General features: G+C 46.3%; 1 protein-coding gene across 2 annotated transcripts; it reads right to left on the bottom strand.

Annotated features, from left to right (window-relative positions):
* Nucleotides 1–61,138: 61,138 nt before the first annotated feature.
* LRRC14B (leucine rich repeat containing 14B) lies at nt 61,139–123,682 on the bottom strand. Of its 2 annotated transcripts, none has more exons than XM_069217769.1 (2): nt 122,727–123,682; nt 61,139–61,917 (listed from the first exon to the last, which is right to left on the bottom strand). In XM_069217769.1, exons 1-2 carry the CDS (start codon nt 123,629–123,631, stop codon nt 61,275–61,277), a joined length of 1,548 nt encoding a protein of 515 aa, XP_069073870.1. In that variant the 5' UTR covers nt 123,632–123,682; the 3' UTR covers nt 61,139–61,274. The 2 variants fall into 2 exon arrangements, 1 of the variants encoding a protein (XP_069073870.1); XR_011199969.1 differs by lacking the exon at nt 122,727–123,682 and adding an exon at nt 105,873–106,179 and having other exon boundaries at nt 61,785–61,917.
* Nucleotides 123,683–144,179: the final 20,497 nt, after the last annotated feature.

Here is a 144,179-nt window from a genome sequence, read left to right as displayed (position 1 = left end):
GCTGTTGGTATGTCTGTATGTGTATGATGTTTGCGTGAGTGCCTGTGGGATGTGCGGTGCTTATGTTTGCCTGAGCTTCCCTTGTGTGTTGGCGTGTGTGCATGCTGGTCTGATGGTGTGCTTGGGATAGGCTGAGGTACAGGGGTTTGGGTCTGGGTGGAGGAAGTTGGAGGGGGAGGCTAGAGACAGGGACAATGGCTGCATCAGTGCTGAGGCCAGAGTCTGAAAAGCTCGCTGATGGGCTGCCTGAACAGAATGAATGCCCTCCAGGTATGCAATGGTCTGTTGCAACTGCCTCTCTACACCCTGGATGGCATTCAAAATGGTAGACTGCCCAACAGTGAGGAACCTGAGGAGGTCAATGGCCTCCTCACTCAGGGCAGCAGGGCTGACTGGGGCAGGGCCTGAGGTCCCTGGGGCGAAGGAGATGCCCACCCTCCTGGGTGAGCGGCCACGGGGCAAACGCTGAGGGGCTGCTGGCAGGGCGGTGCTGGTAGGGGGGGTGGCGGCTGTACCTGTAGATGTAGGGGGCACAGAGGGGCCCGCCACCGCAAGGGAGCTCCCATCAGAGGAGTAGTCTGTGTCGCTGGTTTCAGCTCCTGTCCCTGCCGTGGAGCTCCCCTCGCCCTCAGTCCCACTGGTGAATTCTGACTGTAGTGTCGCCCTCCAGGGCCATGTGGGATGCAGCTCCCTCCTGCTCCGGTGCCACTGCTCCCCCGCCTGATGATGCTAATGCTCTCAAGCACAGGGAGACCACAAAAAGGGGGGGAAGACAGAAGAAAGACATGTTGAGTGCATCCAATACCGCTACCGTTGGCGGACACTACAGACACAGAAGCCCCCTGCACTACGCCGTGCACTTGGAGTTCCCTAATCAATCACAGGGACATGGGTTACAAGGCTATGCCCAATTGCTGCACACATGGAAGTCACAGGAGCCTGACTAGGTGTAGTTGGCTCTGTACACAGGTGGGGTGGGGTGCCACAGGGCCTGCCTTATGAATGGACTTTGCCTACTAAACTCGCCCTGGCCTAGGGGAACCCACAGCCCACCTCCCCCACCCAGACACCTACAATGCGCGCTGAATCAGCTGAATGAGAGTGTACTCACCCCCTTGTGGCTGCTGTGATGCCCTCAAGCACCCATCCAACTCTGAGTACGCCACCGCCAGGATCCGGAACATCAGGGGGTTGTTGGTGCGACAGGCACCCCTCCCATGTCGGGGGGCCATCCCCAGCTGGGCCTCCCCCATCTTCTTGCTCCAGCGGTGAATGTCCTCCCATCTTTTCCGGCAGTGGGTGCTCCGTCTGTGGTAGGCCCCCAGGGTCAGGACTTCCTGGGCGATGGCACGCCAAATATCCTTCTTCTGGTGGCGCTGACCTACAGGAATAGTACAGGGGAAAAGGATAAGATATAGCCGTCTGCACCGTCACAGTCATTGGCCCGCATCCCTACCCTTGCCATGACGCACATGCATTCACCGTTGTTTCATGCACGCCTCATTCTCCCCCCCCTATCTTTCATCAACACCACTCCAAACAGGCATTGCCCATACAGCATGCTCACAGTGTACTCACCTGTTTGTCTGGAGGACCGTAGAGTAGCGTGTACTGGGGGAGGACCCCATCCACTAGTTTATCCAACTCCTCCGTGCTGAAGGCAGGGGCCCTTTCCCCAGACACACGAGCCATTGTCTCTTCCAGACTGAGGTCACAGCAGCACTTGCAGTGTAGGTCCTCTCCTGTCGAAGATCAGGTATCAAGTGATTGAACAGACAGAAAGTGGCGGTGACGTCCACGGCAGTGCGTACTGTCACCGGCGGCGTACATTGTCATTGGCTCCTGGGACCCATAGGGTCCAATGTTAACCAATGCAGGATTGCGCCGCGGTCTTCGACCACCTACCGCGACTGTGTACAACGCCAGCGCAGTTACCTCATATCCCCTTGTCCCACATTACAGGTCAGGCAGCCGCCATTTCAGGGGGCCACATGGCATTATTTTTGACTGCGTCACACATATCTAGGCCTTGCTTAAACACTAATACAGCCATATGTCGATTGTAAAACATTTTCCGATTAAGTTGTGTTTACATACCTCAGTGTTGGTTGACTCTCTGCTCGCTGTTCTCCTCCATAAAGCACGTCCGCTGGAGGATTTGCCTACAGTGAAAGGTGACTTCTAGGCCCTGGGACATATCCCCAACATCATAGGTGCCATTGATGGGACACATGTGGCCTTGGAACCCCCCGCAGGAGTGAACAGGTGTACCGAAACCGGAAGAGTTGCCATTCTATGAATGTGCAGATGGTGTGTTTGGCAGACCAGTACATCTCCCATGTGAAAGCCAAATTTCCTGGCTCTGTGCATGACGCTTACATTCTGCGGAATAGGAGCATCCCTTATGTGATGGGGCAACTCCAGAGGCACTGTGGCCCGTATTTATACTTTTTTTAGCGCCGCATTTGCGCCGCTTTTTGACGCAAAACGGCGCAAACCTACAAAATACAATGGCATTTTGCAAGTTTGCGCCGTTTTTGCGTCAAAAAACGACGCAAATGCAGCGCAAAAAAAGTATAAATACGGGCCTGTGTGTGGCTATTAGGTGAGGACATGGACCCAATACAGTGTGACTAGATGTCTGGGTCTGGGGATGTCCCTAAGAGTTAGTGTGTGTCTAACAGTTGTCCCTCGACATTTGCAGGGGACTCTGGTTACCCCAACCTGTCATGGCTACTGACCCCAGTGAGGAATCCCAGGACAAGGGCAGAGGAACGCTACAATGAGGCCCATGGGCGGACTAGGAGGATTATATAGAGGACCTTCGGCCTCCTGAAGGCCAGGTTCCAGTGCCTCCATATGACAGGTGGTTCCCTATTCTACTCACCAAAGAAGGTGTTCCAGATCATCGTGGCCTGCTGTATGCTTCACAACTTAGCTTTGCGATGACAGGTGCCTTTTCTGCAGGAGGATGGTCCAGATGGGGGTGTTGGCGCAGCTGTGGAGCCTGTGGACAGTGAAGACAAGGAAGCAGAAGAAGAGGACATAGACAACAGGAACACGGTGATCCAGCAATACTTCCAGTAAGACACAGGTAAGAAGACAACACTGCCTGCTACATCTGATTTGATTCTTCTACCTCTCATCTGTCTGTCATTTTCACCCAGTGTATGGACACTGAGTTGTCACTTTCCCTTTCAATTTCACAGATGTGGGTCCCACTGTGTGACCTCTGCTTTGTTTCCGCATGGACTAGATCTGTGTGACATAGATATGTTGACATTACATTGGATATAGCATTTTGCCACTGTTATTGCTAATACACATTTTCGAAAGCACAGACTGACTCCAGATTGTTTTGAGATTTAAGGGTGTTTATTTAAGTGCAAAATAGTGGAGGGGGTTGTAAAATGGTCAGGGGTGATGGTGGAGGAATGTCCATGGCAGAGTCCTGTCTATTAGTCTCACAGGTGCATTGTCGAAAGGGGCATAGGAAGTGGAGCTGGGGCAGTTGATGGATGGACAGGGTGACAAAGTGGGACAGAAGGATGACAATCAGGGTGGTCTCATTTCTTGGCGGGGGTCTTGGCATTGTTCTCTGTCTTTGTCCTGGATCTCAGGGACCACTTGCGGGGTGGTTCTCAATCTGCAGTGGGTGGGGTGCTGGTGTCGTGGTCCTGTGGCGGTGCCTCCTGTCCACTAGCGCCAGCGGAGGTGGTGGGCAGTTCATAGTCCAGGCTAGTGTCAGGGGCCCCGTGTTGTGCCACAGTGTCCCTCCTGGTGTTGACGAGTTCTTTCAGCACCCCTACAATGGTGCCCAGGGTGGAATTGATGGATTTGAGTTCCTCCCTGAACCCCAAATACTGTTCCTCCTGCAGCCGCTGGGTCTCCTGAAACTTTGCCAGTACCGTTGCCATTGTCTCCTGGGAATGGTGGTAGGCTCCCATGATGTTGGAGAGGGCCTCATGGAGAGTGGGTTCCCTGGGCCTGTCCTTCCCCTGTCGCACAGCAGCCCTCCCAGTTCCCCTGTTTCCCTGGGCCTCTGTCCCCTGAACCGTGTGCCCACTACCACTGCCCCCAGGTCCCTGGTGTTGTTGGGATGGTGGATTAGCCCGGGTTCCCTGTAGTGGTGGACACACTGCTGCTTGACGTGTCCTGGGGACAGAGGTATGGGCCTGCTGGGTGGGTGCTGTGCTTGTGTTTCCAGAGGGGGGAGGCTCTGTTGTGGCTTATGCCAGTGTGAGGGGAACCGACTGTCCTGAGGTCCCATATGGGCCGGGCTGGTCATCTAGATCCAGTTGGACAGAGCTGCTGTCATCACTGTGGGCCTCTTCTGTGGATGGAGTGGAAATTTCTGGACCCTCCTGTCCGGTGATGTTGTGTAGGGGTCCTGCAGGGGTGTAAAAGCATGATTATTGCATCTGTGTGTGCCATGGTGTGCAATGGGTGGGTGACCCTGTAGCCCAGTGCTTGCATTCTTGTGTGGGACCTTGTGTAATAATGGTTTAGGGGGTGTATGGGTATGTGCAGTGGACATGCTTTGGTGATGGGTGTCCATGCTTTGGTGTTACATGCAGGGCTTGGGTTTGGGATGTGTGGTTTGTGATATTGGGACATATGTGAGGAGTTAGAGTGATGGGGGTGAGGGCGAGGGTGGGGGTATGTGATAGCATGCAGGTGGGTGGAGGGTGAAGTAGTTAAAGGTTTGACTTACCAGAGTCCATTCCTCCAGCTACTCCTGCGAGGCCCTCAGGATGCAGTATAGCCAAGACCTGCTCCTCCCATGTAGTGAGTTCTGGAGGAGGAGGTGGGGGTCCGATACCAGTCCTCTGGAATGCAATCTGGTGTCTTGAGACCACGGAACGCACCTTCCCCCGTAGGTCGTTCCACCTCTTCCTGATGTCATCCCTAGTTCTTGGGTGCTGTCCCACTGCGTTGACCCTGTCCACGATTCTTCGCCATAGCTCCATCTTCCTGGCAGTGGATGTTTGCTGTACCTGTGCTCCAAACAATTGTGGCTCTACCCTGATGATTTTATCGACCATGACCCTCAACTCATCATCTGTGAAGCATAGGTGCTTTTGAAGGGACATGGTGGTTGTGTCATGGGTGGGCGTTGTGTGTGTAAGGGTGCAGTGTAGGGTGCTTGTTGGGGGTGAGGATGTTTGGTTGTATGTGCTGGTTGGTTGTGGTGTTTGTGTCCAGTAGTGATGTGTGTATAGTGTTGATCGTGCAGTTATGTGGTGTGTGCTGAGTGTGAAGTGTGTACGTGCCTATGGCGTATATTTGCTGAGTAATATGTTTGTGGGTCCTTGCTGTCTCTATGTGGTTTTTGTCACAAAGGATTGTCGGTTGTGTGGGGGTTTGTTTTATACGGCAGTGTTCTGCTTTCCTTCTCTTATCTCATGACTGAGCTTACAAAACCTCTCTGGAATGCACTTCTTAGTTTAAAGAACACATTTATTGTTATTATTACTTCACCACGAGGTTCCTGAAAGACGAAATTAGTGGATTGGAAGCACACGTTCAAAACTTTGTATTGATCCCAGGTGGAACTTGAACTGAAGGCGCCATTTGCGCAAAATGGATCCATGGGGTTTGTACTTTAATCAGTCAGGTTCAGGTTGGGGGTTTGGTCCCTCCCCTGACCCCACACGCCCACACCCGAAGGGAGACCACACAGCACACTCATGGTCAGTGGCGAGTCGTGGTAGGATCTGCAAAAGAAAAAAGTATGACTTTTCTTGCAAATAACATTTGTCATCTGAAAAGTGCCCTTCCTCTTCCTTTCCTTGTTTTATAATCAGCAGGACGTTTTTAGGGTTCTTTGTTATCATTTCTGCAGATTCTGGAGGGTCATTTGGGGATTCAACCCACACCTTAGAACTGAAGTTTTTATCTGCTGCACCACAGCTTCCCTTTCCTTGCACTGTCAGCAGGGCTGGGGCAGGCTCCTTCTTTATCAAACCTCCATTCACTGCACTTTTGACAAGTTGGGTCATTCTGTCTCCAATCTGTATAAATGAATTAGATTATTTTCTAGTTATCAGCATAATTTTGATTTCTCCTTGGTAATCTGCAGCAATCACTCCCCCTAAAACCTGATCAATTGGCAAAATCACAGTTTTGATCAAATCTAGGGGAATGTGCATCTCTCTAATATCTGCCCACCTGTAAGTGGCTTTTTCTCCCAGCTGTCCACATTTCTGGTGCACCCACTTAGCCATCCCCACTAAGTCAGAATTCTGGGTGGACACTTCTCTCTCTGAATTTTTCTCTTTAACATCTGCAAGGGAATTGAACCAGTTATGTACAAGCCATGTGGAAAACCAAACGGCTAAACCATTGGCAGTGAACCAAGAATCAGTGTAAAAACGACACATCTCATGCAGCTCTTGCTTTAAAGTCTGACACACATTGTACAACTCTGAATCAATAGTCCAACAAACATGCTTTTTATCCTCAGGGGACACAAATTCAAATGGTGCACTCAATTTCATTGGTGACTCTTTTACCTGTGGTACTCCCTGCACCCCCTCCTCATCCTGAAAAGGGGCTTGTGACACCTGTTCATGTAGGGCTGCAGTGACTCTAGCCCTGTCTTGCATGTACCAGATCCAGTGTATGATACTACCCTCCTGTGCCTGTCCTAAACTGTGAGATTTAGGTGAACTCATCACCAACTGCATGCTTGATATTTCAGGTTTCAGAATTATATTATCATTTAATGTCCAAAGTTCCAGGGGCACTCTTGTCCTCCCCTGTTCCTGATTTACATGTAGATCAGTGTTTCCCTCTTGCACTGCGCAGAAACCTAAAGTCTGAATTATTTCATTTGCCAAATCAAAAGCGCACAGCTGCTCATGTTTTTTCCTAGTTACTTTGTACCAAAGTGTTAAGATTTCACTCAGATGAGGGCTATACTGTTTCCAAAAATCAAACAAGCTTGTGAAACTCTGTGTCTCTTGCTTAGTGCAAATAGTAAGAAACTCTAAAATCTTTTGTTTTACTTGTGACAACATCCGTATATTTTCTGGGTTCCACTGAATTCCCAGTAACTGCACATTTTGCAAAAGTACTTCTGCCTTGTCTGAATTAATTTTCATACTTTGCAAAAGCGGTCTGTAAATCACATTCCGAGCTCTGTTCTCAGTATTATCTGTTAAGGAATGCACTTCAACTGCCAAAAACTGTGGGCTGCTCTGCTCTACGCTCTGAGGCTCAGACTGGCACACAGCTGCTTTAACCCCCTCATTACTGGAATGGGAAAAGCCAGATTCTTTTAAAACAGCAGTTTCATAGATTTCAGCATTATCTTGCATTAATGTGTTCTGGCTAATTTGCTCACGTAAATTCTTATTTTCATGTTCTAACTGCCTACGTCTCTCCTGCATTTTTCTGTAAGCAGACAAAAGTATCCAAACCCTTCTGTCAAGAACAAAAGGAACATCATTTCTTTCAAAAGGCACATTTTCTAAATATGCTTTATCACAGCACTCATCCCAAGACCCACACAGTCCTGATAAACAAGAAAACATGTTCCTCACAGCACCATAAGGCAGTTTAACTTCACATGCATTTTCAAACATGGTCTGCCGTGCTTCTTTAATTCTCTAAACAACAAAAAAACAATTACACTTTTAAATCGTGCACTTCCAAACTCCAATTCCGACTCTCAAGTCTGACGACTCGCCAAAATGTTCTGCTTTCCTTCTCTTATCTCATGACCGAGCTTACAAAAGCTCTCTGGAATGCACTTCTTAGTTTAGAGAAGACATTTATTGTTATTATTACTTCACCACAAGGTTCCTGAAAGACTAAATTGGTAGATTGGAAGCACACGTTCAAAAGTAGTCGCAGCAATGAAAGCAAAATATACCAAAGTACTTCTCAGTTGCAATGTACACAGCAAATACATGTGATTATATTATAGCATAACTTCAAAGCAAAGCATAAAAGTCAAAACTGCATCATCGTAGGGCCTATTACTGCTTCATCTTTCTAGGGCTTCAAGTTGATGACTCCGGTTCAACTGCGAGAAAGAGATTTTCTACCCAAACGGGGACAGGCAACTGACATCTCCGTTCCTGTCTGAAGTCAAGATAGTTTCCAGCTAACTAACTCTGCTGTTGTCCAGAGCCGTCCGTCCAGAAAAGTGCCCCCTCCTCTCAGACTCGGGAAAGGAAGGCAAACATTTGGAGACTGGCCAGATCTCCTAGACCCCTCCTCTTCCCAAGGCTGAGCAGAAAGGAAAACACCAAATGTACTCTCTCTTATCAGCTAGGGTCTGGTGTGAAAAACACAGCTTGGTCTATCATGTGGAAAAACAGCTTGGAAAAATACTTCTCATCTACAATGTCTCAACTGCAACGTCTAACCCCACGTTAAAGCCAATAGGCAGGTAACCTAAATATCAAATGTGATGTCTAATGCCATGTCAAAGCCAATAGGCAGCTAAACTGAATACAGAATGTAATGTCTAACTCCATGTTAAAGCCAATAGGCAGCTAACCCAAATACCAAATGTAATGTCTAATGTCCTGTTAAAGCCAATAGGCAGCTAACCTGAATACATCATGTAATGTGCTACTGGTGAACATTGAGCAACTAATATGTGCAGTGGTGAAACACAAAGTCATTGGTCAAACACGATTAATAGCATCACACTCCACCCTATGACCAATGAATTTTTGTTTACATACCTCTTATTTTAAACAAAAACAAAAAACAAGAACATCAACAAAAAAAAAACATTATAAGCAAATCAGATTTGAATGATAAAGGCAATCACTGTAAAGCAATGGAAGTGGATTAACATATTGATCTCATAACTTTTCACATCAGATACATCTACACAGAAAAGACTGAAACGTATATACTCTGATTGGGATAATAACTGATTGAACAGTGTCTCTAAAACAGCGAGTGGATGTAGCATGAGCGAAAGTCAGAGTTCCACACGAAAAAACACAGACAGTTAACTGATAAGGTTGCTTAGTTCCAGTGGAAGAATGTAATCAAACAAGTTGACAAACTTTGTATTGATCCCAGGTGGAACTTGAACTGAAGGCGCCATTTGCGCAAAATGGATCCATGAGGTTTGTACTTCAATCAGGTTCAGGTTGGGGGTTTGGTCCCTCCCCCGACCCCATACGCCCACACCCGAAGGGAGACCACACAGCACACTCATGGTCAGTGGCGAGTCGTGGTAGGATCTGCAAAAGAAAAAAGTATGACTTTTCTTGCAAATAACATTTGTCATCTGAAATGTGCCCTTCCTCTTCCTTTCCTTGTTTTATAATCAGCAGGACGTTTTTAGGGCTCTTTGTTATCATTTCTGCAGATTCTGGAGGGTCATTTGGGGATTCAACCCACACCTTAGCACTGAGGTTTTTATCTGCTGCACCACAGCTACCCTTTCCTTGCACGGTCAGCAGGGCTGGGGAAGGCTCCTTCTTTATCAAACCTCCATTCACTGCACTTTTGACAAGTTGGGTCATTCTGTCTACAAATCTAGGGGAATGTGCATCTCTCTAATCTCTGCCCACCTGTAAGTGGCTTTTTCTCCCAGCTGTCCACATTTCTGGTGCACCCACTTAGCCATCCCCACTAAGTCAGAATTCTGGGTGGACACTTCTCTCTCTGAATTATTCTCTTTAACATCTGCAAGGGAATTGAACCAGTTATGTACAAGCCATGTGGAAAACCAAACGGCTAAACCATTGGCAGTGAACCAAGAATCAGTATAAAAACGACACATCTCAAGCAGCTCTTGCTTTAAAGTCTGACACACATTGTACAACTCTGAATCAATAGTCCAACAAACATACTTTTTATCCTCAGGGGACACAAATTCAAATGGTGCACCCAATTTCATTGATGACTCTTTTACCTGTGGTACTCCCTGCACCCTCTCCTCATCCTGAAAAGAGGCTTGTGACACATGTTCATGTAGGGCTGCAGTGGCTCTAGCCCTGTCTTGCATGTACCAGATCCAGTGGATGATACTAGCCTCCTGTGCTTGTCCTAAACTGTGAGATTTAGGTGAACTCATCAGCCACTGCATGCTTGATATTTCAGGTTTCAGAATTACATTATCATTTAGTGTCCAAAGTTCCAGGGGCACTCTTGTCCTCCCCTGTTCCTGATTTACATGTAGATCAGTGTTTCCCTCTTGCACTGCGCTGAAACCTAAAGTCTGAATTATTTCATTTGCCAAACCAAAAGCGCGCAGCTGCTCATGTTTTTTCCTAGTTACTTTGTACCAAAATGTTAAGATTTCACTCAGATGAGGACTATACTGTTTCCAAAAATCAAACAAACTTGTGAAACTCGGTTTCTCTTGCTTAGTACAAATAGTAAGAAACTCTAACATCTTTTGCTTTACTTGTGACAACATCTGTCTATTTTCTGGGTTCCACTGAATTCCCAGTAACTGCACATTTTGCAACAGTACTTCTGCCTTGTCTGAATTAATTTTTGTACTTTGCAAAAGCGGTCTGTAAATCACATTCCGACCTCTGTTCTCAGTGTTATCTGTTAAGGAATGCACTTCAACTGCCAAACACTGTGGGCTGTTCTGCTCTACGCTCTGAGGCTCAGACTGGCACACAGCTGTTTTAACCCCCTCATTACTGGAATGGGAAAAGCCAGATTCTTTTAAAACAGCAGTTTCATAGATTTCAGCATTATCTTGCATTAATGTGTTCTGGCTAATTTGCTCACGTAAATTCTTATTTTCATGTTCTAACTGCCTACGTCTCTCCTGCATTTTTCTGTAAGCAGACAAAAGTATCCAAACCCTTCTGTCAAGAACAAAAGGAACATCATTTCTTTCAAAAGGCACATTTTCTAAATATGCTTTATTACAGCACTCATCCCAAGACTCACACAGTCCTGATAAACAAGAAAACATGTTCCTCACAGCACCATAAGGCAGTTTAACTTCACATGCATTTTCAAACATGGTCTGCCGTGCTTCTTTAATTCTCTAAACAACAAAAAAACAATTACACTTTTAAATCGTGCACTTCCAATCTCCAATTCCGACTCTCAAGACTGACGACTCGCCAAAATGTTCTGCTTTCCTTCTCTTATCTCATGACCAAGCTTACAAAACCTATCTGGAATGCACTTCTTAGTTTAAAGAAGACATTTATTGTTATTATTACTTCACCACGAGGTTCCTGAAAGATGAAATTAGTAGATTGGAAGCACATGTTCAAAAGTAGTTGCAGCAATGAAAGCAAAATATATTAAAGTACTTCTCAGTTGCAATGTACACAGCATATACATGTGATTATATTATAGCATAACTTCAAAGCAAAGCATAAAAGTTAAAATTGCATCACCGTAGGGCCTATTACTGCTTCATCTTTCTAGGGCTTCAAGTTGATGACTCTGGTTCAACTGCGAGAAAGAGATTTTCTACCCAAACGGGGACAGGCAACTGACGTCTCCGTTCCTGTCTGAAGTCAAGATAGTTTTCATCTAACTAACTCTGCTGTTGTCCAGAGCCATCCTTCCAAAAATGTGCCCCCTCCTCTCAGACTCGGGAAAGGAAGGCAAGCCTTTGGAGACTGGCCAGATCTCCTAGACCCCTCCTCTTCCCAAGGCTGAGCAGAAAGGAAAACACCAAATGTACTCTCTCTTATCAGCTAGGGTCTGGTGTGAAAAACACAGCTTGGTCTATCATGTGGAAAAACACAGCTTGGAAAAACACAGCTCATCTGCAATGTCTCAACTGCAATGTCTATCCCCACGTTAAAGCCAATAGGCAGCTAACCTAAATATCAAATGTAATGTCTAATGCCATGTCAAAACCAATAGGCAGCTAAACTGAATACAGAATGTAATGTCTAACTCCATGTTAAAGCCAATAGGCAGCTAACCCAAATACCAAATGTAATGTCTAATGACCTGTTAAAGCAAATAGGCAGCTAACCTGACTACAACATGTAATGTGCCACTGGTGAACATTGAGCAACTAATATGCGCAGTGGTGAAACACAAAGTCATTGGTCAAACACAATTAATAGCATCACAGGCAGTGAGTGGGTTTTTCTGGTGTGTGTATGTGTTTCAGGTGTAGGGTATTTGAACTGTCCAATGTGGTGTTATTTTCTGTCTGAGGTGAGTTTTTGAGCGTGGCGGTTCGGACTACCAATGGTTTTCCACCATGGAAGAACCGCTGTGGTGATCTGTGGTTCGGAATCTGGTGGGTGGAAGGTTGTCTAGCTGGTGGTGCTGGTGGTGGAATCCAGTGTCCTGTCGGTCTCGGATTTGTGGCTGTTTTTTGGTGGCCTTCAGTGTGTGACTCTTATTATGGCGTTCGGATTGCCGTCAACATAGCAAAAAGACCATCAGAGTCTTGTCCTCTTGGTTGAAGGAAATGGCAGCCACACAGAAATTGTGACACTTGAATTTCTGAACATTCCACTTGTTATTGCAGCACGGGCTGCTGTTCAAATGGCTCTGTGCTGAATCAAGCATATTAGATGAAAAAACAATTGAGGAGGGGGAGGTGATAGGGAGCACAAGCAGTGGGAATAATAAAGCAGTATGAGGGCACCAGAGGGCAGGAACAGTATGACTTATTTAGTTACACAGAGCAGAAAGATGGAATCACATGGCGTGTCATGCACGGAGGAACCCCAGCAACTCGTAACTACAGGCTCGCGTCCAAGGGTAATCACAAGAACAGAAGTGGGTCTCTGCTTTGGCCCCGGGGGACTGGTGACTGCATGTTGCAATCACGCTTGAGAGACATGCAAAGCACTTGAGTGGGTCCCTGCTTTGGCCCCGGGGGTGGGAGTGTGGGGGGGTGACTGGTGAGTACGTGTTGCAGAAAGTGTGCAGAGGTGATGACAGCTTAAAAGAAGTTCCTGCAAAGAGGATGAAAGCAGTACTTGGGCCTCGGACACTGATTAGAAAAAACTCGAGAGGAACAACAGGAAAAACTATACAACAGCCAATAGAAATGGGGGTAAAGTAAGTGGCAAGCACATGAACCAATAAAAAGCAAGGGGGACGGATGTATGCCCTTTTAAAGATTTATATTGAATACAACTGATTTCACAAGAACAGCGCAAGCGCTGTGCAGGCAAAACACCTGGCTTTGTCAACAAGTTACCAATGACTATGATCAAATTACTATTTTAAACATTCACACATTGCAATGTTAAAAAATAGTGACTGTCAGAAAATATTTTCAGTTTTGCATTTTAAATAATGCAACATGTCTTTGAGGTTTTCTTTTACTTTTTTTCAGGCAACAGCCATAGAACTAACCACAAGGGTTCCATCACTACAGTCGAAAAGCATACATCTCCAGCTCAAGGTGCTTTGAAAATAGTGGTAAAATGCAAAAACAACCAGGTGATGTATGGAATGCTTGCCACCGTTCAGGCTGCATCCCAATCCATCATTTTTCACCCACCATGCCCCTTAGTTTGGACCCAGCCATATGCAAATCAGACTTGACCCTGCTCCTCATGGAAACTGTCCGGCCCAATCTGCCAGTCATCCCTGACCCAGAATCAAAGCTACCCAGGATCGGTTTCGCCCTTGTTAGGGCTCTTTAGCCAGGTGTGGCTTGGTTCCAGTGGCATAGTTAGCAAGGGAATGACATTAATTCAATCATTCCATCCATATCTTGTTTTTTTTGCAATTGAAAATAAAGGATTGGTTTCACCCTTGTTAGGACTCTTTAGCCAGATATAGCTTGGTTCCAGTGGCACAGTTAGCCTGGGAGTGAGATCAATTCAAGCTTTCTATCCATCACCTTGTCATTTTTGCAATTGTAAATAAAGGTAAGTTCTCCTGGAGCCATGGATTCAATGATCCAGGAGGCTTTCTGCATTTTGTTTAAAAAAATGTTGTTAGGGGAGTTGCTGTTCTCCCTGTAGCTCCCACAATGTTTATAAAAATATGTTGGTGCCCCTGCCCCTTCTAGGGGCACCAAGAGCATCAAAAATATTTTAAAAATGACTTGTAGGGCATTATGGGGTGCTCCCCTTTTGGAGCAGTGAATGTGGAATGAGCGGCTATTGGGCTAATTTGACATTCACTACTTTATTGTTTTCTTATTTGAGGAGGAGTGGGGCCCCTTCCCCAAGGCTCAGATGGGCCCAAGAGATCCCAGACCTCATGGGCTGAATTACTTTTTTGTGAAAGGGGGGGAGAGGCTCCTCTTCCCAAGCCAACCAATAGCCCCCAGGGACCCCATCGCCCCGGAGGACCTCATCCATTGGGATGCTGCGGTTCCCTCCCCACAAGAACCTGGGTAGGGAGAACTTCAACTCCCTGCCCGCACTCTTGTGGACAGGGAACACAGGTCTGCTCCCACCCAGTAGGAGCAAAGAGATAAGCTGATCCCGCCAGGAGCAAATCAGTATAGCAGCTTACATCACACCTGGGATGTGTGCAAGCAAGGGAGCCAGCAGGGATCACAGGGGCTTTGGGGCACACCGTGGCTTGAAAGCCTGCATTTGCTATGGGTGTCCTGGGTAGTACTGGGGCACCTGCGGAAACTTTCTAGTTGTTGCAGCCTTAGGGAATGGGATCTCCAGGGTCTTGTAATGGCTTGGGGAGGCGAACGCCCCCTCTCTTTTAATAAGATGCAGTCACGGGAGATGGGGTCCTCAGGGCCTCTTAATGGCTCAGGGAGTGGTACCGCACACCAACTCGCCTAAAATAATAAAAGAAGAAACCCCCTGGTCGTAACTCACCCAGGAGGTATTTCAAATGAAAAGGGCAGCCCTTTTTTCTTTTTTTGGCAAGGCCACTGATCCGGTACCTCATAAAAAAAAATAAAAAAAAATAAAAAAACACAAATACAAATTTTCCTCACATTTTTGTTAGGAACACTTTTAGAATACTGGGGGAACCACATACTTCCTCCTCGCCCAGCATTTCCCTAAGTCTCTCGATAAGAATGGTACCTCACCTATGTGGACAGGTCTAGTGCCAGTGACAAGAAATGGCCCAAAATGCAACATGAACACATCACTTATTTCTATTGAAATCAGGCTGTTTTTTATAATATTGGTAGCTATTGACTTTGGGCACTAGCTCAGTCGTCATCTAGGAAAACCCAGCAAATGTACATTCTTGAAAACAGGACATCTAGGGTATCCAGGACGGGGTTACTTGCATGGCTCTCACTAGCTTTTTTTCACCCAGAAGGCTTTACAAACCTCAAACTTTGACTAATATCACACATTTTCCACAACTTTCTGTGAGGAAAACTTTTGGAATCTGGGGAGCCATGAATTTCCTACCACTCTACATTCCCCAACATCTCCAGATAAAAATGTGTGGTTAGGCCTATTGCCCATGACAGAAAACTGCCCAAGACACTACATGGACACATTACATTTTTCCACGCAAAACAAGCCCTTTCTTAGGTCACAGCTAAAGACATCTTGTGGACTTTCAGAAAGTTGACCTAGAAATGCATTCTGTCTGATGCTTGCCATTGGCTTTGTAACATAAGTTTTCTTGCTTTCCATTTGCTGGCTTTATTTGTTTTAGGCTGGCCAGCTTGAGTTTGGTCCTTCTTTTGCCAAAACCTTATTCACAGAATCCTTCAGAGTTTTCGAGAGCGCTTGCTTACCTTTCTTTCTCTTTTGTTTGATATGTGCTCCATTGAAGTACATGTTTACACTTTAATGCAACTAAAATCATTGGCCCCTCAGGTTATTACAGACCACCTAGCTAGGAACTTCAGAGTGAGAGGATTTATGTGACAATCTTGCTGAATCTTGGGGGTGGAAAATATTTTTTTTTAGCACACAACAACATATACATGAACTGTGTATTTAAGAAAATATCAGAATTTTGAATGCACAAATGAAGCACATTTTATTGTTAATCTAAAGTACCACTCTTCTCCATTCCACTCCACCACACTCCACGCCACTCTTTGCCATTCCACTCTACCACACTTCATGCCAATCTTCTCTATACCACTAACTTTTAGCCATGCTGAACATAAGCCACGCTGATATACAACATGGCTAAAACACATTGGCAAAGCCAATAGCTCTTGCATTAGCACCACCTATTGGCTTTGCCAATGCTTGTTTTTGCAATGTGAATAGCTCTGGATTTTGGGTTCTCGCAGCCGACACTTAAGGAAACCTACCACACCTGCACACCTGCACATTTTTTTAAACTAGACACTTGGGGAATCCAGAGAGGGGTGACTAGTGTGGCTTTCCTGAGGTTTTCTTACCCAAAAACCCTTGCAAATCTCAAACGCTGACTAAAAACACTTTTCTGTGAGGAAGACTTCTTGAATCTGTGGAGAGCCACAAAGTTCTTAACACCAAGCACTCCCCCATGCCTCTCAATACAAAATAGTATCTCACGTGTGTAGGTAGGCCTAGTGCACGTGGCCCAAAACACAACAAGGACACACTACATTTTTCTGCTCAAAACTGACAGGTTTTTTTCTAGTGTGGGAAAATGTGCATTTTGGGACCTAGCACAGCTGGCACGCAAGGACACCTATCTCATATTTAAAACTAGACACCAAGGGGAATCCGGAGGAGGGTGGGGGGTGACTCGTGTGGCTCTCCTAAGGTTTTCATACCTAAAAGCCCTTGCAAACCTTAGACTTTGACTAAAAACATATTTTCCTCACATTTCAGTGAGGGGAGCCACAAAGTTCCTACCACCTAGCATTCCCTCACTTCTCCCAATAAAAATGGTACCTCATTTGTGTGGGTAAGCCTAGTGCCTGCGACAGGAAATGGCCCTTAACACAATATGGGCACATCACATTTTTACACTCAAAACTGACCCTCTTTTGCATTGTGAGTAGCTGTGGATTTTGGACCTAGCTCAGCTGGCATCTACAAAAACCTAGCACACTTGCATAGTATTTACAAATAGACACCTAGGGGAATCCAGGGTGGTGTAACATGTGTGGCTCTCCCTATGTTTTATTACCCAGATACCCTTGCATACCTCAAACTTTGACTGAAAACTTGTATTTTCCTCACATGTCTGTGATGAAAACTTATGGCATCTGTGGGGAGCCACTAATTTCCTACCATCCAATATTCCCCCACATCTCCCAATAAGAATGGTACCTCACTTGTATGGGTAAGCATAGTGCCCATGACAGGAAACAGCCCAAAACACAACATGGACACATCACATTTTTCCAAACAAAACTGACCTTTTTTGCCAAATGAGCAGCTGTGGATTTTGGGACCTAGCTCAGCTGGCACCTTGGAAGCCTAGCACACCTGCATATTTGTGAAAACCAGACACCAAAGAGAATCCAAGGTGGGGTGTCTTGTGTGGCTCTACCGAGATTTTCTTAGCCTGAATCCTTTGCAAACCTCAAACTTTGACTAAAAACACACTGTTTCCTCAAGTTTCTGTGAGGAAAACTTTCCTAACACCGAACAATCCCCCCAAGTCTCCTGATAAAAATGGTACCTGACTTGTGTTGGTAGGCATAGTGCCCACAACAGGAAATGGCACAAAACACAACCTGGGCATAGCACAATTTTTCACTCCAGACTTGCACAGTTTTTTTGCAATTTGGGTGCCTGTGGATTTTGGGCCCTTGTTCAGCCGGCACTTAGGGAAACCTAGCACAACTGCATATTGTTAAAAACTAGATACATAGGAAAATCCAGATGAGTGACTTGTGTGGCTGTCCCAAGGTTTTCTGACCCAGAAGTCCTAGCAAAGCTCAAACTTTGAATGAAAACACAGTGGCCCAGATTTACAAGAATCTGGTGCATCACTACTGATGTGCCAGATTTCTTGTGCCCCCTCCCACACCAAATAACGATACCATGGGTGCACCGTATTTACAATCTGGCGCACCGTGGCGCACGTTAGGCCAATAGCGTCAACATTTTTTACGCTACTGCAGCACTTTGCTACACTATTGTCAAAAACGTTGACGCTAGTGCAGCAAAGTGGAAGGAGGCCCATGGATTTCAATGGGTGCATCCTTTTAGCACCTGCTTTGAGCAGGCGTTAAAAATGACGCCAAACATGGCACAATGAAATCTTGCAGATTTCATTGTGCCATTTTTGCAGGCCTCCTAATGCCGGAATGCCCCCCTTGCATGCATTAAACCTGGCGCAGGCATAATGTGGCGCAAGAGGTCGCAAAGTGGCGCAATGCATGCATTGTGTCACTTTGTAAATATGTCATGGCGATTTTTGCCTCATTGAGCCACATTAGTGTAAAAAAATGACACTAATGTGGCTCAAGGAGGCGCTAAGGCCTTGTGAATCTGGCACAGAGTTTCCACATATTTCTGTTCTGAAAACTTTAGAATCTGTGGGGAGCCACACATTTCCTAACTCCAAGCATTCCCGATAAAAATTGTACCTCACTTGAGTGGGTAGGCCTTTGTAGTGAATCCTATTATGTTTTAATGGGATACAGGAGTTAGCTTAGTCTTTGGCTTGCAGACTCGTGCCCCCGTCACTCAGTGACCTTCACCCTCCTTAGATTGCTCTGTTTTAACAAATTTATTTAATTAAATCTTTTAAGATGGCTGCCTTGTTTTAAGTTAGGTCCATGTTTTAGTTTGCGTTATCGGTGCCACTGCGATAAGCCGTCAATATCAAGCGACAAAGATAAACAAACTGTAGGTGTTTAGTTTAGGTACTTTCCCTCTTCATCCTTTTGAGGGAATTGTTTATATCAATTACCGTCCCAAGCATGCCTTGTTATCTATTGTTTGGGAACAAACTTAAGTCAGGGGTCCAAGTAGATCTGTATAAATATTCCTCACTTAAACAGATAGTCAGAGGGATTCCGACCATATGGCATTGCTGCTATCGATGCTGCACTTTGCCTTGACGCTGACCCAGTCTTTGTGCCCCTACGGAATCTGAGCTAGAGACCTCATTCCAAGGTAACAAGGGTTTGGGGCATGGACATGGCATTGGCATATTAGGTTTAACATACCTAGCTCTCCTTTAGGTTAGAGGTTAGGCCTATCATGCTGGGGTATTAGGACATATTACACACTTTATGTCATTTCATAATATTGCAAGATGGTGGGGGTCTTTGTATTAATGACTTTTGTCTTTACCATTCTGTTTCTTGCACTGTTCATTACCCTAATCATTGCAGCCCATGCAACTTATCGCAGAATGCAGTTTTGCTCAATAAAACCTATTGAAACTTTACTGCATCTTCTTCATTGCCTGTGTTTGATTGAGATGTGGTGATTATGTGAGAAAAGGTTAACCTCCGTTTAACCACGACACTCCCTGAGATGTCACACTCTTGAGCCAATGCATAAAGGCTGCCACAGATCACCTTTTACTGTGTGGGTTTTTGGTGAGGTGCTGCTTGTGAGCCGGAAGGGTTGGGACGACAGTTGTGATTTGTTGTAGGACTGGCATAGTCGCCTACAGACATAAGTACTGTCATCCTTAAACCAGCAGTCTTGCCTAGAGCAAGAGTCCAACTACGACATGGCGCCACCAACGATGGTATTTAGGCACTAATTTACTGATACCCTGATTATCACTGTCTCACAGACAACAGGTACCCTAAGTACCATTATAAGGAGACGTCCGTGGTCTTGGGGAAGATCCTCCTCAGCTGAACAGGGACCACCTAATTAGGCTTTAAGTTGTTCGAGCTTGAACTCATAAAAGGACTTTACTCCCCACTTGGTGTTCCATCTCTTTACTCATTTCACAATATAGCTAACGCCATCAACATTCCTGAGAATGCTAGAATGCTAGACAAGCATTCATTTTAGTAGGGCATGGCTTAGCAGAAGAGGGCGGGGATGTTACATTTATAGTGGAAGCTAGTGAAGCTTACCAAACAGAAACATTTTATTCCTGGGTACATTTCCCCAAGGAAGACAACACTACATTCACATTCCACACATATAGAATTGCAAACGTACCAATACGGTACCAAGCGTATTAGTTTCATGAAATACCGCTCACTTATCAGGAGCATCAGAACTGGTTTGAAGGCTCCCTACCACATGTAATACAACCCGTGAGATTAGGTCTCTTAGGTAATGATGGACCAACGTGGCCTATGTTTGCCACATACACACATCACCCTGGCATACAAAATATGCAGGCGGCAGCAGACCTGCAAAACTTATATCTTGAATTAGTAACACTTTACAGACAACTAGTTCAGTTCGTAATGTGAACTTTGAACACTACACCAGCGCGTCCAGCACCACCAGCACCTGCTGGATACCAACTGGCTACTGGGATTAATCCACAAACAGTGCATTCTATCATGGGTAAGGTACGTACAGAACGAGAAAAAATCCTGTTCTGGATAGCCCAGAAAACAAATCAGCTGGAAGCTATGTTTCCCCATATGGGACCATAGGAGAAACATAGAATTCTTTCAATGTGCTTGCCTTTTGGGATGGTCCCCTCAGTGGAGGACTGTGCCACATGGGGTACAGTCTTCGCTGCAATATACACTACCACACATGGTGCCCCAACACTTGCCAATATACCGTAGGTGTTAAAACAAATACAGAATAAGCACGGGGCTGCACCAGCCCTAGATTTGGGGATGAAATTAATTTAATGCGCAACTTTGACGCAGTCTCCTCGATCATACTCAGTAACATTAAAGGGGAAGCAGTAGCACTGGTTATACGCCTGCGTCTCCAAGAGATTCCACATTTGGACTGGGAGAAAGAGCTACCAGAAATTATTTCTGACACCTATAATAGTATAGCACGGGATAGTTTGGGAACCAAGCCGAAGAAACTCGAATTACAGAGTACCACCCCTAAGGAAGGTACTAAACAGGCACAGGAGGGTTCTAAAAAGCGCTGGGATGAGCAGAAACAATTTAAAGATAGACAAAATCAGAGAGCTGGGGCCGGATGTAGGAAGGCATTTTGCATGGTGCAACTGCGAAAATCGCAGTTTGCACCATGCAAAATGCACATCGCAATGCTCATTCACAATTTGCGAGTCGGTACCGACTAGCAAATTGTGAATTCGACTCACAAATAGGAAGGGGTGTCCCCTTGCTATTTGTGACTCGCATCGCAATGCTAAATTGCTTTCGCGGTCACAAAGCAATTCGCAGTTACCACCAGTGTCACACTGGTGGTAACCCATTCGCAAAAGGGAAGGGGTCCCCATGGGACCCCTTCCACTTTGTGAATGTTGCCCAAAATATTTTTTCAGAGCAGGCAGTGGGGAAGATGTCATTTTGCCTTCTTTCTATGGTCTTGTTCCAGAAGCGGTAAAACAAGCCTGTGCTGTCAATTGGGCTTTAGCGCAGGCACCTGTGTTGTACAACAATCATGTAGGTTGGGACAAGGACTCTCCTTGTCATGTAATACCCATCAGGTCTACACCCCAGCCTCAGCCACAATATCCTGTTAAACACAAAAACAAAAGCTCCAGTGAGGGAGATCCTCCCTCAGCTTGAGTACCAGGGAGTAACTGAGCCCTGTGTCTCTGCAGTGAATGATACATTATTCCCCGTTGCAAAACAAGACCATTTCTACAGAATAGTCCTAGATTACAGACACTTAAACAGTCATACATGCACATAAGCTATACAAAATTCACATAGCACAGCACTGATTAACAATATAGTGCATAAAAAATACAAGACAACGTTGGATATTTCCAACGGGTTCTTCGGCCAAACTTAGCACACGAAAGTCGGGACCTGAGTGCATTCTCATTTGGCTCACAGAGACGCTTCTGCCGTTTGCCCCAAGGCTATAAGAACAGTCCAGGGCTGTTCTTAGCCTGTGTAGCATCAATATTACATGATATTGATCCTGAGGCATTGTCCTACGTGGATGACATCTATCGTACAGATGACGACCTCTACATTCATCTTGCCAGGGTCGATCGGATTGTTTTAGGATTCGCAGCCTTTGGCTACAAATTCATTTTTAGGAAAACTAAAATAGCCTTTCTCAGCATATTGTTCCTGGGATATGAGCTATCAAACGAGGGGAAGAGCCTGGCCCTGCACTTTCTATAGAAATGTGCACAACTTCACCCACCTAACACTCTTAAGAAACTACAGTCTTTACTTGGTTACTTTAATTTTGGCAGAACATACATTCCTGACTATGCACAATGAATCAAGCCACTCTATGACTTAATACATCCTGATTTTTCTAGCACACACTGGACAGTTGAACACACACGCATCCTCAGGGAATTGCAACAGGACATTCTAGAAGCCAAACACTTGCACACACGTGACAATAAAACAAATTTGGTCATCAGAATAATTGCTAGTGCCACTGGTTTTACTTACGTCACCTATAATGAGGGCGACACAGTGTCCATAACATATAAATCACATTTATACTCCAATTTAGAACAACGTTTTGAACCCACAGAAAAAATTCTAACTGCAGTTCAAATGGCTGTCATTCGGAGAGGCCACTTGCCAAAGGGAAACACATCATTGTCGTTACCCAGGTGTCAGCCTTAGAGGCTGTCACTAAAGCAAGCGTTCCTAGCGCTAAAGCATTACATCCACGTTGGATTCAGTGGGCAACCTCCCTGACTGCCACTGATGTTGACTTCATCTTTGATCCAAAACGTCAGACACAAGAATTTCTCCAATACGAACAGGAGCACCCCGCTCCTCTAGATATTTTGCCCCTTGACAGATACCATACTGTAATTTATACTGATGGTTCAGCACAACGAGCTGTAGGTACCAAACATCAATATTCAGCTGCTTGCGCAGCCGTGAGTAGAGTGATGAGGGATGGAGTTTTACAATACCTACACGCAGATCCAATGGGACTGCACAGCTCAGCTGGCTGAACTTAAAGCCCTTCTTCTAGCGCTAGAACACACCAGAATTGCTGACTAATTGTCTGTGACTCATACTACTGCATCCAGTCCTATAATGATTATCTCAATCATTGGAAGCTGAACGGATTGAGAGAGTCCAAGGGAACACCATAAAAGACAAAACATTGTTGGGGAGGGTGGCTGATCTCAAGGATAAGCTACCATGTCTCCATGTAGTATGTACATTGGGCCACCAAAGTGTAGGAGTACACGTTATCGGCAGCACTTTGGCTGACAAAACAGCCAAATCCACAGTAGCTACAGCTTCTGTGGCTGCAGTGACTCATTCTCAGACGAGATTGGATGATGAAATTCTAACTGTCTCTCCCAAAAACATACCCTACAAAATATTTTTACCACATCAGTGCACAGAATGCTGGCTATGCAACAATTCCTGGGATTGGAGATCGAGTGATCCCCAATGAAGACCAGAGATTAGATCTAATAAAAGCAGCGCATTCTGCACATGCTGGTATCTCAGCCACAGTAACACTCTTACAGAAACGCTTCTGGTAGCCAGGTCTATACAAACAGACAAAACAATACGTCCTTTGTTGTGACATTTGCCAGGAAATAAATGACTCTAATATCAAACGCCGACCGCAGACATCCATCTTAATGTCCAGCAGGCCACTACAATGTGTGTACCTGGACCACTGCGGTCCACTCCAACCTGATGGTGCATGCAAATACATCTTAGTCACTGTAGATTCTTGTTCTAGATTCCTGTGGGTATGGCCTCAGCGGTCCACTGACGCTCAAACTTTTATAAAATACTTGCTGATCTTTACCGGTACATATGCGGTTGCAGCATTCCATTCAGACCAGGGCCCTGCATTTCCTCCAAGGCATTCAGGGACGGCATGGGGACGATGGGTGTTGAACTCCATTACTCCTCACCATACCATCCCGAGGGAGATTCAGTCATGGAGATGCAGAACCGTGATCTAAAGCAGTACTTAACAGCTAGAGTATTAGGTTCTGGCCGCAGTTAGCTTCATCACCTAAATGGGGTCGAGAGAGCACTGAACAATCTGCCAAGACGGCCCTCGGGGGGACGCACTCCTTATGATGTTCTCTTTGGGATACCTACATATGTTCCAGATCTTGATGGCCCTTGTTTGGTGGCAGCAGACACAACTTTTGACATAAATGAACGTCTCACTGTTTTACAGGAGCTTCAGCAATTTTGTGATGATAAATTATCCGCCAGTGCTGCCACCTTAGGAATAAGGGATTTACCAACAACTTCCATTGGCTGGATTCCTAAAGTCGGGGATCTGGTCCGTGAGAAGATAGCTGTGAAGAAGGAATTCAGTCCATCCTACAGAGCACCAGTCCCAGTACTGGGAGTACAAGGTACCAGAACTGTCATCTTACCACCACTGCCTGGTTCCAGAACAAACAGATTAATTTCCATTGATGATGTCAAAGTTCACCATGTGGCCGATCCTGCACAGTAGACCCAGAGGTCCCTTGGGTAGTTCCTGATTCCCTCTCACTACACAATAGGACATACCTCCTCAAAGTAGAATTAACAACACTACTTCGGACTACATGACAATGTCCAACAATGCTACAAATACCTCCTTGACTGTGGGGAGGGTGGAAAATGAGCTCTTGCTGATTCCAGTTGCCACTTCGACAGCACCTGTCCGAGATTTGGCTGTTTTCTACACCACCACTACACAGACTGATGACACAGTCTACTATGAGCCTCCACGTGAAGTGGATCCATCCACCAGTAATGCACCTGCTACCGCGTTTGCAGACTGCCTCTGGTTATTTCATCAACATTGATGAGTTCCCTTCAGATTCATCCACTCCAGTAATTGACAATGTTTCAAAGACACGTAAGCTGTATCTATGGTTTAAAAATAACTGTTTAATACACCCATGAACTATTTATGGTTCTGCTTGACATTTTTGCATTGTTTCTATGGATTGGTTTTGTGACTGTTTTCTTATTGCTTATAAATGGTCATTACCGTCCTGAACGCTCCTCAGATGAGCTTGTGGATGAAGTCCTAACTCCATATAATTCCTCACATAAGGTCCGAAGAGACTTGTCCCTTGTGAACATTTCAGCTATGTGAAGTCCTGATGGGATTGTGTTGGACAACGTTCCATTTGATATATACGGGCCTACTGAGGTCATTCAAATTCCATATGTATTTAAAATGTATATGACAGATGTAATTACACCTGGTGTTGTATCTGATGATTGGGATGTCCAGACAGTTAATTCCATGTTAACTGAAATGAAGGACTATTCAGTGTTTGAAAGTGATGATGTATATAGACATACAATGAATTATGGGGAAATGTTCTGTTACAATAACTGGGGGCATTACTGCCTGCACCATACCACCAGACACAGACCAGAACTTAACTACACACAGTGGGAACACTGTTCAATACCACCAGTGGGAAGCCCAAAACGCTATGTTGATAAGTTCACTTATTTTACTGGCCATGACACAAACAATTCAGCGTCATACTATTTTAAATGACCTCCTTCAAAAATTAGGAAAATGTTGCTAACTGATACACAGCTGATTTATTCAGATTCCTTAGTTTCCCATCTTGCAGTTGAAGGTTACAAATACTGGAAGAACACTCTTGATTTAAAAAGTGTATGGGGAAAACAAGATTGGCAAATACAGGGTAGGGAAGCTTTATTTAGAGCATGCCTGATTCCTGTGCAATTGATTTTTTTAAATGACACCATTCAACAGACGTCCTGTCTGGGGTTAGCAAAAATAAAAGAAATGTGCCCAGTATCCCCACACCGGCGAAGTTTAATGATTGGAAATTCTTCCTGAATGTCACTGAGGAAGAGCTAGATGCAAAGGTTCAGGCTGGTACCTATAATTCTTCACTTTCCAGTCCCGGCGGGTGGTTAATTTGGCCAATAGACACCAATGGATGTCAGGCGCGTTTTTTTAATTCCTCAGGGCATTTCAAGATTAGCTGGCCAGACCCTCTCTTGGTCCCGGGTCAACACACAGGTATAGTTACAACATACACTGTGGTTAAACTGTTGCAACAATGGGTGCAATCTTACACGTTAGCCGCAGTTAAGGAACATCCTAACACTCTTTCTCAGGATGTAGACTTGCAGGATTTTTTGTTAGGCCCTAGGAAGCCGTGCTCCAAAAGATTAATCCATGCTATGTATAATGAGATCTGGAAGCTTACTCAAATAGATAAGGAAAACTTAGAAAAGGCTTTAGCTGTTGTCGATAATGGCATGAATACTCTATCCAACATGATTTACTCCCTGACAAACAGCATGTCCCTTTTATAACATGGGCAAAGTCAGCTGCGTCCTATCATGCAGCTAGGTTGGACGTTAAAGACTTTGAAAAATGGTCGAATTCCATGGAAGTACATTAACAGTAGTGAATTGTTCACTGCTTATAATTTATCTAGGGAACAGCAGACAATGGCTAAAAGGGAAGCAAGTTTCACCATGCTTCTCATAGAGAAGTTAGAAAAGTTGCCTTTCACAGTTGCAGAGTCCTTCAACAGTATGGCTCCTACATGGCATTATTGATCTGCCCATTTCCACTTTTTGTTTTTCGAAATGCCTGAAACATCTTGCTGTGGGCAGGTCTGAGCGACTAGGCGATAGCTATATTAAAGAAGAGAGTTGCCCTTTGATTATAAATGTCTGACCGGGGAAACAGAGGTCTTTCTTAGCAGAAGTGAATGTGAGTCTACTGTTAGTCATTCAATGATCTGCAAGCTGGTGTCCCTTCCCGGCCTTTGCAATGCGGGGGTCGTGAACTTGGCCTGTTTTCTAAAGGGTTCACCCGTCCCTTGGATTCAACCAACTTTTCATGTACTTTCGAATGGAAGTTATGTGGTTCTGAGCGACCAAAGCTGTTGCGGTATGTGACCAGGAACTGCCTATGCAATTTCAGTTTCTAAGGTCGTTACGTGTTGTGGACAAGTTTTATTTTCCCCCACACGGGAGATGAAAGTATCAGAAATGTGGCCTCACATTGATACTGTTAATGTAAATTATGAAAAGTTGAGCAGACTAAAGGCGCTACTGTTTCAAAAACAAGTCGCATTGACATCAGCTAGAGAGATGTATGCTCTCCAGATAGTGAGATCATCATACGAGATACAATCCCTATTAAATACCAACTTCCCCAAGCACTTTTGAGAGCTGGTACCCAGAATTTTCAACACCTCGAGCACTGCTTGGATTGTCCATTTCTTTACGGCTGTTGGGTCTGGATTCATGTCCATCTTCCAGACTGTCTTCGGAGTCATCCCATCAGCCATCCAATCACTCTTTTCAAGTGTGTTTGGCGGCTTTCTTATTATTTTGACATTGATTGGCGAAATACTGCTGCTATTTCTTCGGATTCGCAGTGGTTGAGTCTTTCCATCTACACAAAGCAATGGAGCCGCTGCCACCAGCTCAACTGTGCCCTGAACGCATGGTTCAGATCTTCGATGCTTCCTTGCTGGAGGAATTGGAGCGTGATTGGTCATTGTCATTCCGACCACTCCTGCGGTGCGTACAACCAGTCTTTCGCTGCGTATGTTTCCTCTTCGAACACTTGCCTACAGTGTGTCTTGCTGTTACGCCAATGGGGGCGCGAGGGGGGTGGGGCTGCAGGGAACGCAGCGGCTGGGTCAGAACAACCGGCAAGAGCCGGAAAAGAAAAACGGGCACAATTAGAGCGAATAATAGGAAGCGGAGCAGAAAATGGGCACAGTTAAAGTTAAAAACAGTGTGTAAAACAAAAAAACAATTACAAGAAACGAAAAACGATTTACAGAAAATGAAATACACGGTACAAAGCACACTAGATACGCCTACCACTAGGCACCAGGGATGAGGCGCAGGTGGGTGCCTGCGGGTGGTGGAGGGCCTCGAACTTCTTTTTGCAGCAACAACGGGGTCAGGGGCACGGAGGCAGGCTGGTGGAGCCGAGTGTACTCCTGGCCCAAATCCAAAGTATACATTTATTGCCCTTACTTTGGCCTGCTGTGCTTGTCATGGTCGACATTATGTCTCTTCGTATGTTTTCAGCTACTGATTTTAACACGTTTTTAAATATGAGTTTTAGCAAGTTTTTCTGCTTTTTAGCTTTTAGTCCAGAGCATTTTTAGCATTTGGATTCATTCACCTTCGGTGGCGTCAAGTCATGGCGACATACTTGTTACGGCAATGGGGAGGGTGTAGTGAATCCTACTTTGTTTCAATGGGATACAGGAGTTAGCTTAGCCTTTGGCTTGCAGAATCGTGTCCCCATCACCCAGTGACCTTTACCCTACTTAGCTTACTCCGTTTTAGCGCATTTATTTAATTAAATTGTTTAAGATGGCTGCCTTGTTTTTAGTTAGGTCCATGTTTTAGTTTGCATTATCAGTGCCACCGTGCTAAGACGTCAATATCAAGCGAAAAAGATAAACAAACTGTAGGTGTTCACTTTAGGTACTTTCCCTCTTCATGCTTTCGAGGGAATTGTTTATATTTATTACTGCCCCACGCATGCCTTGTTATCTATTGTTTGGGAACAAACCTACGTCAGGGGTCCAAGTAGATCTGTATAAATATTCCTCACTTAAACAGATAGAGGGATTTCGACCAGATGCCATTGCTGCTATCGATGCTGCACGTCGCCTTGACGCTGACCCAGTCTTCGTGTCCCTATGGAGTCTGAGCTAGAGACCTCATTCCAAGGTAATGAGGGCTGGGGACTCTTCTCATGGACATGGCATTGGCAGATTAGGTTTAACATACCTAGCTCTCCTTTAGGTTAGAGGTTAGGCTTATCATGATAGGGTATTAGGACATATTACACGCTTTATGTCATTTCATGAAATTGCAAGATGGTGGGGTCTTTGTATTAATGACCCTTGTCTTTACCATTCTGTTTCTTGCACTGTTCATTATCCTAATCATTGCAGCCCATGCAACGTATCACAGAATGCAGTTTTGCTAAATAAAACCTAATGAAACTTGACTGCATCTTTTTCATTGCCTGTGTTTAATTGAGATATTGTGTTTATGTGAGAAAGGGGTAATCTCAGTTTAACCATAACACTCCCTGAGATATCACACTCTTGAGTCCATGCGTAAAGGCTGCCACAAATCACCTTTTACTGTTTGGGTTTTTGGTGAGGTGCTGCTTGTGAGCCAGAAGGGTTGGGACGATAGATGCGATTTGCTGTAGGACTGGCATAGTCGCCTACAGACATACGTACTGTCATCCTTAAACCAGTAGTCTTGCCTAGAGCAAGAGTCCAAGTACGACACCTTATGCCCACAACAGGAAATGGCCCAAAATACCACATGAACACATCAAATGTTTCCACTCAAAACAGACCATTTTTTGCACTGTGGATAGTAGTGGATTTTGGGCCCTAGCTCAGCTGGTACCTAAGGGAACCTAGAAAACATGTGCATTTTCGAAAACTGGACACATAGGTATCTTGGTGGGATGACTTGCATGGCTCTCACCATGTTTTCTTAACCAATTGTCTTTGGAAACCTCAAACTTTGGCTATAAACACAAAGGCCCTTCATTATGACTTTGGCGGTAAGTGCTGCTTACCGCCATGCTGACTGCCGCCAACATAGCGCGACCGCAGCGGTATACCGCTATGGGTATTATGACACACATAGAAATCCGCCATTATACAGACACACACATATGTCCGCCAGCCCAAAGGTCAGAGATAAACTGGCGGTACCAAAACCCACACCATTACGCCAACAGAAATACGCCCACAGCATTATGACCCACAAATCACCACTGCAGTCATTCAACTGCAGTAAACCATTGGCGGTACAGACTGCTGCGCTCAAAATACACACACACATACAAAACTACACCACGTTGGACAATTCAAACTACACACACCTGACACACATACACACACCACACCCACACCAATATAAAACACACACTCACACTACCCACAACCCTTTACGACCCAAAGAATTTGACAAATGAGAGAGAGACAAGCCAGGAGCACCCACTGAATCAGAGCCACAAAACACCATCACCCATACACCATCCACGCACCTCACAGCACACACCCCAACACATCCCCCCTCACACCCTCACACACACCACTCACACTACACCCATGGCACCACCACGACACCCCAGATTCTCTGAGGAGGAGGTAAGGTTCATGGTGGAGGAAATCATCCGGGTAGAGCCGCAGCTATTCGGATAACAGGTGCAGCAGACGTCCATTGCTAAGAAGATGGAGCTACAGCGGAGAGTCATGGACAGGGCCAACACCATGGAACAGCACCACAGAACAAGGGATGACATCAGGAAGAGGTGGAATGACCTATGGGGGAAGGTGTGTTCCATGGTTGCAAGACACCAGATAGCTGTACAGAGGACTGGCAGTGGACCCCCACCTCCTCCCCCACAACTTACAACATGGGAGGAGCAAGTCTTGGCGATCATGCATCCTGAGGGCCTGGCAGGAGTAGCAGGAGGACTGGGCTCTGGTAAGTCAAATCTTTACAACTTAATACCCCCCTACCTGCATGCCATCACAAACACCTACCCCTACCCTCACCCCTATCACTCCACCACCTCACATATACCCCACCATCACAACCCACCCATCCCATTACCAAGCCCTGCATGCAACATCAATGCATGGACCCCCATCACAGACCTGCATGGACACCCATCGCCACAGCATGCACATTAGGGACAATCACTTAGCCAACCAAATCACAACTCACACAAGCCAAAGCTGCCTTGGTAATAACAACCATAGAGGGAAACATACCCATGCACAAGATGTCACACGCAGAAACAATAACACTGCATTTACATCCCCACAGGACCCCCACACAATGTCACCGGAGAGGAGGTGCCAGCCACATCCAGCGCCCCCCTAGAACAGGCCCATAGCGATGACAGCAGCTCTGCACACCTGGATCTGGATGACCAACCTGGCCCATCAGGGACCTCTGGACAGTAGGTGACCCAGCCACATTCCCAAACCACTACAGAGCCTCCCCCTCAGGAAACACCAGCACAGCATCCACCAAGCGGGCCCATCCATCTGTCCCCAGGACACATCAATCAGCAGTGTGTCCACCACTACAGGGACCCCAGGCAACCCCACAAACACAGGATGATCAGGGACCTGGGCTCAGTGGCAGTGGGCACACGGTTCAGGGGACAGAGGCACAGGACAATAGGGAAGCTGGGAGGACTGCTGTGGGACAGGGGGAGGACAGGCCCAGGGAACCGACTCTCCACGAGGCACTCACTAACATCCCGGGAGCATACCACCATTCCCAGGAAACCGTGGACCAGATACTGGCCAAGCTGCAGGAGACCCAGTGGCTGCAGGAAGGACAGTACCTGGGGATCAGGGAGGACCTGAGGGACATCCACACCACCCTGGTCACAATTGCAGGGGTGCTGACAGACATGGCCAACACCATGAGGGAGGCAGTGGCACACCAACGGGCCCCTACCACTAGCCACACCGAAGAGCAGCCCTCCACCTCCGCCGACGCTGGTGGACAGGAGGCCCCGCCACTGGAACAACAGGCCAGCAGCACCCCACCCCTGCAGAAGGAGAACCACCACACAAAAGGTCCCTGCGATCCAGGCACAAGCCAGAGAACATTGCCAAGACCCCCGCCAGGAAATAGGACTCCCCTGATTGTCACCCTTGTGTCCCGCTCTGCCACTGTGTCCACCTTGAGCTGCCATTGCTCCACTTCCTGTGCCCCCTTGGACAATGCACCTGTGATACCAGTAGACTGGACTCTATCCTGGACATTTCTTCAGCATCAACCGAGCCCATTGCAATACCCCCTAAACATATTATCACATAAATAAACACCCTTGGAACAAATACAAGTATGGAGTCTGTCAATTGATTGAAATGTGTATTACTTAAACAAGCTGTGAACATTGCAATTCAAATGTACAGTTAAATTTACATAGGTATGACCTGTAGTGGGCAGCAGTAAACACACCAGGAGCCAGAGTGGGGCACAGATATCTGAAAATAGAGATGCCAAGTGGCCATAGAAATAGGGAAATCAGGCTGCCATGTACAATGTCCAACACAAAACGGAAGGTGAAGTTACAGTGTCTTACCTGTGTGTCACTGGAAGTACTGTTGGATTATTGTAGTTCTGTTGTCCACATCCTCTTCCTCTGCCTCCTCTTCGTCACTGTCAACAGGCTCCACCGCTGCCACACAACCATCCCCAGGCTCATCCTCCTGCAGAAAAGGCACCTGGCGTCTCAAGGCCAGGTTGTGCAACATGCAACATGTAACGATGATCTGGCACACCTTCTTGGGTGAGTAGTACAGGGATCCACCTGTCAGATGGAGGCACCGGAATCAGGCCTTCAGGAGGCCATAGGTGCGCTCAATGATCCTCCTTGTTTGCCCATGTGCCTCATTGTAATGTTCCTCTGCCCTTGTCCTGACATTCCTCACTATGGTTAGTAGCCATGAGAGTTTGGGGTAACCAGAGTCACCTGCAAATATTGAGGGATACCTGTTAGCCACACACTCTCCCTTAGGGACAACCCCACACCCATATACCTACATCAACTGGATGGGGACCATGGGTTCATCTATTAGCCACACCCGGTGCCTCTGGAAATGATCTATCACATATGGGATGCTGCTATTACTCAAGATAAAGGCATCATGCACAGAGCCAGGATACTTTGCATTGACATGGGAGATGTACTGGTCCGCCAAACACACCATCTGCACATTCAGAGAGTGAAAGCTCTTTCGATTTCTGAACACCTGTTCATTTCTCCCAGGGGGGGGGAACAAAGGCAATACGTGTACCATGAATGGCACCAATGATGTTGGAGATATGTCCCCGTGCATAGAAGTCAGCCTTCACTGTGGTCAAATCCTCCACCTTGGGGAATACGATGTAGCTGCGCATGTGTTTCAGCAGGGCAGACAACACTCTGGTCAGCACATTTGAGAATATAGGCTGTGACATCCCTGATGCCATGGTCACTGTCACTTGGAAGGGACCACTTGCCAAGAAATGGAGCACTGACAGGACCTGCACTAGAGGGGGGATACCTGTGGAGTGGCAGATAGCTGAAATCAGGTCTGGCTCCAATGGGCACACAGCTCTTGGATTGTGGCCCTATCAAGTCTGTAGGTTAGGATAATGTGCCTGTCCTCCATTGTTGCCAGGTCCACCAGGGGTCTGTACATGGGGGATGTCTCCATGTCCTATTCATTCTCAGTGGTTGAACTCTAGGTTGAAAAACGGTGAGCAGAAGGTCATATTCAAACATATACTCAGATTAATATGCAATTTTTGTTTTACAGAAACAGTATGTGAACTTGTAAGTCAGTTGATGTGCCTATGTCTAATGTGACACAGTTAGGTGCCATGGCCTGTGCCCCCCTAAAATGGCGGCTGCCTGACCTGTAAGGAGGGGCAAGTGGAAATGAGGTAATTCCCCTGGCGCTGTGCTCCGTTGCGGTCGGTGGTCGATGACCGCCGTGCAACACCACATTGGTTATCATTGGGGCCTAGGGGTTCCAGGAGCCGCGGACGTGACCACCATTTTCTATCTGTTGACTCACTTGCTACCTGACCTTCAACAGGAGAGGACCTACACTGCAAGTGCTGCTGTGACCCGTGTCTGGAAGCGACCATGGCTCGAGTGTCTAGGGAAAGGGCCCCTGCCTTCACTTCGGAGGAGTTGGAGAGGCTGGTGGATGAGGTCCTACCTCAGTACCCTTTACTTTATGGTCCTCCAGAGCAACAGGTGAGTACACTGTGAGCATGATGCGTGGGGCATGAATGTATAGAGTGTTGTGTGTGTAAGCCTCGTGTAGTGGGGGGCTGAGGGCTCCTGGGCAGAGTGTTGCATGTATGGTGGTCAATGTCTGTGCGTCAGGGGATGGGAGGGACATGGTGGGCCATGAATATGACAGTTCGGACTGTATGACTAATACCTTTTCTGCTGTACTTTTCCTGCAGGTCATTGCCCATCAGAAAAAGGGTATTTGGCATCCCATCGCCAAGGAGGTGCGGACCCTGGGGGTCTTTGACAGGCAGAATACCCACTGCCGCAAACGGTGGGAGGACCTGCGCCGCTGGGCAAGGAAGATGGCGGAGGCCCAGCTGGGGCTGGCCTCCCAGCGAGGAAGGGGTGCCCTTTATACCCTAACGCCCCTGATGTTCTGCATCCAGGCAGTGGCCTATCCGGAGTTGGATGGGCGCTTGAAGGCATCACAGCAGCCACAAGGGGGTGAGTACAGATTCAAATTCTTGACTTTGCGCGCGTTAAGGTGTTACCTGGGTGGGGGCTGTGGGTGCCCCTACGCCAGGGCGAACATGGCAGGGTAGGGTCCATGATGGGCAAGCTCAGATGCAGTCCAACCATAAAAATGTTGGTGGGCATCTACTACTAGGCAGGGTCTTGTGGGTTTCAGGTGTGCAGCTGATGGCGTTAGGCATTGTACCCCATGGTCTGGTGACTAGCATTGTAACTAGTAGTGCATGGCCTAGTGCATAGGGCTGTTCCCTGTGAGTTGTGTACGCCAACGGTAGTGTTGTTGCTGGCATTGACCAAGTGTATCCTCTGTCTCCCCCCCCTTTTTGTTTTGTCACCCTGTTCTTGTGTGTATTAGCATAATCTGGCGAGGAGCAGAGGCACCGGCGATGGAGGGAGCTGCATCCCACATAGGCCTGGAGGTCGAATCCACCGACGGTGAGGGCACCAGTGGGACGGAGAGCGAGGGGAGCACCACGACGGAGATAGGAGGGGACAGAACTGGCAGCGACTCCTCCTCCGATGGAAGCTCCCTGGAGGTGGCGGACACCTCTGTGCCCACCCTAACTACAGGTACAGCCGCCACCCCGTACCAGCACTGCCCTCCCAGCAGCCCCTCAGCGTGTTTCCTGTGCCCGCTCACCCAGGAGGGTGGGCATCTCCTTCGCCCCAGGCGCCTCAGGCCCTGCCCCAGTCAGCCCTGCTGCCCTCAGTGAGGAGGCTATTCACCTCCTGAGATCCCTCTTGTTGGGCAGTTAACCATACTGAATGCCATCCGGGGTCTAGCAGGGCATTTACAACAAACAAATGCATACCTGGAGGGCATTCACTCTGGCGTGGCGGTCCAACAGAGAGCATTCCAAGCTCTGGCCAACTCACTGATGGCAGCCATTGTCCCTGTCTCCAGCCTCCCCCCTCCAACTTCCTCTACCCAGTCCCAATCCCCTCAACCCCAGCCTATGCCAAGCACACCTTCAGACCAGCATGCACCCAAACACAATCAGGCAAACACAAGCACCACACTTCATCCCACAGGCACTCACACAAGCACCATCCAGAGGCAGACACACCAACATCTAGTGCCTTCTCTGTGTCCCCCTCCTCCTTGTCGTCCACCTCCCTCCCAGTAGCGTCTCCACTCACATCTGCATGCACTACATCCTCATCCACTACCTCCATCACCATCACACTTATCACTACACGCCGCTCACTGGCAGTCACCACCCCCACATTAATGCACACATCCCCTGTGTCCTCTCCCACTGTGTCAGTGACCCCCTTCTCCCAAAGTACACAAACGCAAGCACAGACACCCAACAGCCTTCCACCTCACAACAGTACGCAGCCCATGCACCTGCACCCAAACACACCAGACTGACACCTCCTACAACCACTCCTTCTTCCTCCACTCCCAAACCTTCACCCTCTTCCCGCCCCAGTGTCCCTAAGAAGCTTTTCCTCGCCACCAATGACCTATTCCCTACCCCCCGTCCTTCACTTCGGGCCTGGGTGGCCAGAACCCAGCCCAGCACCTCAGACACACAGTCCACGGCCACTGTGGTTTCTGCAGCTACTGCAGGTGTGAGAGGCTCCAAGGAGGCACCCGTCAGCACAGCCAGTGTGCCAGCACAACCTGCCAAGGCCAAGACGGGGCTGCCACCTAGCAAGGGGAAGAAGGGGACACCAGCCAGCAAGGGGAAGGAGGCACAACCAGCCAGCAAGGGGAAGGAGGCACCACCAGCCAGCAAGGGAAAGGAGGCACCACCAGCCAGCAAGGGCTAGAAAAAAAAACAGCTGGCAGAAGCAAGGAGACACCACCATCTGCAGGAAGGGGCACACAACACCAGCCATGCCACTTCAGCTGTCCGAGGCTGCAGGGGAAGGGCTGGAGCCTCCCCCCACCACTGACAGCACCGCCACCTGCACCGTGGACAGCACTACCACCTGTCCTGCAGCCAGCACTGCCACCTGCACCGCTGCCAGCAGCACCACTGCCAGCAGCAGCAGCCCCAGTGGGCAGCCATCCGAGGCTGCAGGGAAAGGGCTGGAGCCTCCCCCCACCGCTGACAGCACCACCACCTGCACCGCGGACACCACTGCTACCTACGCCATGGCCAGCACCGCCGCCTGCTACGCGGCCAGCAGCACCACTGCCAGCAGCAGCAGCCCCAGTGGGCGGCCGTCCGAGGCTGCAGGTGGAGGGCTGGAACCTCCCGCCACCATTGACAGCATTGCCACCTGCAGCGCAAATGGCATCCACTGAGCAGCTGTCACCGCCGGCGAGCAGTGTGTTGTAGTGACTACATGGGCTGCAGTGCGTCCTGGCCCCTGAAACACCTGTCGGTGTGGCACCCAGCTGAGAGACTGTGACCTTGCCCCATCCAGGATGAAGCACACTCGGCACAAAGCCCCCTCCAGAACCAGTGGAAGAAGGCATCCACTCACCCCCTCCTTGGCAGGATGAAGCACACTGGGCACAAAACCCCCTCCAGAACCAGTGGAAGAAGACATCCACTCACCCCCTCCTTGGCAGGCTGAAGCACAGTGGGCACAAAGCCCCCTCCAGAACCAGTGGAAGAAGGCATCCACTCACCCCCTCCTTGGCAGGATGAAGCACAGTGGGCACAAAGCCCCCTCCAGAACCAGTGGAAGAAGTCATCCACTCACCCCCTCCTTGGCAGGATGAAGCACACTGGGCACAAAGCCCCCTCCAGAACCTGTGGAGAAGCCATCCACTTGAGAGACTATGGCTTTGCACTCCCCAGGACCAGGCAGTGGGCAAACCACCCACTAGAGAGACTGTGGCCTTGCACTCCCCAGGACCAAGCAGTGGGCAAACCACCCACTTGAGAGACTGTGGCTTTGCACTCCTCAGGACCAGGCAGTGGGCAAACCACCCACTAGAGAGACTGTGGCCTTCTACTCCCCAGGACCAAGCAGTGGGCAAACCACCCACTTGAGAGACTGTGGCTTTGCACTCCCCAGGACCAGGCAGTGGGCAAACCACCCACTTGAGAAACTGTGGCTTTGCACTCCCCAGGACCAGGCAGTGGGCAAACCACCCACTAGAGAGACTGTGGCCTTGCACTCCCCAGGACCAAGCAGTGGGCAAACCACCCACTTGAGAGACTGTGGCTTTGCACTCCCCAGGACCAGGCAGTGGGCAAACCACCCGCTAGAGAGACTGTGGCCTTGCACTCCCCAGGACTAAGCAATGGGCATGGAGCCCCCTCCAGGCCAGTGGCGTTGTACCATCTTCCGGCTGAGGTGCCCCCCCATTCCCCGTCCCCCTGGGGTGCCTGTGTTTTTTACGACCTGATGCCCCTGCAGTGTTCTCTCCGTATTGAGGCAGGAGTCAAGTGTGGCCTTGGCCTATGTGTTATGGCCCTGTGGGCCACGAACATTTTGGAGTCGGTATTGTCCCTCCTTTTGTATATATTGTACATACTGTTTATTGATTTAAGGACGTATTTGTCTAAAACTGTACTATTACACTCATTTTAATCCATTCCTTTTGTCCTTGCGTTATTCCTGAGGGTTACAGGGTGTATATGTAATGTTGTTGCATCTGTTTGTGTGTATGGTTTTGGGGGTGAGGGTGGGGGTGCTGCGTGTTGTGTGTTACTCTCTTTTTCTCCCCCCTCCCTTGTGTGCTAGGTGCAGTACTCACCGTGGTCGTCTTCGCTGGCGTTCGTGTTCCTGGTGTATGAGGAGGTACACCAGCATTGGAAAAATGTGCAGCTTGGGCTCCATGGCATTGTGGTTCTTCCTTGAGTGTCGAGAGGTGAGTCTTTTCCCTTCAGTGTTCTGTTTCTGCTGTGCTTTTGATTGCATTGGTACCGCCCCGGAAAAGGTGTCGGATAGGCCTGTTGTAATGCTGTCGGTGGTACATTGTCTTCCGCCTGGCTGTTGGCGGTTACCGCCGCAGTGTTTGTTGCTACCGCCGTTGTGGTCGGTGTGTTAAAGTGGCTGTCTGTGTTGGCGGTTTCCGCCATGGTCATGATTCCAGTTTTTTTACCACCGGGCTGTTGGCGGTATGACCGCCGCTTTATCACTGACCGCCAGGGTTGTAATGAGGGCCAGAGTTTCCTCACATTTCTGTGAGGAAAACTTGTGGAATCTGTAGGGAGCCACAAATTTCTTAACAGCCAGCATTCCCCCAAGTCTCCTGATGAAAATGGTACTATACTTCTGTGGGTAGGCCATGTGGCAGCAACAGGAAAGGGCCCAGAGCCCAACATGAACACATCACTTTTTTCCACTTAAAACTGGCCCTTTTTTTAATGTGTGTTAATTGTGGGTTTAGGATCCTAGCTCACCGGCACCTAGAAAAACATATCAAATATGTACATTTTTTAAACTAGACATCTAGGGAAATCCCAAGTGTGGTGATTTGTGTGGCCCTGTGACGCCGGAGACCAGCGGCATCCCCCTCGCGGGCCATAGTCGGATCGGCGGTCTGCGTTTCGGGCGGCTGGTTCTGCTGCGGGCAGCCACCTGTTTTTTGGGCCGTGGCGTGGTATGGGAGTCCTCTCTTGGGCTCATGGTCACGCTGCGCTCATTCGTGGCACCCATAGTTTGCTCACCTGCTTTCTGGATTTATTTTTCTTCTTTCTTTTTGTTTTCCTTTTTTCTCCTTCATTGGCCATATTTTCTTCTTCTTCCCAGGAGTCTGTGTTTCGTCCCCTACATGCATTGCTTACCACCTTTTCTACTATGGGTATTTTTCCGTTCACCTGTATGTGGCTTTACCAATCCAAGATGGTGTCTTTAGCTCTTCCTGCATGTCATTTCTTGTTTGTCAGTTTAAAAGCACAGAAGGTCTTCTGTTCTTTTCCCGGTGGTGCTTCTGGTGTTTTGGACCTACACTGTTTTTGCTTGCAGTTTTGTTGTTCCTGATTTGTTATTTTTTCTCAGTTTTTTTCCTTTTGCCTCTTTTCAGGTGTGCCTGTGAACTGAGGTTTTTTCCCAATATTGTTTTTTTTCCTCTGGGACTCCTTCTGGAGGTTACGGCCTGCTAGGTGTTATACTGTCAGCAGCACTGTGGCTACTGGAAAGGGTCACCCTTACCTTGGCCAATCCAGAACAAACAAGAAACCAGGTGGTACCCCGGGACTAGCAGATTACATCGGTAAGAAGCGTGCAAATTGTGGCAGGCCCTCTCAAGGTTTTCTTACCAAAGGCCCTTTGTAAACCTCAAACCTTGACTAAAAACTTGTATTTCCACATTTCTGTAAGGAAACTTCTGGAATCGGTGGAGAGCCACAAATCTGATGCCACCCAGCATTCCCCCGATTTTCCTAATGAAATGGTACCTCACTTGTGTGGGTAGGCCTAGGGCCCATGAAAGGGCCCAAAGTGCAATATGGACATATCACATTTTTCCACTGAAAACTGATCTCTTTTTGCAATGTGAGTAGCTGTGGTTTTTGTGCCCTGCTCACCTGACATCTATGGAAATCTGGTACTCTGCAAATTTTTTAAAACAAGACACCTAGGATAATACATGGTGGGGTAACTTGCATGGCTCTCCTGACCCGTTTTCTAACCAGAAGCCCTTGTAAATCGCAGAATTTGACTCAAACATGCATGTTTCTCAAATTTGAAGTTACGGAATATGTGGGAATCCACACATTTTGTAGCACCCAAAGTTCCCACACATCTTCAGATAACAACAGTACCCTGATTTGTTATTTTTTCTCAGTTTTTTTCCTTTTGCCTCTTTTCAGGTGTGCCTGTGAACTGAGGTTTTTTCCCAATATTGTTTTTTTTCCTCTGGGACTCCTTCTGGAGGTTACGGCCTGCTAGGTGTTATACTGTCAGCAGCACCGTGGCTACTGGAAAGGGTCACCCTTACCTTGGCCAATCCAGAACAAACAAGAAACCAGGTGGTACCCCGGGACTAGCAGATTACATCGGTAAGAAGCGTGCAAATTGTGGCAGGCCCTCTCAAGGTTTTCTTACCAAAGGCCCTTTGTAAACCTCAAACCTTGACTAAAAACTTGTATTTCCACATTTCTGTAAGGAAACTTCTGGAATCGGTGGAGAGCCACAAATCTGATGCCACCCAGCATTCCCCCGATTTTCCTAATGAAATGGTACCTCACTTGTGTGGGTAGGCCTAGGGCCCATGAAAGGGCCCAAAGTGCAATATGGACATATCACATTTTTCCACTGAAAACTGATCTCTTTTTGCAATGTGAGTAGCTGTGGTTTTTGTGCCCTGCTCACCTGACATCTATGGAAATCTGGTACTCTGCAAATTTTTTAAAACATGACACCTAGGATAATACATGGTGGGGTAACTTGCATGGCTCTCCTGACCCGTTTTCTAACCAGAAGCCCTTGTAAATCGCAGAATTTGACTCAAACATGCATGTTTCTCAAATTTGAAGTTACGGAATATGTGGGAATCCACACATTTTGTAGCACCCAAAGTTCCCACACATCTTCAGATAACAACAGTACCCCACTTGTGTTGGTGGGTCAGGAGACCACTACATAAAAGGCCCTAAAGCTCTATGTGGAGAAGATCAGCGCTGGGGTAGCTGCTGTATTTGGGCTCGTACTGGGCTGCCACCCATGAAAATGTACCAACAACAGACATTTATGAAAATTAGGCATCCAGGGGATTCCATGGTAGTGTGCCTTATATGAATCTCACAAGGTTTTCTTACCCACAATGCCCTGCAAATCTCAAACATTGGCTAAAAACACACATTTTCCATAGATTTCTGTGACAGAAACTTACAGAATCATGGGGAATCCACAGCATTCCTACCACCCAGCGTTCCCCCACTTCTCCTGATAAAAACGCTGGCCCATTTGTGTGGCTGGGCCTAGTTCCAGTGACAGGAACAGATCAGTCCAGCAGTCCAAAGTAAATGGGAGTTCCACCCTTAGGACTACAATTGACCCTTGATTGATCTCATGCTGTTGCGATCACTGGGCACAGTAACACAGTAGGATTTTTAATCGGGACAAGTGAGGGAATGCTGGGTGATAGGACTTATGTGGATTATAGAATATTACGTCACATAAATGCAAGTAAAATTCACAATATTAGGCAAGGTTTGAGGCTTGCATGGCATTGTGGGTAAGAAAATGTGATGGGATCCACACAAGGCATACCACTATGGGCTTCCCTTGATGTCTAGTCCTCTGAAATGCTTTGGTCTGGTAGTTTTCACCCAGTGGTGAGCTATCTAAGCCCAAGAAATGTAGCCATTCACCATGGTAAGTTGGACAGTAATGGAATTTACCCCCACTCTCCTGGCCCATAAAAAAACCCACACCCAAATGAATCAAATGTCTTCTTCCTTGTGGAAACGCTCCCATCTGCCAGTGGAGGGCAGAAAACAATTCTGTCCTTACTGGGGAGGGCGTATAGCTCAATGCCAGGGTAGGCTGTCCTCTCCTTTTGTTTATTTTGCCACCATTTTGAAATCCCTGATATCTTTATGCCAAGATTGGCAGATTGGGTGGAAATACTGCATAAACGCAGTCCCTGGTGTCTAGTGTTCTTTCTGCCCCACCCAGGAGGCAGATTGGGGTAACCATCCCTATCCACGTCGGGGGCACAGAGAGATTGTATGCATCTTTAATTGCTGGGGAGGCAAGGCCAGGGCCATGGCCATGATGGGCACCCCCCCATACCAATATTTTATTACATTTTCACTGGTGTATAGTGTGCTTTCATCAACGGGGGCACATAGAGGTTAATAACCCCATCCCACCGCCAGGGGGTACAGGAAGACAGTCTGCCTTGTTTTTGGTGTGTATAGCCCCCACCTCTATACATATATATATATATATAAATTGTGTGAAATTCATCAAACAGTGCCAAACTTATTAGCAAAACAAAAAACGCTTTTTCTATAGAAAGTAGGTCCTAACGATAACTACCTAGTCGTGACTGCTACAAGGTGATAACTATATATATATATATATATATATATTTGTTTTTATTTCCCTGGTGTCTAAAATTTCCAGGGTTTTAGTGGCGTTTCTGTCTACCCCCTGGGTGGGGGGGGATCAGGTCGGGGGTAATCATCACATCTGTCCCCCCAGGAGGGTGAAAAGACTGTCAGCACATTTCTGTGTGGTGGGGGCATGGCCATTCCCATGGTAGACAGCCCCCCACACTTATCTTTTTTTTTTTTTTTTTTTAGTCCTGGTTTCTAATGGGCTTTCTGCCTCCAGAGGGTCAGATCGAGGGTAATCACTCCATCTGCCACCTAGGGAGGCAGAAAGATTGTAAGTGCATTTATTTGTGATAGGAGCATGGCCGTATACAATGTTGGCAGCCCCAAACCCAATATATGTATCTATTTATTTAATTCCCTGGTATCTAGGGGGTAGTGAGCCCCAGAGGGTGGAGATTGGGGGTAATCACCTCCATACACTCCCTAAGGAGGCAGAAAGGCTGTTGCCACATTTATTTGGGGTGTGGGGATAGCCATGCAGCCACCACCCCTAAATTAAAAAAAATAAAACTTTCCCTGGTGTCTAGCCGGCTTTCTATCCCTGCCCCAAGGGGGAAGATCAAGGGTAATTACTCCCTTCTGCCGTTCGGGGGGCAGAAAGACTTAGGGGCATATTTATAAGCCGATAGCACCACCTTACGCTACATTAGCATCTTTTTTTTTATGCTAATGTGGCCGAGGCTAAAATCCTGGCCTCATATTTACAAAGTAGCGCAACGCATGCATTGCACCACTTTGTAACCTATTCAGCTTCATTATGCCTGCACCAGGCATAATGTATGCAAAGGGGGCATTCCCCCATTAGGGGGGGCCAAACAAATGGCACAAGGACATCTAACAATACCTCTCCCAATGAAATAAGTGCTCAGGGGGCAGAGATATACCCCGGAGCATTGATGAAGTGAAAATTAAACAAGCCCATTCACTCATTTTACATTCACTTTACTGTAATGATATCAGTCTGCTTGGGTAGGTAGAACTAAAATAAAGGCATTCCTCTTGTGCAAAGCACTCAGGAGGTAGTGTGGTCTTCGGCCATTGGCCAACAGCTACACTTAAGAGTGTACAAAGATCTATGAAGCTGGAGCCTTTATTCCTCAAGATATCTTAAAATGCATCCTGTTTGTAATAAATTAAGTAAACCAGAATAGATTTATTGTTGCATTTGTCCTTATTGACAATGTCTTTGAAGCAGAGTTTTAAAGACTAAGAGCATATTTATGTAGGCCCTAGCACCACCTTGCGACACCACCTTGCGCCACATTTGCAGAATTTATTTTACGCTAATGTGGCGTTAGGTTGGCAAAAACGCTGCACCAAATTTACAAATTGGTGCAATGCATGAATTACACCACTTTGTAAACCCTTGCCCCACACTATGTCTGCGCCATGCATAATGTATGAAATGGGGCTGTTCCGGCATTACGAGGCCCAGAAAAATGGCCCAGTGGTCTGGGCGCAGTGGAATCTATGAGATTCCACTGTGCCATTTTTAGCATCATAATGCAGGCGTTAAAATAAAGCTTCCATTCTTTCAATGGGCCTCAATTCACTTTGCAGGATTAGTGTCAACATTTTTGGTGCTAATCCTGCAAATCGCCAAACTAGCGTCAAAATGTATGATGCTAGTTTCTTAAAGTGTGCCATGGTGTGTGGTATCATAAATACAGCGCACGCATGATGTCGTTAGGTGCTGGTAGGGGGACGCTGAAAAAGTGGTGCATTAGCTCTGACGTGCCACTTTTTCATAAGTATGCCCCTGAAGGGCTTATTTACAAGCCTCTTGCCCGCCAGTGTGTCATTTTTTCCCCATATAAAAAGTGCCGAAGGGGGCTTGTAAATAAGCTCCTAAGGCCCATTTTTATACTTTTTGATGCAAACCGGTGCTGGTTTGCGTAAAAAAAATTACCGCTGGCTAACGCCATTCCTACGCACCGGGCGGGCACCTTATTTATGGATTGACGTTAGCCGGCGCTGCGGGCTGGTCAGAGTAAAAAAAAAAATTACTCTAACCAGGCAGCGCCGGCAGAGGGAAAAATCGGGGTTGTGTGTCAAAAAATGGTGCAAGTCAGGTCAGAGTTAAAAAATCATGGCTCTAACCGGACTTGCACCATTTTTTGACGCACAACCCCCATTAAAATGACTCCTGTCTTAGATAAGACAGGAGTCATGCCCCCTTGCTCAATGACCAAGGCCAGGGGACTTCTGTCCCCTGGGCTTGGCCATTGGGCACAGCAGCATGTAGGGGGGCCCAAGTTAGGCCCACCATGCCACAAAAAAAAAGAAAAAAAAAAGACTTACCTCAACTTACCTGTACTTACCTGGGATGGGTCCCCCCATCCATGGGTGTCCTCCAGGGGTGGGTGGGGGTGGCAGGGGGTGTGCCTGGGGCAGGGAAGGGCACCTGTGGACAGCTTTCATGGTCAGAGACCATGGAAATGAGCCCACAGGTCCCTTAACGCCCACCCTCAACCCAGGTGTTAAAAAACGGCGCACATCAGGCTGGGCGCCGGTTTTTAAGGCCCGCCCCCTCCTGTGCGTCAAAATGACGCCGGAGTATAAATAAGGCACACAGGCCTTAAAGTCATTTTTGGGGCGGGAACGCCAACCTTACATGCCATTAACGCAAGGCGGTTTCCCGCATCCAGAAAATGACACACACGGAGGAATTTTGACGTTCGCGGGGTCGGGCGTCATAGTATAAATATGGTGTAAGGTTTGCGCCAAATTTGCGTCAAAATTTTTGACGCAAATTCGGCGCAGAGTATAAATATGCCCCTAAATGTATAACTTGACTGTCACATTCTGGTTTCCATGACTACGCCGCTCACAACTGGTCTGGGACCAGGGTTCAATTCCTACCTCGGTGGGTCTTGGGCTCAATTCCCTTGGACCAGATAATTCTCGCCTCGGTGCCTAATCTAATTAATGGGTCCCACTCTGTAACTCTGGGCAATAGCTTGCTTAATCTCCACAACGGCCCTCACAGTGCTTGGATGCTTGGCTTCACCCTGGGGCTGTCCAGGAATGGGTGCCTCACAGGGAAAAGCCAGGAGGTGTTCCACAGCAGTATGCGTACAGCGCCTTGAGACCTTAACGGGTGAGTAGTGCGCTATACAAGTGCAATGTTTACAGGGTTTTTTTTTACAACTCATCTCCCTTTCAGCTGCCACACTTGCTCTCCAACTTGCAGAATCTAAGAGTTATTGTTTTCTAATTTTCAGCACTCATCCGGGCTGCTGTTTTGCTGTACCTATCGCACCCATAAATAGTACATATCGTCAGCTAATATTTTCTTATAGCACTTCACCTGGCTTAAGGTTAGGAATGCACAGAGTCCACCAAAGAGCCTCTGGCACCTCAGGAACCAGTCTCAGCAGAGCTTGTATATAATATCAGCTTTACAAACATGTTTGAAACAGTGCAGTATGAACAGGAGGAGGCCAGTGGCCACAAATACAAACTATATGTACATGCATACCAAGTCAAGTATCTTTTTTTAGAGTGTTCATACCACAGAACGAAGGCATCTTTTCTTCTGAATGTCCAAAATGCGCTTTATTTTGCGGAGATGCAACAGTTGCTAGGCAGGTTCTTCCAGACTGTTCCTGAGGATGCTTTCTTTGCATCATCCTACAGTAACTTCTGCACACTGTCGGGTACATTGTATTTTACCTCGCTTCCATCACACTGGCACATATGGCATAACGAATACATATAAGGAGCTACTGCTGTCAGACTGCAATCATATATCTGTGGGAGACTCCAATCGTGCTATTACTGTACATGTATATATCAATGGATCACCAGCATAACATGTAAGATAAGACACAACTTTATTATATTTTCTTTTATAAGGCAGTGTTCTTGAGAACGGTCGTTTTGAGTGACTGTCCCCATAGGTACACAAGAAATTAGCTGTAGCGTTCAATAATTGGTTTTACATAGGAATGTATATTGAATTTCTTGAATTTTTAAGGTATACATGAAGCGATGTAGTCGCGAAACACGTGTTGGCTGAAGATGTAATTGATATTGTGTGAACAATAAAATACTCTTTTGCAGCAACTATTGGGAGAAGTGGAAATTCTCTCTCTCTCTCTTTCTCAAGCTCGACTCCTCAAATCGAAAAGAAAGCACGGCACTCCACCAGGAATTTATGCAGTAAATTCACTGTCCAAGGACTGTTAAATAAGACACAAGGTGCTGTGCTGTGTGCAGCACCGCTAATGATTTGGTAGTCTGAAGGCAAACAAGTCAGAGAGCGTGGAGTACAAAGGCCATCGGCCCCCCTGTGTCTTGGATTGGAGTGGTGAGATGCGGGACTGGGAGCACCAGAGGGTGCTTTCCCCTCGTCGCTTTTGCAATCATCAATGTTGGAAAATGGGTTATTGGTAGGACAGGTAGGTACCTACACCTAGCAACAAGCCACTAACCTCCACATAGGTACAGTTAGGTCTCAGTAAATTAATCCCAGCTCAACCCTTGGTAGCTTGGCAACGAGCGTCAAGGCTTAACTTAGGAGACAAAGTGTAAAGCATTCAAATATCACAAAACAGTAATTAAATAAAACACAGGAAACAGTTTAAAAATCCAAAACCAATTTATAAAAATAGTTTATATTTTTATCTTTAAAATGACACAAAAACGATTAAAATCGGTTCAGGGGAACCGGAGATATGAATTTTTAAAGAATTATTACTTTTCTAGCGCTTAGAAACAAAAAGCGCCAATCGGGTCATCTGGTTGCACCTCGACCGGGGCAAAGTCAAACTTTCAGGCCGACCGCGATGGAGCCCTGCTCGGCTACAGGTCGCGGGAGGCCTCGGTTAAAAAGTTACCTTCTGACTTAGGCCCTGATTTTAACCTTGGCGGACGGCGGAGGCCGTCCGCCAAGGTTCCGCCGCCAAATGACCGCACCGCGGTCACAAGACCGCGGCGGCCATTCTAACATTTCCTCTGGGCCGGCGGGCGCTCTCCAAAAGAGCGCCCGCCGGCCCAGAGGAAATGCCCCTGCAACGAGGACGCCGGCTCAGAATTGAGCCGGCGTAGTTGCAGGGGTGCGACGGGTGCAGTTTGCACCCGTCGCGTATTTCAGTGTGTGCATGGCAGACACTGAAATACTTTGCGGGGCCCTCTTATGGGGGCCCCTGCCGTGCCCATGCCATTGGCATGGGCATGGCAGGGGCCCCCAGTGGCCCCGCGGCACCCCCTACCGCCATCCTGTTCATGGCGGGTTTCCCGCCATGAACAGGATGGCGGTAGGGGCTGACAGAATCCTCATGGCGGCGGAGCGCGCTCCGCCGCCATGAAGGATTCCCCCGAGCAGCGGTAAGTCGGCGGGAGCCCGCCGACTTGCCGCTTCTGACCACGGCTGAACCGCCGCGGTCAGAATGCTCGTGGGAGCACCGCCAGCCTGTTGGCGGTGCTCCCGTGGTCGGTGGCCCTGGCGGCCACCGGCCGCCAGGGTCAGAATGACCCCCTTAGTCTTTATTTTGAAGTTTTTCTTCACCGGGACGAACCTGCCAGTTGAATCCGACCTCCTGGAGCCCTTGTCCGGATACGCGATGTGGGTTTCCTCGGTGGAGACTTTTACCTTCGGACTTAGTCGTTTTTTCGAGATGAAAATCCTTCGACCGGGGTAAACCTGGATCTTGATCCGACGTCCATGGAGCCCTTCTCGGATACGATGGCTGGGAGGTCCCGGTCAACTTTTTACGTTCGGACTTAGTCTCTTTTTTGGATGTTTTTCTTTACCGGGACGAACCACGAAGTCAGGCCGGGTCGCGGTTGAGGCAAGCCGGCTAGAATTTCCGCGGCGGGTCGGTCCCTCTCTGGAGCTTTTTTCCAAAAATTCTCAAATCTTTTCCAAACTTCTGGGGCTTCACCCAGATGTTCTTTTAAGGTTCTTTTGGGGTCCACAGCTCACCCCAAGGGTCCAGAAGTTCTGTGATGGTCCTTGGGGGGTGCGGACTTCAACTCCCAGAATGCACCTGGCGCAAACTCCTTTTTGGCCACTGGACAGTGGTCAGCTGGTCGCTTTCTTCAGGAGTTGGTGCAGGGGACTCTGGTTAGCAATTTTTCACCTGTAGCAAACAGGGAGTCCCTCCTTGAACCAGTTGAAGCCAGGCAAAGTCCTTCTTGTGGTGAAGCCCAAGTGTGCAGCTGGTGCAGTCCTTCTGAGTGCAGGGTCCAGGTGCAGGCCAGGGGTCCAGCAGGGCAGCCCTTCTTCTTCTTTAGTTCCTTTCTTGTTGAATTCTGGAGGGGATCTGAGGTGTGGGTGCAGGTCTGCCAGTTTTATCCTTGCTCCTGGGTGAAAAGCAGGGGGGCCCTGGTTCTCCAATCAGGGACAGGGTCGTCCCCCTGTGATGACCACTTCCTGGGAAGTGTGGCAAAAATCCATCCCAGAAGGCAACAGTCTCCAAAAATCCAACATGGATGAATCTGATTTTTGGAGGTTACATCTGGCTGAGCCCACCCACTGGTGTGGCTAAAAATCATAAACACACCCCTCTCCTAATCTAATCAAGGGGGCACCTAGCTGTCTGGGGTTGCAGGATGTGGGGGTGTTGCTGGGTGCTGCAAATGTCCTTCCCTGCCTTTGAAGACCAGTTTGGCAGCCCTCCCCCTTCCTGCCTCACCATCTGCTGAGGGGAGATTCTCTCCCCCAAGCACATTCCTTTGTGTGAAGCCTGGCCACTTCACACCTCATCAAGGCAGCCTGGCAGAAGCTGCTGCAGACTGGCCAATCAGAGCACAGCAGCAAAAACAATGCAGAGCTGAAATTGGCAACTTTTTAGGTAAAGTCTAAACTTTTTACCTGAACTAGTTATATTAAATCCAACAACTGGAAGTTGTAGGATTTATTACAACAATTAATTTGATACCAAATTCTTGGTATGCAACATTTAAGGAGACTTTAAAATTTAAAATAAAGTCTGCCCATTCTAGCCTATGAAGGCCATTTACTTCCATGAGGGAAAAACTAATTTGGCTGTTTTTACCTCACCAGGGCTTATAAATCTATTTTTATAAAGTCCCTGCTTATAGTTACATGGCACCCAGCCCTAGGGGCACATAGGGCACACCTTAGGGGTGACTTATATGTAAAAATAAGGTAGTTTAAGACTTTGGAAGTACCTTTAATTCCAAAGTCGAATTTGCATATAACTTTAATTTAAAAGCAGCCAGCAAGGCAGGCTTGCTTTTAAAATGACACTGGGCACCTCAGCAATGCACCTAGGTGTGCACCACCTATGCTGTGGTCCCTAAACCTACATGCCCTACCATATACTAGGGACTTATAGGTAGGTTAACTTAGCCAATTATAATTAGCCTAATTTGCATATCCATTTTACACAGAGCACAGGCCCTGGCACTGGTTAGCAGTACCCAGGGCACCATCAAAGTCAGGAAAACACCAGCAAAAAGAGGAAAATGGGGGCAAAAGGTTATGGGGCCTCTGCAATCAGCCCTGTTTTCTCACACAACCCCCCCCCCCCCCCAGCCCACACGCCCAGGAGACTCAGCCCAACCCTGGGAGAGTCTTCCTGGCTTGTTAGGCGAGGAAGACAGTGAAGAAAACTGGCTGTCCCTTTGCAGGGCCTACTCTGCCTTATATCCTCCTGTCAGGGTCACTCCCTATGGGTAGTGAAGCCATCCCAACAGTAAAAGGACCCAACTCAAACTGAAACTTTCCTCTAGGGGGGTCTTCCTCCTTTCTCTCTGCCAACTTGGGTAGTGAGGTGCCCACCTCCCCTACTCCAAACTTTGCTAGGGCAACACCTAGCTTACCCAAAGAGGTCACCCAACACTTGAGCAACCCCACCATGACCAACAGGGTCAGGGGGCCTACTTTGCTATTGGCCCTGGGGTCTGCCTCCCAGGCCAAGTACAGTGCTGCCAGGAAAGCTAGCACCCAGCAGAGGCTACTGACAGCTGTCAGTACCCAGAACCACACCCTAAGCTCTCCACTGACAGGTGGCTGAGCTGCTTTAGGGGCATCTTTGGGGTCCTGGCACCCCTCTTGCTGTCTAGAGTGGGGGGCTACCACCTCCTGTGGCAGACACCCTCCTTCCACTCTCCCTTCTGTCAGTGCAGGGGCAACACCTTGCATCTGGACAGCTGCCTGACTACTCAGGACTTCCTTGGGGTCAGGTGAGGCCTCACCAGTGCCAACTCTGGGCTCCCCCCTTACTGGGGCAGAAGGCCCTTGGCTCCCTGGAACTCTCTTTAAGAGTGGCCTACCCTTCCTTTTCTTCTTTCCTTTTCTTGGGGACCCCTGTCTCCTAACTGTAGGGACTGACTCCCCAGGACTTTGGTTTGGGGGGGCGCCCTGGGCGACCGCCCCATCTGGGACCAGACTCACCTCTGGGAGGTCATTGCCCAGGATACAATCTAGGGGGAGGTCAGCACTGACTACCACCCTAATCCAGTCAAGGATACCCTCCCTCTCTAGGGGCACTATGGCTACATGTTTGGAGGTGACCTTCCCTGTGGCTATCCTGACTTTCTTTGTCTTTCCTGGGACATACATGTCTGGGGTCACTAACCGGTCACTCACTATAGTGTGACTGGCACAGGTGTCTCTCAGGCCAGTGGTAGGGATCCCATTCACTTGAATGTGGTGGAAGTGCCTACTCCCACCCTTAGGGATCACCAGCTTACCATCTGGTCCTGTCTCCCAGCTAAATGCTAGGAGGACTTCATCATCTGAGGAATCTTCCTCTATGGCTACACTGGACAGCCCAGTGATAACCACCTTCTTTGGACAGGCTGCATCTCCTCTGAAGTGACCTGTCTGCTGACAGTCAAAGCAAGCCCTACTGTCCAATAGTTTTTTTAACCCTGGGTCTCCCTGTCTCTGCTTGTCAGAGTGGAAGTGGGATTTACTCTCCTCCTTCTTAGGGTTCTGGGGTACAGAGGGAGTCTCTGTGGTGGGCTTACCACCTCCCTCCTTAGGTTTTTGGGGACCTGTCCCCCCCTTCTTGGAGTCTCCCCCCTGGGACTTGACAACCACCCTGGTTCTCAACCACTCATCAGCTGCCTCCCCTAGCTCTCTAGGGTTGGTATGCTTAGAGTCCACTAGATGCTGGCGTAACCTTTCTTGGGTACAATTGGTCAAGATGTGCTCTCTCATGATCAGATTGTATAACCCCTCATAAGTATCTACTTTGTTACCAATAATCCAGCCCTCTAGTGCCTTTAGTGAAATGTCCACAAAGTCAACCCAAGACTGGGTACTGACCTTCTGGGTGTCCCTGAACTTCATTCTATATTGCTCTGGGGTCAGACCAAACTTCTTGGCTAAGCACCTCTTCATACTAGGGTATGAATCTGCCTCCTCCCCCCCTTAAGGTCAGAAGCCTATCCCTCCCTGAGTTGGGGACCAACTCCCACAAAAGGGAACCCCAGTATTGAGGCCTAACCCTTCTCATTTGGAGTGCCCTCTCAAAGGCCCCTAGCCACTTATCTATGTCATCCCCCTCTACATAAGCAGGAACTACCCCCTTGGGTAATCTGGGGCAAACTCCCCCACCCATGGACACCTCAGCTTCTTTATCGCTGCTTCCATCTCTTTTCTCTTTGTATGCCCACTTTTTCTTTTCTAGGGCCAGCTTCTCTGCTTCCAAAGCTATGTATGCTAGCTGGGCCTCCAGCTCTCTTTCTCTGATGGATGGGTTCTCTCCTCCTGAAAGGACCCCCTTCCCACCACTAGCTTTGGATCTGCCCCTAGTGACTGTGTTTACTGAGGACCGTTCTTCCTCATCCTCACTTAGGCTCAGATGCCTTCCCTCCCCTGAGTGGTTAGAGCTTGCATCCTCCCTTCTTTCTCCCTCCTCTGGAGCTTCTTCTGACTCTACCTCTTGGGCCTCAGCCCATGCTGTCAGGGATGTGATCAGGATTTGCTTCCTGAGATCAGTGGTTGCAGGCAACCCTCTTTCAATACACAACCCCCTAAGCTGGACTACTGTCAGTGTGGGTAGGCTAGCCAGATCAAGCTCCATGGTTCCCTAGTTTTGTGTCAACAAAAACTTTTTGCAAAAATTGGAAACAAGAATTTAGAAAAATTACAAAAATTCAATAATTGAAATTAATCCAAATTAAAAATTAAAAACAATTTTTGCACTAGGACAATTTAAAGGATTTTTAATTTGTTTTACCTAAAACTGTAACGTGATATTGAACACAAGTACAGGATCCCGTCGCTGCTTCCAATTATGTTGGAAAATGGGTTATTGGTAGGGCAGGTAGGTACCTACACCTAGCAACAAGCCACTAACCTCCACATAGGTACAGTTAGGTCTCAGTAAATTAATCCCAGCTCAACCCTTGGTAGCTTGGCAACGAGCGTCAAGGCTTAACTTAGGAGACAAAGTGTAAAGCATTCAAATATCACAAAACAGTAATTAAATAAAACACAGGAAACAGTTTAAAAATCCAAAACCAATTTATAAAAATAGTTTATATTTTTATCTTTAAAATGACACAAAAACGATTAAAATCGGTTCAGGGGAACCGGAGATATGAATTTTTAAAGAATTATTACTTTTCTAGCGCTTAGAAACAAAAAGAGCCAATCGGGTCATCTGGTTGCACCTCGACCGGGGCAAAGTCAAACTTTCAGGCCGACCGCGATGGAGCCCTGCTCGGCTACAGGTCGCGGGAGGCCTCGGTTAAAAAGTTACCTTCTGACTTAGTCTTTATTTTGAAGTTTTTCTTCACCGGGACGAACCTGCCAGTTGAATCCGACCTCCTGGAGCCCTTGTCCGGATACGCGATGTGGGTTTCCTCGGTGGAGACTTTTACCTTCGGACTTAGTCGTTTTTTCGAGATGAAAATCCTTCGACCGGGGTAAACCTGGATCTTGATCCGACGTCCATGGAGCCCTTCTCGGATACGATGGTTGGGAGGTCCCGGTCAACTTTTTACGTTAGGACTTAGTCTCTTTTTTGGATGTTTTTCTTTACCGGGACGAACCACGAAGTCAGGCCGGGTCGCGGTTGAGGCAAGCCGGCTAGAATTTCCGCGGCGGGTCGGTCCCTCTCTGGAGCTTTTTTCCAAAAATTCTCAAATCTTTTCCAAACTTCTGGGGCTTCACCCAGATGTTCTTTTAAGGTTCTTTTGGGGTCCACAGCTCACCCCAAGGGTCCAGAAGTTCTGTGATGGTCCTTGGGTGGTGCGGACTTCAACTCCCAGAATGCACCTGGCGCAAACTCATTTTTGGCCACTGGACAGTGGTCAGCTGGTCGCTTTCTTCAGGAGTTGGTGCAGGGGACTCTGGTTAGCAATTTTTCACCTGTAGCAAACAGGGAGTCCCTCCTTGAACCAGTTGAAGCCAGGCAAAGTCCTTCTTGTGGTGAAGCCCAAGTGTGCAGCTGGTGCAGTCCTTCTGAGTGCAGGGTCCAGGTGCAGGCCAGGGGTCCAGCAGGGCAGTCCTTCTTCTTCTTTAATTTCTTTCTTGTTGAATTCTGGAGGGGATCTGAGGTGTGGGTGCAGGTCTGCCAGTTTTATCCTTGCTCCTGGGTGAAAAGCAGGGGGGCCCTGGTTCTCCAATCAGGGACAGGGTCGTCCCCCTGTGATGACCACTTTCTGGGAAGTGTGGCAAAAATCCATCCCAGAAGGCAACAGTCTCCAAAAATCCAACATGGATGAATCTGATTTTTGGAGGTTACATCTGGCTGAGCCCACCCACTGGTGTGGCTAAAAATCATAAACACACCCCTCTCCTGCCCTCTCCTAATCTAATCAAGGGGGCACCTAGCTGTCTGGGGTTGCAGGATGTGGGGGTGTTGATGGGTGCTGCAAATGTCCTTCTCTGCCTTTGAAGACCAGTTTGGCAGCCCTCCCCTTCCTGCCTCACCATCTGCTGAGGGGAGATTCTCTCCCCCAAGCACATTCCTTTGTGTGAAGCCTGGCCACTTCACACCTCATCAAGGCAGCCTGGCAGAAGCTGCTGCAGGCTGGCCAATCAGAGCACAGCAGCAAAAACAATGCAGAGCTGAAATTGGCAACTTTTTAGGTAAAGTCTAAACTTTTTACCTGAACTAGTTATATTAAATCCAACAACTGGAAGTTGTAGGATTTATTACAACAATTAATTTGATACCAAATTCTTGGTATGCAACATTTAAGGAGACTTTAAAATTTAAAATAAAGTCTGCCCATTCTAGCCTATGAAGGCCATTTACTTCCATGAGGGAAAAACGCATTTGGCTGTTTTTACCTCACCAGGGCTTATAAATCTATTTTTATAAAGTCCCTGCTTATAGTTACATGGCACCCAGCCCTAGGGGCACATAGGGCACACCTTAGGGGTGACTTATATGTAAAAATAAGGTAGTTTAAGACTTTGGAAGTACCTTTAATTCCAAAGTCGAATTTGCATATAACTTTAATTTAAAAGCAGCCAGCAAGGCAGGCTTGCTTTTAAAATGACACTGGGCACCTCAGCAATGCACCTAGGTGTGCACCACCTATGCTGTGGTCCCTAAACCTACATGCCCTACCATATACTAGGGACTTATAGGTAGGTTAACTTAGCCAATTATAATTAGCCTAATTTGCATATCCATTTTACACAGAGCACAGGCCCTGGCACTGGTTAGCAGTACCCAGGGCACCATCAAAGTCAGGAAAACACCAGCAAAAAGAGGAAAATGGGGGCAAAAAGTTATGGGGCCTCTGCAATCAGCCCTGTTTTCTCACAATCAAGCATTTAAAAACACAGGAACTGGAGTTCCGTGTATTACAATGACAGTCCTTGGTCAATAAATTCACTGCATAAATTCCTGGTGGAGCGCTGCGATTTCTTTACAATTTGAGCATTCGAGGTTTTTATTAAATAAGGCGGTGCGCCATATGCGCCACCTCCAGTGATCTGGTAGCCCAAAGGTAAACGCATCGACGGACCGTGTGAAATATATGTGTGTGTGTGTGTGTGTGTGTGTATATATATATATATATATATATATATAGAGCGAGAGAGAGAGAGAGAGAGAGAGAGAGAGAGATATATAGATATATATATATAAAATGTGCTGGCAGTCGCCAGTAGGTAGCTATAGTTAGGACCTAGGTTCAATAAGAAGAGTGTTTTTTAGTTTTGCGAATAACTTTGGCGACGCTTGGCAAAGCTTGTAGAAATTTTCAAAACGTATACTTTGGTCGGTTCAGCTACAATTTTGGAAGATTTAGGGTGATCGGTCAAGCGGGAGCTGAGAAAAAGGAGGGGTTCCAAAACTTGTTTTCTCCATTCATTTTTCCACAGGGTCTTTAGACACGCCTACTGCCCAAACCGCTGAATGGAATTACACCAAATTTGGCTGGGAGCTAGATCCTAGCTGATTTTACTGGCCAGGTTTTTCTCCGGACATTATGAAATTGTGTTCTCCATGTCTATGGTGCCAGCTCTTAACACTCCCCAGACAACAAAAAACAAACAACGACCCTTACCTATCATTGAGGTATCCTTCTTCAGAGTAGGGATGGATCTCGTAGGGCCACTTACACCCTCTTCTTCTGTTTGACTATGCCACTCAATATTCAGAGACCATTCCCCTAACTAGCATGACAACCAAAATAGTCCCCCAGGCCATGATAGAATTCTTCTTGCAGGTGGGATTTCCCCGAGAACTTCTAACTAATCAAGGAACTCCTTTTATGTCTAAGCTCATGGCCGAGATTTGCCAGCTTCTTGGTATCTCTCAGATTCGTACCTCTGTCTAGCACCCCCAGACTGATGGCCTGGTGGATCACTATAACAGGACAATCAAGACCTTACTTAAGAAAATCATCTCTGAGTCAGGGAGGTACTGGGACAAAAAACTCACTCTTGTACTATATGCTATCTGAGCCCACTCCCAATCCTCCATGAGGTATAGTCCATTTGAATTGGTGCTCGGCCGCCTATCTCGGTCTTTTTTGGGCATGGCCACTACGCAGTGGGAGGAGGAGGAAGATGAAGGTAGGGACATTCTAGAGTATACTCGTATCCTCAAAGAACACATACATACAATATGAGATGAGGTTAAAGAACAAATGGACCAAGCGCAAAAGAAACAGGCAGCGCAATCAAAACAGTAGGTTACGAACCCTGTCAGTAGGGGAGAAAACATTGATCCTTTTGCTCTCTTCAGAGACTAAACTGTTAGCCAAATTTGCAAGGTCCCCATACAGTGCTAGAACAGGTTACTTCTGTCACCTATTGCATACATGCTCTCCATGCCCCGACCTCAGGGCAAATATATCATATAAACCTTTTAAAAGCATGGAATGAGGGAAATGAGAGTAATATTTCCTACCATTCCACCATGATGATTGCATCCTCCAAACCACTGGACATTTGCCTACCTCCTCCTATACCGGAATGAGACCCACTAGAACCAGTCACAGGGGAGACGCAAGAACAATAAATTCAGATTAAAAACCTGATTAACAATAATCAAGATGTTTTTTTCACTCACCCATGGGAGAACTAGGTTGGTACACCATACATTCAAACTGAGGACCGCATACCATAAGCCTGAAGGCAGGTAGTTGAACAGGAAATCAAAAATATGCTGAATGGGGACATCATTGAGCCACTGAATAGCCCTTGGTGCTGGCCGGCGGTGTTAGTACCAAAACCAAATGGTAAGGTTAATTTTTGTATCGATTTCTGCCAGCTGAATGCTATCTCCCGGTTTGATTCCTATCCTATGTTACTAATTGAAAGAATGAGTCAAGCACAATATTTAACCACCTTGGCTGTGACAAAGGGATACTGGCAGATCCCTCTCTCCCCTGCAGCTACGGGAAAAAAATCATTTTCTACACCCTTCGGGCTACATCAGTTCAAGGTACTGCCATTTGGTCTTCATTAGGTCCCTCTACATTTCAGGGGTTGATGGTCTGCTTGTTAAGAACCCACCAGGCTAATGCAGCAGCTTATTAAGATGACACAGGACTCAACAGCCCTACGTGGTAACAAACCTGAAACAACTATAAGCAGAACTTCATACCCTCAGCGAACAGCAAACCCCCAAAAATGTAATTTGTCTAGAACATCAAAAAGATATCTAGGTTATATCATTGAAAAGGGCACTATAAAATCTCAGGTGGACAAAATAAAAGCCATACGAGGACTCCCATACCCTCAGACCAAACAGGAGGTGAGAGCCTTACTAGGGCTGGTGGGTTATTACATAAGATTCACCCCCCACTTCTCATCACAAGCTGCCCAGTTAACTGACCTCCTCACAAAAACCTATCCAAAGAACTACAAAACCCTGTCCCATCCCATAAGAACAGGTATGACTCACTAAAAGTCATCCTTTGTTTGGCCCCGATTCTATGATGTCCAGATTTTCAAAAAACATTTGTACTACAGACAGATGCATCCTCCCAGGGACTAGAGCAACCAGATGCAGAAGGCCAATTACATCCAGTGGTCTATATCAGTCGTAAATTATTACTCAGAGAACGCCATTACCCAATTATTGAGAAAGAATGTTTAGCCATCAAATGGGCAGTGGAGGCACTACAGTAATAGCTCCTTTGACGACTGTTTACATTACTAACTGAACATGTCCCACTTACTTGGATGGCACATAAAAATGATACAAATCACATCCTTAGTTGGTTCTTATCGCTTCAACCTTTTCCTTACAGACCGACACATTCCCAGAGAACAATTGGTCATGGCTGGCTTCCTATCTAGAATGCCTTGGTGCGCAAGGCCCGAACGGCCATTCCAGGGCAGAGCTTCTGTGGGAGGATCATCTGAAGTGGACAGTTTGTCGATTAAGACTGAGTGCGTTATGAGCCCTGAGGCAGGCCCCCGGAGGAACTGAGGCCTGCAGAGTTACCGGCCCAACCTTTTTGCTTGCAGACACCGTCTGCTCTGATTGGATGGCAGAGGAGAAGAAGGGGCAGTCCCGGAAGACACTGTGGAGGAACAGACTAGAAGGTGTGGTGGATATGTTGGAGGAGATAACTGTAGGGTGCCAGGAAGAAGATGTAACAGAAGGGCAGCCAGGGAGCAAACAAAACGAGACCAGTATCCACACTACGGAGAATTTGAAAGGCGAAACATCCAGCCACATCCCAGAAGGGATGTGGCTTACCAAGGGACGGAACCGCACACACAGCTATAGCAAATGGTACCAGGGAGAAAGGGGAACATGGAAGGCGATGGGAAAGGCATTGCGGTGTGTTAGCGGTACGATTGCATTAAAGGAGTGAGTCAAGTAAGCTGCACTGTGGGGCCTAACATGAGCAACTCAAAAATTTAAAAGGGAGCACCACGAGAATACACACAACTCCAGGGCGAGACACAGTAATGTTTGGCCAGTCACACTCCTGCACTGTGACTGAGCACCCCCCTACGTTCCCCCTTTTTCTTTTGTATTCTTATCACTTGAGAGATATCAAGGGGTCCATTTACCAGCTATTCCGTCTTCCCTCTGAGGTCACGGGGACAGTGAAGCCTGCCCATAGACAACTATGTTCCACCTACAAGAAGAGAAAGGAGAGCAAGGAAATTAAATATTTCAGAGTCTACCAACAAGAGAGGAGTCTATAACAACCTGAATACAACCTGATAATAAAAGCCCTTTAAGCACCTCCTCCAACCTTGTTGGTCATTTTTGTTTTGTATTTAGAAGAAAGCCAGAATGAGGCGAATCCGTCTGTTACAATCCTGTTCTGCAGATTGTGCTTTTTGTGATTTGGTGTAAATCCACTCAGTAGTTTTGGAGATATAAAAGGTAAAAATATATAGATAACTAGGGACATGGATCCTCCACAGATCCAACTGTCCTGGGCTGATATCTGATTGGCTGCCAACGCCTCAAAAAGGAAATGTTGGCAGCTATTTTGGGACCTGACTTCAGCTGAGTCCCACAAAAAAAGATAGAAAAAAGAAAATGGGCAAGGGTAGGGACACCCTGAGCCCCAAGCCTTGGTACAGGGGTCCCCAAGGGACCCCACCAGGGCTAACAAGAATCTTTTAAAAAAAAAAAAAAAATCCATAGCGGGATCAATGGATTTTCCGGAGATTAAAAAACAAAAAGCATGGTCTCCGGTGCTTTTCCCTTTCTTTGTCCCGGGTGGTCCACTTCCCGGGGAATTGGCGGGCAGGAAGGAGGGGGTGCACAGGGCCCTCTCCTAGGACTTATGATAGCCACGGTCCCACCACCTCTCCGGGGCACTTCACGATATGTACGTGGGCAGGCCTGCTGGGCCCACCCAAGCACCGGGGACCGCCACCTCCACTGGGCAAATCATGATAAATAAATGCAGGGCTGGCCTGCACCGCCCCTGAAGCCCCAGGAATTACCACATCCCTGGGGCTAAACATGCAATTAATTTGGGGGGACCTCTTGGCTCCCCCCAAATGCCCAGGGCCTGCCACCTCCCCAGGCTCAAATAAAATATTGTTGCGGACCACCAGGCCTGGGTACCACTATCTCTCCAGAGCCGGCTCTTGCTGTGTCCTGGGGTGCCCACCCCCGGGACACAGCTGTTTGCTTTTGCTTGGTAGGAGCTGACAGCTTTCACCAAGCAAAAGCAAACACTCTGCTTCCAGAGGGCAAAAGGTGTCAAAGTGCTCCCACCCGATATAAGCAGAGTTTTAATCTCTTTCCCAGAAATGTGGGCAGGGAAAGAGATGAAAGATTGCTCCTGCACACACGGAGCTGGAGGTTTAGCGGTGCCCTGTGTGCAATAGCAAAGGCTGGCTCCCACAGGAGGAAAGGACACGGCTGGGACCACGGGGGCCTTGATGCTCACCCCCCAGTCATATTGCACACTACGTGCCCTGGGTAGGCTCCAGGGCACCAGGAGATGTGGTCCTTGGGCCAAAGGCAACCAGGAGAGGGGGCCGCACGGCCTCCTTCCCCCATTTCTATAAATGATAAAAGGTTTTCCCACCTTTTGCCAGGATGATAGACAGCTCATCAAAGGGCCCCCCAGTGTGTTTGCTGTCAATTTTGATGGTGCATTCTTGATGCACAGAGATTTGAGAACATCTCCACAAAACAAAGAAGCACTTATGTCATATACATAAGAGGAAGGACCCTGGTTCGGTGGGGATGTACGTCTTTGTAGCCTTCTTTGCCTATCTATTGGAGGATTCATGTTATCACACAATTTTGGAGAAAGACACATGAGTCACAGTCACATTGCCAAACACACACAAGGTCGCTGGAGACGTATCCTCATGGTCCACTACTCATCTGTAGTGTAGAATACGTACAGGACATTTACCAAAGGAGGCAGAAAGAACTCTACTTGGGAATATATTTTGTGCAAAACTGTGGACTTTTGTTGGATAAAAGGGAAGGTCAGATTCCTTGGTGGCCGAGTCACTCACACAGCTACTGACACACCCACATAGACACTCAGAGACTCACTTAAAGACACACTCAGACACGCATGCACCCACTCACAGACCCACTCAGAGACTCATATTCCCACTCACAGACACACTAAGACACTCCCTCGCCCACTCACAGATCCACTCAGACCTCACGCACCTACTCACCGTCCTACTCAGACACTCACACACCCATTCACAGACCCACTCAGACTCTCACACACCCATTCACAATCCAGACACCCGTGCCTGCAATCACAGACTCACTTAGGCAATCACGTACCTTCTCACAGACCCACTAAAACAGACATGCATTCACTCACAGACCTACTCAAAGAGTCATGCATCCACACATTCATCCACTCAGAAACTAATGCACACGCTCACAGACCCACTCAGAGACTAATGCATGCAGGGCTGGGTGTTTATAAGGGGTTGGCCGCACATGGCCGAAGGTCATGCTTCCTTGCAGCAAGTTATAGTTACCTTATGGTACAAATCCTAACTTGAGCTAACTATAACTCCTGAATTTCTATGGTTTTGTGCAAGTAAATTTAGATCCTAACTATAATGTCCCTGTAACCTTTGTTTTTTTAAATATAGATAGATAGATAGATAGATAGATAGATAGATAGATAGATAGATCATTCCAGCGTCGCAAATAGAAAATGAAGTCAGTATTCAATACTAACTAAAATCACTAACAAAATCCCTGAATCATTGTCTGTATAGAAATAGTTCGGACATTGTAGCTTTTTGAACAATTATAATTCCTTAGTGTTCTGTGTACCATATCTTTCATTCGTTTTTAAGAGTCTTGGAAAAGTTATCAAGAGCGTCTTTAAAGGATTTAATCAAAACAGTCCCAAGCTCATTACTTGTTTCATGAATGTCAGGATCGTAGCTTCCAAAAAGTGGTGATGAGGCCAGAATGTCATTGCGGTTTGCATTAAATAAGATGATGTTGATGGCCTCTTTTACCTCTTCAAATCTTTGATGATCAAATTTAGTGAGACTAGTTTCATCAAGTGGGTATGTAACGTCATGAGGATAACAGTCTCTGGGTACTGGGAATTCAATACATTTTAGCATTGGAAAGTCAACAAATGCTTTGAAGAGACATTTTAAAGCTCTGGATGACAGAGGATTCCCAATGAACTTAAAGTCTTTCAACCTCCTGCATGGCGTCAGCCCCAAAATCATCATGTGTACATGTGCTTCCTCAATATCGCATTCCTCGAGGATCAGCGTCTTCAGGGTGCGGGATGCATGGCTTAGAAGTTTGAAAAATGTTGATGGGTAAAGATCTGCCACTTTGTGCCCACTAAGATCCAGTAGTTCAAGATGTTCTGAATGGAGACTATTGGCTAGGTATGCCATGTCAGCGTGATTCAACGAACAGTAACCAACATCCAGTACTTTCAAAGGTGTCTTCAGCGGACTACAGGTATAACAGAAAAATCAATGTCAATATACCACACTAAAATAGCACATTTTATAAGTACTATACCATAAAGCAGCAGATGCAGTTAAATTCAAATTAAAAAAACAAAAACAATTGTTTTCATTATGTGATGCTAGGAATAACAAATAATCCTACTAAGCAAAATCTTACAGAGGTACTTTGAAACTTTGCCATTTATGACATAAGAACTAGGCATCATTACAGAAACTATATTCACATTTTCAGTTTTAGGAGTGAGCCAAACGGGTACTTTGAGTTATATTATCTATGCATTAACATCCACAATGAATTCTGCTGCATAATGGTGAACTGCATTTATTGTAATTTTGTTGGTTAGCATATTCATATTTGCAGTAGCTAAGGCATGAGACTAAAATTACTATGATAGTAAAATAGGAGTACCCTTTATTTCATCAATCACCAAGCTATGTGCTCATATGAAATATTAATCTGGCATTGAAAGAAATCAAAGAGGACAATAGGGCATTTGGGGGCAGATTTATGAAAAGTGGTGCTGCACGTAGTGCAGCTCCATTTTTCTTGCTCCCCTCTAACTCCACCATGTGTGCGCCCATGGCAGTAGTCAGGGGGACTAGCATGATCATTTTTGACGCTAATACAGTGCTTTGCAGGATTAGCGTAAAAAATGATGACGCTAATCCAGCAAAGCACCCAGAGGCCCTTTGAACACAATAGGAGCCTCACCTAAATGCCTGCTTACAGATTACTTTGCGCCATTTTTTCAGCCCCCCCTAGCGCTGGAACATCTCTATTGCATACATTATGCCTGGGCAAGGCGTAATGTGGCGCAAGGGGTTACAAAGTGGCGCAATGAAATGCGCCACTTTTTAAATATGGTGTGGCGTTTTTGATCTTCTAACACCACATTAGCGTAACAAAATTACGCTAATGTGGTGTTAGAATGGCGCTAGGCTCACATAAATCTGGGCCTTAGACTCATGAGTCTATCTTAAAAGGGAAGCAAATTATGATAATGGCCCTTCTGACAATAACTCACATAAGCAGTTGACTGTTGTTAAGTACAGATGCTGAAGTGCATGTACATGCAGTAGTTACATGTTCATCATGGGTTTATATGTTGTTTGTGAACTTTATTCACCATTTTTTACTCATTGGCCTACATGTGGTGCAACTACAAAATGTTATTTGCGCTGGGGGTATTTGAGTCCATTATTTGCATCTATTTCTAATCAGACTCATACAAGCCTAACTTAAAGTTGAGATATAACAGGAAATCCTTCAGGGAATCTCTGCTGGTGGAAAACCCTGGTGAGTAATTTAGCTATTCAGTCTTTTACCAATCACATTCAATAAATGCACAAAGCATTTGGAGCCAGTGTAACTGGATGAGGGGGCCATTAAGATCGTCTGAAATGTCCTACCGAGGGGCAGCACGGCATTTGGTTAATCCAGTTTACTGCATGCGACAAATCACATTCACTCAAAGGCCACATGGCCTTCTATTTTGGGTTTTCATTTGATGCTTGAACACAAGAAAGAAAAGAAAAGATGTGGAGACGGAGAGAGAGGACAAAGTGGAGGGAGGCTTCAATGCGTGCATGACTGATAACTGTGGTTGACACTCTCAAATACACACATGAATGTCCTGGAGGCAACGCTGTGCATGCTGAAGGTGAGAGTTATAGTCACTTAAGTTGACTATAACTGGTGGATTTCAGTCAGATAAGTACACATGCCACTCTACAAGTGATTTTGCTGTTGGAGTCAATACATACTATGCAGGGGAGATGTAGTCTGCAGAGCCATGGCACGCTAAAGATCAATGGTGCAGCGGTGGAGCTGTTCATCGTTTTCCTGGGTGTTTTCATTTGGCGGGTGCCCCGTTTGGGGAGCTTATGCTGAGGCTTGCTCCTGGTACACTCCGCACACTCCTGCAGGTGGTCACCACCATCGACCACCGACCTGATAATCCGTTGACCAGCCTCTGTCATTCACACCAATTCTACGCTTCCCTTCCTTCTGTAAGTTCACTGTCCCGGGATGGTCACAGTACTGCCTCAGTCTCAGTGCCTGGCAAGCTTGCTGGTTTGTGCTGGGTTGATCGCCAGTTATTAAAGGGCAAAACAAGCAAAACAGTGGGTGAACACATCCTTCCCCTGTACATGAGCCTCAGAAGAGGGGCAGCAATGAAGCGATATTAGGAAGGGTGAAGCAGCGCCATTAGTTCAGGCCCGCCCCTCTCCCCCGCAGCAGCAGCTGCTAATCATTTACCAAAAAACGATAATAAACTGTGTTTATTATCATTTTTTGCTAAAAGGGGTGCGGCCACAGGCTGTGACATTACTGAGGGGGAGTGCACAGCACTCCTCCCCCTAACTACGCATGTATGTTTGGCCGGCTGTCTTGGGCCGGCCAAACACACATGCACAGTAGGCTCTCTCCAGTCCGGCCCTGGCCAGCCGCTCCCAACCAATCCTGATGCTGCTCTGAGCAGCATCAGGATTGGCCGCAGGGCAGGCTGGGAGCCTGTGCCTTCAGCCGGTCTGCGCAGGAGAGGAACAGTATGGAGGTGGCGACAGTGACGACAATTCAGGCAAGTTTTTAAAAACTTTTTATTCCTCCCCCCCACAGCCCTATCCCCATGCGCCGCCCCAGCCCCTAATTATCACTGCAAGCCACTCCTGATTTGTTCTTAGCGTGCTTGTGCCTCTGTCCTTGCCTGTCCGTGCCTTCAATCTGGAGCATGGACAACTACGATTACGAACTATAGAAATGAAGCAAGTGAGGCAAATGGAGTGAAGTGAAGGAGTGCAGCAAGTATTGAAGTACTCAGTGAATACAGCAAATGAGCAGCAGTGAAGCAGCATGGGAAGGTAAGTCGGTGCCTGGGGAGGGTAACCTGTCAGTTCGCAAACTTTGAGGGGGCTATTTAGATATTGCAAATATATTGCTTTTTTTCTTTCTGTACTCTAAAAAGCTTAATTGAACTTAAGCCAAATGTAACCAAATTAATAATTAAGAATCAAGAGCCAATTGCTTCCCCCCCCCCATGCTTTGCTTCTCCTTGGCCTCTTTGTACACATGTAACACTAAAATAACACACACAGAAGAAGAACGTTTGAGATCTTGGCCCAGCACACAGGGTTGTCCTAGGTTTCTCTTCGTAAGTTAAAGATTTTGGAGAGTGTGCTAGCTTTGTATGACTTTGCACACCTGAAAGCGGAGCTCAGTCAACACTATTAACCCCTCTCAATGCTGACCCCCTGCCATTAATATAATATCATTATAGCATATATAGTATATACTACCTAATCTAACTGCTGTTTAGTTGCCCAAAGTGAGATCTAGCAGGTAGAGGGGAAAGATGCCAGACCCAAGCAAGAGAAAGCAGGAGACAGGATTGGATGAAATGGCCCCAAAAAGAAGGCCCAAAAGCACAATGTCAAAGTGCACAATATTAGACAACAGCAAGCTAGACATTCAGGGTGGATCAGAAGTATAGGAAAACATACAGGACACAGACATTGCAGAAGATATAGTGGAAGATCATCACATTTCAGAGCAATTTAAGGTAGCAAACCTGTCACATAAACCACTAATATAACTGACTTTAAAAAAAAATGTAAACGATCATGGTGGCAAGACTCTAGCTAAGGGTGGTCATGATGAGTAAGAGGGAAGAGGTCATGATTCTGCTCCTGCCCCTAGTCTACCTCAAGTGGTCTCTGATCTCCTAGGCAGTGAGATTTATGAAGCCATAATCAATCAATCAATCAATCATAGCGTTTGTAAAGTGCACTACTCACCCGTGAGGGTATCAGGGCGCTGGGGGTGGTGGGGGGGTGCTGCTACTGCTCGAACAGCCAGGTCTTGAGGTGTCTCCTGAAGGTTAGCAGGTCCTGTGTCTGTTGCAGGTGGATAGGATGAATGTTCCACATATTGGCGGCACGGTGGGAGAACTATCTGCCACCGGCGGTTGTTCTGTGGATGCATGGAACAGGGGCGAGGGAGACTTCCATCTATATTCCTTTATCACAAGCGATTATGATCTTAAAAAAACATCAATCTCAAAGTCGACTTGTGGAGACTGAGTTTTCTGAAATGGAATGAGATAAAGCCCAGCTGGCAGACCAGGTACTATCACCACTTCAGTTCTCCTGTGTGACTAATCTTGTCCAAAACAAGAGACTGATGATGACAGCTTAAAGAGTGCTCAGTGTATGTATCATCCATTTCTGAGTTCAAGGCCAGTTGAGGAGCCGGACCCCTTGGCTGTACTGGGGTAAAGTAATGGCAATGTAATGGGAAGCCAGCTCTACTGGCAGTTGCGAGAGGATGTTTGAGTAAATCCCTTGGAGTGGCAGACCAACCAAATAAATCAAATGGCGCAAGCACACGATTACAAAAGAGATACACAAACAACGACAGGTTCAAATGGTATGTGGGTGGCAATCCTGGATTCAGTTCAAGCGACAGTTATGACTGTTAAGCATGATGCAAACAAAGTGGACATTCAGGTGGATCTTCATAATACTGTGGCAGTCTTTATATCTGGAATTGATGATAAACTTGTAAAATGAAACTCCCTGACCAAATGGATTCAAACAAATCACCATAATGATTTCACTATATGCTCACATGAAGAGGTGATTAATGACTGGTGCAACTTCCTGCTATATGGAAGTAATTTTGGGGACAGTTAAAATTGGCCCTGCTACAGGAAGTGCTAAAACTAAGCCACCTTTAGCTGTCTCGATGGATAGAAGCATCAATAGTACTCAATTATGCTGGGACAACTGAGTCCCTTAAGGCTGTAGCAAAGGTGGTGGATGCAGGATTAGGCCAGAGAGGAAGACATGCTGGCCAAAAAAGTATTCCCGGTGCAGACTGGGGAGCAGCGCAAATGCAGAGCCAATCTCAAGAAGGAACTTACACACCATTCAGTGTGACAAAAAGGGAGCAGAAACATGTGAGGAAGGATAGAAATAAAGGGGGTCATTCCAGCCTTGGCGGGCGGCGGGAGCCGCCCGCCAAGCGGGAACCGCCAGAAGACCGTACCGCGGTCAAAAGACCGCGGCGGTCATTCTGGGTTTCTCACTGGGCCGGCGGGCGACCGCCAAAAGGCCGCCCGCCAGCCCAGTGGGAAACACCCTTCCACGATGAAGCCGGCTCCGAATGGAGCCGGCGGAGTGGAAGGGGTGCGACGGGTGCAGTTGCACCCGTTGCGAATTTTAGTGTCTGCTATGCAGACACTGAAATTGAAAGTAGGGCCCTCTTATGGGGGCCCCACGACACCCCATACCGCCATCCTGTTCCTGGCGGCCGAAACCGCCAGGAACAGGATGGTGGTATGGGGGTCGGAATCCCCATGGCGGCGCAGCAAGCTGCGCCGCCATGGAGGATTCCCATGGGCAGCGGAAAGTCGGCGGTACACCGCCGACTTTCCGTTTCTGGCCGCGGCTGTACCGCCGCGGTCAGAATGCCCAAAGGAGCACCGCCAGCCTGTTGGCGGTGCTCCCGCGGACCCCGACCCTGGCGGTTTTTACCGCCAGGGTCGGAATGACCCCCAAAGTCTGTCCAAGACGTGTAGACTGTATAAATGCACCATCTTTCTCAGTACATGAAGTTAAAGGGGATGAAGTGGAAGACATTTCAGGAGCCAGCCCTAAGCTGGCTGATCTCATGCCTGCGAAGAAAACGCAGGATTTTAGGCCTGTCCGCTAGATAAGGAGGCCATTATTAACTCCATCAAACTGGCCCCTGTAAGATTAGGTGACCCCTTATTGGCAAAAGGGGTGCCCTGGCAAGATTAAAATGCTCAGATGGAAGGCCTTTGGGCTGGAAGCCGTAAGGAGGAAGCAGCTCAAATCCTAGTATTAATGGATCGACCCCCACCGGAGACATGGCCGCAGTTATCTGCACTGACACTCGGGAGATCTGGTCAACAGGGTAGTCATCAGGGCACAAATCATAAGAAAGAAGCGCCCCAAATCTTAGTCTCAATAAATCAGGACATCGTGGAGACATGGTCACATCCAGCTGTGGCTAAACCCCCGAGAAAGTGAGAGAGGGCCCTTGTGGGCAAACAGGAACAGAAACCGGGAGCCAAGTGGTAGGAAGGTACCGCTGTCAGGCTAATGGCAGACAAATTGGACTCAAAAACTGTGCCTATGGATCACTTAAGATCGATTGACTGCAAATATCCATCAATGGAGTACATGGATCAGGGACAGTGGTTAGTAAGGATCCCTGAATTTAAATCCAGAGGGCCACAGGACGTTTTAAGTCATTCAAGTATCTAAAAATTAATAAAAACACTTCTAGGCTTAGATCACGTAGTTTCATAGGATATCCTTGCCATTAGTTTTCTACCAGCAAAGAGGAGGCAGCACTTGGATCCCACTCTTATTATTTTCTCCACCACAGATCTTGCTGCACAGATTTTTGGAGAAAAAAAATTGCTGAAAGCCTAGGGCATAGAAGTGATAGCCTACAAGGGAGATAGATATCCTCATCGTTTTTTAGAGCAGCAACATACAGGCAAGAATTCAGATACTACTGTGTCGGTAATAAGAGGGACAATTGGAAGATATGCTACTATGGGCCATAACTCAGACATCTCAGGACAGTCAAACATCACAATTTAACTAAGTAGAGGAGAGGGACACCTTGAGCAGCAAAGAATTACAACGTAGTATGAATCTCAAAATAGCTGAAGTTGGTTACCCTCAGCGCTATCCCAGGCAGCTATCTGTAAAGGATGAATATCAGCCCATCCTGCAGTCCCTGATTGGGACAGCCTATCCATCTGCTCGGTGAAACAGAGGTGCCTTACAGACAAAAATTGAAGATCCTGCAGTCCTAGAATATCTAGGCTATTTTGATAAAACAATGATTCAAGAGACCTGGGCCCAAGTCAATATCCCTCTCATCAGATATGTAGAATTCAGGAAGTTGGCTGAAAAAAAGCAGTTCCTTTGGAAGAGCAAAGGGTGGCTTGTTGATCTATATTAATACTGATCTATCAGCAGAGGTCACCGAACCTCATATGGATGAGCCCTGTTTTTTGGCTTTGCGCATGGCTAGATGGTCTAAGCATATACATGAATCCCTAGTCCTTGTAAATGTGCATGTTAACTCTCAGTGGAAGATGGTAATCCAGACAAGCTTGCTGCATATATGTCTCTTCTAAAGAATGCGCATCACTCATTATACTGATTGGTTTCAGGTGATTTTAATCTTAACTTATTTCACCATCTGAATGAGGAGCATGCAGATGTTGTGGGTCACCTCCCAAAGGATGCCACAATACAATTGAGATGATAAAACTGGAGAGTCGGGGCATGTGAGCTAGTTGGCCAGCTGGCCTTGAATGGCTGGAAGCCAGTAGACACCCCTCCAGAATGGACCAGGGCATCAGGCATGCCGGTCTCCTTTTTAGACCACACATTGGTGAACTTGCCACTTTATATAATCATGTGTGGGGCTTTAAAATATTCTACCACCAAGAGAATAATCACCAGCCACAGGTAATCATGATACAACCTCCCCTGTGTAAGTATAAGGTGGTAGCAGCTTTTCAAAGGGACTTTGGCGCTTGAAATCTGAAAGGCTTGAAGTGGAATTCAAGTACAATCAAGGATCAGGCAGAGGAAGCTGTGGTCATTCTCAAGAATATGGTTGCAGAAGGTCCTGACTTCATAAAAAGCATTGGAGATATTTGTAGGGGAATTGTCAAAAATATACCTCTGGTGGAGCAAACAGGGGAGCGCTCCTTGGGTGCGAAAAAAGGAACAGTCATGCCATGATTTATATGTTTGAGAAGAGCCAATGTAGGCAGACTGCTCAAACAATTATGAAGGACTCCAGAGGATAAGAACGTTGTAAAAAGTCTGCACAGTGAGATAAGATTGTTAAAAAGAGAACTATGGGTGCTTAAAAAATCTAAACAGGAAGTGCTGTGGGCTAAGTTGTTGCATTCCTCAAAGTCATATTACAAAACAAAATTTGGAAACTTATTAACAACATCGAAAAAGGCCCAAGAGTAGCCCATAGAGTGCATTTATGCAACAACAACTGTTTAGAACATCTGAAGTCCCATTTTAAAAAAAGTGCCCATGACGCAACTGACCTGGAATGACCCCAGAAAGAGAGTTGGCACATTTAGAACATAGAACCAGTGAGATATCAAAGAACATGAAAAATCTTGGTCTGACTATCCTCCATGCCCCAATGGGATATTACAAGCACTCTTTAAGTACTCAACCTTGAGATGAGCAACCTTTCTGACAGCAATGTTCAAATCTGTTTCAGAAAAATAAGTTATTCCCAGAAGCTGGAAAGGCTCGATCATTCATCTCATCTTTAAAGGAGGGGCCGTATCTTCACCAAGCAACTGTCGCTTAATCGCGCTTATGGATGCAGATCGTAATATTTTTCTACACTAATACTCAAAGATCTGGAGGAGTGGGTTTTAGATACCAGCAGGCTTCGATTTTATCAAACCGGATTTACAAAGAGCCAGGGTACATTTAACCAATCTTTCAGCAGTGGGGTTGACCCTTAGCAGAGCTAAAGCCACAGGACCCCTCTTTATATGTGTTTTGTGATTTTAAGGCAGCTTTTGACTGCGTACCACATGCTAGGCTCTGGGCAAAACTCTAGCAGTGGGGAATTCAATCCGTCATCTTGAATGTCATTATCCTGTTATATTCGGACATGTGGGTTAAGATCAAAATTGGGGATGGAGCCCACCTGTCAAGAGATGTGAAAACGTCCACCGGATTAAAACAAGGTTGCGTTTTGGCACCCCTTCTCTTTAAATATATATATTGCAGGTCTCAGTAGTACAAGAATAGGCGTACAGAGATTATTAAGCTGCCTTTGTTCATATGCAGAAGTCAATGGGCTGGAAATAAACTGTAAAAAGACTAAAGTTATCATATTTGATCACCGTTTCCTACACAAACGTAAATGGTATTTTAATGGAGAAATGATTGATGAAACCGCAGAATATGTGTACTTAGGAGTTAAGATAGACACAAGAGCTACAGTTGCTCTTCAGAGAGAAGTATTTAGGAATAAAGCTCAGGCCCTTAACCACGCCTCTGCTATGCTAGCAAAATCTATTCAGGGTCACAACCTCCACCACGACAATCCAACACCCCTCATGGAGCACCTCTACTTCTGTCTCTAGACTGATGCCAACACTACTAGGTACCCTTACATAAAGACCCCCACGCTTGGCCTTCTACCTCACCACTGCCAACCTCATCACCCCCCTCCCCATTGACTCCCTCCACTATGTTATACTCAGCGATCTCAATTTCCATCTTAGTGACCCCAATGACACCAACTCCACGTATAGAGAACCTCAGCAGCCTCACCCAGCTGGTTATCAAAGCCGGACACACACTGGACACCGTCTTCACTTTAACAGACAGAATCACCTCAGTGGTTCTTGGGCTCAATTCCCTTGGACCAGGTAATTCTCGCCTCGGTGCCTAATCTAATTAATTGGTCCCACTCTGTAACTCTGGGCAATAGCTTGCTTAATCTCCACAATGGCCCTCACAGCGCTTGGATGCCTGGCTTCACCCTGGGGCTGTCCAGGAGTGGGCGCCTCACAGGGAAAAGCCAGGAGGGGTTCCTCAGCAGTATGCGTACAGCGCCTTGAGACCCTAATGGGTGAGTAGTGCGCTATACAAGTGCGAAGTTTACCAATTTCACGCACATGACTGAACACACCTCAACCAACCACGTAATCGTCCACTTTACCACATCCAGTTCCTAGCACCCCAACTCCAAGCACCCCAGCACCCCCCACTGAAGCTGGGGCAAGGTAAACAGGACCCGATGGGCACAAGCCCTAGGCACCACACAACCTGAGCCCATGGCAGACAACTTCCACAGCAAGACCACCACCATATACAACAATTTCGACCCCAACCCTCCACCTCCAACCTAGACAACATCTTTCCAGCAGCACACACCAGCCACACGATAACCTCCTTGTCACGTTTACCACACAGACCACTGCAGCCATCATGTCATCCATCCACTCCGGGGCACCCACAAACCCCTGCCCCCACTGGCTTTTCAACCTCAGAGCCAACACTATTAGCACAACACTAACCCGCATTCTCTACACCTCATCTCCACAGCAACCTTCCCGGATGAATGTAAGAACGTAGATGTATGGCCCCTCCTAAAGAAACCCTCTGCCGACCTCAAAAACTACAGACAGATCTCCCTGCTCCCCTTCCCAGCCAAAGTGCTTGTGAAAGCCTTCAACCAACAGCTCGCCAACTACCATGAATGAAACCACCTTCTCGAAACCTCACAATCTGGATTCTGGGTCAACCACAGTACAGAGACTGCATTGATCGCTGCCACAGATGACATTAGGACCCTCCTTGCCCGGGGTAAGTTGGAATCTCTGATCCTTCTGGACCTCTCCGCAGTGTTTAATACAGTCTCCCAGCGCACTCTCCTCAACAGACTCTACAACATAGGCATTCAGAAAAACGCTCTTAAATGGGATGCCTCTTTCCTCTCAGGCCACACACCGAGCATCCCCCTTCCTCCCTTCACTTCTACACCCAAGAACATCACCTGTGCCATACTCCAAGGATCCTTCCTCAGCCCAACCCCGTTTAACATCTCCATAACACCCTCACAGATATTGTCAGATTCTACGGACTCAATATGGTCTCCTACGCTGACAATACTCATCTAATCCTCTCACTCACCGAAGACCCCAATAATGCCAAAACCAACTTCTGCAACGCCATGACCAAAGGAGATACATGGATGAAAAACAGCTGTGCCTTAAACTAAACACCAACAAAACAGAAGTTCTGATTTTCAGGAAGAACACCTCTGTAAGGGACCACAGCTGGTGGCCAGCAGAGCTCGACCAACGCCCTCTCCATCAGACCACGCACAAAACCTCAGCATCATCCTCGACTTCCAACTATCCATGAATTGAAAAGTAAACTCAGTCACCTCTTCCGGCTTCTACATGCTCCATTTACTCAGCCAAATCTTCAAATGAATCCCTACTGGCACCAGAAAGACGGTCATGCAAGCCCTGGTCACTAGCCCCCTCGACTATGACAATGCTCTCTATGCTGGAGTGTCCTCCCAGCTACTTTAAAGACTCCAGACTCTAGGGAACACCACTGCCAGACTCATACTCAACCTCCCCAAGTACTCAAGCATCACCCCACACCTCAGGAGCCTCCACTGGCCCCCATCCAGAAGAGATGCCAATTCAAAATCCTCACACTCGTATACAAGACTCTCCACAAAGTAGGGCCATCCTACATCAACAATCTACTGAGCTTCTTCGTCCCAGCAAGAAAACAGCACTCTGACTTGCTAAACCACGCACACACACCCCACATCCATCACAGCTGCATTGGAGGCGGCTCCTTCTCCTATACAGCAGCTAAGTCCTGGAACAGCCTGCCCCTCCACCTCCAAACAGCTCCCTCCCGGAGGACTTCAGAAGACTCCCTCAGTGCCCAGATACCTTTAGGGGTGAAAGTGCTGCACTTTACAAATGCTATGATTGATTGATTGATAGGTGCAGAGGCCAGCCTTCTAGACAGAATTGTGGTGAGATCTTATAAGCAAGCTTTTCGTTTACCATCATCTGCATCGCCTGCTCAAGTCAGGCTGGAGATTTTATTGATACAGCAGGCAATTTCAAGGCCTGCAGTGTTTGTCAAATGTTGTCACAAATAACGGTTAGCCACTGAGGGTACACTGGCCAATCTATTCTGAAATTAATCTTCATAGAGGGAATGGCAGTATAAAAAGTATCTTGACAAGAGCATCAAAAAGCTGGAGCTTGGCAATTTACGGAATCTCAATATACCCGGCCATGCTTTTAAAAGAGCAGTAAATAAATCAATTAAATTGCAAAGCTGGCTGGATTATAAAGACAGAGTGGCTAAGCATTTGCATGGGTGGCTGGCTTTGAAATCCTATGATGCTGAAGCAGACTCCCCCCTCCTGGAATCCACCTACCTTCTGAAGATTAAACAGAAAATATTGGCTTTAAGACTTTCTTCCAAAGTGGAGAAAAGATAAACCAAAAGAGGACTGGAAATCTTATTTATGTCATCAAGTGGACAAGACATTGCAGCACAAATTTTTTTTCTGCCCTGTTCCTGGTCAACAATGAAGACGTCTGCCAAGAAACAAATTTAGGGCCCGGTGAACGATGCGCTTTTGCAGGTGCAAAAGGTGAATTTCACCTTTCGCGACAGCAAAATGGCCTTTTCTAATGTACCATCCCTATTTTGCAAGCCAGCATGCAAATACCGACTTGCAAAATAGGGATTTCAACTTGCAATTACGAAGGTGCATTCCAAGGGCATCCCTTCCTAAAGGTGAGGCATGTATGATTGTTTTGAGACCTCAATTGTGGTCGTAAAACAATTGCAGTTACCACCAATTTCAAACTGGTGGTAACCCATTCACAAACAGGAAGGGGTCCCCACGGGACCCCTTTTCCTTTGTGAATGGAAGCAACAATGAAAAGAAAACTTGTCATTTTTTGTTTGAAATGCTTCCCGTTTTCATTTAAAGAAGGCAGGCTGCATTAAAAAAACTGCTTTATTTAAAAAGCAGTCACAGACATGGTCGTCTGCTGTTCCCAGCAGGCCACCATGCCTGTAATTGCTGCCATTCCCAATGGGGTCACAAATTGCGACCTACTTCATGAATACTGATGAGGTAGGTTATTTGTGACCTCATTGGGAATTGCAAACAGTGTTGTTGATATTGTTGTACATTTGGTTTTGCGACTCACAATTTTCAACTTGAAATGAATAGCAAACTGTGAGTCACAAAACATACCGTAGTACATCTGGCCCCAGATGTACTGGGGTTTAGGTCCTGTATATTAGCTATAATTGAGCCATTATAGCTGAGTAATACAATGCTGAGTATTGGATTGACACGGTTTCGGGATATTTTTATATCATGTATTAAAGTAGCACCCCAAACATAGGAATAGATCAAGTTGCACGGTGAGGAAGGCTCCAGGCAAGAGCTTGACATTTCTGAAACTCCTATTAGGTTTTGGTGGGCAGCTAGGGGCATTCAATATGGCTAACACTCTATCCCGCCTGTTTCAGTAGACTGTTTGCTTTTTTTAATCATCCACATAATGAAATATCAGCTTAATTTGACTGTCTTGTGTGTTTTTGCACATCATATAAGCTTTTGCCTGCTTTGTACACTGTAGATGACTATGTTTGCATAGTTGGGCAATTCTGTTTGTTGTATAGGCTGTGAATAATTATTGTGGGCTGATAGGGACACTGCAATTTGGCTGGTTCTCTAACCCACCATTTTAAATACTATACCTGTTTTCTGTAATCATTTATATGAGGTAGTACCAGCATCTGCTGAATGCCTTGTGCATTACAGCATACTATATAAGTCTCTGCCAGCCTCATATATTAGTTACGAGCACACCTTCACTTCTGCATGATTTGTGCACTATGCACTAGCCGAGATCAATTATGTATAATTGTAAATTAATATTAGGTTAAAGGGATCTGGGCCTACTAGATCCTATCTGTTGCCCGTTGAGATCTATATGGTTGCACCCTATGTATCAGTTCTGTTTAAAATAGTTATATTGGATCTGGAAAACCTGCACAGGGGTGATTCTCAGCATATGTGTGACGATCTATTCTGTGCTGTTTTTAACCATTATTTATTTATGGTGGAAAATGTAAGATGGAGGGTCAGAAGGCCTTTGATATAAGCTCTTGACATTTATATGGAACATGATGGGGCTGTTAGGGTAAGTTCATTTTGTTAGCCCAATATCAAGTTAGTTTGGACATTATGGTTTGTTATCTTTAGCCTTTTATAGTATGGTGTACTAGCATCTGTTGCATGTATTGCATATTTGCACATTAAATGGGTTGGTGCCACATTTGTATACCAAATAATCAGCCATTTTGCACGTTAGCACAATTTTGCACACTGTGTAGGTCTGATTATTGATTGTTCCTTACATGATTCATTGTTTATTATTATGTCTTTTATCTGTGTGTTTTTAGCAATTTGTATGGTTTTAATGGACTAATAAACTACTTACTTATCTACAGTGTTATCTTTAACCCCTATGCTGCCAGGCCTTTTTTGGCTATTTGGGGCAGTTCATGCTTAGGCCCTCATAACTTTTTGTCCACTTAAGCTACCCACGCCAAATTTGTGTCCTTTTTTCCAACATCCTAGAAATTCTAGAGGTACCCAGAGTTTGTGGGTTCCCCTGAAGGAGATCAAGAAATTTGCCAAAATACAGCGAAATGTTTTTTTTTTTAAATGGGAAAAAATGGCTGCAGAAGAAGGCTTGTGGTTTTTTCCCTGACAATAGCATCAACAAAGCGTTTGCGGTGCTAAAATCACCATCTTCCCAGCTTTCAGGAACAGGCAGACTTGAATCAGAAAACCACATTTTCAACACAATTTTGGTATTTTACTGGGACATACCCCATTTTTACTATTTTTTGTGCTTTCAGACTCCTTCCAGTTACTGACAGAAATGGGTGTGAAACCAATGCTGGATCCCGGTAAGCTAAACATTTCTAGAAAGTAGACAAAATTCTGAATTTAGCAAGGGGTCATTTGTGTAGATCCTACAAGGTTTTCCTACAGAAAATAACAGCTGAAATAAAACAATATTGAAATTGAGGTTAAAAAACAGCCATTTTTCTCCATGTTTTACTCTGTAACCTTTTCCTGCAATGTCAGAATTTTGACAGCAATATACCGTTACGTCTGCTGGACTCTTCAGGTTGTGGGGATATATAGGGCTTGTAGGTTCATCAAGAACCCTAGGTATCCAGAGCCAATAAAGGAGCTGCACCTTGCAATGGGTTTTCATTGTATACCGCATATACAGTAATTCATCTGGTAAAATATAAAGACTGATAAATAGGTATCAAGGAAACCTTTGTATTTCCAAAATGGGCACAAGATAAGGTGTTCAGAAGTAGTGGTTATTTGCACATCTTTGAATTCTGGGGTCACCATACTAGCATGTGAATTACAGGGTATTTCTCAAATAGAAGTCTTTTTTACACACTGTCTTACATTTGGAAGGAAAAAATGAAGAGAAAGACAAGGGGCAATAACACTTGTTGTGCTATTCTGTGTTCCCCCAAGTTTCCCGATACAAATGGTACCTTACTTGTGTGGGTAGGCCTACTGCCCGCGACAAGAAATGCAACATTGACACATCACATTTTTACATTGAAATCTGATGTGTTTTTTGGAAAGTTCCGGCTATGGTCTTTGGCCTCTAGCTCAGCCGGCACCCAGGGAAACCTACCAAACCTGTGCACTTTTGAAAACTAGACACCTAGGGGAATCCAGGATGGGGTGACTTGTGGGTCTATCACCAGGTCCTGTTACTCCGAATGCTGTGCAAACGCTAAAAATTTGGCATATAAAAGATTTTTCCCTCACATTTCAGTGCTGCAAAGTTCTGGAATCTGATAGGTGTCACAAACTTACTTCCAACCAGCATTCCCCCAAGTCTCCCAATAAAAGTGGTAGCTCACTTGCGTGGGTAAGCCTAAAGCCCCCAACAGGACATGCCCCAAAACACAATGTGGACACATCACATTTTTCCAATGAAAACTGAATTTTTTTTGCAAACCGCCTAGCTGTGGATTTTGGCCTCTAGCTCAGACAGTACCAAGGGAAACCTAGCAAACCTATATATTTTTGGAAACTATACACCTACAGGAGTTCAGAATGAGGTGAAATGTGGGGCTCTCACCAGGTTCTATTACCGAGAATCCATTGCATACCTCAAAATTTGGCAACAAAAAAAACACTTTTCCCTCAGATTTCGGTGCTGCAAAGTTCTGGAATCTGATAGGTGCCACAAACTTCGTTCCACCCAGCATTCCCCCAGGTCTCCCGATAAAAATTGTACCTCACTTGTGTGGGTAGGCCTAGTGTCCATGACAGGAAATGCCCAAAAACACAAAATGGACACATCACAGTCTCCCAAAGAAAACTAACCTGTTTTTTGCAAAGTGCCTAGTTGTGGTCGTTGGGCTCTAACTCAGTCGTCACCTAGGGGAACCTAGCAAACCTATAATTTTTTTTAAACTAGACATCTAGGGGAATTCAGAATGGGGTGACTTGTGGGGCTCTCACCAGGTTCTGTTACCCAGAATCCTTTGCAAACCTCAATATTTGGCAAAAACACTTTTTCCTCACATTTCTGTGATAGAAAGTTCTGGAATCTGAGGGGAGCCACAAATGTCCTTCCACCCAGCATTCCCCCAAGTCTCCTAATAAAAATGCTACCTCACTTGTGTCTGTGGGCCTAGTGCCCGAGTCAGGAATATATCACACAACTGTCAATGTTGGTCCTTACATGAGGGCAACTGTTGACCCTGGGGTGATCCCTTCCTGACGCAAGCACTAGGTACAGGCACTCAAGTGGGGTAGCATTTTTACCAGGACAGGTGGGGAAACTCTGGGTGGTAGGAATTTTGTGGATCCCAGCATATTCCTGTAGTTTGTGTAACAGAAATGGAAGAAGAAAATAGTTTTTATTCAACATTTCAGCTTTGCAGTGTATTCTGGGTAAGAAAACTTTGGGGAATCCACACAAGTCATACCTCTGTGGACTCCCCCGGATGTCTAGTTTCCATAAATGTCTCAGTTTGGTAGGTTTCCCTATATGCCGCCGAGCCCAGGACCAAAAACAAGGTGCCTGCCTTACAAAACCAGGTTGTTTTGTAATAGATAATTTAGATGTCTCCACAATACGATTTGGGCCGTGGAATTTGGGGCTGAACTAAATTGGCGAGCTCCCAAGAGAGCACTCTCTCTGTGCTTGCTGCCACATGCACCTGCTCTCTGGGTTTGGCTAACCCACTATTGTCCCACTGCACAGACTGTGCTTGCGAAGGGACAGCAGGACTGTCCTCATCACCTCCCTCATATTCACTGGAAGAGGAGTTATCGAGTGGGACTGCTCCTCCGAATGGAAAAATCACTCCTAGAGTCTGCACCATTGCCCTATCCCTCAGATGCTGACTCAGTCTCTGATCCTACGTCAGAGCTGTCCTCTATAACCCGAGTTAGGGCTTGAACAGCAGTCATCCAACGAGATGCCATCTCTGCTACTGGCTAAACTGTCGCTCTAAAACACTACCCTATGTAGACAGTCACAAAATTGCTGGTGGGTGTGTGTACCTGCAACAGTAGAGGTCACCTTACCTTCACTTCTTCCCTCAATCAGCATGTTCTCTCAAGACACTCAACTCAACTTCACCTTGTCAAATACTAATCGTCACAGTCTTTAGGGCCTCTAGCGTCCACTCAACAATCATTATTGGTTCTCCCCACCCCATTACCTCCTCTTCCGATTCCCTCACTACCACCCAGCAAAAGTGCATTTCATCTCTCCATAGCCCCTTCGCACATACATTTCATTTGTATCATAGCGCAGGTAATGGCTGGCTTTACTAGTTCACTCAGCTATTCACATATAATATAGTTTTGATCCTTGCAGTAGGCATATAAACCTTCTGCGCTACTTTATGGCATCAAAACTGCCACTAGACAAAAGTCGGATCCTTTTCTAGCAGAAACATAATCACAAGAGTTACTTGACTTTTTTATTGCTGCCTAAAAGCTACAGTTGAAACTCGTCAGTTGAAGTATGTTCATTGCTTTGAAGACTTTATATATTTCATACTGTGGAGGAGCTGCTGAGCCAACATATCTGTGGATAAAATCTGATTGGCTTCCACAACATCAACAAAGGTGTGGCAGCAGTGATTTTAGGACTCAGGGACCTCCCACTTCACTTGGTGAGTTGAAGACATTTCTGCACTATATGCTCAACCAAGCAAAAAGTCATACTAGTCTACTCGCACATATTGGAAGCACTCAGATTTGGACTGGTCATGAGCAGAAATTGTTTTTTGTGTTTGCAGTGTATGATGCATTTTAACAATAGTTCTGTTGCATTGCCAGGGGACCGTCAAGACAATGACAGCTTTTTTAAAATTTAGCCTATCATAGAACATTTGGGACTCAGGTTTCAGAAAATAAAATACTACTGTACATAATACAACCTTTGATAAGTCCTTGATCCTGTACAAAGGGCAACTGCTGTTCAGAAAGTGCATACCAAGCAAAATAGCCTGTTATGGAATGATATTAATGCTGTGTGGGAGCACTACTGGTTATATACACAGCCTAGGAATGTATAGAGGGAAGGCCCCCACTGTAATCCTGTTTACTCTTCCACGCAAGGAATCACAGCAAAGATTATATAGAAGCACACAGCTTTTTTATGCTGATGATATGCTGCTTTTCCTCCATGATAATCAGATGGACATCCCTGGAGCCACCCACTTTCCTAATGAATTTATTTAAAAATATATAATGCTTATGCATAAACTGCCAGAAGAACAATGTATTCTCACTACATCCCATGCCTAAAATGAATCCTACTGCTGCAAGGATTAAGTGGGATACCACAACCTCCCAGTACTTGGGGGGTCCATCTCAACATTCTAGCAATCACAGCACTCCACAACAGGATAAAATTCTGGAGATCGCTCCCACTATCTGTAGTAGGACGGGTTGCTATATTATTTTGCCGCCTACCCATAATAATCTCCAGAGGTAGATTTTGGGAGATTAACTCATTACTCATTGACCTCATGTGGAGCACAGGTTGACACCATTAGGTGCTTCCGAAGCTGCAACAGCATGATGGTGGAATGATAGCCCCAGACTTCCAGGCATGCTACCTGGGAGCCCACTCATCCAGTGGCTGATGCAACGACTTAAGGTGGAACCCCGTAGCCTGCTGCTAAATATTTTTGGCTACTTTATGTACAGAAGGCTGGGGCGACATCCCCTATTCCTTAAGCCTCCGTTTGAATGGGTTGGCAAGTTTTCTGCACAACAATGGTACATGTACATTAGGGGACGTAGGCATGGAGACAGTTGGAGACCTTTATAATGCTAGAATGCTGAGAACCTTTGAAGAGTTGTGGGCTACCTACGACTTGTCTATGGGTCAGTTCCTCTTCTTCGAAATGTTAACAGCAACACTGAGACAGAAGTGGTGGAGTGGGCAATCGAAACCCTGAACACTACATGGATGCACACGCTCTGCACCTCGTCTGGGACATATAGGAATACTTGTTATAAATTAATCAACTGTTAATATATCCATAGAGCATACCTCACCCCAAGTAGAATTAACCAATACTACCCAAACACTCAAACAGGGTGTCCCACTTGCGGAGTGATGGGGGCTGATATGTTTTATATATTGTGGAGCTGTCCACACATTACATAGTATCGGATGAAAGTGATGGCAATCACCAATGACATTACAGACCGAAACTTACCCCTTGCCCCTACGACATGCTTACTGGAGCAGTTTCCAAGACCTGCTAAGCCTAAAGTTAGTACTGAATTTGATGACCTCTCGTAGTACAGGCCAAGCAACAAGTCACGCTAAATTGGACTACGCTAAGGGCCTACAGATATCTAAATGAGAGCAGAGCTTCTGTGCTGGGCAGAGTGGGATAGTGCCAGTCTCTTCAGGGAAGCCAAGTGAGGAACTGGCCTATTTGATACCTTGCTGGGTGACCTTCGGTCTGTGGGAGACCACTCGAGAGGCAACTCCGCCCCACCCACCATGATGGTCCTAATTAACATCCATACCTACCCTAACTCACCACCAACTGGCCTGACTATTCTGACTACCCGCACAGCAAATACTCTCTTACGCTGCCTCACCTTAGATTCTCCCAATGTGTTTGTGCACAAAGACCCGATCAAAATACTGAGTTGTGGTACACCTATGATAATAGTACTCTTCTTGGGCCAGGTATTGGGGTGGCAAATGTTAGGCACTTTGTTATGTTTAACAGTTGATTCGACAGTTGTACCTTTGCTATATAAATGTCAGTATTAATCAAACACCAGCAGTGAATAGCTCATTTCCATAACTGAATTAAGTATGTAATCCTGAGATGTTGGCACGACGTGGTTGAGATAAATGACATAAAATGTGTTGTACTTCTTTTAACTGTGTGCATTAAGATGTGGCATCACTGTTTAGTGCACTACGTGAAAATGTTAACAAAATGTGTTTAAAAATGTGTTCTAATTTATTATATATTTTTGATACTGTACATATATTTTTAATTTTAATGTGATATTCGTTTTTTTTGTTAATATATATTTTAATGTTAATTTAATATTAAATAGCTAAAATCAAAATACTTATCCGTTTTATGATGATATGGTTTTCTATATTTTAGTACTCAATACTTTTGTAGTTTAGATTGAAAATACATAAAGTTAATATTTCTTTTCTCACTATTTTTTGGGCAATATTTTTGTCTGTGTTATTATATCACACTACTGTGCACTGACATCACTTTCATCTGTTTTTGGGAAGCGTGGCAATGCCTCACAGCACCAGCCAGTGTGGAAAAAGTGTGACTGGAAAGCAGACAATGTCCTAATTCCAGCTCTTCCTCTTCCTAGTGATCAACCCATGGAGAGGGATCCACCCACTAGACACTGTGGAGAGCTGTTGCCCCCATGCATGGGCCAGTGCTTCCACAACTAAGAAAAACAGTATTATTTCCCCTTAGGGTGAAGGCTATGGAGGGGGTTTACCTCACAAACCAGCAGGTATAAGTTTCCATCTCACCTATCATTTCTCAGAGGAGAGCCTCACACATGTAAATTTAGTACTTGGTAGTAAATAAGAGAGGGGCCTGGATGAGTGGATTGAAAAATAAGTATACTTACCAGTAAATGCAAGGACGTTTGGGAGGGGTTTAGGGAGGAGTAAGGAGAGACATTCACCCACCCAAAAAAATATTAAGCCTATTGCAGTTTACAAACTCCACTTCTAAAGTTGCTACGGACAAAAAGGGAGCCGTAGATTACTATTGCTCTGAGCTGGAGTCCAGCACAACACTTGTCCAGCCACTTGTACTGCAACATCCTCCAGTAGAAAATAATGGAGGAAGAAACTTAAAATAAAACCACATAGGAAATAATTTTAAATGAAATTATAGTATTTAAAATAGTTAAAATATAAATATGATTTAAGGTTAATAAAAATTCAAAAGTGATATATATTTATTGTTTAATTATAAACTAGTTTATTACTTTTGTAATGTAAAAATTACTAGAATATTATTTTTAATTCAAATATAATTACATTACATTTAATAAATCACTTTTAATAATTATTAATGCATAATATGTTTTTTACTTCATCTGGGAGTTTATTGTTAATTAAAATCCATCATTTTTTTATTTACTATAGTTAAAATAATTAAAGATGAAAAATTTAGTTAAACGAGCTACAGCATTTTTTTCTTTTGTTCGACATCTAAAATAAACATGAAATTAACTTACATTGATATTCAACATGAAAATAGTCTTCCTTTTTTAGAGTTAAATAAACTGTTTTACTTTTCCCTACACTTTATCATATAGAGTCTCCACATTCGGGACAGAACTCACCCTATTCCAAAGTATGGGGAAAAGTAAAAAAAAACACGTTATTTACCTAAAACAAAAAAATAGCAAGAATATTTTTCTTTTAAAGATTTATGTAAATTGTGGGGCGTGGCTGGCAAGATGGCTGTGCTAATTCAGAGCTTCGAGCTCACCTTAATTATCCTGAGGCATCCCCCGGCCTACTAATGCCCAAGACTCCTTAAAATGCCTCTAAACTAGAGCCATGATCTGCGCCAGGCAGTCTGGTCAAGGCTTCTCCACTTTCAGTGCAGCATGAGAGGCCTGGGAGGCCCAAACTGTTGTGTAAGAAGGATCTGACACCTGCTCCTGTGTCAACTGAGACTGAGGGCCCTCGATGGACACTAGAAGATTGGGGACACAAGGGCAGTGCCTGGCCAAGCCCATTGACTGGCAGGAGGTAGGGCCACTTTGCAACAGTGGAGCTTGTCTGCATCATGTGTGCTCTGTAGTACGGCCTGCTCTGACCGCCACCCCACCTCATCAAGTCGGTTGCCTCACTGTACTGTAGGGCACAGACCCTCCAGTTGTGCTGGGACAATGTCACCTTTCCCCTCGATCTCCCCTGGGCCTGCCTACTCAGCAGCAGCGGAGGCCCGCCTTCCCTTGTGACATGGAGTGGTACTGCAGCTTCAGCCTTGTAATCAGCAGCCCATCATGAGATGCCGCCTGGACCATCCGAGGTCTGGCTGGAGGAGACGCACCGGATCCCATATTGAGACCTGGAGGTGACAGACCCTCTGTACTGCTTCGCCTACAATGCGATTGAAGGTGCCTCACTGTTCGCCCTTGAGCTGGACTCTTTGCCTGGCTGTGGCATTACATGGGACTGCCAGACATGTCCCTGAAGTTACTGTGGTCCTTTGGCCTGATGCAGAGGGGACCCCCTACTCTGGCATTCTTGGGGCCTGAGTACATTAGAGACAGAGAAGGGAGGCCTTCCACCATGTCCCATGCCAGGCTTTGACCTCCCCAGTGAGTGGTAACTGGCTTTGTCGTATCTGGTTTGAGGTGGGGAACACCCAGTCCAGTGACTGTAGAGACCCTGCTCTTTCCCTTCACCTCCCTTCATCTGCCTGACCTGCTGCCAAGGCGGGGGACCTGCAGTGCAGACTGAGACTGATATCTGTGGTTTCCCCCCTGCCTAGCCTTGTTCTGTGCCTGTCCGCAGTGCTGTGTGCATGGTGGTAGATCCCAACAATAAGTGACAAGTCTGTGCTGGACTGGGAGCCCTGGGAGGTGAGGGCCTGCAGATGGGGCACAACCTGGGACTGATTGAATTAAGTTGAGCAGTAGCTGTTTGGACCTCGAGACAGTTTTAGTTGGAACAGCATTCTCTCTGAGGAGCCCCGAGTTATCCTGCGGGTGAAAGCTGAGCATGTGAGGAAGGTGTGTGCCAAGGGGCTCCGTGACCCCGTTGGTGAACTGGGGAACTAAGCAGTGTGACTCCAGTGTCCCTCGCTTGGTCTTGACATGCGCAGAGAAAAGGTGCTGCATGGGCCCAACAAACTAAAATGGACCAAGCTGCCACCACTGGCCATACCAGGGGGCAGTTGAGTGACACTGGAGGTGGCCTTCAGGCATCCCAGGGCACGACCGACACCGAAACACTGGTGGTGATCGAAGCTTCCAGCGCCAACATTCAGGCCAAGATCGACCCAGTTGTCCTGGACATGAACCTCCTTAGAGCGGACCTGCGCAAGTTTGCGAACAGATCAACGGCAACAGCACAACAAATTGTAGGAGGAATTGTCCTCCCTCAAGGACACAGTGACAACCCTCACAACAAAGAAGTGGAGGCTGGAAATGAGTTTGGAAGATGCTGAGGGTCAATCAGGGAGATGGTATCTACATTTTGTAAGATTCCTTGAAGGGGCTGAGGGAACCGCTTCGGAGCTATTCCTGGAACTATAGCTCAATGAAAAGATCCCAGAGACTGCCCTGTCATCAGTTTTTGTGGTGGAAAGGGCGCATCACTCTTTGGTGCCGCCTCATCCTATAGGGGGGACTACCTCAACAATAATAGCGAACGTCCTCAATTACAGAGTCAGGGTTGCCATCCTCTCTGAGATCAGGCACCAGGGAGACTTGAAGTTTGAAAATTCATATTTTTCCTGACTACACCTAGTATGTCCAGGAATAAATTCAGATGTTTGCCAGAGTTAAGCAGAAACAGAAAGACATGGGCCTCATATCCATGCTGTTTTACCCTGCAAAAATGAAGGTGATGCATAAATGAGGAGCGGTTACAATTCTTTACAATCCGGAGGATGTGTGGGACTGATTGGAGGTCCGTGAGGAGGACTTTGGAGATGTGGGCAGACAGTAGCTCTGAGGTAGATACACCAGACTTGGACAATACATAACCCTCCTTTGTTTAGCCCATGAATGGTCGCTTGTACTTTACCTTTTGTGCATGGATCTGCCTAGCCCACTTGGTAAGGTCCTAGATGGGATTCTTGCCCCACTGTGCCCTGAGTGGATGTGAGGAGTGAGCTGAGATGGACATTGTCAAGACTTCCTGAGATGCTACACTGGTATATATGTCTGTGCTATTATGGGGTGCCAGTTCCTCTAACTGAGCAAGGGGCATTTGATGGCAGGGAGAGGGTTCATGGGCTGGGGCATGGGCCCTGTAATATCTCCTTCCCACCTTCTTTCTCCATCTGTCTGTCCTTCTTTGGGACTGATTTGTGTTTTTCACTCTATTCTTATTTGACTTCGGGTGGGGTGTCTTCTTTCTTGCTTATTCCACTCAGCAGCAGTTAAGACTCTAGTTTGGTGTACTGGATTCTGCGGATGAGGGACAGATCTCGCTTGCCTCACACAAGTAGTTGTCCAGTTTACATGCATTACTACACTTTTTTGGGGCAGTTGGTTGTGGGGGGGGGGTGAGCCGAGCTTACTTGGGGGGTTGGGGGGTTAGCTAGTTTTAGTTTACCTGGAAGGGGATTACATATGGGCACACCACACCCGTCAGGAGGTTAGGCTGGGCCGTTGGCGCCATTCTGCTACCACCATATGACACAGGATAGGATGCCAGATGCCCTGTTTCATACTATAATGTCTTGGAATGTCAATAGGTTAGGCAGTAGGGTGAAGCATGGCCTGGTTATGTGTTACATGCAATGTCTACAGCCCATCAACATCCTGCTTCAGGAGACACACTTGATGGGGACTAGGTAGAGGGGTCTACACAGTATTGGCACATGCAGGGTAAACCTCCAGCTTGAAGGGTTTGGCGATACTGGTTAAGACAAACACCCTGTTCCTGGTGTCCAGAAAGGGATAGACCAGAATGGAAGATATGTGTGAGTCCAGGGCCAATATGGCAGGACGTCAGTTACTTTGATCAACGTCTTTGCACCCTCTCGACTTCAGCAACCAGTCCTTGACCAGGTGGCAGTCATAATCATGGAGGCTGACTCAGCCTTTCATGCCGTGGGTGGGGATTTACATGATGTCACGGTCCTGGCTTTGGATTGTTCGAGTGTGGCATTTTCCATAGCAGGAGTCATAGGCTTGGGGAGATCTGCACACTCCCTGGGCCTTTCCGATTTACAGAGATGACATCATCTAGGGTTAGGGACTACTCCTACCTCTCTTGGGCACATAAGGTTTTGTCCCAATTAGACTATCTTTATTTACCTGCTGGAAAGGTGACTGTGGGTCATCGATCGGGATACCTCGTTCGAGGCCTGTCGGCTCACTCCCGCCTTTGGATTACCATGGAGGGCAAAGGTCATCCTCGTGGAGAGAGCTAATGGCTGAAGACGTGTGAACTAAGGGACACATAAGTTGCGAACAAATTCTGGATTGATGTAGAACTTTATTTGCACAAAAATAAAGAGGCAGTTGAGTTGGCTGGGTTCCTTGGGAAGCCTACAAGAAAGTGCTCAGAAATAAGGCACAGAACGTCTTGGCCCAAATATCAAAGGGAGGTGAGGGAGATAGAGAGCTTGGATGTCGAATCAAGCCCTTGAGGGCTCCTCTAGAGTTCAAACTGATCCACAAGCTTTGTGTTTCCTTGAGGTACTCTGGAGAGAATGCCGAGACCTGGCCATGGGGGAGGTCAGCAGGCAACTGCTGGCTACACTGCATGGTCGTTATAATGTGGGAGACAAAGCAGGCAAATTGCTTGTCTGGCTCAGTAAATGGGAAATGGCCTCCTGCCGTTTACATAGCATCACAAATGAGATGGGAAAACTCTACTCGACCGATGTGGCCATTGCAGAGGCCTTTGCCAGCTGCTATGCTTCATTTTACATGGCCCGTCTGTTGACAGGTGCCCCCCAAATAGCTGAATACTTGGTGATGGTGGACTTGCCAGTGGTGCCTTCTGAAGACCCTAGTAGAAGTCAGGTCAGGTCAGGGAAAGACTCCACGGACAAAAGACCTCTTGGTGGAGTTCTTCAAAAGATACTCGGCTATCAGTATCGGTGCACATAAGTGACACCTCATAGGGAGCAGTCTTACTAGAAACCGGGGAACAATGATACAGACTTTCCAGGATGATGTGGAGAGATGCTGCTTACCCTGATGGGGAGGGCAGCATTTTTCAAAATTATTATTCTCCCAAAACTATTGTATGCAATGCAGAACGCCTGCTACCCGCTCCCTTAGGCTATGTTTGTTAAGCTAGAGAGCGAACTGCGCTCCCTGCTATGGTGTGGTACACAGCCCAGAATAGCTCTCTCCATGCTTCAGCGTAGCCCATACAATGGGAGGATCGCCCTCCCTGACATTAGGGCTTATTATTGGGCAGCACACTTGGTTCATTTACCAGACTGTAGGTTGACCACTCCACCTACAGTCTGGAACGCACCCAATTTTCTAGTCACTCTTATATCACTTCCTGTATGGGGAAGGGAGTTCGATGATTGCTGCTGGATACCCAGGTGGCAGTAGAGGCCTCGTCGAAGGCCAGAGGCTGCATGTGCTGGATAGGTAACATGACTCGAGGGATACTGCTTTGAGAAGGTGAGAAGTTGAAGGAGATTGGGAAACTTAGAGGATTTGGAGCCTGGGACTTACTGGAGCTCTCTCGTTTAGAAGATCTCCTACAGGGGGGCAAACTGGTGTTGTTTCCATCTCCTTGGCGCGATTACTCTATGCATTGCAATCAGTTCCTGAAATATGCCCAGCTGCTACATGCATGGCAGACGTATGGCTTAGAGAAGCTGGACTTACCAGAATTTGCCCCACTGGAGGGATGGGTGCCACTAGAAGAGCTGTATTCAAAAACTATTTTGCTCACATATAAAACACTCAATACCACATGCCAGATAAACTGGGAAAATTGAGGGAAAGGTGGTGGCTGGTGGTATGAGACCTGGAGGATGTAGATTGGGAGTTGGACCTTAGTTAGGTGGCAATAAAATTGCGCCTGATACAGCTCAAAATTCTCTATCAGGCTTGTTATGACAGGGACCACTTACACCGTTTGGAAAGGGCAGTCTCCCGGACTGCCTTTGATGTGGGGTAGCGAGGTGCCCATATATCCACACACTCTAGAGTTGCCCAGATATTCAGAAATACTGGTCACGGGTGGTGAGAGAACTGGGTCGGGTGTGGGCTCAACCATTCCTCTCGATCCCAAGTATATCCTGTTGGGAGTGCGGGGATGTTGACGTCCCCTTTTTTGTAAATTGTGACTCGGATTGGCTAAGGGAGACGTGGCAGGGTAGTACCAAGGCTAACCCAAGTAGAAGATTTCAACACCCCATTGCACATATTATGACAGATCGAAGCACTAAACAGTATAATAGATGAAAGTCACCTGGTGGACAGTTCGACATCCAACACATTGGGAAAGAACATACTACTTTTCACACAAAAACATGTAGTCTTAGCTACGTTACTGGCTTACCACATGGGAAGTTAGCACATGGAGTCACCAGGTCATCCACCTGGCATGTACACTGTGCCGACCACTCTCTGGTGTTGCTAATGTTTCAAATCACGGAGACCTGGGTGGGACAAGGGCTATGGCAGCTATCCCTCAGAGCTCTACTAGCCAACATGTTTTGAGAAGAAATAAAAGCTGACATAGCGCTGTGTCTTGCAGGCCAATCAGGGGTCAGTGAAGACACAGGCCATTCTATGGGAAGCATTCAAGGGGGTGGCATGTGTTCACTGTATTGCCAGGCAATCCAGGGTCCTAAAAACTCTGCATTATCATTTATAAAGGTTTGAAAGGGAAATCAAACAACTCCAAGCCTAGCTCACCAGGGGGAAGGTGACCACGCAAGAGATAGCTCATAAGGCAGAAGAGAGCAGGATACAATGACACTACAAAGACAGATACCAAATTCTTGTGCAAATACTTCAGAAACAGAGCTCACAGAGAAAGGGAAAGACCAGGGAAAATGCTAGCCACTATGGTTAAGAAACCATGGGTGGTTGATGCAATCACTGCTATCACTACAATGAGGGGGTAGACCTGCACAGCACAGAGGAGATTGCCACAGCATTTGTGCAATACTACAAGGAGCTATACAGCTCTCACTGCAGCACCACTGAAGCTCACTCACACAGGTATCTGTAATACTCTGTCAATGTCTGGGTAGGAAATTCTCAACGAGAATTCCTAGTGTAGTCCATGACGTCAGGAGAGGTCAGGTACGCTATACAAAGCCTGCAAGATGGGAAAGCCCCCGCTCAGACAGCCTCCCACCAGACTTCTATAACACATATATTGACCTGCTGGCTGTATCCGAAGAAGCAGTCACACTCGGATCTCTGCTGCCCATAATGCAAGAGCCCCTCATAATACCTATGCTAAAACTCTATAAACCCACGCACAGCTGTGATTCATATAGACCACTGTCATTTATTAAGTGCGACACCAAGATCCTGGCCAAGGTACTTGCAAGCTGGGCCCTACCAGCCATGCCATTGCTGGTACTGCCAGGCCACGCTGGATTCATTCCAGGGAGGTCTGTGGCTGACAACCTATATAGCATTTTTGCAGCAATACACCACATACCCTCTGTGGCCAAAGTGGCGACTGTCTTACTAGACACTACAAAAGCATTTGATTCACTTGAGTGGACACATATGTTTACATTCTTGTCCTAGATGGGCCTATCTGCCCCCTTACTGGCCTGGATACAACTGCTCCATGATGGTCCGACAGCAAAACTGCAGAATAACTGGCTCCTCTAAGACACTATCCTTATTGCCCACCGACAGAGAAAGACAGGGATGCCCCTGAAACCATTGTTAATTGCAATGGAACCCCTCTCAGCCAAAATTATGCCCAACATTTCCTGGCATTTCAAGGCAAGCCATTGCTCATATATTTATACGTCAGTGATATCTCACTCTACATCAAGGACCTACAAACTAGCCTCAACCCCATCCTAAGGGAATTTATAAAATTTCAGGGTCTGTCCAGCAGTGTAATAAACTGGAACAGACTGGCGATAGTGTCACTGACGCAGTGCGAACCCAGCATGAACCTTGACTTGATTTGATTTGGTTTGGGTTTTGTAGAGTGTGCGATTACCTGGAGGTGTCTTGGCACTAACGCGACCCTCTGACTCAAACCTCAAGCACTCATAAATGCAAAATAATTTATAGATAAAGAGAACAGCCACGTTTTTTAAAGGTTTGCGAAAATGCTGCAGAGGCATTTTGTTCCAAAGTTGGCTAGTTGTGTACACAAAGGCGCAAACACCCCATGATACCTTCTTAGTTCTAGGGATGATCACAGATCTTGAAGTTGCGGAATGTAAAGCTCTTTTTGGAATATACCAGCAAGATGTATTTTCTAGGTACTCTGGACCAATTCCGTGCAAGGCTTTATGTGCCAAACACAAAGTCTTGAAGGCAATTCTCTTTCTTACCGGCAGCCAATGGAGCTCAGCCAATGTACCTGATACCGACTCGCATTTAGGGATTTTCCTTAGTAAATGACACGTCGCATTTTGCAGCATTGGAAGCTTGCTCATACATCCCTGTTTGATGCCCATATAGAGGGCGTCGCAGTAGTCGATCCTAGATAAAATTAAAGAAACAGCAACTGAATTCTGCCAGCTTGTAGGAATAAATGGTTGCACCTTCCTCAGCAACTTTAGCATGTAGAAGCAAGACGAAGATAGATTATTTACTTGGTCCATGAAAGACAACTCAGTATCAAGGACAGTCCCCAAATGTGTTACTTTGGTGACCAGAGCTGGAAGTGGACCTAAGAAAGGGGCCACCAAGATAGATTCCAGAAAGTTTGATCCTTGCCGAACAAGAGCACCTCAGTTTTTTTAGAATTAAGATTTAAACAATTTCTGCTCATCCAGCCTGCAATGGTTTTCATGCTTAAATTAAAACGGTCTGCAACTTCATCCAGGTTACCAATATTTGTGTGTCGTCAGCACACACAATCGAGGTAAAGCCAAAACAGTGAATGAGTTTAGCTAACAGGGCCACATATACATGAAACGGTGTAGGACTCAGGGAAGATCCCTGCAGAACCCCGCACTGCAAGGTGTAGGGTCTAGACCTGAACTCCCCAAGTGTCAGCCTCTGTTCTCGCCCACATAAAAAAGAGGAGAGTAGGTCTGAGGCTGCCCCAGAAACCCCAAATTCTAGTAATCTGCCCACAAGAACTTTATGGCTAACTGTATCGAAGACTGCAGACAGGCCCAACAGTACCACCGCAGCCTTCCCATCCCTGTCCATAATCATCCTGATCTCTGAAGCTCACAACAAAGCAGTCCCAAAAGCCAAAATGTGTTTCATTCAGAAGATTGTTACTATCCGAATATTCAGACAGATTTTTATTGAGATGTGTTTCAACGACTTTGGCTGGAAATGGTAACCGCGAAATAGGCCAGTAGCTATTTTCTGACAATGGGTAAGGCGAGGCTTTGTTTAATAACGAAGGACCAAGACATTTTTTCCAGTGGGCTGGAAAGCAACCCTCCTCGATGGTGGAATTTAATAGGATCGTCATGATTGGGGGTATCATAGCAGACATATCCTGAAGTACATTAGGTGGGCAGGGAACAGAAGGGGCTCCAGATTTAGTGAGCTTGATTAATTCTGCCACTCAATCAGTTGTCAAGAAAGGGAACCTGTCTAGCCCAGTCGAGTTTATTTGCATGGATGGCTCCGATGAGAAACTAGGCAGAGATGAGGACAGATCAAAACTTTGATAAACCACTTCCACCTTCTCTTTAAAGAAGGAGGCCAGTCTCTCACAAAAGATCTGGCTAAAAGACTTCCCCCAGATCATCATTACTCAGCTTAATTCCAGGCATGAGCATTTTTGGTCACCCCAAATTAGTTAGTTTGGATTTGGCCACCGGGAGCACAATATTGAATTGGACTGCATTATGATCCGACCATGTTAAATGCATCTACCCTGAGAAAAGGATATAACTACAGGAAACTCCACCCAGGGTGTGACCTGCTTTACATGTGACACCTCCTCACCCTCTGATTCATATCAAAACTATTCATGATGTAATTTAACACATTTATATTGTTATTTTCTGTATCCTCCAAGTGAAAATTAAAATCCCCAAGGACTGTATAATTAGGATAAGAGAAGCTGGACTCCACCCAATTGCTCAAGCATCTACAAAGCTGGCTTTCAGGCCAGGAGGTCTGTAGACCAACATAACATAAAACATCTCCTGATTTGTTATTTCACTTTTACACAAGACAGCCTAGCAAACCTCCTGCTTTAAAGGTTCACAAATTACTTCAAACTCCATACTATGAATAATGGCAATGCCGCCTCCCTGCTTGCTAACTCATTCACACTTGCTGGCTGTGTAGCCTCGGGGGCGCGCTGCCAGAATGTCAGGATCCAATGTTTCATACACCCAAGTCTCAGTTAAAAATAGCAACTGGGGATGATGTGTGTCCAAAGACTCCAGGATTTCATATTTGTGTTTTATGACAGAGCATGAATTAATCAGAAATCCACTAAAAAAGCTGAATCCTGAATCAAAACTAATCTGTGTTTTTTAGTGCTAAAAGCAGAAGTGTGACAGCCCTCCCTCCTGCTTACTTTATTAATTTAACCCCTTTAGCGCCACAGACGTAATGGTTACGTCCAGCGCTTCCCCGGAGGGCCACCCCCCCAGGTCAGGGCTGGAAGGGGAATCACTTCCCCTTCCACCCCAGACCCCCCCAGTGATGTCTGATGACGTCAGCACACGAAAGCATGCTGACCTCATCAGAGGTCACCTCCCATTGCACTGGAAGCATGCTTCCAGCGCGATTGCGGAAGAGAAATGCTTAGCATTTCTCTTCCGCTCGGGAGGAGGGGGCCAGCAGAGACAGGAAAGGAAAGGCCTTTCCTTTCCTTTCATCGCGATCGGGCAGCAGAAATGTCCCCTAGACACCAGGGATTTTTTTTTCTTTTATGTTTAGGGAGTGACCCCGTCAGCAAGGGTCGCTCCCTGGGGCCAAATTGTTTCTATGCCATTTCTGCCCCCCCCCCCTCCGGGGGCAGACCAGCCTAATATATTTAGGCCGGAAACCACTAGACACCAGGGATTTTCTTTTTTTTTTTAAATGATCATAAGGGGAGCAGCCCCCACTAGGGGGGCAAATTATTTTTAGGCCATTTCTGCCCCGGGAGGGTGCAGAAAACCCCTATACACCAGGGATTGTTTTTTTTTCTTTTTTTTTCTTTTATGTTTTATGGTTAGGGAGCGACCCCTTCAGCAAGGGGCGACCCCTTGGGGGCCAAACTGTTTCTAGGCCATTTCTGCCCCGGGGGGCAATTGAGCCTAATATAATTAGGCCAATCTGCCCCCAGGGGGGGCAGAAACCCCTAGACACCAGGGAATTTTTTTAATCTTATACTTACGTATAAGGGAAGCGGTCCCTTGGGTAAGGGCCGCTCCCCTGGGGGGGACAAATTGTTTTTAGGCCATTGCTGCCCCCGGGGGGGGGGGGACTTGTGGCAGTAACCACTTGACACCAGGGATTGGTGTGTGTGTATGTGTGTGTTTTGTTTGGGGGAACTGCCCCTTGGGCAAGGGTTGCTCCCCATGGGGGCACATTACTGTTGGCCATATCTGCCCCCTTGGGGGCAGATCAGCCTATTTTTGGAAGGCCCATCTGCCCCCAAGGGGGGGCAGAAAGCCGACCAGAGAAGATTTTTTTTCAAAATAAGAGGGTGGGGGTATGGCCATACCCCACCCCAAATAAATGGGGCCAAAGTTGTTCTGCCCACCAGTAGGCAGATGGGGCAATTACCCTCGATCCACACCCCGGGGGGGGCAGAAAGTCTACTAGATGGCATGGAATTTTAAAAAATAAATAGTGTGGTGGTGGCTACCAACCAGTATGGTCCTAGTTATGCCCCCAACCCAACTGAAGGGGGGTAACAGTCTTTCAGCTCTCCCCCGCACAATAAAACATTTTATCCCACAGCAAGCAAGAAGACATTTGATTATTTTGGGTTTTGGTTTTACATTTGGGCCATTAGAGCTTGGTAACTCTTAAAATCATCCAACTTGGAATGGTGAGGGCTTCACTTTTTTGACTTTGGCGTTGCCATGTAGAAAAATCCACAAGACCCAGACACATCTGAAAACTAAACATCTGGTTGATTCCAGGGTGGTGTGCTTCACATGCACCCGCACCATTTTCTTACCCACAATGCCCTGCAAACCTCCAACTTTGCTGAAAATCACACATTTCTCCCCAAATTTTTCTGATGGAGCCATCCGGAATCCACAAAATTCCTACCACCCAACATTGTCCCATCTATACCGATAAAAATTCTGCTGCAGTTGTCAGCCTAAAAATGTTTTTTTTCAAACTGCCATTTTGGAGCCACTTTGGTTCCCCTCAATTTCGACATGTTTTTGGCTCTTCCCTGTCACAGGCACTTGGCCCACCTACATAAGTGAGGTATGATTTTTATTGGGAGACTGAGCGGGACATTGGGTGGTAGGAAATGTGTCCCTGTGTGGTGATCTCACACAGAAGTGTGGGAAACAAGTGATTTTTTAACTAAATTTGAGGTTTGCTGAGGATTCTGGGTAAGAAATCATTGGGGGATCCATGCAAGTCACACCTCCCTGGACTCCCTCGGGTGTCTAGTTTTCAGAAATGTCTGGGTTTGTTAGGTTTCCCTAGATTGCTGCTGAGCCCCAACCCAAAAAAACAGGTTATTTTTGTATTTGACAATTTTGATATGGCCAGATAGTGTTTTGGGGCATTTCCTGTCACGGGTACTAGGCCTACCCACACAAGTGAGCTATCATCATCATCAAACAGACTTTATTCGGCTTTCAGCAGGCCATAAAAGTATCAAGTAATAGTACATTGATAAATATGTAAAAAAAAAATAAAAAAAAAAAATTATAAGTAAATAGGGAAGATAATAAAACACATCGTTAAATCATCAAGGACAGATATATAAAACTTGATAAATTTACATCAGTGCAAAATCGAGATCAATTACAGTATTTTCTGGAAAGCGAGGAGTTTACCGGAAATTCCAAAAAATTTCAAATAAAATTAGTTCAGTACGCCCATAGACTTCCTTACAGAGAGTACTGTACATAAAAAATTTGCTAAAATTCCACACATTTCGATAGAGGATAAAATCTGTAAGCTAAAATACGCATCGCGGCACTGACGCAAATTAGTCGATCTTAAAAAAGGCAATAAAATACGTTTTCTTGGGATATCATAAAATTTACAAAAGAGGACCACATGCATTGTAGATTGGGGAGCTTTTGCATCACATGGACATACTCTTAAGACTGTACTCCAGTCGCACATAATCGGAAAGGTTACTAGTCGATGGAAGATATTTAAGCGGAATCTTGTAAGGACAAATCGATGTCAGGGATTTGCCACGCTTACTAAGTAGGGCTGGACTGCATCCGTCGACAGAATTAGTTGGTTAGACATTACAGTAGATTTTTTTGATTCCACTTCCCATCTCTGTTCATCCAAGTACTTCAAAGTCAGAGCCCTCAAATCTCTCCTGGTTATTTTTTCCAGTGATTGTGGGTTTTGGTAATATGCTTCGCAGCCCATATTTTAAAAAAAGGTCATGATATATCTTAGCCAGGGGACTCTAAGCGAGTGTGTTAGATTCATGCAGTCGGATAGTATGGCCTGGTTTAATCCGGTATGCTCAGAGGTCCACACTTTATGCCATAATAATAGAGGCTGTATCTTAATTAGATCAGTTACAAAGTGGACCCCTAGTTCTGAATGGCTAATGTATGATGACGTGCTATTTGGTGCCATTAGCAGGTATCTCAGGAAGTCATTTTCCACCAACTGAATCGCATGGCAGTTCGTATACCCCCAGATACATGCTCCATAAGTAGCCGCCGGGATCAATTTGGCCTTGTAGATTTTTACCATATTTGACGGGGAGATCCCCCCTAGTTTTTTGGAAAAAATCTTCAAGGCTGCCGTTGTTTTAATAATCTGGTCTTTTTTTTGTTTTCACGCAGTGTGCCCAAGTGGCCTGTTTGTCGAACATTATGCCCAAATATGAAAAGGTGGGAGCTATCTTCACCTTGTCCTCGTGAATAGTGATTTTATAGGACTTGCTCAGTTTCCTGCCACAGTTCATTATGAATGTCTTCGAACGGTTGACTGTGAGGCCCAGGACTGTCATGTAATTTATACAAGTGGTTAGGAGTTTCTGGAGGGCTAGCGGTGTCCTGGCCATGAGTACTGCATCATCTGCGTAAAGGAGTGCAGAGACGGGGCGATTGCCTATTTGTGGAAGGTCTTTACAATTGCTTATCAATTCACTTTCTAGATTGTTTATGTATAGTGAAAATAGAAGTGGTGCGAGAACACAGCCTTGGCGCACCCCTCTGTATATGCCAAAAGACTTAGTGCATTCCCCTCTCATCCCGTACCTTACACTTGCTCTGCACCCAGTATACAGATCTCTTATGAAATGGACTATTGTTAGTTCGACCCCCATGCTTATTAGGATATCCCATAACTTTTCATGCAAAACACAGTCAAATGCTGAGGACAAATCTATAAAGGCCAGGTGCAAATTGCCCTCTCTGGTCTTCGTATACTTCCCCACTAGGATAGTTAAGTTCAGAGCCTGTTCCACTGTATCTAATCCTGTGCGGAAGCCATACTGCACTGGGGATAGAATGTTATTTTCTTCCGACCATATTTGGAGTCTATTTAGGATTATTCTCCCCGCTAATTTGGCTGATGTATCGAGGAGAGAAATTGGCCTATAACAGGCTGGGTTAAGGCGATCCCCCTTTTTGTATATGGGTATGATGATAGAGTGGCGCCACGTTGATGGTGGGCCTTGTGTGCTAATGGCCCTCAGTACCTGCGTCAATAGAGGGCCCCATAAGTCGGTGTTGGTTTTATATAGGTCAATTGGAACACCATCGGGCCCTGGCGCTTTCCCGGCTTTGCTAGTGTTTATAGCTTCTACTACCTCCTCTAAGGTAAACTGAGGTGATACTGCTAGGTGTCGATCTTCCTCTGAGTCTGGGACTTTTGGAAGGTCCAGAGGAACTCTGTCATTGGGTTGACAGTATATCTTGGAAAAGTACGTGATCCAGTCCTCTTCCGAGATTGCAATTTCCATTCTAGGGGTATTATTGTCCCCTAGAACAGGAGTATTTATTATTTTCCAGAAGAGGGCATTGTCTTTCGTCAGACTAGCTCTGTGTAGATTGTCCCATAGCTTCCCTCTCAAAGCGAGTTTCCTCTTTTTTGTGGCTGTCTTGTATGCCAGTCTGCAGGTGCGTATTTCTGTCTGACATCTTATGGGGGCACTTAGGGCTTTTTTTAGTCTTGTGTGCGCTTTCGTACAATCGTGGTCAAACCAACCGGTTTCCCTTTTCTTGCCCCCTGCCCCTCCTGTCCTAGAAGTGAGGGCTTTTTTTTACGGCGTAGGTTATCTGTTGGAAAGCACTTAGACATTGTCCTGGGGCCGTGTCATCACTAAGGCAATCAAGGAACACTTGGGCAAGTGAGGTATCATTTTTATTGGGAGACTTGGGGGAACGCTGAGCAGAAGGAAATTTGTAGCTCCTCTCAGATTCCAGAACTTTCCGTCACCGAAATGTGAGGAGAAAGTGTTTTTGTAGCCAAATTTTGAGGTTTGCAAAGGATTCTGGGTAACAAAACCTGGTGAGAGCCCCACAAGTCACCCCATCCTGGATTCCCCCAGGTCTTTAGTTTTAAAAAATACACAGGTTTGGTAGGTTTCCCATGTGCCGGCTGAGATAGAGGCCAAAATCCACAGGTAGGCACTTTGCAAAAAACACCTCTGTTTTCTTTGGGAAAATTTGATATGTCCGTGTTGTGTTTTGGAGCATTTCCTGTCGCGGGCACTAGGCCTACCCACACAAGTGAGATATCATTTTTATCGGGAGACGTGGGGGAATGCGGGGCAGAAGGAAATTTGTAGCTCCTCTAAGATCCCAGAACTTTCCGTCACCGAAATGTGAGGAGAAAGTGTTTTTGTAGCCAAATTTTGAGGTTTGCAAAGGATTCTGGGTAACAAAACCTGGTAGAGCCCCATAAGTCACCCCATCCTGGATTCCCCCAGGTGTTTAGTTTTCACAAATGCACAGGTTTGGTAGGTTTCCCTAGGTGCTGGCTGAGCTAGAGGCCAAAATCCACAGGTAGGCACTTTGCAAAAAACACCTCTGTTTTCTTTGGGAAAATGTGATGTGTCCACGTTGTGTTTTGGGGCATTTCCAATCGCAGGCGCTAGGCCTACCCACACAAGTCAGGCATCATTTTTACCGGGAGACTTGGGGGAACGCTGGGTGGAAGGAAATTTGTGGGCCCTCTCAGATTCCAGAACTTCCTGTCACCGAAATGTGAGGAGAAAATGTTTTTATAGCCAAAGTTTGAGGTTTGCAAAGGATTCTGGTTAACAAAACCTGGTGAGAGCCCCACAAGTCACCCCACCTTGGATTCCCCTAGGTGTGTAGTTTTCAAAAATGCACAGGTTTGGTAGGTTTCCCTAGGTGGCGGCTGAGCTAGAAGCCAAAATCCACAGGTAGGCACTTTGTGAAAAACACCTCTGTTTTCTTTGGGAAAATGTGATGTGTCCACGTTGTGTTTTGGGGCATTTCCAATCGCAGGCGCTAGGCCTACCCACACAAGTCAGGCATCATTTTTACCGGGAGACTTGGGGGAACGCTGGGTGGAAGGAAATTTGTGGCTCCTCACAGATTCCAGAACTTTCTGTCACCGAAATGTGAGGAGAAAGTGTTTTTTTAGCCAAAGTTTGAGGTTTGCAAAGGATTCTGGGTAACAAAACCTGGTGGAAGCCCCACAAGTCACCCCATCTTGGATTCCCCATGGTGTGTAGTTTTCAACAATGCACAGGTTTGGTAGGTTTCCCTAGGTGGCGGCTGAGCTAGAAGCCAAAATCCACAGGTAGGCACTTTGCGAAAAACACCTCTGTTTTATTTGGGAAAATGTGATGTCTCCACGTTGTGTTTTGGGGAAGTTCCTGTCGCGGGCGCTAGGCCTACCCACACAAGTGAGGTATCACTTTTATCGGGAGACTTGGGGAAATGCTGGGTGGAAGGACATGTGTGGCACCTCTCAGATTCCAGAACTTTCTGTCACCGAAATGAGAGAAGAAAGTGTTTTTTTTGCCTCATTGTGAGGGTTGCAAAGGATTCTGGGTAACAGAACCTGGTAAGAGCCCCTCAAGTCACCCCATTGTAAATTCCCCTAGGTGTCTAGTTTTCGAAAATGTGCAGCTTTGGTAGGTTTCCCTAGGTGCCGGCTGAGCTAGAGGCCAAAATCCACAGGGAGGCACTTTGCAAAAAACACCTCTGTTTTCTTTGGGAAAATTGTATGTGTCCATGTTCTGCTTTGGGGCATTTCCTGTTGCGGGCACTAGGCCTACCCACACAAGTGAAGTATAATTTTTATCCGGAGACTTGGGGGAACGCTGGGTGGAAAGAAATTTGTGGCTCCTCTCAGATTCCAGAACTTTCTGTCCAGGGGTGTAGGAGACACTAAATTTCTGGGGGGGACAGGGTCAACCTTGAGGTGGGCCCCCTGCACAAAGTTTGCACCCAGAAGGGTTGCTGTGGTGGGGGGAGATGGGGAAGACAGTCGCTTCCAGTCGAGTCCTGTGTGGCCTGCAATTCCCTGTCTGCTGGGCCCTTTGCTGCCTGTTAGGCAGCGACAGGCTCTGTGATGCTGTTCGCCTGTGTGAAGTCCTAAGAGGCCTGTACTGCCTGCTGGGCGCAGTGCTTCCTGTCGATTCCTGTGCTGCCTGCCAGGCACTGTGCTGCCTGTTGGGAGCTTTCTTACTAGTCAGGCTGTATAAGTCTCTGGGCCTCCGCCTGCCTATGAAGGCCAGTAAGGCCTATGATTGCTGCTAGGTCCTTTCCTGACTGTCAAGTGGCAGTCTCTGTGCTGCTGCTTTCCTGTGAACTGCTGTGCTGTCTGATAGGGCCGTCCTTAGTGCTGGTGGCGCCCTGTGCGACATTGTTTGTTGGTGCCCCCCAGTGACCACCTCTGCCACGGATTCCCTCACTACTATCCATCACCACTCTCTCTCAGATGCATTTCATTCGTTTTATAGCACCACTCATACCGGGAAATATCCCTTGCAACGCAATCAATGCAATGCAATGCATTGACCATGCTGCCATTATCACAAATATGGGTCTAGCACACATGCCTTTACCCCACATATCTTTACCACACATATGCGTGGTTACAGCATAGATAGCGGTCTAGCTGTCTGGGTGGAACAGGAAGAAGCAGAGGAGAGAGAGGTAAGTAGGGCTGTGGCCGGGTTTAGAGTTGGAGGTTGGGGTCATTTTTAGGGCAGGGTAGGGTCGGGGTAGTTTTTAGGACAGGGTGGGGTAGGTTTTAGGGGTCAGGAGGAGTGCATGGAGTTCAAGTAGTTTTAGGACAGTGTGGGGTAGGTTTTAGGGTACAGGGTGGGGGTCATGTAGTATTTAGGACAGAGCGGGGTAGGTTTTAGGGTTCAGGGTGGGGGCAGGGGCATCAAGGTAGTTTTTAGAGCAGTTCAGGGAAGGTTTTAGGGTTCAGAGTGGGGGTCGGGTAGTTTTTAGGACAGGGCAGGGTTACTTTTAGGGCTCAGGGCAGGGGGGTTTAGTGCTCAGGGCAGGGGCAGTTTTAAGTGCTTGGATGGGTGGAGTATGGTATCAGGTGTAAGGGGGCAGGGTAGGGAGAATTTACCACGCATATTCCTTTACCAAACATGCTTTTACAATGAAATTCGTTGTAAAGGCATGCGTAGTAAAGACACGGTCATTGTTGAGACCGCGATGTTAAGGCATGCACGATATACGCATGTGTTGTTCCATCATTCATCCCTCATACCAGTCTAGGGTGTCAAAGCACTTTACATCACACAGACATTACGCAGAGACAATCATCATATATGTGTAAATCAGTGTATATGAAATGTTACATAAGACAGAGGACTACAAGGTGTAGGTGTCACAGGTCATCCATACTGGTAGCAGGTATAGTTTCAGAGTGCTTTATCTGGAGAAGCGCAAACTCAGAATTTAAAACATAACACCATGGTTGGGGGCTCTCTTTAATAATAAGAACTGCACTCAAATCAACTTGTTTTGCAACATTAAGTTAATCAAAAAGTGGGGGGAAATCATGACGCTCTAATCTATACCTTGATGTTTGCATGCAGCTCTTTGATGAGTTCATTGCTCACTGTTCTATATTCAGTTTTCATTTATAAATTGCAGGGGACAAAAAAGGAGCTCTCTGATGTAGGAAGCTGGCCTTGTGTGTGGTGAGTACCTATGGTATTATCACCTTATACCAGGTCCAGGTATCACCTTATTAGTGAAGTGTAGGCAGTGTCTAGAAGCCAGGCTCTCTAGAGTTAGCTGTGGATGAGCAGCCAAGACTTATCTAGGACACATGCAAAGATCATGCAATACCACTGTAGTCACACAGCACTTACACACATGAAAGAAACACGTGTTACGAAAATAAAGGGTCCTTATTACAGTAACACTAAAACACTAGATAGGCAATACTCCAATAGGATGTAAGTAACACACTATTATATGTACAGCAGCAATCATAAATTGGCATAAAAAGCAATAGAAAACAGTGAAAAGCAATAGGCAATACTGAAGGCCTAGAGGGGACCAGACCATATACTAAGAAAGTGAAATGCGAAAGCCGGGTCCCCACCCAAGGAAGTGGAATTGGTAGAGGGGAGCTGGAGGAACTAGGAAACCCCAAAGGTAAGTACCAGAGTGCCCCCCAGCGACCAGGAGAAAAGAGGTAAGTTACAGTTTTTTCCCTGACCCACCAAAAGGACTTCAGAGAAGGATATTGCAAAACGCAGAAAAGACTGCAAGAAACTAGAGGTGGATCCTGGAAGAGTAAGACCTGGAAAAGAAGGGCACCAAGTCCAGTTTACGTAGGATGGTCCGGTCGTGGCAGGAGCCACTACCCACCCATCTGTGGATGCAGGAGTTGGTCGACGGGGAGACGAAGATGGTCAGCAATGCAGCACTGGAGCAGATGAAGAGTTCCTAGGTGATGCAGTCGACGTCCCACGCCAGATGAAGAATTGCAGTCAGTCTGTGGTGTGGAAAACCCACCAACAAGCCTTGGCAAAAGCAAATGTTGCAGTAGGAGAAAAGTGGAGCTACCAGGGACCAGCAAGGTCCAGGGGGACTCAACCCATGGAGGGGAGTCTCAGGTGACCATCAGCAAGGCAGAGAGTCTGGAGGAGGAGAGGCAGCCCCCACAGAAGACCTACAGGCAAGAAGCCCAGGAGCTGTAGAGAGGCCCACAGCACACCTGAAGAGAGGTCCCACTTCACAGGCGAAGCACATTGAGGGCTGTGCTTCACAGAGAAGAATGCCGGGGGTAGCTGCAAGAGATGCGGTGCATGGGGGTACTGTCCTGCATGGGAAGGCAAGGACCTACCTACTCCAAAGTTGGGCAGCTGGTCGAGAGGACCAAGGAGACCACTCCAGACTACCACCCCTGATGCAGGATCCACGCAGCTCAGGAGGAGAGGAGATCCACGCAGCCGGTTGTTGTTGCAGTTGGTGCCTGCGGATGCAGATAAGTGACTCCTTCACTTCAAGGAATTTTCCTTCTTTCTTCTCATGCAGACTGAAGACTTGCTGCCCTCAGAGGAAGCACAGCTGGGCAAATGTTGCAGTTGCTGGAAGGAGTCGGAGAAACAATGTTGCGTGGCAAAGTCGTCGCTGGAGCTGCAGATTGTAGGTTCCTGTGAAGTCCAGTTGCGGTTCCAGTGGCCAGAAGTCAAAGTAAATGTTGCAGAGGAGTCCTGCTGGAATCTTGCACGTCAAATCTGAGGACCCACCCAAGAGGGAAACCCAAAATAGCCCAGAAAGGGGGATTGGTCACCTAGCCGGGTGACCACCTAGGAGGGGGCTGTGATGTCACCTCTCTGACCTGGCCACTCACAGAGGCCTCTGCCAACCTTAGATTCAAGATGGAAGAATCAAGTGGCCACCTGGAGGAGCTCTGGGCACCACCCCTGGGGTGGTGATGGACAGGGGAGTGGTTACGCCATTTCCATTGTCCAGTTTCACGCCAGAGTAGGGGCTGAGGTCCCTGAACTGGTACAGACTGGTTTATGCAAGGAGGGCACCAAATGTGCCCTTCAGAGCATACTAGTAGCTTGGCGAGGCTACCCCTCCCAAGCCTTGTAACGGAGAGGGTGTTGCCTCCCTCTTCCAAAGGAAATCCTTTGTTCTGCCTTCCTGGGCATGAGCTGCTCAAGCAGTAGATGGAGGGCAGAAATCTGTCTGAGGGGTGGCAGCAGCGTGAGCTGTTCGGAAGACCCCATAAAGCTGGTAGGAGCAATGCTGGGGATCCTCTAAGGAGCCCCCAAAGTGCATGGAATCATACAATCAATACTGACAATAGTATTGGGGTATGATTCTGACATGTTTGTTACCAAACATGCCCAGGTTCGGAGTTACCATTATGTAGCTGGACATAGGTAGTGACCTATGTCCAGTACAAGCGTAAAATGGCGTCCCCGCACTCACGAGGTCCAGGAAAATGGAGCTGGAGTTCGTGGGGGCACCTCTGCTCCTGCAGAGGTGCCCTCACACACAGGTACTTGCACCCTACCCTCTGGGCTAGGAGGGCCTACCATAGGGGTGACTTACAGTGACCTGGTGCAGTGGCCTGAAGTGAAAGGGTGCAAGCACCTTTTCACGCAGGCTGCAATGGCAGGCCTGCAGACACAGTTTACATGGGCTCCTATGGGTGGCATAATACATAATAAATGCTGCAGCCCATGGGAACCCCTGATCCCCCAATGCCCTGGGTACCATATACTAGGGACTTATAAGGGGCACCAGTATGCCAAGTGTGGGGTGTGTGTGGTCCAAGCAACCAAATTTAATGGGAGAGAGCACTGGGGTCCTGGTTAGCAGGATCCCAGTAAACACAGTCAAAACATACTGACAACAGGCAAAAAGTGGGGTAACCATGCCAAAAAGTGGGTACTTTTCTGCATCTGACAAAAGCAGAAACCCACTGACCTATTCACATTATATACACTTTGTGATCTGCATGTAGACGGCCTTTGTAGCAGGCATAGTAACCCTGTACGTTATGATGAGTCAAAACTTCCACTAGACAAAACTTCAGTCTCTCTCTAGAATGACCATTAATCACCGGAATTATTTTAAGATTTTTATTGTTGCCTGAAAACTGTTGGTGGCAAGGAACATCCAGCAGGTGCTTTTAAAGTCACAATATACTTGCAAACATAGCACCCCTGTCCTAAGTCAGCACCCAGTGCGGCAGCACCGGTTGCATCGCCCTAGCTGCCTTACCTTGCCCTGTCCATCTCTTAGGCCATCTGATTCTTCCTGGGACCCATGCTGTGTGCTGGTCTCTCCGCTGTCTATCCAGCAGTGTCAGGCTCTGTTCCACCATAGCCTGTGAAGTCCTGTAAAGCCTGTGAGCTGCCACAGTGCTGGCTTCGCATCCACAGGCCATTGGCAGGAAATGAGATTTACAGACAGCCCTTGCCCTTCAGAGCGGGCTTTCACAAATACCAGGAAGGCTGAGGGAGAGACAGGGGACAGAAATGTTGGGGGGGGGCAGGATGTCAACTTAGGGGGCAATAATTAGCACTGGGGCAGGCAAGCTGGAGACAGAGGATAGAAGAGAGTGAGAGAGAGGCGACAGAAAGGGGGGCCCTAACAAACACTGGCGCACAGGGTGCCACTAGCGCGCTAAAGCCTGCCCTGCTCATATCTAACAGTAACTCAACAATACTGTTTTTAGAAGGGGAGATACTCTGCAACACAGCACTGTATTTAAAAAGAAAGGGAGTTACTTAGCAATAGTTTATTTAATTACCCAAACCTCCTTACCTTCTCAAATCTTGCTGCTGTCTTCAGGGTTCGATCTTCAAGGGACAGGAAGGGTCGGGCTCAGGAGGGACTGGATGCACACAGCAATCAACAAAGGGCCTCTCCTCTCCCTTTGTTCTCAGAAGTGCAGACTGCAGGGGGCTGTGGGGCAAGGTGAGAAAGAATCCCTTGTGTGCTGCAGCACAACAAAAGGGCAGAGGGCGAGTGTCCTGGAGCCAGGTCACAGGTCAAGTGCAGGGCCATATAGGTAGCGCTTTCATGCGCTAATGGCCCTGCGAATTACAGGAGAAGGGAAAATTCTTCTGTCCCCTCGTCCCCCCCACCCTTGTCCCCCGTGTCCCCCCCACTCCAAAATCTGGGGGGGACATATCCCCCGCGTCCCCCACACTTCCTACGCCCATGTTTCTGTCACCGAAATGTGAGGAGAATGTGTTTTTTTAGCCAAATTTTGAGGTTTGCAAAGGATTCTGGGTAACAAAACCTGGTGAGAGCCCCACAAGTCACCCCATCTTGGATTCCCCTAGGTGTCTAGTTTTCAAAAATGCGCAGGTTTGCTAGATTTCCCTAGGTGCCGGCTGAGCTAGAGGCCAAAATCTACAGCTAGGCACTTTGCAAAAAACACATCAGATTTCAATGTAAAAATGTAATGTGCCCATGTTGTGTTTCCTGTCGCGAGCATAAGGCCTACCCACGACAGTGAGGTACCATTTTTATTGGGAGACTTGGGGGAACACAGAATAGCAAAACAAGTGTTATTACCCCTTGTCTTTCTCTTCATTTTTTCCTTCCAAATGTAAGACAGTGTGTAAAAAAGGCGTGTAATTGAGAAATGCCCTGTAATTCACATGCAAGTATGGGCACCCCGGAATTCAGAGATGTGCAAATAACCACTGCTTCTCAACACCTTATCTTGTGCCCATTTTGGAAATACAAATGTTTTCTTGATAACTATTTTTCACTCGAAAACCCATTGCAAGGTGCAGCTCATTTAATGGCTCTGGGAACCTAGCGTTCTTGATGAACCTACAAGCCATATATATCCCCGCAACCAGAAGAGTCCAGCAGACGTAACAGTATATTGCTTCCAAAAATCTGACATTGCAGGAAAAAATTACAGAGTAAAACATAGAGAAAAGTGGCTGGTTTTTTTTCACCTCAATTTCAATATTTTTTTATTTCAGTTGTTATTTTCTGTAGGAAACACTTGTAGGATCTACACAAATTACCCATTGCAGAATTCAGAATTTTGTCTACTTTTCAGAAATGTTTAGGTTTCTGGGATCCAGCATTGGTTTCACACCCATTTCTGTCACTGACTGGAAGGAGGCTGAAAGCACAAAAAGTCATAAAAATGGGGTATGTCCCAGTAAAATGCCAAAATTGTGTTTTCTGATTCAAGTCTGCCTGTTCCTGAAAGCTGGGAAGCTGGTGATTTTAGCACCTCAAACCCTTTGTTGATGCCGTTTTCGGCACAAAAAAACCACAAGCCTTCTTCTGCAGCCCTTTTTAAAAAAAAAAAACACGAAATTTTCAATGTATTTTGGCTAATTTCTTGGTCTCCTTCAGGGGAACCCACAAAGTCTGGGTACCTCTAGAATCCCTAGGATGTTGGGAAAAAAAGGACGCAAATTTGGTGTGGGTAGCTTATGTGGACAAAAAGTTATAAGGGCCTGAGCGCGAACTGCCCCAAATAGCCGAAAAAAGGCTTGGCACCTGGGGGGAAAGGCCTGGCAGCTAAGGTGTTAAAGCAGTTCACCTGAAGAATACCTCTTACTATCTAAAGAGGCAGAACGGCTAGTGCAAGGCGCAGTCCTGGTACGGAGGACGCAAACGGGCTTGCCTTTAGCAAGCCTTCTGTGTCCCCATTGGTGCGCCCGCTGCGACGCTGTCATGCGGTTTAAATAGGAGACAGGAGGAGGAAGACTAGAATGTCAACTCCTCAAAATGGCGGCCGCTCGCTCTCACTAGTGAGATTAATGGTTCACCGCAAACAAGCAGTCAACGAATAAAAAAATATGTTAAAACGTAATTACTGTGTAATTTCTCTGCAAACTTGAGAATGAGGTATAAAGTCATCAATACACTGTGTAGTCGTACTGCCATGCAGTTTAAATAGGTGACAGGAGGAGACTAGAATGTCAACTCCTCAAAATGGCAGCCGCTACTCTCACTGTAAAGATTAATAGTCACCGCAAAAAAAACAGCACTCAATGAATAAAAACAATTTTAAAGCTTAATTTCTGTGCAAACATGTGAATGAGGTGGAAAGTCAGTAAAGGGCTGCATGGTCGCGCTGTCGTGTGTTAAAATAGGAGACATGAGGAGGAACACTAGAATGCCAACGCCTTAAAATGCCGGCCGCTCGCTCTCAGTGGCGAGATTAATTGTCCACCACAAACAAGCCAGCAGTCAGTGAATAAAACAATTTTAAAACGTAATTTCTGTGCAATTAAACATGCGAATGGGGTAGAAAGTCAGCAAAACACTGCGTGGTCGCGCTGTCATGCGGTTTAAAAACCTCTGGAGTGGTGTGTGCGCCCCATTAAATACCTGGGGGTCTGGGTAGATACTAATGCAGATGAAGTCATTAAGCTCAGCTATGGCTGCACCGTCAGTAAACTTGAAGACTAAATTGATAGCTGGTTCAAACTACCCCTCACCATGGACGGAAGGAAAGGGCTCAGTAAAACAGTAATCCTGCCCCAATGTCTGTACTCCCATGTTAACATCCCAATCTCTCCCTGTCGGGGCTTGTTTTGGATGCTCCAATTTCTCTGCACCAGATTCATATGGGGAGGGAAACAACCTAAGATTTATTGGAATATCATGACACAAACCTACAAGTGAGGCGGATATGTCATCCCTCATATGGAACTGCACTACCTATGTGCATAAGCACACGTTGCTTAGTATTGGCTTTGCCCTTGTGGTTGAACGGTATGTTACACACCCATTACTGCAGTGGTAGAAACAGCACTACTGATGAGACAACCGCAGATCATTTCTGAGATTAATACAGTGCAATGCACAGCAGAGACCTGGAACAGACTTCGGATGATGACTGGAACCCCACTCATTTACTTATCAGACATCCCCCTGAACATGAACATGCAGTTTCCTATGACACGGGGGTCTAAGGCAGCTTCCCAACTGCGAAACCTGGACAGTTTGAGATGGGGGATGTATACAACAGTGGTAAATACATAACACTAAACACATTCAGTGCACATTGTGAAATCACTTCACTGGACATGCTCCTCCATCATAGACTAAGATTGGTTAGCAAACAGATCACAGCGGACTTCCCTCGGGAGCCTGAACTACTTATTCTACTTCAGGTACTCATAGATGCCCCATCCCCAACAGCTCATAACTAAACTCTACAGGGAAGTACAGGAAGCAAGACCCTTACATGAGGCCTCAGCCATAGAGGGATAGGAGGACGATTTTGGAGCTCCAATTTCGGCTGCGGTATGGGAATACTGCTGTGCACATACGGGAGGGCTATTACCCGGCAGCTGCCTTAGACTAATTCATTACTGATACCTGCACCAGGTATACAACACACCTGCAATACTGTGCAAGTCCGGATTGAGGGCCACAGATTAGTGTGAGTGAAGATGAACACCTGCAGCAGGGTTTTCCACTTAACATGGTAATTTGTCAGTATTCAGAGGTTTTGCGCTCCGTGGCAACTACACTTCAACATGTTATAGCTAGGTCCAGCAGGACATTTGTGGTACTTGCACTACTAATAGCCAAAAGATTCATGGCACAGCAGTGAGGAAGAGTACACACTCAATAAAAACGCACTGGATCGCTGAACTGACCTAATGCAAGGAACAGTTGGAACTATATACAGAGGTCCTACAACCCACGTCCCACCCCAAGACATATGGGTGCCCTTCAAGAGCTTCCTACTGATGAAGGATGTGGGTGGGCTGAGCCAAGAGAACTGTGCACCACCTTTGTCACCTGACTTGGTACACAAGGATGGGGGGAAGTAGTCGTAGGTGTGGGTATATTGGTGATGAATGTGTAATATGACATTGGATATTTTGTTATGCTATATGGATTTGCATAGCGCAATAATTACCCGAGATGGTATCCAGGCGCTTTGGAATGTGTGTAGGTTTGTGGACCCTAGGGTGCTTATATGAAGAGCCAGGTCCTCAGCTTCATGTGGGCTCAAGAAGTGAAGAGCAGTTTCTGATGTGCTGAGGGATTTCATTACATGTCTTAGGTGTGATGTAGGAGAATGAGTGTCCTCCAATGTTGCCAGTGCGAAGAATGTGTTCGAGTGCGACAGAGCCTAGATGTCTATTGGGTTGGTGAAGGTGTATGCGGCCGTTCAGGTGTTCTGGTCCTGTGTTATGTAGGGCTTTGTATGTGTGTGTGAGAAGTTTGAACTTGCTGTGCTTGTGATTGGAGAGCCAGTGAAGCTTCCTGAGGGCAGTGTGATGTGGATGCAGCATGGGAGATCGAGTATGAGTCTTGCAGCAGTGTTCTGGATGGTCCGGAGTCTGTGTAAGAGTTGTTTGGAGATTCTGGCATGGAGAGTGTTGCCATATTTCATCCTTTTAAGTGCTTACATGACTGTCTATTTGGTGTTCTCAGACAACCATTTGAAGATTGTTTGCAGCATGAGAAGGATTGGAAGCATGAGGTGCACACTGCATTGACTTGAGCAGTCATGTCGAGCTTGTTGTCTAGGATGATCCCTTGCGTGGTCTGTGGGTGTTGGTGCTAGCTCTAACTGCCACCTGGTGGAGTCCCAATAGTAGGTCTTGTTGCTCAAAAGTAGTACTTCCATCTTCTCGGAGTTCAGCTGCAGACAGTTGCGTCGCATTCAGTCTGCTACGATAGTAAGATGCTTCTTTGTTTACTGTATGTAACCTCCATTGCGGAAAATTGGAATAAATAAAGCTTTAAAAATCTTTAATTAGTTTAAATAGATTAAAGTTAAAAAAAAAAAAGAATCTGGCCTTAAAAAATAAAATTCCTACCTAAAGTATTTTTATGATGCATTAATAATTATTACAAGTGGAGTATATAATTAATTAAAATTAATTTAAAGTTTATTAAAATATTTTATATTTGAATAATAACTGTAGGTTCATTTTAGATTTTTAATTGAATTATATTTATATTTTAACTAGTTTAAATAATACAATTTTATTTAATATTATTTCTTATGGGGTATTGTTTATGTTTTCACCTCTATTACTTTCTAAGGGAGGGTGCTGCAGTATCAGTGATCAGTCATCTGTGGTGCTGCCTCTTACTGGGGTTTCTTTCTGACAGTAGTAACTTACACTCAAACTTTTATCTCCGCTCCCGTTTTCAGGGGCTGTACTGTTGTAACTCTACTCCTTTGAGTAGCTTTACACTCAGAGTTTGTGCCTAGCCAAAAGTATTAAAGTTACTCAAGTGTGTTGCATTTAAATTACTCACTGTTGGAAATAGCACTTTTTGCAGGGTTATCCCCAAACGTTTTGCTTATGACCTCCTGTTTTTGACTGTGTGCTGCATTTCATTTTGCTGTTTTAGGACTCTGGGCACTTTACCACTGCTTATCAGTGCTAAAGTACAAGTGCTCTCTGTCTACATGGTATTGGTAATTGGTTTATCCATTATTGGTGTATTTGATTTACTAGTAAGTCCCTAGTATAGTGCGCAGTGTGTGCCCAGGGGGTGTAGAAAAAATGCTACTAGTGGGCCTCCAGCACTGATTGTGCCGCCCTCATGAGTAGCCCAGTAAACATGTCTCGACCTAGCAAGTGAATCCACTTGCGAGCCCCAAACCTTCTCTTTTACTACATGTAAGTCACCTCTAAGTTAGACCCAAGGCAGCCCCATGGGCAGGGTGCAGTGTATTCAAAAGGTGGGACATGCACTGGTGTGTTTTACATGTCTTGATAGTGAAATACTGCTAAATTTGTTTTTCACTATTGCAAGGACTATCTCTCCCATGGAGTAACATGGGGATTACCTTGAAATATATTTTGAGTGTAATTTCCCATTGGGAACAGATAGAGATGTGGAGTTTGTGGTATTCAAACTCACAATTTAAAAATACATATTTTGGTAAAGATGGTTTTTAAATTGTAAGTTTGAAAATGTCGCCTTAAGAAAGTGGATGTTTTCTTACTCACACCATTCTGTAGCTTTGCCTGTCTGTGGAATACACATCTGGGTCAGGATGAGAGTTGGGCTGTTTGTGAATTCACTCTAGAGAGTCACACAAAGGCAGCTGAGGTGTGCTCAGCATATCCTGATGGGTCTTCCTGGGCTATAGTAGTGGGAGGAGCTTACACTTGCACCTGAATAGGACTGTGCCTCTCCTTACACAAATCAGTCTCCAACCCCCTGGAGTACATCTTGGCCAGGGCAGGAAAGGCAGGGTCTTGTGCACTACAAAGACATCTCTTTTAAGTTTGCCTACTTCAAAGACAGAAATGGGTATAAGTACTGGACATCTAACCCAACTGTTAGAAATGGGGTCTCTAGTTGGAAGAGGTATACACCCTTGTCCAATTCGGGACCACAATCCTAGTCAGGGTAAGTCACAACACAATCCACATTTTCCTGTGCCCACCCTCTGGTAGCTTGGCACTGAGCAGTCAGGCTTAACTTAGAAGGTAATGTGTAAAGTATTTGTGCAATAAATCATACAGTAACACAAAGCAGTCTCCAACCCCCTGGAGTATGTGTGGGCCAGAGCAGGAAAGGCAGGGTCTTGTGTACTACAAATACTACTCTTTGAAGTTTGCCCACTTTAAAGACGGAATCGGGTATAAGTACTGGACATCTAACCCCACTGTTAGAAATGGGGTCTCTAGTTGGCAGAGATATACACCGTTGTCCAAGTCAGGGTAAGTCACAACACAATCCAAATTATCCTGTGCCCACCCTCTGGTAGCTTGGCACTGAGCAGGCATGCTTAGCGTAGAAGGCAATGTGTTGGTACTGAGGAATTTGGCAGCGCTCAGTCTGTCAATGAGCTCATCATCTTGGGGTATGGGGTGTGCATCAGTTTTAATGACAGAGTTGAGACCTCAGTAGTCTACACAGAACCGAAGTTCTAGTTTGCCGCCCGGTGGGGCAGCCTTTGGTACCATCACCACAGGGCTGGACCAAGGACTGCTAGAGGTTTCCATCACTCCTAAAGCTAGAATCTTGGCAACTTCTTCCTTGATGCTGGCCTGCCCCCTGTCTGAAAACCTACAAATTTTGTTCTTTACAGGGGGACTGTCTCCTGTGTCAATATCATGGACGCACAGGTGTGTGAGTCCAGGGGTGAAGGAAAACAGAGAGGAGTCCTGTTCCAGTAACTGGTAACAGTCACCTCGCTGGCCTAGGGTCAGGGAGTCAGAGAGGTTGACACCCTCCCCTGACCCATCTCTTTCTTGTGCAGAGAGGAGGTCAGGGAGAGGTTCACTCTCCTCCTTCACACCCTCATCTGTCCCTAGGAACATGTTGACTTCAGACCTCTCAAAGTGAGGCTTCAGTCGGTTTACATGGAGCACCCTAAGGGAGTTTCTAGGGGTCTTGAGGTCCGCTAAGTGAGTGGCCTCCCCCTTTTGCTCTTTTACTTCCGAATGGCCAGTTAAGCGATCCTGGAGAGCCCTGGACTCTATTGGCTCCATGACCCATACTTTGTCTCTAGGCTAAAAGTCCACCAAAGTGGCCTTCTGGTCATACCAGTGTTTCATTACCTCTTTACTGGCCGCAAGGTTGCTTTTGGCCTTTTTTCCCAAAGCAGTGCACCTGGTTGTGGAGGGCCAACATGTAATTTACCACATCCTGCGGGAATTTCCTGGGAGCTTTCTTCCACTCCTCCCTGACAATGCTTAGGGGCCCCCTAACAAGGTAGCCATAGAGAAGTTCAAAGAGACTGGACCCCACCCCTTTCTGGGGCACCTCTCTGAAGCAAAGAGAAGGCATGGCAAGAGGACATCCCTTAAGTCTCAAGCCCCCAGATAGGCCTATAATCATGCCTTTTAAGGTCTTGTTGAATCTCTCAACTAGACCATTGGATTGAGGGTGATAGGGTGTGATGAACTTGTATGTTACACCACAAGCATCCCACATGGACTTCATGTATGCAGACATGAAGTTAGTGCCTCTGTCAGACACTATCTGGGGAATCCCACACAGATAAAAATCCCCATCAAAGCTCTGGTCACCACAGGTGCAGTCACTGCCCTGAATTTCCTCTGGGTAGCGTGTGGCATGGTCAACCAAGACCCGTATGGACCTGTTGCCCATGGTTGTCTCAGGGTCCAATGGATCAATGATGTGGTAGCCCACTCTTTCAAAGGGGGTGCCAACGACAGGAAGTGGGTTCAGGGGAGCCTTCAGCTTTTTCCCTGACCTCCCACTGGCCTTGTAGGTAGAACAGGACCTACAGAATGCATCTGAGGCTGTCTTCATTTGGAGCCAATAAATGTGAGTGACAAGTCTGGCAAAGGTGTTGTCTTGTCCTAAATGTCCTGCCAGGGATATGTCATGATCCAAACCCAGTAGGAAGGCCTTGTAACACTGGACGACCACCATCACATGTGCTGCCACAGTACCCGGAGACTTAGGCCCACGATATATGAGATAATTCTCCCAGTAGATCAGGTGATCTCCAGAGGCTTCACCTGCTGCATTGGTTGAGCTCTGTCGCCTCAAGCCCTCAAGACTGAGACACTCCTTCTGCACTTTGCAAAATTCCTCCCTGGTGGGCCCACCCTCAACTTGCCAACCAGCAAGCTCAGACAGGTCACCTAGGATGGCAATGTCTTCCCCGGTTGGCTCAGGGGCCTCTTCCTTAGGGACCCTGTCAACCTTTACCGCCGGAACTTCAGGGGCTTGTTTCCCACACCTCCTGCCCTGTCTCCTTGGCAGCTGTCTGGGCTATTCTTCCAGGCGCCCTTGACTCCCCTCCCAGGCAGCCATGGACCGTGTGGTCATGCAGACCCACGCAGGCAATCCCATCATCTCCAAGTGAGACCTGAGTTCTACCTCCCTCCAGATAGTGTGCGCTAGGTCATTGCCAAACAGACAATCTACAGGCATGGCAGGACTCACAGCTACTTTCAGAGTACCAGAGCCTACCCCCTCCACTCAAAGGGAACACGAGCCACCAGTAGATGGCTCTCACGATTGTCGCGACTAGGTCTTGGTGAAATGTGTTTGGTAGGTCCTGTTCTGCTTACACCAGCTGACCCCTGACAGTAGTCATGCTGGCTCCTGTGTCACGCAGAGCCTCCACCCGCTGCCTATTAATGGTGACCCACTGCCTATACTTAGAAGTATTGGCCGGCATGTGGGCTTTTGACACCACTTCTGCATTCCCCAGGGACACTAGGGTTACCTCTGCCTGCTCCCCAAAGCTAACTGGGACTACCTCCCCCAAAGCTGACACTAGCCAACCCACATGTCTGCCCACCAGTAGGGGGCTGTGCCCTCTTTGGAAATTTTGAGTCGCCCTTAGAGTGACTATACTCGGAGCACTCTACACACTGGTGTACAAACCTCCCTGTCTGATGGTCAAAGAACCCTTTCTTCTTAGGATCATACTGGGACTGGTTACCACTATTCCCTTGGGAATTATTTTGTGGACCTTTAGGGAGCTCCTTAATTTTAAGTTTTTCTCCCCCTCTTTCTTTTGTTGGGAACCGTGACCTCCTTTGTGGGTGACCCCTAACCCCCCCTACCTTGATACCTTTTTGGACACTCTGGTGCTGGCCCCGAGGTCCGCTCCATCAACAAGCTACCTGGGATCAGTCAGCTTACTGTCAACTAGGTGCTGGTGCAACTCTGTAAAGCAAACACTGAGCATATGCTCTCTCAGGATCAAATTGTACAACCCAACATAATCACTGACTTTGCTTTTCCACACCCAGCCGTTCAGTGCCTTACTGGAAAAAATCAATAAAGTTTACCCAGTTTTGGTTAGGGAGCTTGCTATTGTCCCTCAATCTTTGGCGATTATTCTCGGGGGTGAGTCCGAATTTGGCAGTGAAAATGGGCTTCATAAGGGTGTACTTGTTCTGGTCCTCAACTTCTAGTGTTAGAAGTGTGCCCCTCCCAATTATTGGCACGTGTTTCCACAGGCCTGCCCCCCCTCTCCCCCCAGTGCTCTTCAGGAACCCCATGTGCCCTCAGTGCAACTTCAAAAGCAGAAAACCACTTACCAATGTCATCTCCCACCAAATAACTTGACACCATGTTTTTGTGTATACAAACCTTCTTGTCTCCAGAAGGTCCTTTATGCATGTTGCCACCATCACTGCTGGACTCAGACTGCCTAGCCTTGAGGTCCAGCTCTTTTAGACTCAGTTCATGAGCCAGAAGCAATTTCTTTTCATCCAAGGCTCTCTCAGCCTTCCTCTCCTCTGCCTCCATTTGTAATCTTGCCAACTGCAGCCTGCATTCTCTCTCCTCTCTCCTTTCCTCTGCAGTCAGGCCGTGTCTTAAGACACTGCTCCCTGGTTTAGTAGGGGGCACAAATCCAGGGTTGTCATCCCCCTCTGCTGTTGGCAGCTCCTTGGGAGAGCAATCCACTTGCTCCTTCAACTCATCATGCTCTTGTAAATGGGCTTCTGCCCAGGCCCTCAGTGCCTTTTGGTAATCCTCCGTCTTGGAGGCTCCACGGGTAGGTACCCCTATCCCATTGCAAAAGCCCTTCAGCTGGTTAACAGTATATCCCTCCAGTTTAGGTAGATCAACTCTCCAATTGTAGACGCAGCCAGAGATATGATGTATAGGATTGACTAATGAATATCACGCATCACAAATGAAGCAAAAAGAAACCAAATCAAATTGACCTTCTGTGGGTAGTGTACACGTAGCTATTGCATGGCACTGCACAAACACAAGTCCTATCCTCACCACTGATCACCAATGTTAGAAATGGGGTTTCTAGTCGGCAGAGGTATACACCTTTGTCCAAGAAGGGACCACAATCCTAGTCAGAGTAATTCACAACACAATCCAAATTATCCTGTGTCCACCCTCTGGTAGCTTGGCACTGAGCAGGCAGGCTTAACTTAGAAGGAAATGTGTACATTATTTGTGCAGTAAACCATACAGTAACACAGTGAAAACACTACAAAAATACACCACACAGGTTTAGAAAAAATAGATCATATTTTTCTGAATAAAATAAGGTCAAAACAACAGAGAGCCAATTAACACAAGTTGAAATATCACTTTTAAAAGGGTTAAAAGAGTCTCAATTCTTAGAAATCAATAGTTGTTTCTTTGTAACACACAGCACCAGGGATGCGTCAAAAATAACGACTCACGGAGACCGCAGAGGAGATGATGCGTGGAAAAATAATGTGTTGCGTTGGATTTTCCGGCGAGGCACAGACGTGGCATTGTTTCTTTCCACACTGCAAGGGTTTGCATTGTTTTTCCGGCATGAAACAATCTGCAAGGGTTTGCATCATTTTTTTCCAGCACGCAGTCTTGTTTCCTCACTGTGATGCAGGGTATTTTGACACCCCGGGACGATGCGTTGAAAATCCTTGCCATGCTGGTAGAATGAGTAGGCGCTGCGTTGATCCGGTAGGTGATGCGTTTCATTTTCCATCGCAAGGCGGACACTGGATCGAATTTCCAGTTGGGAAGTTGGTGCTGCGTTGTTCAGATCGGCGGTGTGCCGATTTCTCAGCCATGATGCAGACTTTGCATTGATTTCTGCAGACGTTGCATCGATTTTTGACGCACAAGGAGTTTCTTTGAAGAGGTGAAATCTTTGTTGGCTCTGAGACTTCAGAAACATGGGTTACCTAGAGCCTACCTTAGGGTTGACTTATGTGTAGAAAAAGGGGAGTTTAAGGCTTGGCCAGTAGTTTTAAATGCTAAGTCGAGGTGGCAGTGAAACTGCACACACAGGCCTTGCAATGGCAGGCATAAGACATGGTTAAAGGGCTAATTATGTGGGTGGCACAATCAGTGCTGTAGGCCCACTAGTAGCATTTAATTCACAGGCCCTGGGCACATGTAGTGCATTTTCCTAGGGACTTACAGATAAATGAAATATGCTGATTGGAGTAGGAAACAATGCTACCATGTTTAGGGGAGAGCGCATATACACGTTAGCACTGGACAGAGTCCTAAAACCTCCAAAATCAGTGTCAGAAAAATGGAGGGAGGCAGGCAAAAAGTTGGGGGTGACCACCCTAAGGTTGTCAGGTCTAACACCCACTGAGTTAGACGCCTTCTGGATTAAGGACTTTCTGCTAGGAAGAAGAGCTCGAAGCTGTAGGAGGGACTGCCCCGCTGCCTGCTGCTTGCCTGCAGAACGTCCAAAGTCCAAAGTATCCTGAGTGCCATGTACCCAACATCTAGGACACCCGAATCCGACTCTGCCGCAGCACCCGTGGCCCCATCCTGTGATCATGACACTGCGAAGTCGATGCCTCCCATCATGACCTGCTGGATTCATCGACTCTCCCAGATGGTAAGGAACCGATGCCTCACTACTGACACCACATCATCTCCCCTGCAACTGTCAGGAACCAACGCCTTACCTCCCCTGCCTAGCAGTGAGGAACCGACTCTTCAACTCCAGTTCCAGCTACGCCTCACCTCCCCGACTGTGCAATATCTTTGTTTCCTCGTTTTGCAAACGTACTGTACCTGGGGTCCGTGCAACTCCGTGACCAGCCTGCACACCCTTGTGAGTGGCTTTGGACTGTTGGGAATGACTCTGTCAAGACGTCGTGATAGCCCCAGTTGAAACTATTGTGTTTCTACGCACTTTACTATGATTTAATCTTTTAAAATGTGTATCTGTACTTGTGTATGTTAGATTTTTGACATTCTGTCTTGTTTTACTCAGATAAATATTGGCTATTTTTCTAAACTAGTGCAGAGTACTTTTGTGGTGTTTTCACTGTGTTACTACTGTTTGTGCGTGTATGTACAAATACTTTACACATTGCCTCTGAGATAAACCTGACTGCTTGTGCCAAGCTACCAAGCTAGCAGGGGGTTATCTTAGGTGTGTGACTCCCTTACCCTGACTAGAGTGAGGGTCCCTACTTGGAGAGGGTGTAAACCACTGCCAAATAGAGACCCCATTTCTAACACTCACAATTGCAATTTAAATTTGTGGATAGCCCTATGAGTGAATTTTAGCCTAGTGCCAGAGTCCAAAGTCAGTAACTTTGGCCATTTGGCCACATTTCCTCTGATCTTTACACTGCACTTTTTTAAATATGCTTATGCTGTTTCTAAGTGCATTTGGAAAGAAGTTTCTGCTACCCAATGTAATGGTACTCAATGTAGTGACCATGGAAGTATGAAAGACTGATTGTGCCCTAAAGGATTCAAATGTGTCAGCTTGTTGTGGCATATTGTGTTGCCAAGTGCACAGCTTTCCTGCCTGTGCAAAAAAACACTCGGATTAATGTTCCCTAGTTTAAATAATACTTTTGTACAGGGTGTTCATCAGTCCAGAAGTTTACTTTCACTACTGCAAATTTCATACTTCCACAACGAAAAGATGTACTTACATGTATATGCCTCTGGCTTTAAGTGTGCACAGTGCAGTTCAAAAGATAGCTTACAATAACATTTCGATGTGAACAATTTCACTATCACAAAGTTGTTTATAGGAAACCAAGATGCCTAAACCTATTGCCTGAAACAGTATTTCTGTGTCTCTCCACTCCTTCCCTGCGATCCGTTTCGGGGAACACTGAAAGACACGTAGGCACCAACATACTGGATGCAGCAGTATTTCTAAGCTTCCCTTCCACTTCCGGGAGGCATGAAGAGATGGGGGAGCTTAGAAGTTTAGAACAGTCCCGGTCTGCCCCCTCCCATTGCAGTGCCCAGTGGGTGTCCCTTTTGTGCTCACAGGCCACTTTCTGGTTGAATACCTTCAGAGCACTGACTGGTCCGTGAACACACATTTGCACCTTGACTCCTCACCTCAGTCATTTCCTCAGTTGCTGGGTGGGGCTTGGGGAGAAGAAATGGGGATAGGTGAAAAGTAACCAAGGAGCCTAAGAAAATTTAAGAAAACATGATATTTTATGCCAAACTTGGAGGCAATGAACTGAAACGGCGGCCTGGAATTTTTTTTTTTATTAAAGGCAGCTCAGGATACCTGGGCGCCTCTCGAACTGTAGGCGCCCCAGGCCTGGGCCCAGGGGAGCCTTTGCAAAAGCCAGGTCTACTCCTAACAATGCTCTCTGATGGTCCTCCACCGTTTATCCCCAAAATTAATGTCATCTTCAAAGCAGCAATCCACAATCTTAAACTGCTAAAAGGATTTCTGTTAAATATTGGTCTTCTATTCCTAGAAATGTGCCATACTCCTTGCATTTGTGATATGAAATTATTGCAACAGCCTAAGTGCTGACCTCCCGAGAACATCTTCCTCAAAACTATGCATCTCTTTTTGTTGTTCGTTTGGTCCTGCAGCTGTAAGAGGGCAGACACTGGAATCCCTTCACTGGCTCCTTGTTAAAGAAACTGCATCATTTAAAACACTTTGCCTTGTATACAATTGATGGTTTCTATTTTGCCAGCACTTCCATTTATGTGCGCTGCAAAATTACCACGCTGCAGTCAAAAACAGTATCCGAAATCCGACTGAGATGTAGGTGAAAGATATGGCAATGTAAACAACACAATTTCTTCACACTCTGTCTCCCCGGTTGGTTATGACATTTACCAAACACCATTCGCCGAGAATCACTCCCCTTTGTCAGGGTTTCACAGACGCAAAATCACTTGTCACCATGAAAGTCGGAGGTAGTGTGCTTACTTTCCTCCTGACACAAGAGATATATTGCACTTGATCTCTCCACGCCCAGGCTGCTCTCCTTGAAATTCCCTACCTCTGCATCTGAGGCTTGAAAGTGACGACCTCAATTTCTGAAGTACCCTGATTACCCAACTCTTCAACCTGGTTTTGGATAAGCAACTTTGTGCCCTTTCAAATCACCCCTTTCCTGTTGCTTCTATAACTCCTGTTCCGTCAGGCACCTAAGATCCTAAGACTTGGCTGTTTGAGCAGTAGCAGCGCCCCCCTCAGCGCCTTTAGACCCTCACGGGTGAGTAGTGCGCTTTACAAATTCCCTGATTGATTGATTGAAGAATGACGTTGCCGTCTTCACCCAGACTCTCAGTACTGTTGCTCTTACCTAGGCACTGCCCAATCCTGCCAACTGATTTACTACGGGTTATCCACCATCGGGTTCTTGTAAATGTGTTGCATTGTTACTTGGCTTCAAGCTTATGGGTACAATGGGCTCTAAGTGATATGAAAAAACTAGGGGGGATCTCTCAAAGGGGTGTGTCCGGTGTAATAAAAAGTGTGGCTTAAAACATGCACGTTAAAATTCAGTGCTTAGCATGGTGTGCTGCACGACTGATATTTTGCTGCCTCTGTTTGTCATTGCATACAGATATTGAAGTAGTTGCATAAGATAAATAAGCAACAGCAATGGATTTGTTGTATAAAATCTTGAAAATACTTCAGTTTCTAAATGAGCTTGGGGAAGAATTGGAACGGTTCTCTTTGAAGTTACGCCAAAGGCAGTGCAGGGTGGTACTGCTGCCGAGTTAAGGTTTTTTTTTTTCATCCTGAAGGTGAGGGCAAAAATAGAGAGCCTGGTGGGGACCCTTTTGTGCACCTGCTTTTTAGAACTGCTGGTGCTAGGCAGGACCTAGCCCACGTAAATCCCTGTACGCAGGACTGGATTTAGGGCGGTGCGAGGGGTACGGCCGCAATGGGTGTTGACCTGGATTAGGGGGTGCTAACCTCAGGGGGGCGCTGTGTTTCGCAATTCCTTCCGAAACTTGCGATTTAAAAGCACTTGTTGAAAAGTTGCTTGTGCTTTCAGCCTTCATGAAACAATTAAAATGTAAAGATACCGCTAGTGATTAATGCTTCTGCTAGAGAGAGAGATCAGAGTTTTGTCTAGAGGCAGCTTTGACCCGCCATGAAGTAGCGTAAACGGTTAATATAACTGGTGCAAAGAACAGAAGTATATTTTATGTGGATAGCTGAGTGGATTAGTAAAGCCAGCCTTTATAAGTGTTTTAAAACAAATGAATGTATGTAAAAGGGGGATATGGAGAGATGAGATGCACATTTGCCAGGTGGTAGTGAGTGAATCCGAGGAGGTGGTCATGGGGTGGAGTGCTCCAAAAATGACTGTCCCACAGGGCACCACCAGCGCAAAGCCGGCCCTGCCTGTACGTACCTATACATCCAAGCTGCTCTGAAATCAATGCAGTGCGAGACGTGTAGCAGCCCTTTACAAACCCCAAAATAAATAAATACCTAAATGTAATCACCCCTGAATTAGCAACAGAGCCCACACACTATTAATCCTAAATAGATAAAATAGAATAGTGAGTGGGCTCAGCATCCGACAGATTTTCTCGTTGACATTACAGAAAACGAAAGATCAAGGACGAAGCATTAATATGCTATAATTGAACAAGGGCGAGGAAATAAGAAAACAAGGTTTGCCGTAATGATGGCGGGCAGTGTAATAAAATAATGTTATATTGGATAGATTTATGTAGCTTAGTGTCTGCCATTGTCACAAATTTTAGTTATTGAAACACTGTCACACATTTTTGAGGAAAACAAAAAAGAGACAATGCTGACTAAAATGCTTAATAATTCGTATAATGTTTGCAATCACATCTGGTAAATATATTGTAATGACGTGTTAGAGTGCACAGCAGAAAAAGTGAGTAAACAAAATAAAACCCTTGAGTGAAATAAAAAAAAATCAAAATTCAGTGCCCTTGCCTATAACATTATGAAACTCTAGAAGTAATTGTTGCACGTTTTCACTTTAGTTTCGGTGACGACAATACCTGAGCAACTTTCGTATTCTTCCTGTAAGTGTAGAAAAGGCCACACTTAATTCACGCAGATGGCTCATTCTGCCGAGCTTTTCTCCAATACCACTGAGAACCGTCTCATCTTCGGCTGTAAACCTGCGGACATTGAACGTTCGAGTCGGAAGGGTGAGCGCAGTGAGTGCGGGGAAGGTGACGCTACTCAGCAGTACGTCCAAGTCTCCCATATCTAATTTAATATTGTGAACGATTTCAAGCTTCTTCAGATAATCTGGCTCAGCAAGCTTTATAAGGTAGAAGAGTTTCCTTGTGGCGAGGCTATCAGCCCGGAAGGTCACGCAACGGATCTTCAGGGGAGAATGGCTTCTCACCAGGAGGGCCTGTACCACCAGATCATAGTTACACTCGGTGACAAACAGGTCAGTGAGGATATCAACCGACATATCCAAAGCGGCCGGGGGGCATCGATCTTCTTGCAGATCAACCAGCAAGTCAAAACAAAGCTGAGAAATGCGTTCAGTCCTATTCCATTTCCCCAGTGTCTTCTTGCATTTACACGACTGAAGCTGAACGTCTTTTATTCCAGTGAAGTCCACTAATTGTAGTCTCTTGGCGTACGTGTCAGAGCGGTTCATCACATACTCCCGCAGACCAGTCAAGCAGGCCTCCAAACAAACTAGGCAAGCCCAGTGACTAATGTCTTCCGAGTGGTCATCTGTTTCTCCCAAAAGTTTCGCAAGGTCCAGCTCTTTCAGCGGCCAGTGTTTAACAAGGTAACGGATTATTGCCCCTTGTTCAGCCTCGTAGCTGGCTTTGAACAGGAGAGGATAGAGATTCTGCGCAACGCTAGTGAGATGTCCTCTCTCAGGGCATACATGCCACACGAGGGCCTCAGCACTTAGGCACTTCAACGTCTTCATGATTCTTCTGTTTATGACTCGATTCGTTCCCAACGGAGCAAAGTCTCAGCGCCCCTCCACGACTCTAGAAAGGGTAACATAAGCACACCTTTATTTTTAGAAGCAGCTGCTGGCCGGCAGGCTGTGGAAAGTTGATAAGTGAAGGGAACTACCAGCCACGAGGTGGGATTGAGTAGCGACTCTATTTGGTATCTCTATTTTTGTACTGGCACTAAGTCAATTTTAGGGCTGACCTAAAAAACGTGCTTGCTGTTAGTTTATTAAACATCGACTATTTATCAATATGATATGAATTATTTGAAACGCATGTAATCTACTGAAAAGCATTTATTTTAAAAGTGTGTTTGTCGGGGGGGGGGGGGGGGGTGGGGGGGGGGGGTTGTGCATACGGTCTGCCTACAGACAGGATTGTCTGGTTACTTGATTACAAGAAATTGGGCAATCATTTGAGATGGCGAGAGCTCCACATAAATTATAAAGACAATCCTTGTCAAGGTGAACACAATAAACCTGTGCTTAACTCTCTTGAGCTCGGCACAAAACAGACAGACTTAACTTAAATTTGTTTATGCAGCATTCAAACAGTAATTAAAGGGAAACACAAAACAGAACAATTCCAAACCAATTTAGAACAAGCATTTGCAATTCAATAGGCCTGTCACTGCAGGAGAGAGGACACAAGGCCACCATTTTGGGAGTATTTTTGCTTCATTTCTACAGACTGTGATACCTTAGAGATGCAACCCTTTCTAGTGTGACTATCTAAACTTTTATAGCACCAAACAAGCCGCAAAGAGGCACCTTTATGGTATTTAACTCTGAGAATGAGGGGGTCAAAAGAGTTAGAAGCAAAGAAATGGTGGCAGCCATACATTTCTGTGAGTTAAACTTTTAAAGGTATTAGTTGTCTACATTGGCAATACCAGCCTAACTTTTTAAAAACATTGACTTATACAAAGAGAATAACAGAAGAGGTAGCTTAACTGAACAGGTAGAACTAGAAGCCTGGGCTGCAGATAATGATTTAGGGCCAGATGTATGAAAAAAGCCTTTTGCGAATCGGAAATAGCGATTTCAGATTCGCAAAGTGCAATGTATCACATTTTTGATTCGGTAATAGCGATTTCTTAAAAATCGCAAATGCTATAACCGAATCGCAAATTGCAATACCGTCCCCCATTCGCACCTATGGGCCTGTAGGCCCATATTTGCGTATTTTTTGCATTTCCAAAATTGCAAATTCCTAACTGGAATTCTCAATTTTTGGAAATGCAAAGTCCAGGGTGCTGGGGGCCTTAGGCCCCCTCTGCTGCACCTCAAAATATTTTTTTACAACATGTAAGGTGCACACATGCCAAAAGGGCATGTGTGCTTTACATATAAATTTTAAAAATGCATTTTAAATGCATTTTTAAAATTTGCACATGGTTACCACCAAGTTCAACTTGGTGGTAAATAGCGATTCCTTAATGCGCAATTCGCATTAAGGAATTGCTTGTTACATGTGCTTTAGAAATCGCAAATAAGCATTCCTTATTTGCGATTTCTTATTTAGAGAGTCGCAATTTGCGACTCTCTAAACAGGGTCGCAATTTTAAGGAATCGCTATTTTAGCGATTCCTTAAAATTGCATTCAGAATGCCTTTGATACATTCTAAAATGGCTTTTTGCATTCGCAAACGGGCATTCGCACCATTTGCGAATGCAAAAAGCTTTGATACATCTGGCCCTTAATTATGTTTAATCAATCAGGCTTCTCTTAAAGGGTAGGCACAATTGCTAACGTTATGGCAGTATCTTTGTTATTGGATCAAAGTCAGTGTGGCAAATTACCCTTTTGTCTGTCATTCATAGACTACAAGGCCACACTTGACCGTGTGGACAGAGGGAAATTTTGGTCCAAGCTTACAAAGTGTAACATCCCGGCCCATTTGGTAAGAGCGATAATTCTACTCCACTCAAACACCTGGGTGAGAGTTAACGGGCACCTCTCCAGAGAAATACCAGCCTCTCAGGGCTTGTGGCAGGGGTGAGTGCTAGCTCCACTTCTTTTTAACCTTTCCTTGGCCAATTTACCATCCAGTTTGGATAAAATTAACTCCCATCTCCCGTGGCTGGGGAAAGCGACAATGTCATGTCTGATGTATGCTAATGATCTCATCCTTTTTTTAGAAGCACCAGAATTGGGCTACAGAGGCTATTAAACACATTGGCTGCATATTCTAAGGAAAATGCTCTTGCTATCAATCTGGGTAAATCTAAAACCACGTCCTTCAGAGCAACTGCATGACATCGGTACCAGTGGAACCTAGATAACAGCAAAATGGAGGCTGCGTGGGAGTACAAATATTTGGGTGTTCTCCTAGACTGTAATGGTTCCTTTAAATCTCATTTGGAGGGACTTAGCTGAAAATTCCTTTCTTTCACTTCTGCATTCAAACGTATCAAAAACTCTATAGGCAATTCGAATTACCTACCCCTGTTAAAGGTCATCCAGGCCAAATTAGTTCTTATAATAACATACGCTAGTGAATCTTTGAGAGGAAATAAAGAGGCACAACTGGACAAAATGGTTACCAGGCTCCTTAAGGCAATATTCTGTCTGCCAAACTATACATCGCCTGCCCAGGTGTGCCTTGAGTTTGGCCTGGTTAGGCAGTCACTAGCGAGAAGTAGGGCATTTATTAAACTGTCTTACAAACTCAAGGCAGCAAGTCTGGCTATACTAAGCTCCCTCCTCTGGGTGGAAATCATCGAGCAGCCCAGCTCTCCTGCCCGGCTTGATTTGCAGTCCTCTCTGACGACATTGGGTTTAACAGATCAATTAGATCATCTCAGTTCGTATCATCAAGTCAATCAGGTAATTAATGAAAACGTCAAAATTCAGTCACTGTTAATGGCAAAGAGGATCCATGCCTGGCTTGTTCTGTCATCATAGGTCAGACTCACCCTACAGTCGTATCTGGGAATAGCGGTTAGACCGTGGATTAAAGCAGCCTTTTTGAAATACCGGATTGGATGCTTACCAACATATGCCCATCTTCCCCCATGGAAACAAAGCAATATGACAGGTGTTTGCCGGCTTTGTGTGCTAGTACCGGAAACGTTGATCCACCAGATATGCTTCTGTAACGACAGTGCAGCCGACCAGAAAGTTCTCTTTCAGGTAGCTGGACTTCAAAGAGGGCTGCGTAGGTGCAGACCGGCCATTATGGCTGGGTTTAAGGGGGAGGATGTACAACTTAGATGCAGACTGGTAGCATTTTTAGACAAGCTTGGAGGCAGACTCTCAGTGCACAAGAGATATAGATCATTGAATTACCCCCTAGATTAAAAAATAATACTATTGCACTTTCCAGCTAAGGCCACTTCATAGATCAATGGGATACAAGATTAGTTTTTTATGTATATGTAGGAAAGTACCATCTTGCCTGGCATGTTACCCCCATATTTCACTGTATTTATGTTGTTTAAGTGTATGTGTCACTGGGACCCTGCCAGCCAGGACCCCAGTGCTCATAAGTGTGCCCTGTATGTGTTCCCTGTGTGATTACTAACTGTCTCACTGAGGCTCTGCTAACCAGAACCTCAGTGGTTATGCTCTCTCTTTGCTTTCCAAATTGTCACTAACAGGCTAGTGACCCATTTCACCAATTCACATTGGCATACTGGAACACCCTTATAATTCCCTAGTATATGGTACTGAGGTATCCAGGGTAGTGGGGTTCCAGGAGATCCCTATGGGCTGCAGCATTTCTTTTGCCACCCTTAGGGAGCTCTGACAATTCTTACACAGGCCTGCCACTGCAGCCTGAGTGAAATAACATCCATGTTATTTCACAGCCATTTACCACTGCACTTAAGTAACTTATAAGTCACCTATATGTCTAACCTTTACCTGGTAAAGGTTGGGTGCTAAGTTACTTAGTGTGTGGGCAGCCTGGCACTAGCCAAGGTGCCCCCACATTGTTCAGGGCAAATTCCCCAGACTTTGTGAGTGCGGGGACACCATTACACGCGTGCACCAAACATAGGTCACTACCTATGTATAGCGTCACAATGGTATCTTCGAACATGGCCATGTAACATGTCTAAGACCATTCTGGCATTGGGGAGACAATTCCATGATCCCCGAGTCTCTAGCACAGACCCGGGTACTGCCAAACTACCTTTCCCGGGGTTTCACTGCAGCTGCTGCTGCTGCCAACCCCTCAGACAGGTTTCTGCCCTCCTGGGGTCCAGCCAGGCTTGGCCCAGGAAGGCAGAACAAAGGACTTCCTCAGAGAGAGGGTGTTACACCCTCTCCCTTTGGAAAAAGGTGTCGGGGAGGAGTAGCCTCCCCCAGCCTCTGGAAATTCTTTGATGGGCACAGATGGTGCCCATCTCTGCATAAGCCAGTCTACACCGGTTCAGGGATCCCCCAGCCCTGCTCTGGCGCGAAACTGGACAAAGGAAAGGGGAGTGACCACTCCCCTGACCTGCACCTCCCAGGGAAGGTGCCCAGAGCTCCTCCAGTGTGCTCCAGACCTCTGCCATCTTGGAAACAGAGGTGCTGCTGGCACACTGGACTGCTCTGAGTGGCCAGTGCCAGCAGGTGACATCAATGACTCCTTCTGATAGGCTCTTACCTGTGTTGCTAGCCTATCCTCCTTCCTAGGTAGCCAAACCTCCTTTTCTGGCTATTTAGGGTCTCTGCTTTGGGGAATTCTTGAGATAACGAATGCAAGAGCTCATCAGAGTTCCTCTGCATCTCTCTCTTCACCTTCTGCCAAGGAATCGACCGCTGACTGCTCAGGACGCCTGCAAAACCGCAACAAAGTAGCAAAGACGACTACTGCAACCTTGTATCGCTGATCCTGCTGCCTTCTCGACTGTTTTCCTGGTGGTGCATGCTGTGGGGGTAGTCTGCCTCCTCTCTGCACTAGAAGCTCCGAAGAAATCTCCCGTGGGTCGACGGAATCTTCCCCCTGCAACCGCAGGTAACAAAAGACTGCATCACCGGTCCTCTGCGTCCCCTCTCAGCACGACGAGCGTGGTCCCTGGGACTCAGCAACTCTGTCCAAGTGACTCCAACAGTCCAGTGACTCTTCAGTCCAAGTTTGGTGGAGGTAAGTCCTTGCCTCCCCACGCTAGACTGCATTGCTTGGTACCGCGTGATTGGCAGCTGCTCCGGCTCCTGTGCACTCTTCCAGGATTTCCTTTGTGCACAACCAAGCCTGGGTCCCCGACACTCTAACCTGCAGTGCACAACCTCCCGAGTTGTCCTCCGGCGTCGTGGGATCTTCTTTTGTGACTTCGGGTGAGCTCCAGTTCACTCCTCTTCGTAGTGCCTGTTCCGGCACTTCTGCGGGTGCTGCCTGCTTCTGTGAGGGCTCACTATCTTGCTGGGCGCCCCCTCTGTCTCCTCACGCAATTGGCGACATCCTGGTCCCTCCTGGGCCACAGCAGCATCCAAAAACCCCAACCGCGACCCTTGCAGCTAGCAAGGCTTGTTTGCAGTCTTTCTGCGTGGGAACACCTCTGCAAGCTTCTTCACGACGTGGGACATCCATCCTCCAAGGGGGAAGTTCCTAGTCCTCTTCGTTCTTGCAGAATCCACAGCTTCTACCATCCGGTGGCAGCTTCTTTGCACCCTCAGCTGGCATTTCCTGGGCATCTGCCCAATCTCGACTTTGTTGCGACTCTTGGACTTGGTCCCCTTGTTCCACAGGTACTCTCGTCCGGAAATCAACTTTGGTTGCATTGCTGGTGTTGTTCTTCCTTGCAGAATTCCCCTATCACGACCTCTGTGCTCTCTGGGGAATATAGGTGCACTTTACACCTACTTTTCAGGGTCTTGTGGTGGGCAATTTTTCTAACCCTCACTGTTTTCTTACAGTCCCAGCGACCCTCTACAAGCTCACATAGGTTTGGGGTCCATACGTTATTTGCATTCCACTTTTGGAGTATATGGTTTGTGTTGCCCCTATACCTATGTGCTCCTATTGCAATCTATTGTGACTGTACATTTCTTGCATTACTTCCTTTTGCTATTACTGCATATTTTTGGTATTGTGTACATATATCTTGTGTATATTTGCTATCCTCATACTGAGGGTACTCACTGAGATACTTTTGGCATATTGTCATAAAAATAAAGTACCTTTATTTTTAGTATATCTGTGTATTGTGTTTTCTTATGATATTGTGAATATGACACCAGTGGTATAGTAGGAGCTTTGCATGTCTCCTAGTTCAGCCTAAGCTGCTCAGCTATAGGTACCTTCTATCAGCCTAAGCTGCTTGAAACACCTCTTCTACACTAATAAGGGATAACTGGACCTGGTACAGAGTGTAAGTACCCCTTGGTACCCACTACAAGGCAGGCCAGCCTCCTACAGTATAGCTATGCATTTCAATACTGCTTTTATGCATACTTTTGCAACAATACTTATGATTTTGCATTTTTGGAGGAACCTGACCCTTATGTGTCCTTGAAGAATGAATGGGGGTAGATAGGCAGGAATGAGTTTTAATTGTGGTAGGTAAGATTATAAATGTTATAAGGACTAAATATTGTGGTACATTGGTATTGTTGTTAAAACAGGCACACTGAAGTTCTGCATAGGATGAGAAGGCTTTAAAGATGGGTCCTTGTTATAGGATTTGCACCAATTGGTGATTATCCACTGCAAGTAAGACCTTTTAATCTATTTGGCTTTCTGGCACAGGAATCGTCGAGTGGAATAAGCTAGGGCGAAGCCAGTGAAGCCAGCAGGTAGCAATTTGTACTGGTTTTAGGCATTTTTAGAACATTCCCTCCTCCCTTGATTATTCACTTTAGGCCTATAACTTGGTGTGAGGAAGGTTGTGAAAGACCTATAGGGTTGATGAAGTATCATGTATTGAGGAAAACAAGATGGACAGAACTGATGGTTGTAATAGAAGAGATCTTTGCTTGAAGGGAACATTTGCACTTCTGCACTTTCATTGTAGATATTGAGGTGCTATTTTAGGGTTGAGCGCGCAAGTGCTCTGACCCCTGTTGTAATCTCTCTGTGTGCTTTTAACCACACCCATGTCATGCCCATCAATTTCATTGTTTTGTGGGCTTACCTTTTAAAATTTTCTTGATTTCATTTGTGAAAGGCATGCATACGTCATGCCTTTTCCGGTGTTTAGCCCTCCTCAACAGAACGAGTAAACTAGTGAATACATACGTGGCTCCATGTTTTCAGCATGGCTCCTGGACTACTTTTTCTTTTTTTTCATATGCAGTGCGATCTTGCTGGGCAGTAATCAAGCGCTTTGCATGACAATCCCCCTCAATTACACAGATAATTGCATAACTGCTGATATGTTTGACTGCGAGCAAACTTCTATTCATGCTCATGGCGTGGAGCTTTAAATCAGCTCACTTATGTAAAACTATTACTTATAATTTTCAATTTATGTGACAAGAAAAGTCTGGCTAAGACTTTAAAACGCTAATAGCTGCAAGTCGAACAAATGCGAGACCCATTGCATTGCAAATACTTGTGTATTTTGTAATATCAGCACTTTAGTTCTAAATTCAAATTGCCTTTTCTTGAATAATGCACGTTTTAAATCTAGATTATATTGTTAACTGAATGGTACCTAGGAATACCAGCATGTTAGCCTTTGTAATCCTACACTGTATGCTATTGAGAATTGCATGTTTTAATTATTGGTTTTATTGCTTGTGTAACGGTTTTCATCAACTGTACACTTCTAAGCAAACTTGAAATTGAACAGGAGGCTTAAAATGTGCGCAGATTGGTGAAACAGGGCTTCAGTAGTGGGTGGGCCGACAGGATAGGTTCTTGAGGTGCAACATCTGTGAGCTTTGGGTCAGTGTTTTAAATGGAAATACAGAAGGGCTGGTACTCTGTATTCATTTAAAGCACTGTCTGGGATTAATAGTCTTATGACAGCCCTCGGCTCAGGACTGGACTCTGTAGAACAGATACGTGTACCTGAATCTCTTGGGTCTTGGCGGTACCTTTTTGGTGCATACATTTGTGCACTGGCTGATGGTTTTGAAGTCAGAATTATCTGTGTTAGGGTGGCTACTCAAAATTTGAAGTCTTGGCCTTGCCATCTGGACAACACTGAGTAGAGCAGGATGCCTGGGTTTGGACGATAGAGTGTTTTTTTTTACCTAGACCAGTGGTGCCCAATGAGGCTCCTACAAGGCTGGTTCATTGGCATTTTTCCAGGCTATGAAAAGGATTCAAATGTATGATTTGTTTGGGAATCCAAGGTAGGTCCAGAACCATGTCAGAGTTTCTTGATACCCATATAAGATAAATCACGTAAAAATAATTTTTATGGAACCTATTTACACAGTGGTTACCCCGCAAGCCTGGCATGGATCCTGCATGTTTGTTGTCTTATACAAAAAAAAGACTTCAGTCACAACAACACATTTGGGTTACATAAGTACACGCAGTGGCTGGTCCTGGTGGACACAGTTTGTGAAACAGCAGTTCTCCTGTTTAAAACATCTCCTGCCCATGGAGACTTTACAGTTACTGTCCAGGATTGATTTGAGATGTAGTCCTTGGGGTGTGTACTCATATAAACAAACACATGTATATTCCTATAGACACTGAGCACTGAGGAGAACACCAGTAGTAGCAGGAGTTAGGGAAATGGCTGCCTCTACTAGCTGAACTGTATTTGAAGAGGCCTAATTTACATCCAAAGGCTAGATGTTCTTTGCTATCAAGCTTGAGGCCGTGAAGTACTTGGGTCTGGAGTCACAACTCCTTTTCCGCCATTTTGCAGACAGCAGCTTTAGCCAACTTCTTGCCTATAACTAAACTATGTGCTTGGTTGGTGTCACTCTGAAAGTTCTCAAGAACACGTGCTATCTCCTAGTGTTAAGCTCTACTCAATTCAGTTTGTTAATGCACCCACAGCAGAGGTCTTGACAGAACGAAAATGTCACATGTTACAATCCTCTACAAGATCGCTGCAAATGAGTTATAGCGATTTTGTTAAAAATGGAACCTGCTTTGCAGCACTGTGAAATTCCAGAATCTGTATTACCAAGCTCTATACAAAAAAAAATTGTTATTACCAGAATGCCCCAACACGCACCAGACAAAGACCCTAGGGGATAGGATGTGGCGTAAGTGCCAGAGCTGCCAAATTTTGAGCTGGGGAAGTTCAAGGCAGCGCTGGCTCAACATCTTGTAATTCTGGGCAAATCCCTTTATCTCCCCTTGTTAACAAAAATGAATGTGTCCTTCTGTAATTAACCGGTGCACACGTAAAGTGCTGTAATACCTTTGTATTGTGTTCACGCTATATGAAACTGCAAAAAAATAAAGTGCTCCAATACCTTTGTGTTGAGTTCACACTACATAAAACTGCAAAACGAAAGACTCTCCAGACATTGCAAAGAAACAGCAAGATGCTGGAAAACAAGGAAGAAACAACATACCGCTATGAGGGCAAAGCGGCAAGACAAAAGAAAAAAAGGGGGTACAAGGCAAGTGGCAACAGTGACACAGGAGTTAATAAGCGACAGCAGGAGGAGGGTGATTGGGTGGTGGGACAAGCAAGAATACGGCTTGGGGGAAAACAATTTAAGCGCTTTGGACGAAGCAGTAGGGTGCATGTACAGTACCACCGAGCTCAGCATTGTAAGTACATTGACTCAAAGGAGTAGGAAACCAAAAACAAAAGTCCCCCAAAGACCAGATAAACATGACAAAACGTAATTATACAGTAGTTAGCCCCTGCTTCCAAAGAGAAAAAGGAGGGACACAGAGGCATTACTGATCACTGGCAAGCAAGGATTTTTAAATGACACTGAAACAAACAAATGATTTGGCTTTAAGCCTACAGAAGGAAGTATACTGAAAGAATACAAGAGGGCGTACGCTTACCCTTGACTTAAAAATGGAGAACAATTTAATTAACAAAATGGCACTAAAACAACAAAAATCCATTCAGTAAAACAGGAGTTATGAATGTTTTTAATTTTCAGATGAAAATATTGCTCACAAAGCACCACTTGCTGTTATCTGGTCGCCGTGACCTGGTCAAAGTCACAAGTTGAGGCTAGTCATGAATGTTGGAAAGTGGCTTTCTGGTTGGCAGAGGTATGCACCATGTCTAAACAGGTACCACAGTTCTAGTCAGAGTAAGTCAGATACACACCTCAAGTTAACTTGGGCTCACCCTCTGGTAGCTTGGCACAGAACAGGCAGGCTTAACTTGAGAGGCAATGTGTAAAGTATTTGTGCAACACTTTAAAACAGTAAAACAGTAAAAACATCACACAAAAATAGATCTTAATTTAATCAACAATACAAGATGAAAACAACAAAAATCCAATAAGTAGAACTTGAGTTATGAATTTCTAAAGTATATCTGCAATTGTAGTGCTTAAAAACTTAAAGCACCAACCGAGGCAATCTGGTTGCTCTAGCCTGGGATAAATCCAAAGTTCAAGCTGACCAAGATGGAGCAGTTACAGGGACCAACGTTGTCCCACTGAAACATTACTTTATATGGAGGATTGCGTTGTTGCTGAGGATTCGATGTGAGGAGCAGACGGGCCATGCAAAGGCAATGCATCGGTTCCGATTTGCACAGTCAGGGGCTGCTTCATCGCCAAGTCGTGCATTCGTCAATCCTCGAGCAGTGGTGTGGCATCTAACCCCTTCGCAATGAAGACAATGCCTCATCATTGAGCCACACATCCAGCGATTTGAAGGTGATGTGCTGGGGCTGATGCATTTATCCAGAGCCATACAGTTAGCGATGCAAAGTCCTCATCCTTGTCCTCCCCGCGATGCATTGAGGAGAGATGCAGCGATTCCGATCGGTGCAGCAGCAACGTGTCAATGCCGAGAGTTGCAGCACAAGAGAACTCACTTTCAAGGGACCAGGACTGGATTGGCACCACTTGGCTGGGCATGCCTCACAGAGGACAGAGTTCATGTGCTATAGAAGAGATGTAGGCAGTCTTTGATGTCTCTGAAACTGAAGAACAGGAGACAAGCCAGCAAGCTCTTGGAGTCACTTTGGTTCTGTGGATGTAGAGATGCAGGTCCAGCCCTTCTCACTACCAGACAAGGAAGGTAGTAGGGCTGGCACAGCATAGCAGGAGTCCAGCAAAGTCCAGCAGAGTGACAGTCCTTTCAGCAGCACAACAGTCCTTGTTCCTGGCAGATAGTCCTCAGGTCCAGAAGTGTGCTGCTTTGGTGGGGTTTGGGGTCCAGTACTTATACCCAGTTGTGCCCTTGAGGTGAGGGAGACTTCAGAGAGATGTCTTTGAAGTGCACAAAGTCCCTTCCCTTCCCTCCCTGGCTCCATTCCAGACACACTATAGGGGGTTATGCAGCGTTTTGTGTGGGGACAGGCACAGCTCTATTCAGGAGCAAGTGTCATCTACTCCCTCACATTCAGCACACTAAGACCCATCAGCCCGGTGATGGGTCATCAGGATGTAAATGGCACACCTCAGCTTCCTTTGTGTGTGACTGTCTAGAGGGAAGGCGCCAGAACTCATCTGTCACCCACCCAGACATGTATTCAGAGACAGGCAGAGGCAGAGTATGGTTAAAGTAATAAAATGTAAACTTTCTAAAAGTGGCATTTTCAGACTTGCAACTTAAAATCCAACTTCTCTATAAATCAGGATTAAGAATTGTGAATCCAGAGACATCAAGCTCAAACTATTTATCTGGTCCCTATTGGAAATGAAACTTACAAAATGTAATAAGGCAATCCCAATGTTAACCTATGGAAGAGATAGGCACTGCAGTAGTGAAAAATGAATCTAAGGGCTTTTCGCTGCCTGGACATGTATAACCTATAAGTACTTGTCCAGCTTTTTAATTATATTGCACAATGCCCTTGGGGCTGTCCAGGGCCTAACTTAGTGGTGACTTATATTGATGAAAAAGCAAGATTTGGGCCTGGCAAGAGGGTTAACTTGCCAGGTTGACATGGCAGTTTAAAACTGCACACACAAGCTCTGAATGACAGGCCTAAGCCATGTTTGAAGGGCTACTGAAGGGGGCAGCACAATCAGTACTGCAGGCCCACCAGTCGCATTTAATTTACAGGTCCTGGGCACATGTACTGCCCTTTACTAGGGACTTATAAGTAATATAACTATGCTACCTGTGGATAAGCCAATGGTGACATGTTTTAAGAAGACCACATGCGCTTTATCACTGGTCAGCAGTGGTAAAGTGCCCAAAGTCCTAAAGCCAACAAAAACAAATTCAGCCAAAAGTGGTGGGGAAAGGCAAAATGTTAAGGGATGACCCTGCAGAAAGGGCCCAGTCTAACAACGATAGAGTGCAGGTCGGATACAGTGGCCAGGTTTGTTTCGGTGAAGAGTTCAACTTCTCACAGTCCAAGTCTCATGGAAGAAGCCTTAGTCAGAGCTTCTCATTAACGGAGCGCCCAAGAAGATGATTGTCAATGTGAGAAGCAGGTTGCTGCTGGAGCTACGTATGTGTGGCAGATGCAGGAGGACATTGTTGGGGTGAAGAGCAGGTCATCATCTGAACCTAGCACTGGTGTGAGACACGGCGGTCCTTGCTGACGCAAAGAGCCCACTGACGGTTTCATGGTTAGGAGGGCCCAAAATATCTGGATTTTCACCTGTAACTCATCTTTCACAGTTTTGAAGTAGGAGGAGTACACTCTGATGTCAGCTAAGGGTCCAGGATCTGTTGGGGCACCTCTTGGGGATAAGGACTCACTCCAGCAAAGGCCAGCACCAGGGCTCAGGCAGGGCTAGTTGGTTCCTGTCAGCTGGCAGATTGCAGGGAAGGCCTCTGAAAGCTTGTTATGTTCCTGTAGCTCAACAAGAGGTCGCCAACTGACCCTTAGAGTCACTTCTGGGGACCCTGGGTTTTGGGCAAGCAGGTCCAGTCTTCCTTCTTCAAACAGCTGAACAGTCCTTCTTCTGAATTTTCCACATCTCCAGGAGCGTTCTGATGTGAGGTTCTGAAGGTTGCCACTTTTATACCCAGTGTCAGCCTGTGTGCGGGAGTCCCTCTCTTTGTCGACCCTGATCTGGTTCTGGTCAATTCTTCTCTTCCTCCTGGGTTTAGGTACAAAATGTCTAGGGTGATAAAGAGCAAGTAGGCCCAGGTGTGAGCCGTATTTGCTAGTGACAGGGCAGGCAGCTTCAGAAGTCAGACGGGGGTGGGCACATCCCTCAGGCTAGCCTTTGATGCTCAGGAATTACTTGAGTACAACCCCCAGGTCATTCTGCTCAGGAGAGGAACACCTTGCCCAGTGTCTAAAGCTTTTTTGTTCCATGTCTGGAATGAATTTACATCACACCTTTGGAGAGTCATTATAGTCCTGTGACCCTCGCAGAAAGGCACATTTGGTTTAGGCAGAAAAATGGCAACTTTCTAAAAGTAGTAGTTTCAAAATAGAAACTTAAAATCCAACTTTACCAGTAAACAGGGTCTTAAATTACAATTCAAATAAATGGGAGAAGTATTTTTCTATCTGCTCTCAAACAAAAGTTATCATTTATTAAGTGCAATCAGGTAACCCGGTGTCAGTCTTTAGGAGAGGTAGCCTTACTACAATAAAAAATGACTTTGGTGGGTTTTCACTTTCAGGACATGTAAAACATCAGTACACATGCCCTTTTTAAATATAATGCACCCTGCCCAATGAGCCTTCAGGACCTACCATAGGGGTGACTTATTTATATTAAAAAAGAAGGTTCAAGCATGGCAAAGAGTTTATTTTGCCACAGTCAAATGGCAGTTTAAAACTGCACTACAGACTGCACATGTTTTACAGGGCCACTTTAGTGGGTGCCACGATGAATGCTGCAGTCCACTTGTAGCATTTAATTTACAGGCCCTGGATACCACATATTAGGAACGTATAAGTACATTAAATTGGCCAATTAGATTTATACCAATTGTGCCATGTTTAAGGGAGAGAAAACAAACATTTACCACTGGTTAGTAGGATTAATGTGTATAGAGTTCTAATATCAAATAATGGGTTCATCAAAAATAGGCTAGTGAAGGCATAAAGACTGGAGAGTGCAATTGCAAAGATGTCAAGCCAAACACTGATGTCATCAACTATTCAAAAATGTATAAGAAAAAAGAAGCAAAGACAAAGAGGTGGAGGCCTACATTCAGCGGTCAGCTTTCATATGTATACATGGGTTACCATTGCTTGGGTACACTGTCATTTAAGGCCATGGATTTAGTGAATGGGTACAGTGTCCCACTTGGGTTCCCATTAGATTTTGGTGAAGGGGGCAGCTAGTTGTCACTTTTTAAACTGCAGATGACATGCGAGTTCATTGATGTAGTCACTTTGCTGACACAATAACATTTTAATTGCTGATGTATGGTTTGCTTGAAAAAAAAACGCAGTGCTAGTCTCCAATTTCACTTGCATGTACATTTGTTTAATTTTGCTGACATGATAACATGTTGTTTGATTTCCAGCTTTTGTGCTCACAAGGAAGAGAGGTATGTGCACTGAGGTCTCTTAAAGATTGAAAAGATAGCATCTACTATATAATATTGTTTCTGTACATGCCTTTTAAATTAATCAGCCACCCAAACATCATCTTCTAATCCCTCTTCATTACACTCTTCTTTCTGAATACAGCTTAACTCTACCAGTACAGTATATTCAGAAAAGGGGGCTTACTCCCACCTTCTATATTGCTGGGGCTCAAGATGTTTTTTCATAAGATGATTTTCTTTGTAGGGAAGCTTGGGGAAAAAACACCCATCTATTACCAAAGAAATCGTCTAGTGAAAAGCCGGACCAGTTGGCTATGCCAATGCTTAATGTTTAATGATTGCTTGTTATACTTAATTATGTTTTTCTGTCTGAATGAAGTGCTCCATTGCATGGACAATAAATAAATGTGATTCTCAGTAGCTCTGAGTGTCATTTTGAGAGGATTTATATTTGAAGCAGGGCATCCATGGTATTTATTGAATCATTTAATATGAACTTTTGGCATTAGGAACAGTAACTGTTAATATGTGAGTTACATCCCAGGAAAAAAGTCTGAAACTTAAAAGAAAAAATGCAGAGTAAGCCTAGCAAACCATACCAAAACGAGGTTCGGTAATAGTTGAGCTAGAGACTGACCAGGGAAATAACCTTTTTGTACAATCAGACATAATTCACAAATTCTACACTTATGATTCGGGCCTCTATAAGAGCATGGCCAAGATGAGTGAGGCAAATATTCCATACTTTCTGACTCCCCTGCATTTCCCGACTATAACACCTGAAGAGGCTGAGGAACTGGGTGGGGAGATTACATCAGCAGAGATAAGGAGAGCTATCAAAAGGTCAGAGGTAAGACACCAGAAACCGATGAATTCCCGTTAGAGTTCTACACCACATAGATGGAAGATCTGGCCCCCAAATAGATGGACCTATGTAAAGAGGCAAAGACAGCCGGTGCTCTCCCAAAATCTACTAGAAAGGCATTAATGATACCACGTTTGAAGCCCAGGAAACCATCCCATGATAAACGGGCATATCGACCAGTTAATCTTAAATATTGATTATAAAATTCTTAGCAGAATTTTTGCTACCAGACTTCTCTCTCATATGCTTAAGCTTATCTACCCAGACCAAGTGGGGTTCATTCCTGGCTGTAACACAGTACGTAATATTCGTATGCTTTGAACAAGAAGAAGCTAATACTCAGTCGGACACTGCAATTTTTGGAAGACGACATAGAAAAGGTTTTTGTCAGCCTGGTTTGGAACTTCCTGTATGGGGTTAGGGATCGTTTCCAGTTGAGACAGAGGTTATTAGACTAGACCAAGTTACTATACTCAGCTCCTACAACTATTGTGCGGATGGAATGGATTATGTCGGAGAGTTATGAAGTTCGGTGCGGGTCTCACCAGGGATGCCATTTGTCTCTCCTGCTCTTTGTGCTAGAAATGTAGCCCCTGGCCTATTATATGAGGAGTGGGGATTACTACCAGGGCATTGATGTTGGAAGTAAGTTCACTATATAGCATTATATACAGATGATCTCCTGTTATTCCTCCACAATAAGATGGAAGACTTGGTGGGTGCCAGGAGGCTCCTGGATCAATTTTGGATACTTTTCAGGCTGAGTCAGTTGGCATAAATCAAGATTCTTCCCAGCGAGGGCAGAGCCAGAACCAGTGCAGGACCTGGCACCCCTACAGAGGGAACCCAATTGCATACAATATTTGGGGGTGCGAGTATCTCATGACTGTACGGATCTTTTGGAAGGTAATATTAACTGAGTTGTTCAGGACCTCCGCCACAGTTTGAAGCTCTGGAGGACACTCCCCCTCTTGGTAGCAGGCTGACTGGCACTCATAAAGTAGTGGCAGTGCCCCACTTGTTGTATCACTTTGGAACCCTACCAGTGTGGATCCCACGGGCGATCTTCAGAGAAATTGAATGAATGGTTATATAATTTCTCTGGGGTTCTGGTCGCAGATGGGTGGCACTGAATACTTTACAATGACCAGTAGAGGAGGGAGGCCTAGCCATCCCAGACTTTGAAACCTACTACCTGGCAGCACAACTGCAGTGGATGACTCAATGGATAGCGGGCAGGCTGACTCCCGAATGGAAGATGAGACTGGAGATACCTGAACTTGAACATTTGATCATGGCACTGCTATGGATTAAACACCCCACTTCTAGTTGCTGTAGAATTTGGCATGTTAAGGCGCTGCTGGATCATACGCTTGCAAAAAATACGGGTGTGAATTCCATATTCTCCTGTTATACCACTCAGAATGTTGAAGGCTTTCCCCTATGAGGGAAAGTGGGGGAGGAATAGCTGAATGGATAGAAGTTGGAGTAACTACCCTGGGGAACCTCTTTAGGGATGGAGTGCTCCTACTGTTTGAGGAGTTACAAGAGGAATATGCTAGCATTGTAGGCATTTTTTGCTCCATAATAATATAACGGCTACATTATGTAAAGAATAGGGCTGGTAGAACCCTCTCAGAGTAAGAGTTGCACTTATATAATGTCCTCAGCAGATTGTTGTGTTGCATTACTCTGCCCCAGGGATCGTTTCATGGGTGGTGCTTGGGTGTTCCCATGCAACACTTATGGACTGTGACGCACTTCCTGATTAACTGTAAGTGGTAGACCTGGGTATGCGCCAAAACAGCTACGCCGCCCCAGGTGAGATATAACAAGGGGAAATATGTTAATTTCTCCTTGTTTTTCCCCTTTCTACGTGTCCCTCATTCTGCAGCACACATAGACAGAGGCAAATGTCTCAAGGGATGTGGAAGAAAGACCAAGGGGAAGAGATGAAATCTGATAAGATTTTGCCCTGACATTCTAATTGGAGAAATTTCCTGTGATCGGGATGGATGGAGATGTGAGATAAACATCCTGAAGCTTCAAAAGAATCATCCAATTGAACTGAAGAAGTACATCTCGGAGATTAACAATGGTTTCCATTTTGAAATGTAGATAAACAACAAACTGGCTTAAGTGTGTGAGTTTTATGACTGGTCTCATCTTTTTGTTCGAACAAAGAACAGTGAGCTTAAGAAACCTGATGGATGTGGTAAGCGAGTTGGATTGCTTGTTTCTGTAAGAGAATTAGGCCCTCATTACAAACCTGGCGGATGGCGGTAAAATGGAGAAAAGTACTGCCAACAGTAAACAGGCTGTTTTTCGTGGCTTCCTTACCACCACGAAAACCATGGCAGTAGGTACTATCAGTGACAGGGATTTCCTTCCCTGTCACTGATAGGGGTCTTCCCCGCCCCCCTCCCCTGGTTTCTCCCCCACCCTCCTCCCACTCCAGACCCCCCCACGACATACACGCACCTTCACGCACCATCGAACAGACGCATATACACACTCATACCCACATTCATCCACGCATGCATACATTCGTTCACACTCACATCCACACACACTGACATACATACATGCACACACGCATGCACACAACACAACATACTCGCACTCACACATCCATACACGCACACACGGACAACATGCATCTCACACCAGCATACACGCACGAACAGACATAAACCCCCACCCCCCCACACACACAACACCCCCCACCCCCCTCCCCTGACGGAGCACCCAACTTACTTGATTGCAGGGGGTCCTCCGGCAGGAGACGGGACAGGGCACTGCTGCCAGCAGAGGCGTCGGCCAGCAGAACACCGCCAGGCCGTATCATGTGTCATGATACGGTCTGCAGCAGTCTACTGGCGTGGCGCTGCAGCTGGCAGCAGTGCCACCTTACCGCCTGTAAGCGTGTGGGCACGGATAAAGTACTCTAGACCGCGGTAGTCTGACAAAAAATGTATTTTATTGAGGATAGAAGATGTAGTAGAAAACCGGTGAGTATCTTTCAAACTTTGATTGTGGGACTTGAGGGTGGAGGGATATTCTTGAGGTTTGGTCTTCACTCTTCTTTTCTGTCTCCCTGGTTCACAGGTCGTCCCCCGGGAAGTGCATGTGGAGAGAAGAGAATATAGCGGTAAGTGTACTTGCTACCGATCTCTATTTAGTCTCTATATTCTCTCTTTATCTTCCCTGACTCACTAGTCTTCTTAAGGTTAATGTATTTAGATTAGTAGGTGTTTTATCCGTTTTGTCTCTCGGTGCTTCAACTCCTGACCTTTTTGTCTTTTATATTCCTTCAGTGCTCAACCGGGCCTTTGCGTGGTTTGGCTGTTCTACTATGGATGACGGTGCTCTATAGTGACTGGTGGTAAGTATTTTATTCTTCTTCCCCCCCCTTCGTTCCGATTCTCCTCTTGTACTTGTCTGTTTTTCCCTTTTCCAACCCCCTCCCCTCCCCAGTGCTCGTGCTCGTTATGTTTCCTTGTTTTTGTCCTGCCCCCCCACCGTTCCGTGTCTTCCGACCCCCGCCCTCCTCCGCTCGTTGTCTCTCACTCTCACTCTCACTCTCATTCAGGGACGTAGTCCCACGCACCTGAATGGCCACGCTTCTCCTGAAGCGTGGCGGGATGCTACCACTCGTCTTCCCGGTTGCCTGGAACAGGGTCTCCTGACGCTCGTCTTCCGTATTCAGCTCCGGTGCTCGGATGGGACCGCTGTCTCCGACTCTCTGGCGGGTTCCGCTCCTGGATCTCCACATTCACCTCTCTGTTGCTGGGCTTCTCCTCCTTCACGAAAGGGTTCACAGTTCTTCCCTTGTCTCCTGTCTCTTCCTCCAAAGCTCTGAACGCCGTAGAAGTCTGCTGCGGCACTTTTGAACCTCCAGCGCCCCCCACTGCTGATCCTTCCACCAATCACGGGCAGGGAACCTCGGAGCACCAGGGGCAGCATCAGCACAAGCGAGAGCTGAGTGCGGGCGAGCAGGTTCCAGCCCGTCACATACACTCCCCCTAGAGAGAGGCTTGTCGAGACGCTCCAGGACCAGATAACGGGAAAGAAAATCCGCGGTCACCATTTGTTTACCCGGAAGATGCTGAATCCGAAAGGAAAATGGCTGTAGGGAAAGGAACCAGCGGAGAACACGGGAATTAGTGTCCTTATGATGGGCGAGCCAAGTAAGAGGAGCGTGATCAGTAATCAGAGTAAAGGTCCTGCCGGACAGATAATATCTGAGGGATTCAATTGCCCACTTAATCGCCAAACATTCCTTCTCTATAGCTGGGTAGTGTAATTCCCGCGGTAGAAGCCTCCTGCCGATGTACAATAGAGGGTGGAGGGCATCATCATCCTGTGGCTGGGACAACACTGCTCCAAGACCGACGTCTGAGGCATCAGTTAGTAACACAAAGGGTTTACCAAAATCAGGACAGCAAAGCACAGGTTCTGACGTGAGGGTGGCTTTCAACTTGTCAAAGCTATGTAAGGCAGGTACAGAGGGAGGGCCAACGGTGTTGGGATATGTGTTTTTTAGCAGCTCAGTGAGGGGTTCCGCCACTGTAGAGAAATGGGGAATAAAACATCTATAATATCTAATCAATCCTAAGAATGCTCTGATATCTTATTTTCTCTTGGGGAATGACATTCTTGAGATGGCGTAAATTTTTTCTACTTGGGGTCTAATCTGACCGTTCCCTACAATATACCCCAGATATTTGATACTAGTCTGTCCAAGTCTAAAGTTTTCAGGATTGGCGGTTAACTGGGCCTTTCGTAGAGCTTGTAATATAGCATCTAGGTGTGTCAAGTGCTCCTCCCAAGTGTTACTATAGATAACAATGTCATCGAGATAGGCAGCTGCATACTGCTTGAATTGACGTAAGATTTCATCCATGAGTCTTTGGAATGTGGCGGGGCCCCATAAAGTCCAAAACGGAGGACAGTAAACTGATATAAGCCAGAGGGGGTGGCAAATGCTGTTTTTTCTTTGTCTTCTCCTCTTAACGGAATTTGCCAATAACCCTTTGTGAGATCTAGGGTGGATAGGAATTTGGCTTGGCCTAGCCTCTCAATGAGCTTGTCTATTCTAGGCATAGGATATGCATCGAAATAGGTTTGTTGACACCCCTGTAATCTACACAAAACCGGGTGCTACCATCTGGCTTGGGTACCAACA

Source organism: Pleurodeles waltl, chromosome 12 (genome assembly GCF_031143425.1).
Source record: "Pleurodeles waltl isolate 20211129_DDA chromosome 12, aPleWal1.hap1.20221129, whole genome shotgun sequence".
NCBI classification, from domain to species: Eukaryota; Metazoa; Chordata; class Amphibia; order Caudata; family Salamandridae; genus Pleurodeles; species Pleurodeles waltl.
This window is presented reverse-complemented; position numbering and strand designations above follow the sequence as displayed.

Bases quoted from the DNA above. Each gene is read 5' to 3' on its own strand.
- LRRC14B (XM_069217769.1), bottom strand. From the start codon at position 123,631: ATGAAGACGTTGAAGTGCCTAAGTGCTGAGGCCCTCGTGTGGCATGTA. The intron at 61,918-122,726 runs GTATTGTCGTCA...TTATACCTGTAG, and splicing joins AGAATACGAAAGTTGCTCAG to TCCGCTGAAGACACCTTTGA.